The following is a 103,207-nucleotide window of genomic DNA, read 5'->3' as shown; positions in this document are numbered from 1 at the left end:
ATCTCAAGAACCACTGGAGATTTAAACTTCAAACTTAGTGATAGTGTGTATCACTATAGGAAAACAATCTGATTACATTTTGGAGCACGTAGGTCAAAGGTCAAGGGTCATAGAGGTCAACTTATGAAATTCCATACATTGAGATTGTTATCATGATATCTCAAGAACCACTGGAGATGTAAAAACTTCAAACTTAAGGATAGTATGTATCACCATAGGAAGACGATCTGATTAGATTGTGGAGCACGTAGGTCAAAGGTCAAGGGTCACAGAGGTCAACTTATGAAATTCCATACATTGAGATTGTTATCATAATATCTCAAGAACCACTGGAGATTTAAACTTCAAACTTAATGATAGTGTGTATCACCATAGGAAGACAATCTGATTAGATTTTGGAGCACGTAGGTCAAAGGTCAAGGGTCACAGAGGTCAACTTATGAAATTCCATACATTGAGATCGTTATCGCGATATCTCAAGAACCACTGGAGAATTTTCACTTCAAACTTAATGATAGTATGTATCACCATATCATAATATCTCAAGAACCACTGGAGATTTAAACTTCAAACTTAATGATAGTGTGTATCACCATAGGAAGACAATTTGATTAGATTTTGGAGCACGTAGGTCAAAGGTCAAGGGTCACAGAGGTCAACTTATGAAATTCCATTCATTGAGATTGTTATCATGATATCTCAAGAACCACTGGAGATTTAAACTCCAAACTTGTTTAAATTGCTCTATGGCGGAGGCATCATTTTCGACTGCGCGCAGTCAAAATTCCATCTAGTTTTCTTTATGTGGTAATAACATACATAACATGAGCTGTAACAGGTACATGAGCATTTGTCTACATCAATAACCCCCTACTTGTATAATGGCCAAAATTAAACTGATTGAATCTTTGTGCAGCACAAAACATACAACCATTCGGCACAAGGGTCTGAAAATCAGACTATTACTTGGGTGATTGCAATCACTTATGTCGATTCGAAAACTAATGGTCGTTATTTTCCCACAAAAAGCCATTTTCAAACCCTTTCATTTTGAGGGAAGTTCTAAATAATTAGTGTCTTTCAAATGCCTTTGGAATTTGACCTTTTCATTTTTTGACCTGCAAATAGGACATAGTACCTTTAAGGGTACAGATTTCTTATATTCAAGTGTTGGCAGGTATGGAACATGGTTAATGACAGAAATATATCATACTTCATATCAATAGTAGTTAGTAGTGTGGTTCCTTACAAGTTGCATATGATTAGGAAAATTATAACGATTAAAGAGGCGTTCCATCCTGATATTCAGTTGGTTTTGATAAGAGCAGGAAAAAAGAGAGAAACGTGTAAAAATTTGCACAAAATCTAATAATTTGTTTATAGAAAATTATAAATTAGTTGTTGCTACTTGTGGATAGGACAAATAGTATGGCTTTCCCTACCTAAGCCATCTTTGAGTTTGAGTTTGAGTTGAGTTTATTAACAACAAAAATAATAAAAAGTAAAACATAATGTATCAAGCATGATTACATAAAATATAACAATATAACACAAGATCGATAACATTACACATGAATAATATAAATATTGTTTTACAAAGTATGTCATATACAAATGGAATAAAATATTATGTGTACACTTTTGTTGTTAAAGGGGGTACCAGAAGTTAGCACAAGTGCTAGTCGAGTCTGGTTCCCTGTCTTTGGCAAGAATTTTAAAACTATTTTTGTTACTATATACTACATTATATACATGTGACATCAACTATATAAGTAAACAAAGAAATAGAATAGTCATTTAGAAATATTCCTTACTTAAAATATATACATGTAAGTCAAATGTGTGTCGACTTCCATATCAAAACCAAACATACAGTAAATAAAAAATATATCATTATAATAATAATAATATTGGATTCGTATATAGTGCCATTTTAAGAAGTCTTAACTTTTAACTCAGTATTTAGATGTTTCGTTAACCCCTTCCGAAAAGCATTTTTAGATCGTATTCCTCTTATTCGTATGGTATACCATTCCATATTTTCACGCCCATAAATGTTATTGAAAATTGACCTTGTGTAGTTTTGCAATTATTCATAAGAGGTGGAGGATATATTTTGATTACATTACAAAAATTGCCAATTTGGTACAACTCATGTGATGTCATGTGATGTGATGTTCATCTGTGCTTGAAAGAGCAAGTTTTTTAACTTGAAGTTCATACAAACTCTATAGTTTTTATGAAGTAGTTGATTCTCTTCAATGGGAAATTTCAACTAGAGACCACATATTTTTTATGAACTACAGTACTTGTGTTTATTTTATTAGTATGATATATATTTATTGCCACATCCACATTCCTGAAAACTTGATGGATTTGTTCATTTTAAGCAAGTGATGGTTATGCCAAAAGAGTTTAATATAATTGTACATTAGGTCTTTCTGTTTCTTATGTTTAAATTTTGTATCATGAATTTAAGATGAATATAAATTTGTATATTTATATGCCATTGAAACAAACATTTTATGAATTGGAAAAACAATACTAAATGAAAAATCATTACTACTTGTAATTGAAAGTCTTCATGTATGTATAATCTGCATATTGATGCATATTATTTTCACTATTTATTGCATATTATATCTGCAAATACTTTTTAAAAGGCAATAACTACTGACATACTGCAGCTGAACAAAGCTTGTGGTTTCTGAAAACCTCTGAATACAGTACTAACAATTCTCTTCATCTAAATGCATATTTGTATTTGGTATGTTATTGGAACTACGAGTAACAGGGTTTCATTTTTGATATGTATTGTATGTTTTCAACAAGAATAAATAACTATGCATTGTATTTATCTTGAATTCAATTTAGTATTGTTGTATTTGTCTTGTTTGATATTTTATGGCTACCCCATCAAAGATCACAAGCCGTGCGCTTTCAGGAAATTTCATGTCCTTCCTCCTTAATATAGTGTTAAGTGACACTAGGCTGTATTGTATAAGTTCTGTGTCATTATAGGACACAGAAATTTATATGTAGATTAATTTTCATGTATCTCATCAAAAATAAAGAATTATTCCTCTTTAAGCAAGACTGCACTACTTGTAGCTACTTGCGCCCTCTATACAGCCAACAATGCCTCGGCAGTTCCCATTGATCCCCCATGGTCCCCTTTTTCTTAATTGAGAGCTGATTTGACGAGATAATCACCTGCCAGTGACCACGCAGCAGGGAGGTCTAATCCCCCCTTGCCAAACTAGTGCAGATAGGCTTTAATTAAGGCTAGTTCGAATATGACGCGGCAAAACCGCAATTAAAAAAAGAAATGTAGGATGATGTATAATGTAATACACTTCAGATTTCTGCAAGGCCTAAAATAAAAAACTTGTTGTATTGCCCTTTGGGTGCCAAAACATGGGTCAGTCGGTTGGAAAAGTTTTGTTTTTTTTTAAACTTTTTTTTTTGTCACCCTCTTTAGGCCGATATTTTTCAGATTTGAATGTTTAAATTTGTTTCTTCTTTTTTTCCGCCCTCTTTTCGCTGATATTTCTCAGTTTTGAATGCTTTAATACATGTGTTACGTCTTCATTCTCACCTCATACTCATCCATAGTTTGCACGAGTGAGAATTTTGGAATAATTTGATTTTATGCATTTATATCCTATTTAAACAAACAAAGTACATATTTTTTTTATTCATTGATAAAAAAAAATCTAAAAAACAGTTTAATTCATTTTTTTATTTTTTTTAAATGCCGACCATAGATTTTCAGATTTTTGGGTCGGTCACAAAGGGTAATACAACAAGTTTTTATTTTGGCCTAATTATAACACAGAGCTCAATGATTACGCCCAAGTCCTTTGTTGTGCGCAGTTGCCAATCATTTATGCTTTTGAGAAAAAATGCTGCGGCTTTTTTGCGGCGGTTTACTGTGCCATATCTAAACGAGACTTAAAGGCAGGCTTTACTAATTCACCTAGAAGAGATTAGACCACCCAGCGAGCCAGCAAGGTCACTGTGACAGGTGGCTATCTCATTAACTCTCATTTAACATAAGAAAAAGAGGATCATGGGGGACCAACAGGCACCGATTGGGGAAGTTTTCTATATAGAGGGAGCAAGTAGCTACAAGTAGGACAGTGTGCCTTTAATAGTACTTTATCATTACCCCTGGAACATACATCCATGATCCATCAAACTGTTGAAAACTAAATTCTCCTATTGAGGACTACCGGTAGTTTATTTTTAGGCCGAAAACTATTCTCTAGATTCTCTAAATTCTTTGAATTTCCTATTTGTTTTAAAGCCCCACTGTCCTACTTGTAGCTACTTGCTCCCTCTAGATAGAAAACTTCCCCAATCGGTGCCTGTTGTTCCCCCATGATCCTCTTTTTAGTTGAGAGCCGAGTTGATGAGATAGCCACCTGTCAGTGACCTGGCTGGATGGCCTAATCCCTTCTGGCCCAGTAGTATTGACGGGTCTTTAATATCTCCTCATAATTCTGTTAAGAATTCTTCCAAAATCATATTGCAGTCAGCTAGCTAGATTGTACAGACTGGCTTAGTTTTGATTTGGAGAATATGTGATTAACCCTGCTAGAAGCTGTATAAAACTCTTTTCTTTGTGACCGAGATGAGATCACTACAAAGCACTACCGGTATATAAACTGAGCAGGGTAATTTACACATTTCATTTCCTGTTTCACATACACATACATTGACCTAGCTTTTCCACAAAGTGCACACTATATAAGGAAGTAGGATATGGCTTAAAAGTCGATACTAATGTATGCAACACAGCATACATGTATACAGTAAACACATGTTAGATACAAAGGTAGGCAGAAGTGCACTATTAAAGGCTTGTTCAGATATGGACGAGTAAACAGCCGCCACCACAAAAGCTACTACACTATGATTATTATGTATGAACTAAATATACAAACTAAATATCCAAAATTGTGACACATTATGTAAATGTTCATTGTAAAGGGCAATTTTCCCCAAAAATAAGTATCTGCTTTTCCTGTCGAGTGAGGGGTTTCCCAACAACTCATTTTCAGTAAAATGCACCCTCATCTCATTCGACTACATGTATTTATTCCAATTTATTTAATCGATTGGCATTTTATATGAAAGTATATTAAATATGCTCCCAATATTTACATGGGTCACCAAAGTCAACACAAGGTCGATTGGGTATTGGAATAAATTGAGTTTGGTTTTTTTCAAGCCTACCAAGAATGAAATTTGTATTTTAGACAATCAAAAAGCACTCTCAAAATTTAATGTTAATCAACTGTAGTTAAAAATTACTTTTCTTTCTTATTAATTTAAATATTATGGAGAAAATGTCCCCACTGTAAAATATGCTGTAGTACATGTATGTTCAATTATAATTATAGCCTTGTTAACAGAGACTGTATTGAACCGCCTTTTAAAAATTAGGGCATTGGCCCATGGCCAATTACAACTTCATAACCACTGTGTACTTCCGAATGTTACCATAAATAGAAGTGAATATACACAAAGGGGCCTTTGTTGGGAGAATTTTTTCTTTTTCTTTCATTCCAACCCCGTGCCATTCATGTACATGTAATATTGTCATTTTTTTCCCCTTTACGAGGCGATTTACAATGTCATTGGGGAACAAGGGTTATAGACTTGAACTCATATACTGTAGCTCAGTGGACGAGGCTTGGACTTTGAAAATGTACTATAAAACCTGAACTTGAAATATAATGCAAATAGCTATTTATGTCCCATTGTCTGTTTGGAGCCGAAAGGGTGTTAAGTTGTGAAAGGCACTAACGTATGAAGTTTAATTCATATCAGCTCAGTGGAGGAGAAGTTGTGGCTTTGCTCATGCACTATAAAATGAGAATGTGAAATAGCTATTTGCATTATATTTCACTAATACTATTTACGACCTATTGTCTGTTATGAGCAAGAAGGGCATTATCTCATGAAGGGCATGAACTGGTATTCTTTCAACATCTGAATTTTTGTATTGAGTTTTATCATGTGCAGTATATTATAACAATAGCAATTCAATTATTCGACCACAAGAATGTAATGTATTCAATAAAATTCTTCAATCGATCAATTTAATACAGAGTCAAGACCAATCTTGCTCAAAACAGACAATACACCTGTATGTATATGATGAGTAACTGCACGACTTCACATATAAAAAAGAGACTTGTAAAGACATCTTGTATGATAAAGACAACAGGTTTATTCAATATGCTCAACCCACAATCTTACAGTTACAGAAATGAGGGGGTACAATATACAAGTATGACCAACAAACAGTTTTTTTTTAATACACAAAACACATTCACTACTTTCACACATCAGGCTGCAAACAAATAAGACGCTTGAATAGTAATCGTTATTCTACCTACTCAAATCATGTCCCCTCTCATCCTTAATCTCAATCAAGATTTTTTTTAGTTTACAGAGCTCAAATGCTGGTTTTATTTCGCTCACGTCACTACAAAAATGAGCAGGTTTCCTCCTTCCCTCTTTGCCGTCATGATTTCTTTTTTTTTTAAGGATAAGTTTCGACTCGACTTGAAAAACTTCTCTGATTGGCATCATTCCAACACATACACCAATGAATTTTTTTTTTCTGTGTAAAGAGAGCATTGTGAGCCACACCTTTTGACCGTTGCTTTGCAAGAGCAACAAGCGTCACTTATTTGACATAATTCAATAACTTTACAATAGGCTAATTATACAATAATAATATTAAAAAATGTCCCACGTTTCTCTACATATACGACTAGAAAGATCAAAATCTTGCCATGTATTTACGCTGTCATGGCGATTCCTACGTGCGGAGCCGGAGCTCCAGTGATTTATATTAAAAAGTGCCGCTTAAGAATCCACGTCGGAACCCGGGAAGCGTGCATTTTCGCAACCCCGTTCCTGCGTACAGATCAGTAAAGGCCTGATGTTTTTTACACCATACATTGTAAATTGCTACCAATACAAGAAAAAAAAATTGAAATTACATTTTCTCTTTTTTTGTTTGTCAAAATTCATCTTCTCCAGCTTATCTGTGCTCAAATATAACAACAAATCTAGCAAACTACAATGATTAGCTAAGTAGCCAACATTCTCTCTCATATTTTTTTTGTATTTTTTTCTATAGTTTTTGTTGGCAAAAATGGTATACATTAGCAAGAAAAAACTGTACATTCCTAGCCGAGTATACAATGAAAAAGGAATGGAAAACCCCCAAGGTCGTATAGTACCTATATAGCAAACAACTGTACAAATATATTATACTTTTTTAATTCTCTTTTCTTCTTTTTGACAATTATCAATACACAAGGGTTAACTTCAAAGTAAAAACAAACAGAATCTTTATGAGGACGAAGGCAAATACAAAATAATAGTAATAATAAAGATAATAACAATAAATTTGTTTAAAATGGAACGAGTGCCATCAATATTAATTTTGTTAATGAAATGCCGACAGTGTTGGGTCAACAGCTACGATATCTTCATCCTGATAAGTAAAATATGCAAAGTAACAATCTGCAGTATTTTCAAATGTGTGCAGCTAATTGAGCTAATGTAAGCGGATAGTGAGTACATTATAAGCTCAGACAAACATTCATACAGGTGAAAGAAAAACTTCACATGATATTTGCAGTGTCTGCCACATCCGATCTTTCTCAAATTTGATCTATAAAAGGCATATTGGAATTCAATTGCGACTATCACGAGAACAGTCGGTCAGAATTCAAATTGAGTTATTTAAAGATTTTGTTTTTAAATCTCCCATGATCTGATCTGCATCATTTTCCAAATTGCGTTCTCTTTGCATGTAACACTAAAAACACATCAAAAGTACACCTACAAACAAAAATAAATAAATTAAGAATAATCAATCCTACTTTTGTACATAAAAAGATACCATTTCTTCTTTTGAACACAATAAATACAAATTTTGGTCAACTGGATTTCAACACTCATGAGATGGACATTACTTTACCATGTAAAAGGAGAGGGGCAGATATTCCCTTTTTTCAATTTTCAATCAATCAAACAAGATACAGTTTACTTTCTTATTCATCTTTTTAAAAAACCAGAATATATTCAATTCCTAAATTTTAAGGTGCAGAGGAGAAATTCAAGTAAAATATAATATTGACAGAAGCCATATTACATCTATTTCATTTATTTACCATTTACTCATACAAAATCTTGAATTCTACATAATATCAGAACACACTTCATTTATTCTGCCGAGTCAAACGTCCATATTTATACAAACAAGATGAAGAACATGATTCTCAGTTCTCAGTTTTAACAGACACGATTTCTATCTATCCCCGGTGAGAGCATCTGAATACTTCACACAAGAAAAAATTCAACAATTTGCAAAAAAGATTGCTCTTCGGAAATTTGAGATCGACTTCATCAAACAAGTTGTAAAAAGTAATTCAAATGCAATGATCACATCAAATGTTTTTGTTTTCTTCTTCTGAATTAGTTACATAGCTTTACAGCCCAGCTAGAATGCATTGTAATGCCATCGGGAGGCAAGGGGGCACGGGACACATAAGAAAGGGAAAAAAAAGAATCTGAATGTATTCAATAAATTACTAAGCACGTCCAGAAAACCGTTTCGATATGACTTATGCTAACTCTATCTTTATTTTTTTTTTTAAATCAAGTAAACACACTTTTCTTCCACAGAATGTTAGATAAACACCACCCTCAAGAGAAGCAACAATCAATTATACATCCATTATTTAGCCAGCGGCAATTTCTTATTCCTTAAACCGAAAAAAGGTCATATTTGTGCATCAGCAAATCTACAAATTACAACAACACACAAAGAGATGCTTATACATGTATTTAAAAAATAAAAATAAAAATAAATGTTGAAAAAAAAGAAATTTTTGTTGTGTAATTGCTTGTGTAAATGAAAACATAAAAAAGAGAACATTACAAGTAGTGGATGACAAGAGAGACATGCAGCTGCCAATAGGAGTTAGTAGTACATCTCCAATACATTGTTACCATATGAAGACGCTTTTATAGGGTGGAGCACAACACGCTGGATCTGATTCAGTGCAACGTTCCTCGGCCCAGTTCACACTGCCCAACCTATCAGAGCAAATGACCTGCACATGCGTGACCACACACAGAAAGCTAGAAACGTCAAAGAACGTTAACACTGTTCATAGATTTCTAACTTGTGGCATCACAGTCATGTGCAGTTGACCGAAGCAGTATGAATAGATAAGATGCCTGCATGTTCATCATCAACACAATCTGTATTGTTTGGGTAGTTGGGCATTGTGAACAGGCTCGTATTGCATAAACGCCCCCAACACTTGCACACTCGCACATACCTTGTTAATGACTCCCAGATTCACTTGGGCATGTTAATCTCCACACTGTTCAACCGTACTTAACATGCTGGATCTGAGCATAGCTTTCGACTACAGTTTTTTACAAAAAACAAATATGGCAGAACAACTCCTCTGCCGATTTTTCAAATATCCTAATTTTAGGTACGCACAGGAATAACCTTCAGTACCTCCTGATAAACAAAGACGTGTAATTCGGCATGAATTAACTTATCTCAGCCCTAGATCTTTAATGCTTTGGATCTTAGCATGTACAGGTAAAGAGAATCAAGAAAACCTCCCAACGCCTTACTCCCAAGCACCCAATGCCTATTACATCCATCATGCCATTGTGGTAGCCAATTCTTCCATTTCTAATACAAGTCTGCATATGTGCAAAGGACATGTGCTTTTGTTTTTAAAAAAAAACTAGTCAAGCAAAAGACACACGAGCTAATATATATATATACACAAGGAAAAAAATGGGTTGTAGTTTGTTTGCGAGGAAGAAGGTGCCAATTTGAGCACTTCCTCTTTCGACTTGTACATGTGTAACAACTTAATGAGTTCCAACTTAGTTTGGCATTTTTTTTCCCTTCGTACACTTCTGTTGTCGACGTTGGACCCCAAATCATTGCACTATTCCATACACAAATATAAAACTGAAACCAAAGAGAGAGAAAAAAAATATATATATGAGCACGAAACTTCTGTAGACAACGCCACCTAGAAGGTTGTATGAATTTGCATTTCAATTTAAACACGTTCCAAAAATGGAAAAGAAAGTTCACCGTTTCACATACAAAGACTATATCTAGGTGGTATTAGGTGGTCTATACAAACATGTTCACATAGCACTTTGGCTATGCAGTACAATTCATTGAAAAATGGTTGGTGTGCATGCTACATATGCTAGAGAAATTGAAAAAAAAAAAAAAAGGAAAATTAAAACAAAACGAAAACGTGCTGAAACGATCTACGACGTTTTGTTTGTATAACGTTTGGAGGCAATATCAATAGCAAGAGACAAACATAGAAATGACTGCTACTCGGCTGAATGTATAACCAGCAGCTGACAAACATTCGATATTTTTTTTTTAACATTCAATTTATGAACTACTCTACTTTGCAGTACTGACATGTGCACGAATTAGGCACATACAGTTTTTTTTCTCCTCTTAATCATTGTAAGAATTTAAATATTCACTTGTAACAGGTCAGAATATACACTGTCTATACACAGGATGGACGAGGACTAGGCATCTCTTTAAAAAGATGTTACACGTTTAAGACAAAAGTCCATGCCTCAAAGAGTTTTTTTTTTGTATTTTTTTTGTATTTTTTTTTTCTTCAATAATTTTTTTAGATACAGCTGATAAGCTAACCAACAGTACATCATAAAGTTAGTGGGTTTTTCTTTATACAAAAAAAGAGGGTGAATGAAGACAACAGAACCGAGAGAAATTCAGTGGCAGGATGGGAAATGATAATATGAACAAGAGGCTTTTTTTCCATCATTTATAACTCGCACTCATACTCACAATTGATATTACGCACGCGCACACACGCACACAAATAAGAAAGAGATATATTATCCACATCTACGTTTTTGCCATACAACACACCCACTTGTTTTTCATGTTTTTTAACGTTTTTATCCTTCCAGAGCATAATAAAACCCACCCCGTTCGTTCACATCTAATTAATCACAAAGAGAATTATAATCGGTTGGGGCCCCTGTTCGTAGCAAAAAGCTAGTCCACAGAAGAATCACACACCGCGTCAAAATCGACACGTGCTACCAACTAGCTGCCATGGTGAGAACACAGACATCCGTCACCGGTATAGTTTTTTTTCGTAAGCTGACGTCACATGTAACATGTCTCTACACTACTACATTATTTTGAAAACAAACTAACAAAAAGAAAGGAAAAAAAAATGGTTTAAAATCTTGAAAAAACATGATGCAACTTTTGCAGAGAATGTCTAGTTTTTAAACCTCTCTCTCACATAAACACTCATCAAGAATATGAATAATTATTAAATCAAGATTACATGGTGAATTCTTTTCCATTTTCAGAGTCTCGTTTAACGCTACGTGTATAAGTAAGTGATTCAAACTTTTCTTAAAGATGCCTGCTGGAGATTAATTTTTTTGTTTTGTTGAAGGTGGTGGTGATACATAGCATTCCACATGTCTTTTAAAAAGTGTTTCTTTGTTTAATATTCTCACAAACTCTGCTAGGGTTTTCTAAAGTGATGGTGGCTCGCCCACCACTGATCCATCCTCAGTTCCAGACCTTGAGGAAACTGTCCCAAGATCCTGTCGCTACTGCCATACCGTCTTCTGTCACTCCCAAGCAACTCACTCTGTTGTCGTGGCCAGCCAGTACACCTGCGCCAAGGGAAATAGGAAAGAAATACCTTGTGAAGTGAAGGTTCTTGGTACGAATATATTACATTTATGCATATTCATGAATATGTAAATGATAAGAAGGCGGAGTCAGATTTGGTGAAGAGGAAATGGAATAAACCAGTCAAGTACGGTACAAGTACAGCAATTCAGGTATTATTTATTATTATTGTTATCCTTTTTAAGTATTATATGAAATTGGTGATTTTGTGATTCTCATACAATAGAACCTGTGTTCAACCATTGCTCCATGCTTACAACCTTTAACAAGGTGTTTTTATCAACTCTTGTATGTTTAAAAGGGACCTAGCGAAAAGCAAAACAAACCTTAATTGCAAACAAAAACAAAAACAAACAATCAGAAGCATTGTTTTCACTATAAGTAGTTGGTAATGTCACTGTTATGTAGTGCCAGACAACTTTCTATTCGTTCCAACATACAAAATGACTACATTGTCATTTTTGTTCTCAAAACGTATGACTTGGGAGGGTCTTTTTCTTTACAGGACCTATAATAATATACTATCCATGATATATATTTTGAGAAGTGCTCCAAAGGAAAAGGCACTCAAGGAAAAACAACAGAAATTAATGATATTTTTGTATCCACCGACAACATTGCCGATTTGAGATTTAGTGATGTCATATTTCAAACATTCATAGATCTCTTAATATTTGACTGATTTATTTTTAACTTTCGCCATTCGTTTTCTCTGATGTTTCTGCTTTCATACAAATGAACTTATTACAAGGGTTAGACCGCCTCTATCTGTCATCCTGCATGCAAGATGATCAAAATGAATTGGAATTTTCCTACCATAATGTTATTACGCATATGTGCTGCGTGTAATTTTACTTTGTCACTGATGTATATACTATATAAAAAGAAACAGCAATTTGGCTCTCGGGCCGCGAAGGTTTTTTAAATGAATTAAATCATTTAAAATAAATCATTAAATAAATAAATAAATCCCCAGAAAAAGTGGCGAGAACACTTACCAGCTCGTTCGCCCTTCATGGAGTCCCACACATTGCAATTAAAGTCATCATATCCAGCTAGCAGCAGCCTGCCGCTCTTTGAGAATGCCACCGACGTAATTCCGCAGATGATGTTGTCATGTGAGTAGAGTATGAGTTCTTGGTCAGCGCGGATGTCAAATAGGCGGCAGGTCGCATCGTCTGACCCAGTGGCAAATGCATATCCATTAGGGAAAAACTAGACAAGGAAGGCAAAGAAGAACAAGCACGGATTAGTAACATTTGCATAAATAAATACTGAAGTCATCATCATCATCATCAAAACTAATATTAGATCCCGTTAAACGAAGATAAGTTGATGTTATTCGCTCTTTTTCAATTGATTGCAATTTCGCAGTTGACCAGTATGTACAATCAACCGATCATACGATTGATTGCAAAGCTCTGTGTTACAGGGGCCCGCAGTAGAATGCATTGCCCATTGTACAGCTCATAAGAGATTTATTTCCTTCTTTCATAGCTTAGTTAGAATTGAAGTTACAAGTGGATTACTGTTATTTTCAATGTGCTTAGTGCCCCTTCCAACCCCCTCCCCCTTCCAACCCCCTCCCCCTTCCTGCCCTTATTACAACAGTTCTTCTTTGTATCACCATTGTTCTTTTCCACCCAGGTGCTACCTGGGTACTCGGTAGGATGCAAATGTCAGTGTAATTGGAAAAGTATGTGCGTGCCTGTAAAAGTATGTGCGTGCCTGGAAAAGCATGTGCGTACATGTAAAAGGTGACTACACTGTAGCTGGAAGGCTCCCCAGGGAAAGAAGACTGTGCATGCACTGTAATGTGTGCATTAGTACTTGACTCCAGTGGCTGGGGTAATAATAATACTGTAAACGCTTTGATCTGCTGTAATTGATTAAGTCCTTACTAAGAAAAAGTTATTATCGTAATTATTAATTAAACATTTGTTTATCCACTGATTGGTTTTGGTTTTGGTTTTGGTTTCATTGTGCAAAAACAGGAAAGGATACTTGACTTGATCTTGAGAGAGAAAATGACCCATTAATTTTTTTTTTTTTTTTTTCGCTTTCTTTTTGACAAATCAGGTTTAGCGTAAGTGGGGGAGGGGTTCTTACATGTATACTCCTTGAAGCACTGTACTTTTGATATTTAGTTGGTTATCATGAGTACAAGGAATTCTCAATTCAATTCCTACTGAATAAATTTGCATACAAGAGGGTGAGTATAAATAAACTTTATATCTATAAGGGCAACTACTAAAGTCAAAGTAGTTATAGATCCATTTCCCTGATTTTATCTATTATGACATAATGACTAAATGACTTTCATGTACAATTTTAGGGGAAATTTCTCTTGAGCCGTTTCTATCGTATCCACTGATTAACAAGAAGAATACATGTAACTCTCTAAAATGCATGTTCCAAGATACAAAATGATGTTCTTTCTCCCCCAATGCCCCCCCCCCCCCTTCACCTGTGACTTTGCCAGGTCCCCAATGAGAAGGCAAACACATCTACCCCCTCCCCCAACGGCAGTGCATGTTCCAAGATAGAATATGATGTTCCTTCACCCCCAATGGCCCCCCTTCGCCTGTGACTTTGCCAGGTCCCCAAATGAGAAGGCAAACACATCTATTCCCCCCCCCCCCCCCCCATAAAGAGGACCCTCCTTGGTCTATCATGGCTTGAAATGGCTCACCATAGAGACATTGCACATTCACCCTATCTTTTCTCACAAAAACCTACACACTACTGCAGTGCAGTTGATTGTGCAACTGTCGCTTTCCTAGGGTAATGTACTCCCATGAATTCAACAAAGGGAATACAGTGGGACAGTTTAGATTTGTAAGGTGGATCATAAATGCTCCTCACCATTTATGAAAATCAATTTCATTCTTCCTAAAAACAGGGTTTCACTCTCTTTATCATATGAAAAGTTATTTGTAAGCAAAAATCAATAAATTATCCTTTTCAATGTTGAAACAACATCTTTGAACCGCCTTTCAATATTCTTCTAATGAATTTTCCTATAGTCTCGTGCATGTTCATCATACTGGCGTGTATCAAGCAGGTCACTGGGTTCTACTCTCATAAGGCTCCATCATTTTGTGGGACAGAAAATCACTTTCCTTGTAGAGAAAACCTGAACGGCTGATAGGTCAGAATTGGTGTCATCATGTCATAAAGACATCAAATGTTACTAAAGGCCTATGCAATCGGACCCTAAAATTGTATATCTGGACCACATTAAGAAAAAATAAATTTTGGAGCTATAAATTATTATTATTCATTCTTACAATGAATGAAGCTACTCTGCAATAATTTTGGCTTTAAAGTGTGTAGTTTATTTCCTACATTAATAAATACCTCTTAAACTTCAACCCTAGATCAAACGCAATACCTCATTTAAAGTTTTCTATCTAAAAATAACATGAAAACTGACTTGTAATGCAATCCCTAAATGACAACATTAGGGAAGTGCAAGTTGCATGCTTCATACATGAGTTCATGTCAACAAACATAGCAGTTTTTCTGTTAGACAATGCTTTCAATAGAGTTAGATAGTTCTGCCTGTGTGAATTGCATGTGAAAACCACACAATTCATAAAGAGTTCAACTTCCTTTTTCTTTTATTTGCTTCCTCATCGGATGAAACTGCAGAGTATTTTGAACCGTGTACTTCCTGTTAAGCCCTGCAACTACATGATCAGGAATTCTTTCAATGACTAGTCAACGTGACTTTGAAACCGACTTTGACCAACATGAAAAATTACTATACGGCTAAAACTTTCTAGAAATGTATACAGTACAGGGTTTAGTGCTCACTGCCATGTTAGGAAGAGTAACATTTTATTTTTGAAATCTAGAGGTAATACTCTATCCCAAATTTGACTTAGACCACCATGGAAAATTGTTTACGGCTAAAAATTTCTAGTTCATGCTCCCGTTGATTTTCCAACCTTTCTAGAAATGTATATAGTACAGGGTTTGGTGCACACTGCCATGTTAGGAAGAGTGACATTTTATTTTTGAAAACTAGAGGTAACACTATCCTAATTTTCAGTTGAAGAATGATTCTTTGGAATAGTAGATGCATTTCCCATGGCCTTCACGTTCAATGGGGTGAAATGTGGAGTCATTTTGCATGTGGAATTTTTTCCCTGGACTCTTGTAAAGGTTGAGCCATGCGTAATAAACCATGGTCACTGTAAGAACCTTGTAGAGGTACATATTTTTAAGGGGGTGTTAATTCCTCTTTTTTTCTCACTTACAACTTGTAGGATTTCCACTCTTACAAAATACCTTAGATCAAACCTAATACTATGCCTAACCCAAAACCAAACAAAATCCAAAGGCAACACTAACCCTCATTGCTATATCCTAGACAAAAAAAAAACAGAAAAAAAACCTGCTGAAATTGTTGTTGGGAGCATATATGGGTCATTCCAAGAATTTGGGGCAAGAAATATGACGGTGTCCATGTAACGTTGGTTTGAGATATTCAACTATACATGGTAGATGAAATTATCTGTTGAAGATTTGTATGCAACGAATATATATATATTGCTCTGCCAGAATCGTTCCTGTTTAAGTAGCTTATCTTTAAAATCTTTGCTTCATAAACATTTATCTTTTTGCCACGGTTACATGGACACCATACTCAATCACCATGAAGCTTGAGTAATTCTGAAGATAGTTGGCTATGCTTTTTATGCAAAACTCAATTTGAGAAAAAATGGTTACAGTTGATATAAGACATAGTTTCTCACTTCTTGTAAAAATGTCACAAAAATTGTCCCTACTTCGTGGCATGACCCGTATCGTATGACTGGTCAACAGCAAGAGCTACATGTCGAGCTGGAGGTTAGGTACGAAACTTACTGTTACAGCGTTGATATCTGACTCGTGGCCTGTGAATGTTTGTTTGCACATGCCTTCTTAAATTCGTGATTCAGCCAGTTCAAAACATGCATGCTTATATTTGCCCCCGAGTTCTAAAATTTGTGCTAGCCGATCTTAGCGCTTATCCGTGAAAATTAATGTACCACTAATATTTCTGCGTTTACAGTATCGTACGACTGGTCAACAGGGAGAGCTACATGAAGAGTTTGGAGGTATGAAACTTACTGTTACAGCGTTGATATCTGACTCGTGGCCTGTGAATGTTTGTTTGCACATGCCTTCCCGGATGTCCCAGAGTTTGGCTGAGGCGTCGCAGGCTCCGGAGACGAAGGTCCGGTTGTCTGGCGAGAGGGAGAGGCTCATTACATCACCTGTGTGGCCCGTGAAGCCTGTGGTCTGTTGTCCGGTTTCTATGTCCCAAAGGCCACTGTAATGATAATAACGATGATTGGATTTATATATAGTCAAACCTGCTTTAGCGACCACCTGTCTACAAAGACCACATTTTTTGTTTCCTTGAAAATGGTTTCTCATTGAAACATGTACTACAGGAACCTGTCTACAAAGACCACTTTTTGTGTTTCCCTTGGGCGGTCCCTATAGACAGATTTGACTGCAGCACCTCTTTCAGAAAATCAGTATTTGTAATGTTTATCGAGTTATGACTCGTAACATTCCTTGTCCTAAACATGCCTAAATTGATACAAAATATTTTCAGTTACATGGTTCCCTAAAATGTTTACTTCCTGTACCTCAAGATTTCCCACAAGAACCCATTCTGCCTTTGTACAAGTTTCACGTTCTTGTTGTTGGTGGTTTGTTTTTTACCCCACTGCAAAGAAAGCATGTGCACGCTTCTCAGTGAACAGCTAGAGGACTGATAGATTCAAGCCATCTCTGACGGACTTGGTAATAAGGATTAATGCCTTACAAAGGACACATGTGTCTTGGTTTCGAACCCGGGACCTCCCAGTTATGAGACCACAGCTCTACTACCTCTGGGCCATCATGCCTCCTTGTTATGCAAATTCAAGAACAATCTAACAATCACGCCATTTTTTACAAATTTCAAATTAAACTCACTTTTCTGAATAACAAAAATATTACAAAGCTCACTGACCATTCCCCCCCCCCCCCCTTCTCTCTATATGTATCAGGATAGAATGTCTCTCGCTTTCTTTTATTAAATTAGAAAGAGCTTAATGCTTGCAAACATTGCTTACCATGACATATCTCCTGAACTAGTTACTATTTGATTGTCATCGATAAATCGGCAGCATGATAGGTAACCTGCAAACAGAAAGATGAAGGAAAAATTAAACATTTCCATGAAGTAACAATATCACATTATGCATTGCCTGTATTTGGGTGTAATGTATAACAAATTACAGTTAACTCCACCTGCATAACTCAAAGTTGCACAAGTCAAGTTTTCTCAATACACTTCCTAAGTCATACAATGTTTTGCATTTTTTGTACTTTGTTAGGGGGTCTTTTTTTAAACAGATATTTAAAACAAATTGTGTCTCCTCTTTTTCTTAGAGGGCAAATTTGGGGGCCATTTCAAATTTTTGACAGCTGTTTAACCTAAAACATGTTAGTTATCTTCAATCATGACACACATTCACGCTTATTCACATGCAGTTTTAAAACTAAACTTGAAACAGAAAAAATCTTTGCTCATTGCTCTCCATGAAATAAAATATATAAACTTGGGAATTTTCCGAACGAACGCTCTCTATTATATCATTCACTGATGACTAGAGCTGAATAATACAACTAACAGGATAAAAAGGGACAACACAGCCTTCACAATAGTTTTCTGAGCCCTGCTTTATGAGGAATGGCAAAATTGTGATCGATTCTAGCTGACTCTAACTTGATATCAATCGCAATATCTGTACTTTAGGGAGTTAGGGAATTTGTGAGATGCGATTGACTGGAGGACCTGTCGCAACTCTCCATAAAACTGGGCCCTGAAGTGACACTGGTCCAAATGACCACCAACTGGGGGCCATCTGTGTTCTGAGGAGGGAGCCCTGGACTTACCGGTATGTCCTGGGAGTTCTCTGCTTACACGAACATTGCCTTCTCTGGTCTTGAGGCTATAGATTGAACATATGTTGTCGAGACCTCCACAGGCCACAAAACTACCGGTAGGAGCATAGGCACAGGTCATCACCCAGCTGGACCGCAATGGAATTGCATGCACCTAGAAGAGAGAGAGAGAGAGAGAGAGAGAGAGAGAGAGAGGAGTGTTATAGAATGATGCATAAGGGTTACTAAGGAAATGGAAAGCATTATTTCAGAGCTTAAGAATTTTAATTATTTTTCTTTAAGCCCCACTGCACTACTTATAGCTACTTGCGCCCTCTATACAGCAAACAATGTCTAATTGGTGACCATTGGTCCCCCATGGTCCTTTTTTTCTCATGTTAAATGAGAGCTGATTTGATGAGATAGCCACCTGTCAGTGACCACGCAGGGATGCCTAAGCCCTCCTGGCCAAACTAGTGCAGACAGGTTTAAAATAGAATCATATGAAATAAAACCCATACCAAAACACATGGAACCTTATGGAGGTCAAATTTTGTTTTTCAAAACAAAACTAAGGAAAAAATACTTCCAAGAGTCAATCCACATTCCACACTACATACGTTTAGATCTATCCTCCTGGCCTGATGACCTATTTCAAGTATATTTCAATCCTTTATGTTCTACATTCTTCCAATAACAACCCCTCCATAAAAATAATGGCATTTGGCTTTGGTACATGTAGCTGATCTCCTTGCAATTTAGCAAGGGACTGTCCCCTTCCCTTTTCAAATATACATTTTGCAGTGATAAACAGGCAAGATGCGATTAGATTGCTATAAATATACCATCAGAACTTTCTAACTGTCTTCATGACCGGACTCAATTTCACGCCATAACAATGTGCCTATGTGTGCATTTACAGTATTAGAAGTACATGTACTTTTCACTTGTGTAGAGGCACATATAGTAGTAAATACGTTTCTCTGTATCTGTATTCTGTGAATATAGAGCCATTTCAACAACTATGCTGGTAGTTGTGTTTTTTAACAAGGATAATACGGTTTATGCAGCTGAAACAAACAGCAATGGTGTCAACCACCTTTCCAATTAACATGTCAATGTGGTTACACCATAGAAAAACTAGACGAGCCACCGGTAATTTTTTGTTTGCCATTTATTGTTCCTCATTTGAAAGTACAGTCATGTGAAACCAAAATTCCAGGAAGAGTATCAAGAATTATATCGTTCTGAATTCTGATACATATCAATGCAGCATGGTCACATTGATTTTCAGTGTAAAAAGAGCTAAAATCCTCCATTCTGTATACATTTTTTTTTTTAATGTTTCCCTTTTAGTGCCATGGGGGGGGGGGGGGGGGGGGGGGGGAGCTTGGCTAAAGCCAGGGTAAAAGTAGTACTTTGTGGGCATCTTGAATATCCCTTGGATGGATATGAGTGTAATTTAAGTGCGGCTTTTATTGGTACACAATTTTCAATATGTTTCACTCAGATGCTCCAGTATAAAACATTTTCCTACATTACTTTTACACAAGAGTCTTTGTATAAAATATTGTGGTCTTCCTTATAGAACTTTGGAGGGGGAGGTGGAGGGGGGAGGTGGAGGGGGGAGGTGGAGGGGGGAGGTGGAGGGGGGAGGTGGAGGGGGGAGGTGGAGGGGGGAGGTGGAGGGGGAGGTGGAGGGGGGAGGGGGAGCAAGATTTACATAAATTTGACTTACCTTATTAGTTGTGTATGAATCCCAGACTATCAATTTGCCATCCTGTGACGCACTCACTAGGTTTCTGCTTAGAAAATAGAATAAAAACCAGATACGTTCTCATTAACTACATGTACATTCAATACAGTAATATATGTAATTGATCACATTGTGAAACTTCTACATCCTGTTTTGGCCCATGGCCCCATTATATGCTTTACTGTAAAAATGATAGCTTAACCAAGCTTTCTATTTTCTAATGCCTCTTAATAACATAATCACAACTGCCCTACCATTGTGCTTTCCATTTCCTCTCTCTAAACCATGATAGCGTGAGGCGGAGCTTTTCAAAAGCAGACTAGTTGTTAAACCTTGCCTTACTTAATCCATAGAATGGCTGGTTCATGTGCCAACATTACCAAGAAGTTCCACAACATAAGGAGGTAGAAACTCATGTCCACGGATTAGTGTTTAGCGTCCTTTTGAGAATATGAGACAATACTTCTAAAAACTATAGACAATGATAAACAATGAATTAAAATGAAGTGACCCATGAAAGGTTGATGAATGATTGAGGGATGAATGAGGGGTGCTACCAAAATGATATAATTTTTGTGATTGTCCAACTGTGCATTCGAGCCGATTGAAATAATAAAATAACTGCATGACTTTCAAAGCCCCCTATACTGTTTCCTTTCCTTTTTTGTGTACGGGGGGAGGGGGGGGGGCTCAAAGTCAAATCGATTTCAGTTCTCTGTTGAATAAATATCTTTCCAGAATTTCAAACATGGAAATCAACTCCCATTTTCTTTTTCTGTATTTAATTAAGTGATAGATGTGCAAAGATATCCTATTTATATCATCTATCTTCTATATAATTAACAAATAAACATGGATAAAAACCCAGAGGTGGAAAGTACAAGGGATTTTTATATTCACAATTTGCTATGTGGTTAAGTGTAGTTATAATAATTATACTAAACCCACATCATGCATACCAAATCAACATATTAAAAACACCAAACTTTAAAAAAGTTAAGCCCCAAAAGCCAATCAGTTGAACAAAATGTTAGTCATTACAAAGATAAATAATCCTATACAGGTAACTACCAGCAATATACAAAACTGCCATGTCTCCACAAACATTAGCCTAATAACAACATTTAAAATGTACATCAAGATTGCAGGGACTAAAAGGGACCCATCATAAAAATATAAATAAATGAGTTATGTGGGTTGTGGTTCTTTGCTCACACCCTGCAGTGTGTACATTCAAAATATCAATCCTAAATGTTACTGCTGTAAAGAAAAAGTGTATTGCGAATACTACACTCAAATAAATGGCAAAATAGACTTGGTAAACTAAAAGTGACCAAAGTAGACTAGTTGATGTACTCAACATATCCAATAGCATAAATTGTAGGGTGCATGGAACTTTACCTGTACTTCAATGCATAGCCTTGATGCAATATAACTTCTTCACATACATGTAATGCTCTTTATTTGTCAACAATTGAAAGGACTCACTTTGATTGGAGAAAGATTGTGTTTTAATCAGACTGAAAGTATTTTAATTCATTCATTAATTTCATTTTATCTCATTTTATCTATTAATTTAGTTTTATAATGATTTTTTGTGTGTGGAGCTTTTGAGAATGGGGAGAGAGCTTTTCCTTCAAAATGTAGAAAGTTCAAAATATTGACTACACACAAGACCACAGACACCACAGTAATACTATATGTACTGGTACATGTACATCACTAAAAATATGGGGCACAATTTATCATATACATTTACCAGGAATTATCCTGCAGCAAAAGATGCCAAGGCATGTATAATAAATAAAACCTCTTCATCTAATCAAGAGTACCATGAATTACCTTTTAAATCCCCTCCCCCTTGTTTTTTTTAATTTGCTTTTACCGCAAGCATAAATCTACACATTTGGTTAAAAGTATGGAAAATAGAAGGGGGAAAAATCCCAGTTTGAAACAAAAAGTGATCAATTTTTGCAATATTTAGTATTATATACATTTGATATTATCAATGTATCATTTTATTAGGTAATTTCTCAAGATCAATAAAAAATCTGTTCACAGTCAGGATGCAACACCCAAAACGCCATTCTATGTTGATCAGTATTTCAACGCCTCCTTCGCTAAATATCCCTGTACACTACCTTGATTAAAAATGTTAATAAAATCATCCTAAAATACTGGTATATACAGTACGCATACGGTGCTACTTGATCCTGAAATAATAATAGATGAATACAAATTCACTAATTAGCATTGCTCTTTTGAACCAATCTAATTAATGTAGGAAGAATCTTTTATAACTGAGTGCACACTAATGCCAAGAGCGCAAAAATACAGGTACTCTAATCTATATAGTCAAAGTGGATCTCGTCTTTGTAGAAATTTAGTGAGCAGTATTACACTGCACACCTACACATGAGTATGACCATAATTTTTTACATGTACATTTAGTAAAAAAAAATAAAGTCATAGGAAATATCTTATAATTTACATACATGTAAATTCAACATTGGAAAAGCTTTGTTAAGATTAATATAGCCTCCACACAAATTAGAAATGCTTCAGTAGATAGAAAGTCACATGATTAGCTAACCCCACATGCAAAACCTGCCACCTCATTCATACACTTTACATGTATCTCCACCATTTCATGACAATACAGCTACATGTACAGAGGTTTTTAGTTACTACATCTCTATGGAAAGGTTTGGTAAAGGTAAAGTTACAGGTATGAAATACCCAAATTATAAAAGCAAGAAAATGTAGGGGGAAAATAAATGCGCTCTACTCTACAAGTAAATATATAATCAAATGGAAAATAATACAACATTTACACAGATTTTTTACTACTAGAAAAGAAAGTATAACCACGGCCAAGCAAGAAAGATAGGATAAAGGTTTCTAAAAGTTAGGTGCTATACACAACAGTATCGGTTTCCCATAATTAGATTCCATTATCAAGTTTTAATTAATAGCACCTACATAGCAACTAGATAGAAAAATAGGCAATAATACATGTAAGCCACACTTGGGCATAGTAAACTGGAGGGCGTTTCACAGAACTTGTCATCAGTGACAAATGAGTATGACAGTTTTTGTTATAAGCTACTGAAATCCTTGCTTCTGATTGGTTATCGGCAGATTTGTCACTGATTTTTGTCATTTGTCATTGAAAGAAGGCTTTGTGAAACGGGTCCCTAGACAGTTCAACAATCAGATTACATAGAATACATGTTAAAGAGGCCACTCAAAGCTACAGTAAGAACGAAAAACAAAGGAAACGAAAGCCACACTAAGATAGAAGTATGTAAAGTTGCGTTTTGTATCACGCTTTGCCCTCCTTACCTTGCACTATTATTTAGAAGATAATAATCCAATAGTTCCAGATACATACAAAGGGTGGAAGAGAAAGACAACAATCATGAATAACTTAGGCTTGGATTGTGCGACAGCCTTAGTGGGGGGCATGTGTTATATAAATGTCTTTTGGAAGTATCTTTAAAATGTTGCTGCATCTACTACACATTTGTACCTGTTCTTTTATTTCTAATTATGCAAAAACATATTTGGAATGATGCACGTAAAAGACAGTTTATGATTTCGTGAAAAACAAGAAAAACGGGGAGAGAAAACAGAGTGAAAATTTAGAATGTAGATGCATCTCACACCTACTTAATGTAAATGTGTACAATCTTGTACATGTACAAGTTTACTTGATTGTAAAATGCTCTAAAATGTAATGTTTTGCTTCCAAATGACATTAGCACAGTTTCAACTTTCCAGTAAACTTAATGTTGAAAAAAGAGAGGTATACATATAACTGACACCATCTGTGAAGTCCAGGGAATCTGCTGCATGTGGGCAATGTCAATTATTGTCATCATTATTTGAACATAAATCCAAGTCTAAGCAAAAATATATATACACTGTACATGTGTATATCAATTAAAAAAAAAAGTGGAATTAGAAAACAATTACATGAACACTGTAGATCTCTATATTTCCAAGTTGTCACACCATATCATAACAAATGTTATACTGGTTATTAATTTGTTTTCCCCTTCCATCTCTTTTTTGGGGGTATCTAAATTTGTTTCTTACAGTGAGAATATGATACTGTAGGATTCACACAATGCCAATGAATAGGGACATGTGATGATATGGATGATACAATGGACTGAAGCTAGCAGGCATATTTGCATTGATATTTCCTGTACCAGTCAGGTACATGGCACAAAAAGTAAAGGCTACCTTTAGCAAATATGCACTGTACCTGCTTTGCAATGTGTTGTAATTATTCAAATTCAAAGATATGACTGTACAGGGACATGAAACCCGGAATAACTCCTTTATAGCATGCATACATCTAACTGACATGTAAGTCTGCATTCCAAACTGTAGCTGCCCCTCCCCCCCCCCCCCCCCCCCCCCCCCCCCCAATTAAAAAAAAAATTGCTATTTATAGAAGTGCAATTAGCATATCGAGCATAATATGCTTCTACATTGCATGAGAGAGAAAACAGAATATTTAAAAAAATATTTGGCTTAGTTTAGCATGAGCCACGTGTATACATATGTACCAATGTAGTGGTAAAAATAGACATTTATAAAAACATTCTCTTTGCACGCAAAAGAAATTTTTCTGTAGTAAGTGCAATTTGGAATTTGATTTGACGAGAACTTCCTTCTTCCAATTAATGTTCAACAGTGAATATACACCAGTTTCACAGATTTGTTTCAAAGCAATAAAGCTGACATTCAGGTTTCCCATAAATATTGCCTGTCATTCACATTGACAACCTGAAAACAGAATGGGAGCAATGTAGTGGTAAAAATAGACATTTATAAAAACATTCTCTTTGCATGCAAAGAAATTTTTCTGTAGTAAGTGCAATTTGGAATTTGATTTGACGAGAACTTCCTTCTTCCAATTAATGTTCAACAGTGAATATACACCAGTTTCACAGATTTGTTTCAAAGCAATAAAGCTGACATTCAGGTTTCCCATAAATATTGCCTGTCATTCACATTGACAACCTGAAAACAGAATGGGAGCAATGAATTTTAGCACATTTTAGTTAATACTTTTGCATTTTTGTTTGTTTGTATGGATGTAAAGATTTCCTCCTTTTATAGTATGATAAGGAGTAGCTTCTATTGCACAAGCAAAATTTATATTTTCTTCATACCATTCTCCTTTATAACGGAACTAATTTTGGGAGGATAAAAATCCAGTGGTTTCATACGAAAGCATACTTAAAGGTTGTTTCCTATTTTTAAATTAAGAGTAAAATGCTGTATCTTTCCTTGATAGAAACTCTCCCAAATCTATCAACTTAATAACTTGTTCGTGGCAGAATTATGGAAATCCCTTGGAAAATGAATTTTGTTCATCTCCCTTTCTCTTTTCTCACCCTGAAAAACTTATTTCTCCAAACTTTATGAGGTGATCCACATTTTCTCATTTCAAAGAATATCTGGGCAAAAGACTTGAGCTTGCAGTAAATATGGCCAAATACCTCCACCTCATTTTGCATAAAAGCTGCCTTGTCTATAAATGTACATATGCAATTTAGCATATTTATCTGAGTTTGAATGGTTAGTGAATGAAAAGGGGCTTTTGCAGCTTTGAAAGAATGCCATGCATGGCGATTCTCGTCGACTAAAACCAAAATAAATTTGGTTAGTTAGACATCATGGGGCGGGCGCCTTGTATATAATCATACCTTGAATCTGTACCCCAATGCATGGCGTATATTTTTGCCAAATGACCCCGAAGTGTGCGACGAGTTCTCATTTGAATTCTTCCAACTGGATCCATATTCTGTGTGACTTGCATCAATGTGGTATCTTGTACAGCCTTCCTGGCATCCTGTACAGAGAGAGAGAAAACAATTTGCGAAAGAAAGGAAGAAACAGTTCATGAGTTGTGTTTACATATATTTCAAAAGCAGAAATACACACAAAAGTCATTTGGAAACACTTGATCGGGAAGGGAAATATTCAGAGAAAATATAGGTACAACAACAACAAGAAAAATCTGAAAAATCTTTAGTACACAGCTGGGGGGGGGGGGGGGATTCAAAATAAAAGTTTATTTCAAACAAAGTAGCACACCGACCTTTAGATGTACCTACATTTTGTACAGGTTCGTTGGTAGGTACATGTATGTACTGTATACCATGACATTTTTCATTAAATATAAATGAAATATTTAAAGAACAAACATCCAAAATAAGTGGTCAGTGAGAATATGATAATCGTGATGGTTTCTTGACATTTTTTTCTATTGGCAAGTTAAGAGTGATTGAGCTTATAAATAGAGATAAACAAATTGATATTTTCAAAAAAGGGAGGACATCCCCTTGTGTATGTTTGTTTAATTGTTTGTTCTGAAGCACATGTGGGTTTGAAACATGTGCATGATAATTACAGGCAAAACAGCTGGCCGTAACTACAGCATCACTTTCATAAAACAACATGTGAGAGTGATCTAAATTTATGTATGAGCCTTGTCCCATGTTGATTTCCAGCAGTGTATTGCTATATTCAACACACATGTTCATGTACATGTACATCCCTTTTCTTCTCAAGTGTTTATTTCATCACATGCCAGTCGCTATATTCGAGTCATTCTTATAGATTATTAAAGACTTGTTATAACCAAGGCAGCATTATTTACAAAATATGTTGTGACAGTGACAAATTATATTGAAAGAAATACTAATTAATAGCTTTCCCCTTTCAGCAAGCAAGTCGGCCAACGATTGGCATTCATCTTGCAAGGCTGTTGCTTGCTGTACGCCGTTACACCAAGTCTAACTGATATTGCCTTTGTCTACAAAGGGAAGGTTGGATGATGATGGGAGGAGGTATACTACTTAGCTACCATGGTGACGCACATCATCCAAGTCCGTTTCTATGTGGTACTGAAATGATGGCAACCAAACAACGCAAATCCACATTGTAATCAGGCATTGTATCGGAAATGTGAAGCATTATGAAATGAAATAGAAGCAGAAGAATAATTGTATTACATCCACATTTAGGAATGCAAATCTAATAATGGATGTTTTGTAAGAGCATTTATTTGACTAATATGCTTTACAGGAGGGATGTATAACTGTATGCCTTTTTTGTTGTTTATATAATCAAATGGAAATTGGACGCAACTTGCTATCGTTGTATAATATAAGAGGACTGCATATATAACATCTTCATGCCTATGAAAAGCAATATATTTCCTTCCCATCAGCCAGCATCACCATGGCTCAACGCATGTGAGAATGGTGTTACTAGGCAACAAAGGCAAAAGAGGATACTCTACGCATGCCGAGATGACTAACCGCACTGTGCACGGTATAATGCAGCTAATTATGTATGCAGAGAACACCTCCCTGTTAAGCTCACACAGCAGCAGCCCTGCTGTAGCTTATGCGGCGGCCGCTGTGCATTGCTCAGCGCACACTACCACCACATCACTACTATACCCTGCACTTTGCTTGCCAGTGTAATGTACATGTAGATGTTCACATGGGCGTAATACACACACGTGAAAAAGCCTTGGCTACTGTACAGGCAGCTAGCTATGGGCTGGCTTTTGCCTACATTGACATCATGTACAGTATGAACGACGTGAATGTATGCCCTTCATGAGATTATTTCAAGGCATTTTTATGTTATCTCCCATTAAAATCTGAGAAAAAGCAAATTGCGGTATAATTGGCATCTAATGAAAGCACAACAATATCCCATTCAAGGCCTTAATAATGACTTGCATAATTGGTATTTTGGTCACCTCCCATGTCATAGCATACTGTGTTAGCTCCATATATTTTGGAGGGTCTTGAAAAAAATGAGCAAATCATTCTATTTTTATTTCTGTATACAGTAGAAGCTTAGCAAGTGCATTTCTGATTCAAATTTATGTGGTATTTTTTTCTTGACATGTACTCAGCAGAATGAACATGGTCTCTAATATATGGCTAATAGAAAAAAGTAGCTCCATTTTTTAAATAGTAAATCTCGACTTCCATAATATATGGCTAATAGGATAGTAGCTCCATTTCTTAAATAGTAAATCTCGACTTCCATCAAGTTGTTAACCCTATATCATTTTTTCTACTTTGCTTCAAAGCAACATGCAGTCTGCTCAATCTCCTTTTATCAGTGTGTAAATGTCATTAAAATGTGTAGCATCATTTTGATTTTCAAGGTAATTTTCTTGCTTAAGTGTCTTGATTCAGTGATATCAGTAAAATTATCTGGTAGTTGGTTCACAAGTCCATGTTCATGGAGACCCTTTGAATGTCAATCAAAACTTGTTTTGATCTACTAATTTAAACATAGGAAAACTAGTTAAGGTAATGCAAAGTTTTGGGAAATTTTGAAAATTGGATGGATAGTAATTCTTCAATTTTTTTTGTATAACTAGAAAATTTAGCCCCTAAAACATTTTTGCTTTCGAGAAATTGAAAATTAGAAAATTTACCGGAGCTCCCGGTAAATTTCAAATAGTGCCTAAGGAAAATCTCAGAATATGTAGTTCCGATATATAATTTCCAAACGGGGGAATAGCAAATCGGTCAATTGTAGTCAAGAAACATCAGTGTTTTAAAGCTAAAGTAATATCAGTCTTGAGAGGGAGCTATGCAACATAAAGAGTTTATTATGTACAATTTCATCACTTTAGACTCGATTTCAACCGCAAGAACGATCAATGAGTATTGTAAAGTTGCATGCTTTCACTATGTTCATTTGAACCAAATTCATGACCCCATACCAAAACTTTGTATTACCTTGAAGGATATTAATTTCATATAGTATAATTATGGCAGGCATTTGCATTGGGACTTGCATGTCGTCGTCATAACCCTACTGTAATGTAAATAAATTACTCAAAGAAATAAGCCAAACTACAGTCTGTATGCAATGATTCTATGCATTACAGACTTATTAACTCATGATTTCTATCAGGGCCACGCCTTATAAAGAGTTGCTATTAATTGCAACTTATCTATGATTGATACAATACCAATCGCAACTAGGTACATGTACATACATGTACATGTAAGAGATAGGAGACTGCAAATTTGCGATTGATTGGAAGACTTGCACTCGATTTGTATCAATTGCAAATCTTTATCAGACAGGGCCCTGCTCTGACAAGTTCGTCGACGGAGACAGGGAATCTCTCTCAATCCTATCTTCTTTTTCCCCCTTTTTCTGTCGACTCCTCCGAAGGAGATTTTGTTGGGGAGAGGGTTCATACATGTACACGGAACACACAAGCAAGAACAGTCCACTTTTAGGTTTACAGGATCTAAATGAGCCAGACAATACATGAAACAGAAAGAGGAACAAAGTCTGTGCAACAACACACATTACACAATGAACAAGTACATGTACATACTACATGTACATGCACAAATATATACAATGAACAAGGAAATATGCACTTTGAATTCACGATTCCTATTGATCATCAGGACTTGTAGGACATGTCCTTGTCAGCTTGTATTTCAGGAAATGCGCAAGAGTTAATGGAAAATTCAGGGTAGTTTGGGGTCTGTCAGAAGCTTCTTGTACATGTACATGTATATATGCAGGTATGATATAAAACCCGCATGTATATACATGTACATTATAAATCTTAACATAAACGATCATTCATGCATAATGCGAATGTGCCATAAGCTGAAGAGGGGAATGTAGTTTTATACATGTCATGAACATGTATGTAACTTTATTACTGGTATTGACTCTCAATAATTTGGGTTTCGGGTGTGTAATCTTCTATTAGTGACTTTGATTTGCATAATCATTTCACTGCATGTATTGCTGTATTTAGATCTGGCCAAACCAGGATATGAATGTGCCCAAAGCCTAAGAGGGAAATGCTGTTTTATATACCCATTATGATCAAGTCTTAATTGTTTGTGTTTCAGTTGTGTGTTTTCTTGTAGTGCAACTTTGATTTGCATAATCATATCACCACATGTATTGCTGTATATGTGTTTTACTCGATTTTCTTGTTCTTCGTTTCTCAATCCTCGGACAGTATACATGTAGCTCTAGTCAAACTAGGATTATTTTCAACAAAAAAAGATGATTTAATATATATTTTCTCGATATTTTCTATTGCAGTTCAGTCAGGCAAAAGTATCTTCGGGCTCAAAAATAAACTCCATTGATATCTTGCCATGCATGCTTAATGTGGCTTTTCATTTCTTCTTTTGCTGCCATTTTTTGCACGTAGTTTATGGTTGAAATCATTGCCATTTGATTCATTGAATTCAAGCAATGCAACCAGGCAAGCAAAATCTATTCTTATTCACATATTTTTCTTCCACTGAAACATACCACTCGCGAGAGAACGGTATATGAATGACGTCACATAAACGTGAGGAAGAAGAAGAAGACAAAGCACTATGATGACAAATACTAAGCAACAGCACATGCAGGATGAATGGAGTGATAGAGTAATTGATGTGCGTCTGCTTGGCTGGCTGGCTGGCCACCCCTTCGGCTGAGGCCTCCCAGTGCATGGGTACATACATTCATAATCAGCATCCAGGTTTTTCAAGCCGGCTGCACGATGATGATGATGATGATGCCTGAAATAGCTACCGTCTGTGCCTGACTGAAGGCGAGTTTATGTTTCCAAGCTATTTCTGGAGACATGGCAATCTCTGCATTTAACGGCCGTCTTGGACCTTGGCATCACACTACACACAAGTAATATACTGAGCTCGTACCGAATTCATTTTCATTGCTCAAGCGGGTTATCTTGCTTTATTACCACAAGCATTGCCACGCCCACTCCATAAAGACCATTCTACATCCCTGTCACTTCTAAAATGTATTTTTCAGATCGTTTTCCCTTTTTACCTTTTGGACCCTTTCCAATCACTTCCAATTTCTCAGACAAGTCATCTTCTTATGTACAGTTTGTCATAAGTAGAAGATCATTCTTCCCTAATTTTCCCAAAACAATGAATATCTAGGCTGTTACACAATGTTGATTTGGACAAAATTCACATCAAATTGACAAGAAATATATCACAAAAAGAGGACAGATTGAAAAGTTTCCTTGTGAATTCTGCCTACAATCAAGCATACTCTTCCAAGCAAAGAGTTTCATATTGTTTTGTAGAATAAAAAGCCCTTCTTTTTTACTTTGCAAATCCATCAGTCTCAGATTGGTAAACGTTTGGTTTTCACCAACTACTATCATTTTCAGCGACAATTTTTTTGTCACTGACCTTTTTCCAGGTCTCTGATTGGTCAAATTTAGTCAGTGCTGATGGTTGTCTGCGGGCAAATGTTGATGAACCTTCCACCCCCCCCCCCCCAGAACACACAAGTCCACTAACATGCAACAGTACAGTAACATTAAAGCACTATGAACACCAAAGGTCTTGGATTACATGTAAAGTAGCCATACTCACCCTGATTTGGTTTTTTAAGGTCTCCCCTTCATGCCGTAGATGTTCTAATTCAGTCGCCATTGTTACCTAAATAAAATATGAACCTGCAATGAAATGAAGATAAAAAGATAATTCTACATTACTTTTCTACAATATACATTCGCATGTTTTTAAACACATTTCCATTCACAAACTTCACACAAAATCAAACATACCATCATCAAACAGAGCAACACAAATATTTCAGAATGCCCTGATGAACGAGAAAACAACCCTTGCGATTTGTAGGTCACATTGAGAAATGCATGGCAATCTTCACACATGTACAATTTACACATGAAGAATGGGTTGGTTTATTTCAGAACAAAGAGAAGCTTGGTATCATAGTGCATGTGTGCAAGCAGTACACAAGTTGTGTCCATTAAGAATAACAAGTCTCGTTCCAAGAGATCCTGTAATTGAAGAAAGTGCTTCACAATTACAGGTAACCGGAATTCCTTTGCCTAGCCCTTGTGTAGTATCTTTATTTAGAGATCACAGTCAGTGTAACAAAGTAAGCCTGAAATAGACATATAGACAAGAAAAATGTAGTATTTGATATTAAGTCTGGAAAAAAAAAAATAAGTGGGGTATTGATGCCTGAAATCAGCAATAACCTACAAACTAACAGCCCGGCTTTTTATCTGTATTTGCATTATGATAAGTAGTGAATTTATAATTTTAGAATTAAAATGCATTGGGCAGAGTGCAATCAATGACCTTTAACCTACATTCAGACTACTAGAGTTCATTGTGTAGCTATAGGAGAATTGTGTGGGTATACATGTACAACAAGTGCAGTTTTTCTTAGTCTGAATATTGTATAAAGAAACGTTATATACATGTACCTTGCAATGTAACACATGCTTGGGCATCGTTTTGACCGAAACCCCCAAAAGAATACGGCTACCGTTTTAGACTAGACGTCATATTGAACGAAAATCGTATTAACTGGGCGGGGCTAATTGTGAGCACACACAGATGACTTCAAAATTCATTTCTCTGTATGACATATCTTTATACCATCTTGTTTTCTAGTCTGTGCGATACCATTTTTGGCACAACTTTTATGCAGTTTGAAAAGGCTATTGGTCTCTAAGTCTCTCCAGTAGGTTGGACAGATTGTCGTTAGAGTAATGCAAGCTTCTCCTGACAGAATAAAATGACCTTTTGTGCAAAAATTTCTACACCATCAATCTTGCAAAACAGAACAAAAGTATACAGAATCTGAAAGCAACATACATGTAAACCCGAAGAGCTTCAGAGAGCTCTGTTAGATCTTTGAGAGAAAAAGAAAAGTCCAGACAAAGAAATCTTTCCTTTACAATAGAAAAGCCAAATTGAATCTTGCAGATGATATCGATGAATTGCTTTTTTGCACATTTGCAATAGACTTTTTTTACATTTAATATTGAAAACATACATAAACATACCGGATTACCGGTACATGTACACTGTACATGTACATGTAGGTAAGGAAATACACATATTGGTATTGAATTTTCTTGTACACATGCACATAATGATATTCAAAATGGCACACACAAAAGTCACAAATCTGTGATAAAGTGCTTACTACACAATGTATTACCTTTTGATACGATTGAGAACTTTGGCAGAAGTCTAATACAATAAATTTGAGCAAGAATGTCCATAAATCGGCACCACACCTAAATCATATGTGTAGGCATATGATAAATACAATGCAAGTAGAAAAAGCCAGTTCAAACACACACTGCAAATGCTTACGGTAGTAGCATGAGATGCATCCGGGCATGCATGATCTGTGTGTGCTCTGATGCAAGCTCTTCAGCATAGAATGCCCGTGCTCAGTTTAATGCATGAATAGCAAGCAACTGAGCATGTGCAGTACTGTAAACTGTATTCATAGAAGTTACGTTCTAGTCAGGTAGTTGTATGATGTTGCGTGTTTACTTTCAAAATATAAAATTAAAAGTCATTCCATGTCTTAAAACACAAGCCAATCGAATCGTCTGAAAAGTGACATGGGGTAGATTTGGCTGGATTTTTTTTAGTGAATTTAAATGAAAAATAAATTTAAAAACCCTGAAGTTTTAGTCCTACGGGCCAACAGGTTTTAATGTCGTAGCAAGTTCTTCTCATGATTTTGGTCAAAACATGGACAGATGTTTTAGCTTTTATATTACCTTGGCTATGTAACCACATGCATTAATTGTGTAAAGCCTTATAATTTTGTCAGAAGTTACCATAAACACAACTAAAACCAAAGACCCACCTCTGGAGTGGTTAAACATTACCCAATTTAAAGGGCAATCCTACCCTTGTAATAACTTTTTTTTGGTATGGTAGCAGAACAATAAGAGAATCAGGAATAGTTTGAAATATGAGATCACTAAATCCATGCACATCTCATATTAGCAATTTGGTCAGTGGATTGTGACATACATTTAGCCATGGGACAACTCTCCCGTTTTTCATGTATACAAATATCCTTAATTTGTCTTTTTCTCTTAAATGCCTTCTCACTTGGGGGACTTCTCAAAATATATTACGGATATCAAATTATTGTAGGTCCTTTAACCCTTTGAACCCGAATCGCTGAGCATATTTTTTATTATATTTTATCATACATGTAGCAATGCTCATTGCATAGTGCACCCATCATTCCAAAAAATCCTTTTGCTGTCTAGCATTGTTAATTATTCAGGTGACGTTGCCTGGATAACATCTAGAGAAAGATGTCACGTGCATTGGTTATTACACAGTTCTAAGAAAATTACTGATACTATTTTTTTAGACTTCATTAATTATAAAAGTGAAAAATCAACTTCTTCCTAACTTTAAAGAGAAAGCGTGACAGCAATTTTTCAATCCACTTTAAAAAAAGATGTAGTTACAATTTTATGGTAAATATGCATATTGCATTTCCAGATTCTATGATCTCCTATTCAAGGTTCAGGCAACGGTCAAGAGGTCATTGAACTTTATATTGTTTTGAGTGGACCTGGAATATAATGGCAGATTAAGATTGCTTGTGTAGTTGTCTTTCTCAATATGTCAATAATCAATATCAACAGCTTTTACACAATAGTAACAGAGAAACAGTTGGCAACATGCCTGTGGAATGCAAGACAAAGCGTGAAAACATTAGGTCGATAGGGCAAAAAGATTTCTGAGCCTGAATTATCCTATGAACCTCGTTTGGCCAGTTCGAAGGGGTTAGTTTTTACATGTAAATTGGATGATCTAATGATATCATTCTCTGCTTAGATCATGGATGTTTATTCGAAATTACAATGATTTTTTTTTCTTCTTATACCGACTTTTTTTTGCTGTGCACGGTAATCAGAAGCAGGCTTTCCTACAATAGCACTAAAGGTGAAAAGTTCATGGCGCATTGATTTTCACACATTTTGCACGTTTGGCATGCAACAACAACAAATCAACTCAACTACATGTACATGTAGAAATGTATTCAATTGATAAGCATTTTCTGCTGGTGATGTAAACTAAAATTCTAGGAAAGCTGGAAATATTCTTCAATCAAGGAAACAATACAATTACTCTCTATTGTATAACTTTGGGATATACTGTATGTACAACAAAGTATATATTATACTATGATAACTAGTTCTTGCGGACAAAAATGTAACACAAGATACATGTAGTGCACATACAGTGCAAGATAATGGTATAATAAGATAAAAGTGAGCACTTTTAGTGCCCCAAAATACAACAAAAAATCTTGACTGCCCAAGTGTGAACATAAATTTGGTTGGTTACTATTTGGACATTCTAAAGTACATTGTACATGTAGCCCCACTTGAAAGTCCATTTCAGTATCCACATAGCCATCATTTTTTTTCAGACGAATATAATGATTTTGCCAATACAGTTTTATAGCAGACTGGCCCTATGGCCACTTTTCTAAACTGGAATACTGGCATACAATCATGATACATGTAGAGTGTACCTGTGCAATGACCCACATAAATTTCTGATTTAATAATTAATTTCAAACTAATGATAGAGTATGTAGGTACCTACATGTACATTTAAAATTCAATCAGCTTCCAATGCCATGCAAATTATAAACCCCTACTGATTTTTATCAATAATGAATACAAAATGGAGGTCATTTAAATTTCAAGCAAAAATAGATCTTCCCTTGCTTCCAATCTTTTTGTATGATTCCTTTCATATTTGGTTGTTTGTCATTCGCTAGAAGGTAGTGCTTATATCATTGGCTTCATTGCTTAGGCTTTGGTGTGACGGTGTTTACTTTATTTCAAGCAAAAATGTACCTTTCATCTAACGAGCAATAACAGACATTTATATTTTTCTAATAATTAGACGTTTTGTGATTTGTTCCCACGTTTCGACTATGTTTTTATGTATCCGGTGGAAATTTTCAAACCCATGTAACAACAGACATATTGAACATGTCCACAGGTACATGTACACATGTATTTGAAAGGCCTAAAATTATTTGATTTCAATCAAACATGAGTCATTCTATTTTCTTCACCTCCATTTACATGTACAGGTAGTTATTATAAAAGCTCCCAAATGCTGAGTAATGATGATGTGCTATTTCTGTATAATCATATTCTATGAGCCACTTCGAGGCATTATCTGTGCATGAGCAGGTAAAGGTCATTTGTACAAAGCTGTAAAAAGTCATAAAGATGACTAATGGATACGTGTTGATAAAGTTATGCAATTATTATTCATTTATGTACAAGCAGTACATTATATGATAAACAGGTGGAAATATTCTCTTCAAGGGGAGGGGGAAGGGTATTCAAAATCACCTCCGCTGCTTTAGGAGCGATTATTCCAAAATGAACAAAGTGGGATGTCTATTTGGGAGTCATTTCAAGTGTATCTTTTAACTGTCTTGTTGCAATGCTTCCAATAGACCGGTGCAAAAGTATACCCAGATTCTATGCAACAATGGTGAGAAAGGACAACTCAAAAGCTTGGTAGGGACCTGTCCAACACAGCAATAATTAAGGTACATGTATGCAAATTGCATTCAGACTATTGAAATACAAATAACTGATGACAAATTAGCACAATCCTCTATCATAAGGTTATTGGGCAACCAGGCCCCCCCCCCCCCAAAAAAAACTCCGGGGTCAAAGGTACTGCATGCGTGTTCCCAAAATCTCTGGTATAGGGGTACTTTTTCATGCGACAACGTCTGGCCCGCCATTGACTTTCACACCGGAGAACGGGGGAGGGGTGCTTTCAAAATGAAGGAACATGCATACGCGTACCCTAAATAACACTGAGTGGGGTCAGGTGGGAGGTGGGGATGGGGTGCTGGGTTGGGCAAGAACTTAAGAAATGCTTATAAATTTGAATGTATTTGTTAAAGGTCTATTCATCTACATGTATTAACCCTAATTCAATATTTTCATCATTTGCAATTTCATTGCACGCAATAATTAATTAATGTATTCATATCCTCACTTTTAGTTCTAATATAACACATCATGGATGAATTATAAATAAATACTAGTTTCCTCAAGTGCCTCAAGATAAAACCACAGCCTTCATCAATCATTAATAAGTCAGTTCTTAGTTGCAGTCTGAGCATGAGCAGATAAAGGTCATTGCAGACCAAAATTGTGAAATACACGAGACAAAATGCTGGAAACGTGCTCATGAAAGCAGCCCTGCATGAAAGTTATGTAATCATTATTCATGTATGCACAAACAGTGCACTTCGTGATACACAGTATCAAAGTACAAAGTATTCTTTGAAAAGGGCAAACAAAGGCTATTTATGTACATGTACAATACATGTAGCACCTCCATCACTGTGTCATTTGGGACATGTGCTAACCCTGAACTGGTCTATTATTGTAGTCAGAATGAGAGTTGAAGCCAATGCACACTCTTATGCCCCGTAGACACTTGCCCGTATTTTGGTTTGCGCATAGACACATACTCTTGCGTGCCAATGCGGGAGGATACAGGCGGATGCGGGTCGTGCTTGAAATGCGTGACAGAATTTTCAAAATGTTCAAAATTTTGGCAACGTAGGTGAACACTTTGTGAACTAAACGCACCCTATGCGCTACCTAATCGTGCTAGTGCGCGCTGATGCGTGTCCGTTGGCCTAGAGGCACACATGTTCACGACTAGTAAACGACTACTTTGCTCACAATTTGCGCATTGGCTGCACATACTTCCCGCGCAGTTTTGGCATGCCATGCGCATAGTCTACGAATGCGTGTCCTGGTGGTTACACATTGCGTGAACTATTTGTAAATTTGACGTGACCCTGCGTGCCACTAATTGGCACCTATGGCACGCCATATAGCGGGGCAGTGCGAGACCAAGTGTCAACGAGGCATAAGACTCGGTCACAAATAGGAGACGCATGGAGGATGCACGGCCTGTGCATTAAAAATTTTCAATTTTTGCCAGTGCGTTGTCATGCGTTATTATTCCTTGCCGGCGATAAGGCAGCAGCGCCGCATCCCCAACTTTGACATTTCATAGAGAGAACTTGTAGAACACTCTTTTTTTTTTACAAACTGATACCAAATTCATTAATATTCTTATAAATTTACAAGAAGTTTACCTAACCAAGGGAAACGCTCTCGGCAGTCTAGCCTGCATTACGCAATTCGATATGATGAAAAATTGAGGTTGGAACATTATTTATAGGCAGGGTGGCTCATTAGCCGGCCCCCAAAAATGAAATCCTCTGAATATAATCAGCATTTTGAAGTGATTATTGACCAAGAATCACCAGAAGAATTGTACCGGGATCAATAACTTGAATGAAATATGAACAAATTAATTTTTTTTTAAAATCTTTTATTAATTCTCATATTAAGTTATGAAAACATAATTCAAGTCTACTGACCAAAAATGACCTTTGACCTTGTGACCTGGAATTGTGTCATATGATTTGAGATACTTGATAACCCTTGGGTACAAGTTTCATGGAATTTGAACAAACAATTTTGAAAATATGCTAAAAATTCAAAATCTTGATGTTGATGCCACAACAAAGTCTAAGTTTGTTGACCTTAAATGACCTTTGACCTTAACTTAGTGACCTGAAATTCTCCTCACATGATTGGGGATACTTGATAATCCTATAGTCCAAGTTTCATTGACTAAGAACTTATACTTTAAAAATGATATCAAAAATTCAAAAACTTAACCTTAGGTTAAGTTTTTGATGTTGACGCCGCCGTCACTGGAAAAGCGGTGCCTATGTCTCGCTTTTTGCCACGCAGGCAAGACAAAAATGATCGTAATTTAGCAGATCTTCATCGATTTTAAGCTAGTACTGTATCGCACACAGATTTGGTATCCTACAATACCCCTACCACGATGTGCGGTGTAATACTTTTTTGGCGATGCAATGGTACGGACTTAGATCTAGATCTATCGGCAGATTTTTATTAGAAAAATAAGTTAAGCTTCTTTTTTCGTCTTCATGTCAACTATGCATCATGAAATTCACTATGAATATGATAGACAAAGAAAGCGGACAAAATATACAGTTCCTCAGGTAGACAAAGAAACATCCCTTCACTGCTATTATGTAAAAATGTGTAGAACAGGTGAATATGCATGTGACACCTGTTCTACACATTTTTACATAATAGCAGTGAAGGATGTTCCTTTGTCTACTGGAGGACCTGAATATTTTGTCCGCTTTCTTTGTCCGTCATATTCATAGTGATTGTTGGTAAGTTGTGTGGAGTTATTCTAGAATTGTCCTGTACCATTGTTTAGTCATCCTAGTCCCATATGTTCAAATGTACGTGCTGTTTTGACCGCTGAATTTTGTTGTTGTAGTGTAAAGGCCGCTTTTTGATATTCTTTCTTCCAAAAACACTGTGGCTTTATCTCCAGCAAATACGGTACTCGTTTGTAGAGAGCACTGGACTAACGCTATACATTCGACGTCATTCGCTGTGTGCATCAGGATTTTTTGTGCATGCTCATAAGTGTGCGCGGAGCTCGACGCATGAATGTTAATGCCAAAAGGACGCCAGACCCAGACTTACGCCAAACATACGTTGGGCACACGCCCTGTATACGCGCAATGAGCTAGCAACACACTACACATTCGGTGTCAGCTCGCTAGCTTCTTCCAAATCCTGACAAAAGTCGGGCGCACAACCTTTTCTGATTTTCAATGCGGGGGCCGAGCGTCGTCTATGTGTGACCGGGCCTTAACGAAAAGAAACTGCGTCATGATTACATGAAGATGAAAATTGTGAAATGTTAATTCTTCCTGATTAATAATCCAAAGTGATCACATGAATAGTACTACTAAAATTCCTGGTTACATGATGTATGTTTAGCCTGTTAGGCTACGTGTACAGTACATGTGAATGGGCAGCCATGCCACTAGAAAGACACTGCTATGACTTATTGAAGCTTTGGCCTTTTATCCAAATGGAAGGCTTACAAAATCCAGCAGGTTTAATGGCTCTATGCACATGACCACTTGGAACTCCATGAGAAAGAATTGACATTTTCCTAATGTTATCCAATTGAAATTCCCTTTACAGATCTCAGTTGTAACCTGGTCAAAAGGCAAGTACATGTACATGTAGATGCCTTTCCACCAATCACTTACTGCTACACTGGGTGACCCTCTGACATGCTTAAAAGTTGCAAAGAGCAAGTATTATAGTACACATAAAATTTGACAAGAGCCATGAATATGTGACCTGGGGAGTGTTTCGCAAAGACTAAGATCGACTTAAGTTGGACTCGACTTTAAGTTGGACTCAACTATGGCAGGACGTTCATGCCACTGTTTTTTCTCACCATTTACTGGCATTGGACTCTCATGGAAAATTCAAATTATGGTCCCAAATCTACAGAATTAACATTTTCAGATAGTTGATTATTGAAGAAAAAAATATTCAAAGATCATAACGGTGTGAGAGCGACCAGTGGCATGAAGGGCCTGCCATAGCTACATGTTAGTCCAACTTAAAGTTGATCTTAGTCTTTGTGAAACGACCCCCTGGTCTACCTGCTGAATTCCAAACTCTTTCATGACATATATGCACAATGACATGCAGAGTGTAAATGTGCATGTACTGTACATGTGGTAGTGTAACAGCACAATTACAAACCACTTCCTTGTTCCGACACACTCACTAACTCACCTAATAAAAAAAGAAATGATCAACAGGATGGCCTTGGGATAAAACCAACCTGGACCTGTATGAAATAAAAACAAAAGAGAAAAACAGAAAAGGGAATTATTAGATCATAAAAGGAAAAAACAAAATTAACAGGATGTACATGTACAATATGTAAATGCACATGTGGCAAAAGTACATGTAGTGGACTATCATGCAATTTTTTTCTGATTTTGCATACAGTGCATTGTACTACTGTACATGTACATGTAAATTTCAACAAAAATGTGTACAATGTACATTATTCAAGGAGAAGGGATCACAGCAAAAAATGATACATGGGAGCAGTGAGTGATTTAGCTCTGATACATTACAGTGCAAGCTCTCAAACTTCTCAAAGAGTTCTAATACATTGTAAATGAACAATAAAACATGAATATCATAGGGAGTAAAAATCACTTAATACATCAAATCCTAAAAGAGCTTCAATGAACAGTATAAAGTGTTTTTCACAGTGTATAGCATAATACTAGTGTGTATGTGTGGGAAGTTGATAATCTGGCTGGTTTTTAATTTAACAAACTTCCTTTAATTTCATGATCTCTTTCCCCTACCCGCCCACAAGCCGTAATATAGATGATGTGATTCATGAGTCCATACGCCTAGTCTGAAAAGCGGGCGTACATGCACAAGTACAGATTTAGGATCAAGGCATTATGCCACCCTAGACTTGCAGCAAGTACAGAGATAACGTGGAGGTAGAGATTGTTAGAATTAAATGGGCCAGATTCTGGACTAGATAGAATACACATGCAGTAGTTGTACAGGTGTCTATTCATCAACAATTCTCTGGCTTTCCTCACAAAAACAAACCACACAACACCTTTACATACATTTTTTACAACATAAAATATGTCAAGGAAATGTTCTTTAATATTCAAGTATTATTTTTAGAGGCCATTATCAATATTTACATGTATTTGGTCAGTTACATGTATTACATCAGAAGTCAACTTTAGTGGATGGAGGCCTTGGCTTGAAGGGGGAAATAAATTACAGTACTCATTCCACTTCCATACAATTTTTACAATAAAAAAACAGTAATGGACAAAAGAATTTGAAGCTAAGGAAATAAAGTGACAGTTTAAAAAGTAATCACAGACTGACACCTCTAGCCAGTCTACATGCATGTGTGCATGTAAATTACATTTGGCCTACAGTATGTGTACATGTATTTAAACAAAACATTTACATGTACCTTCAATACACTCCAAAACATACACACATACTGTACCAGTGTCAGAATCGCATGGGCCGCTGGGCAGCCATTGCAGTAGTACAGCACATTGTACACACATTCCTGTGTTGTATTTTCTACCAAAACATCATCCACACAATAGTTTTTTTAAACAATAAAAAAATCATGAGAATTTACACTGTATACAGTAATCTACACTATAATCTGTCCAAAGAAGACAAGGGGTAATCTGGGCGTGATGTCGATGGTAATTTTCAACCTAAAAATTACCCACATAAAGAAATATGGACAAAGGTCATAACACAATCGCCTTTTATGTGCAAAGTTTACACAAACCAGCACAATTTCACCATGAACAGTGTAGCTTATTACAGTACTTCAGCATAAAAGTTACAGACATCATGGTACAGGTCAACAGATTATGTCTACAGACTCTACACAGTGTACTGTATTGCTGTAAACTGAGCCAAAATCAGCCGGTATTCGTGGCGGTTTCAGACTTTGACAGGGTACCAGGAGGGTTCAGAGAGCATTTCAATCGGACTGCATCTTTGTATTTCAACCATTTTTTTAACACACATTCGATTGTAAATGCACTGTAGTACATGTAGTCTTGATCTTATTTATTCTATTGTTTACCTCGTAAATGCTCATTATGATGTTGGGATTTAAATAAAACCCTTAGGAGTTGAAAAAACAGTGTTGCTCATTGTGGGGCTGCTCGCTGGACGAGCAGGTGAAATCGGATTATAAATACTGATTGCAGATCATTGATAAATGATCGAAAAATGATCAGAAGAAAAGATTTTTTTTTTTTTTCTTCAAGTTTTGAGCTATCAAATTCTTTAAAAAACATGCATACATGAAGCTGGGATTATTTTGTCATTTGGAGTTGTTGTAGACCATGTTTGTTGTAAGGCTGTGCACAACTATGTAATGAGGTACCCGAGTACACTTCCAGGCTTACAAGCGAATAGTCGAATATTCGGACGCCATGAATTTTGTAATTTTTTGCCACCACCATACTACTGCAGCAGTATCCCAGGTCCGTTTCTGAAATCTCACGCAATTTTAGTTTGAGTTGCAGTTGAAGGCGCTGATTTAATAATAATAATAATAACAGTAAACAATGCTGTTTTAAAAACCAAAGATGGCAGAATAATCCATTTTCCTCCGAGTCCAAACAGAAATCCGGACATTTGTCTGAGTGGTGATTTTAACAGTGATTGAGTTGGGAAACATTTTTACCAACGGTACCATGCCGGCGGCCGGCGCTCTCCCTGGCACGGGTAACCGTCGGCCTGGACAGTGCCAGGTGACCAGGATTTTTTTTTTTTTTTTTTCCGGCCGAATATTCGATTACTTGTCGCAGCCCTAGTTTGTTGAAATTAAGGGGGGTGTAGGATGACGAGACTACGTGTCTTTCCCGTGACCTGACTCAAGGCCCATCAGATCACTCACCCATATCATGCAGCTCACTCACGCCAGAATATTGACTCACCACTCAAAACTAGCATATCCAAATTTCTGTTTGGACTCAAATTTCTCTGTAATCTTTAGTTTTAAAAACAACATTGTTACTTTTATTTGTGACAAGTTCACAAGCACTTCAACTGCGCCTCCTAATAAATTAAAGTCCTTCCCTGCATGGCTTGGATTTCCGAACGTACCATACAGAACGCTGAAATAACACGCTATCTGATCTAGCTTGCTGGCTTGCTGCCTTCGGTGTCGGCAAAAAAGCAAAACATAAACAATTTTTTTTTGGGGGGGGGGTTGCTTTTTGGTCTTGGTCCTAAAAATAGGGTGCGTCTTATACACGCAGATTTACGGTACGCAAAACGGAAGCGTGAGGAAAACTTTGGTTTGTTTCGCGAACACTAGCGCACCCTGACCGTTAATCAAGTCCATTCATTTACGTGCTGTTGTCCTAAAGAAGTCGCAATTGGCGTTAACCAGTATTTGACATGCTACATCCCCTTTAAGTAAGCCGGAGTCAAAACATTAACCGATGATTAAATGACCGCAATCATCAAAACTGTTTAGCATTTCTCGCTCCATTTAACCATTATTTTAGTGCAGTTTGTTAAATGCATGTTCTTTTTGTCCTTAATATTTTGTTTTATTTTGATTATATTTTAATCCGTCTCATCGGCACCGAAAAGCGCATTGACGCCGATTCATTTCCTTGTTTCCATTGTTTGTTAGTGTTGCATGAGTCTTTTGTTAGTGTTGCACGAGTGACGAGTCTTATTTTAGTTTGTCCTTAGTAATTTTAATTATTGTGATAGGCACGAGATGATGCCGATCAGTTTATTATTGCGAATTTATTTTCACGTTTCGTTCAACAGTTTATTGCAGTTTGTTATTGTCACATAAATCCTGTTATGAATCTAATTATTATTTTCAGATTTCCGTATTGGCATAAGTCCTGCCACTAATTATTATTTTTGGATAAATTTCTGTATCGGCTACGATGTCTCGCCTCTAATTATTAATTTAAAAGTTTTGTGGCGGCAATGATTTCTCGCCACTAACTATTATTCTCGGATCTCTGTATGGGCAACAAATTCTCGCCACCATATATTATTTTCAGGTCCCTGTATCGGCTATGATGTCTCGCAAATAATTATTGTTTTCAGATCTCTGTATCAGTAAAGAAATTTCGCCACTAATTATTATTTTCCGGTCCCCGTATCGGCTTAATGTCTCATCAATAGTTATTGTTTTCAGATCTCCGTATCGGCAAACAAATTTCGCCATTAATTAATATTTTCGGGACTCCGTATCGGCTATGATGTCTCGCCAATAATTTTTTTTTTAAAGATCTGTGTAACGGCAACAAAGTCTCACCACTAATTATGTTCGCGATCGTGCGTGCTGGAATTGATTTCTAGAGGTGTCACCAACTACTAAAAAACAACTGTAATCAGATACATAACCTGGACAAAAAATTAGACAATCGTCGAAGAAATTTGAGGAGTTTGACTGGGTACATTTTTATCGAAAGAGGACTGCTGCACTAAGCACAATGCTTGAATCCATTTTTATACTGCTTTTTACTGCAGAGGGCAGTAGTGTGGATTCTAGCCTTGTGATCAACATAAACAGTACAAGTGAACATACCTTGCAGCAGGCCCATTCCAATAAAAAAAATGTACATGTACTTGTACCTAGAAGCTCCTCAAATATCACTATTTCTGTGGCTTTCCTTGGACAACTATTGTATTCTTCATCCAATTTATGTATCGGCTTACGGTAATTTTTAGTAGTTGTATTTCTAATTGTGCTCTCGTATTTATGAATTCTTGGTACGATCATGTATATTCGTTTGGGTTTGTTTTGGCACACAATCACATAACAGCTAATGAAGTGTATAGCACATTCCTTTGTGACTAGTCCGAACTTGCCTTGCAACAGCTATCAGTATCATAACTTGTTGTGATTGCTGAGTAATTTTCAGCTCTTAAAAGAAGCATGCAGTGTTTAGAATGAGAGAAAAATATTATTTTGTTTTAAAAAAATATTCGATCTGTATGTTATCAAGAATGTTATAAAAAGCTGTTTTATTATTTTAACATTAATGTCTTTTTAACCTGATTTATTCATCCTATAGAGCCCCGACAGTAGCTACATGTACATACTTGCCAACATTTGAAATTCAGAAAACGGAACGCACATCATTGTGCTAGTGCGACGCGTGCACGCTGTGCGATGCCTATGACTGAGGGATTGTGCATGGCACTCTATGAGCACTCTACGCACACGCAGGCTCATTATTACACGCGGCAAATAGACATCAGCATGGCGCGCAACAAGCATGCTGCACGCATCTTGCGCAATAAAATCCTTCCAGCACTCATCGGATCGAAACTATGGAAAGCCAACTGGTATTTATACTACATGAATAATTCCCCCAAATAGGAACGTTCCATTTTTCATGGCTCTAAAAACATAAAAAACGTAACAGTTCCGTTACAAACGGAACGGTTGGCAAGTGTGCATTTCGCTTGCTTGCTGCGCTGGCAACAACAACCCCATGCCGCAAACAGCAAACATTCAGAACTGCTTTGCAACCCATATTTATAACGGCAGTTCGGATTGATTCAGGATGAGCTAGAATACGAATTACAAATTAGTAAAAATAGTTTTAAGGTGGATGAATTTTTGTGGTGTGCAAGACTGCGGTTTCTTTTCATTATTTTCATTGGAGCGTCGGTTTCCCAAAAATTTAAACCGGGACCTGATAGCGACGGTCGGGATTCAATGTGTCCGACCATACCAACTCAGGCATTAGGTAAAGCTGTTATAAAATGGACTTCATGTGCATCTATCTACATGTACTGTACATGTACATGCATGCAAAAACACACAACCATTGGAACAGGATTTCCCCCATATGATATCAAAAGTTGGCTGCGGTGGAAGCAGGGAACGGGAAGCAACCGATAAGTAAACATTCCAGAAAAATCAAACAAGGAAGCTTTAATTTTTGAAGGTCAATATCACTGATATTGAGAATCTCAAATTTAGTTGTCAAAAGAAAGTTTTGTTCGAAAAGTAAAATTTCATTTGTCATTCAATTTCATAGTTAACTGGTCAACATGTACATGTACATGTACAGTATTTGTAACATACATGTAGCCACATTCATTTAGTACAGAGCTGCCAACCCCATTATCCCCAAAAAGTCTAATTTTTAAAATAAAAATTCTGTTTTTTGATCGATAAGTACTTTTTCTTTTAGACTGTGTTCGTCGACATTGAAGATTTATGCACGAGTTCATTTTACAAACATTTTGTTGAATATGCAAGAGTTTGTCATGAATTCTCGTTTAAAGGTACTATGTCCCTTTTGCAGCCAACCTCAAATGCTGTAGAACTTTGCAGGAATTATGAATATGTCATGTATGTCCTATCTGTGAAACTTAAACGTTAGCAGTGTCCTCATATTAAAATTATGCAAGGAAACCCGTTTACTTGCTAGACTTCACTGTCAGACACTATTGAGTGACTGACTGGCTTTTTTCTTCTTTGGTGATAACATACATGAGAAGAGTTGTAAAGGGTACATGAGCATTTGTCTACATCAATAACCCACTTCTTGTGATGGCCAAGATTAAACTGATTGAATCTTTGCGCAGCATAAAACGTATGACCATTCGGTACAATTGTCTGAAAATCAAGACTATTACTTTTGGGCTCTATAGCCCTAAAGTCGATTTGACAACTAATAGTCATTATTTTCCCACTTGAAGACATTTTTAAGCCCTACCTTTTTTAGGGAAGTTCTAAATTAGTATTATCTTTCAAATGCAGTTGGAATTTAACTTTTTCATTTTTTTGGCCTGCAAATGGGACATAGTACCTTTAAAGAACCAATGTAATGGTTGAATATATGCTTCAATGAACATCCACAAATTGCCGATGTGAGAGGCTTGTAGGATACATTACAGTAGAAAATGGGGAATTTGGCCATTGAAAATGGCACACACAAAAAATACACAAGCACATTCAAAAATTTGTTTTGTATTTTTTTTTTTTTTTTTTTTGTGGAAAATCATATTTTATTGGAAAAAAAAATTGTAACGAAATACGATAAAAACGTACGAGTCGGCAGCTCAGTTTGCATCACACCTGCCATTCCAAAAATGCCCTTTTAATCCGGTGTCATACAAAAGAGAAGTTGTGGAATGGTACAGTGTAGATGTCATGCACAATGGGCATTGTCATGTAATTTCTTGAGTTGATCAAACCAAAACGTGAAAACTGTTTGCCAACTTTACACAAATCATACATTTTAAATCTTCTATATCTTTGAGGTTTACATTAAAAAAATTCCAAAATTTCATCTCAAATCACTATGAACCACACAGTGAATTTCCAGGTCAAATCAAAGGCCATCGGGTTACTGAACTTTTTAGTTTGGCGTGGATAATATAATGACAAGATTTTTCATGTGGGTATGGGTGAATGAATTTTTCTTTTCCTTTAGTTACAACTTAAAACTTAACTTTACAGTAGGCCTTGGTATTTGAGGCTCATTATCAAAACATTTCAGAGCAAAATATTTTGGGTGCTAGTCCCCCCTTTAAGCTTTGTTAAGAACTGCTCTCCTACATGTTTTAATGAGGTACAAAGAGCATTGTTAATTTGAGGGTTTGTCACCATTGCATGATGACATCCTAATTCCTAAACAAAGATGCACCCCCTCCCCTACACACTGTAGCCTACATGAATGCAATTAGCATTTTGCAGTGTGCGAGTAGTAGGCCTAATTAGTGTTTTTCGTAATCTTTTTATAGCTTGGATATGTGCAGTTGACAGATTTGACAGGTCTTGGAATTCTGTTTTATCATTTTTGCTTGTTTCTTTTCATTGGTAGGTCTCTGTTGAACAAAGTGAACCACCCTGACATGTTCCATATTTGTCAGAGTAAAAAAAAAATCCAATTCTTTTATTTTTTGTACAGAGCTCTTTGTCTCATTTGCAATCCAAAATGTTATGTCTTCCTTTGTTTCAAATTTAGTTTTCAGAAATAAGTCTGACTTTGGCTGCTGAATTTACTCAGCATTTCTATTCAGAAAGGGAGGGTGTATGTTTTTGTTTGGATTTTACAAAATCATGTACTGTATTGTATTGAGATTCTGCACCCTAACTAAAGCGTTACATGTATCTCAATGACTGCCCCTTTTAAAATGTCTTCCGTCTTAGAAACCTTAAACAAGTGTCACAATGTTCTCACTCACACTCACACATCCAAATAAAAAACAAACAACAAAAGTAAACAAGAGAAGCTCATCAATATGCAATTTATTCATCTACTTACAAATAAGAAAAAAGATTTACATTTATCAAAATATTAGAACAGGGTTTTTAAAGTATGCAAATGGATGAGAGCGGGAATGCATATCATAATAATGAAATATCATGTATAAATGTAAAATCCTGTAGTAGCATAATTTTGAAATTAAGTAGTAAAATCAAATGGGTAACAAAATCAAATTATTCGGATTTGCTTACACAAGAAGCAGATTAAAATATTCTAGGGCGATGTGCGTACTATTTTGTTTTTAGTGTGATTGCAAAGAAAAGGGTTCACAAGCATAATAAATATCAAACAGGATCTCTTTTCAAAATTTTAAATTTTAACACATTTTGTTGTCACTGCTGTTTATGTGACAGGTCACAGGACTGCAAACATTCATGCACTGACTGTCTGTACAATATCTACTAACCTCCTAAACAAGCATTAGGTTTCATGATACACTTCGATACATTTAATAAATTGAATATGGACTTTAGTAAATAAAGCTCATATGAATTTTTCAGACATATTCAATACAGAATCTGTATTCTACACATTTACATGAAAACTGTTCATGACACTTGGCAGCCATTTTGAAATAGTTCACCGGTGGATACACAATTTTGTGTAAGCCAATAAAAATAAATGAGAGGTCTTGTCAAGCTAAAGAAAAGGATCTCACATTTGATGGAACACAAAATGAAATAAATTTGCAAATATAACCACAATGCACGTAAACATGATACAGTTTGCAAGGTTACTACCGCCTCTGGTCCAGTCATACACAATTGCACACACACCACTCATGCACACAGATAACATTCAGAGTCATTACATCCCACAATACTGCCTAAATACAGACAAATTTTAGCTGAGATACCCCTGCACATGAATTTATTTGATACAAGCATCAAACTATGTCTCATACCGAATAGCTGCAGATGTGTATAATCCAAATAGCACTGATGATAAACCGATGCCTCCCAAAACACGGAACTTCCACAGGCCTGCTACATTGACATGTATGTCCTCCCTTGTCTACGGTTAGCTGGCGGGCTATGGGGCCAGTGTACATCGCACTGCATAGTGACAGTACACCTTCACATACTCAATATACACTTCCCACAGGATAATGTATGTATCAATTGACAATGTCTACCGTTCAAAATAACCCTTAAAATTATGGTTCCGTACAATTTTATGAAAATTTAAAAGATGGCACTTACCTGTATATAGTTTTTATATACACCGTAGCTTCCCTAGTAATATACCGGCCAAATTCATGCGAATAATCGAAGATTTCTCCACGAAAATGTATTCCAAAATTCAGTGATAAGGCCGAAACATAGGGAGTGGTACATCTATGCCCTGCCTTCTATCGCGGGAAACCCGTCTGGATCTGTACCCTCGAATGTAACACAGTGTGCGCATGCGTGAACCGATGTGAAAAGTACTGCGGTACATTGGCGTACGGTAATGTTATGGGATGATCTCCGTGAATAGAAAGAGATGAAACATAATTATATGTACTCAAAGAGGTGAAATCAATGAAGATTTACAAGAAATAAATGAAATGTAGACATCTTTCGTACTTCTTCATAAAAGGAGGGCAAAGCAATGAATTGCAGTGATAACTCACAAACAGCAAGTCGTTTCAAACGGCCAACGTCCTATCCTATCTACCCCTGTATCTTACGAACTTATTTGGTTTCTTAAATTAGAAATACTCAAGAAAAGTTTTTTGTATCCATTGGTTATTGTTGTTTTTATTATAAGTGTTTACCTATTTTATATATAACTATTAGGATATCAAGTTGCATTCTCATCACCCTTTCTCTGCTGATGTATGAATACCCCCATTATATAATGTAAATATATTTATTTACCACATATTTACCACAGGATATATATTATAGGCAATTCTTATTTCTTGGACCCGTGTATTGTAAGTCATTATTTAGAAATCATTCTTGATTTTTTAGTTCTTTGCCTTTAATAAAAAGTGAACATATTATAACAATATAATCGATGTTTTTGTTTTTGTTATCACCTGCGTAGAAACAGAGGGTACACGCCCACCCTTACAAGAAAGAGAGAGAGAGAGAGAGAGAGAGAGAGAGAGAGAGAGAGATGAAGAAGAAGAAGGACATGGTGAATGAAGAAAATAGAAGGAGCAGAGATTGGAAATATTATACGAATCCCTGCACGAATCCCATAGTTCGCTCCCGAGCTCGTTCGCTTTACGCTCTCTTTGATATTTGTGATGTTTTGTTTTGTTTTGAATATCGATGGTGATTGGTGATCCCATTTATATAACAACAAAAAAAATGAAGCCCCCATCTGTGCCTTATACTCATCATATGTGCAAAGTTCTGTAAGAAAATGTGAACTTCGCGATAGAAGTATAAATCACAATATGATTGAGATGAGCTGGACCTGGACGCTATATATATATTATATAATAATGTCGATTTGTCACCAACAAAGGATAAGGTCCATTTTCTCCAGCCATTTTCTAGATAAGGAGGCAAAAGAAAATGTTGGCTGTAAAACATTTTTACAATGACAACTGTGAAAGTCGCAACACTCCTAATGCCCTGACGACGAACCTGCAGCCGGTCAAATTAGTGCGGTAGACTGGCGTAGCGATGGCATATCCATAAAAGAGGGATGGGGGGAGGAGGAGCGACCCTATACTATTAAAGTACATAACACACGAGAGAATCGGGATCTAGCCGTCTCTCGAGCTCTCCTCCTCCTCCTCCTCCTCCTCCTCCTCCTCCTCCTCCTCCTCTTCCCCTCTCCTTCTCCCTCTCCCTCCCCCCCTCTCTCTCTCTCTCTCTCTCTCTCTCGCGCGCGCTCTCTCTCTCTCTCTCTCTCTATCTCTTCCTCTCTCTCCCTACCCCCTCTCTCTCTCTCTCTCTCTCTCTATATATATATATATATCTTTCTCTCTGTGTCTCTCCCTGCCCCCTCACCCCCTCACCCTTCTCTCTCTCTCTCTCTCTCTCTCTCTCTCTCTCTATCTATCTATCTCTCTCTTTATTTTTCGCCATTAGATTTTGGGCACATTTTGATGGCACATGCGCCCCACAGTCAAAACATTCTGCTTACAGGTGTATCTCCTCTCTTTCTCCATGCAGGATTAGCTAGTTTTATCAAAGAGAAACTTTGGTTTTATTCCATGAACTTGAAAACCCTGAAAGACAAATTTATACATTTGCCAAGACTTTCTCGAAAATAGAAGAGAAATTATACAACAACAATTAAACAAAAACAATAAACACGCGCCCTAAACTGTTGATTCCTTTTGGGAAATGGGAATACTAATCTGTATTCAGTGTTACACATCCATCGGAGCTTTATTGATATTATGTTTTCATCATCTAAATCTCTAGGTTTATTCCGAAGATGAACAGAAAGTGTAAACATTATTACAACATGACGATTTAGAAATGATTTAAATCCTGCGTTATCAGACTAAACTTTTCTCTAGATAAGCTCACGGCCAAGCTCAGTCATCCACGTACACGTGAACGACTGGAGTCCACCGCAGAGTTGTAACAATAATAGTCTGCAAGTTCATACTCGGTTTGCCATTTTTTCCTTACTAATAATGTGAATGGAACGGACGAGATTTATGGTCAAGCCATCGTCGTACATAATTTGATAAGAATCATTGACGTGTTGATTATTGACGGTCGATTTGTATGATACAAATATTGGTTTTTGAGAAAAATTGCTACAATCTTCTATTTTATACCGACTACGGATTGCAGTTGCGTTGAGCTTTAGTCTACAACGCAGAATAATCAAATTATTTAAAAAAAATTATGACAAGATGATACATATATATATATATGTGTTCCAGGTTCTTACCAGGGCACAACAAAGCTGAGTATTTAAAATGTGTTCAAATAGTTTTAGACCTGTACCTGTTTGCCAAGGTACTTTCCAGACGGTGATACACCATGCATCATTTGATGAATTTAATATATCTTGTTTTAATGCGTTTAAAATCGAATATAGTTTATAAACATCAACACACTAATAGCTCTTTAAAATCTTATGCTCTTATTTCTTCTTACAAATATTTTTTCACCATCCAAATGTCTCTGGGCCATCTATCTTTGAAGAAATGGCGGAGATAGAGGAGCGAGGGGAGAGAGAGCAAAGAGAGAGAGAGGTGAGAGAGAGAGAGAGAGAGAGAGAGAGAGAGAGAGAGAGGGGGGGGAGAGGGGAGAGAGAGAGAGAGAGAGAGAAAGAGAGAAAGAGAGAGAGGGAGAAAGAAAGAGAGAGAGAGACAGACAGACAGACAGAGAGACAGAGAGAGAGACAGAGAGAGACAGAGAGAGAAGAGGGGAGGGGTTGGAACTACTCCCTATAGCTAGTCTGCAAGCACAAATCCTGGTCGGTCGTAAAAGTGAGTCTGCACTATAAGACTACCATAGGCCATGTACTGTAGCTGCTCCTGACACAACCAGTAGGTAGCTGGGCTAGGCTTCTCTCAAGGCACAATGATTTTTTGATAAAGTGTCAAATTAGGGTCTTTGCTTGCAGACTACCCTATAGCTATATACTAGTAGTCTTTGGAATCCCTGGTTGTGGTAACGCCCCAATAACGTCTACAAAGGTATTGAGCTGTAGACTAGGCTTATCAAGGTGTACCAGTTTGTATGACAAACAAGATGACATCATTTTACCATATATTACCTTCCGGGCTCTTATTCACTTGGCGTCATCCTCACAAAATGCAAACTAATAAGCCAGAATTGACCTCGACATCTTTCCTTTTTCTATATTAAAGTAATATCATGTCCATGATTCTATAACAGTTATAGCAAGCCTTGGTCCTTGGTTATTAGTTGATTATTCAAGCTATAAATTAGAAGGAAAATATGCTTAGTATGCTGTCTTTTTGAAAAAGACAAGTTAAATGGTAAGTATCCTCCAATAGGGAAGTTGACTAAGCATTGAATTGTAAGTCATTGGCTTAGGTCATCAATTTCTTTGATAAAAGTCGGATCAAGGGTTGTTTTTCTCTCTTTCTAAAAAGGGAATAAAAAACCCTGGGCCAAATTGACAAATAGTAACAAGGGTAGCCATTTGTACATAGTTTCCATTTTTAGGGGGCAAAGTCCTGTTTATTTTCCTGTCAAAGGGATAGAGAGAGGGGAGAAGGGAGAGGGAGACAGAGAGAGAGAAAGAGAGAGATTTAATATTCGTCGTCTACATGACGATATAGGAATTTACACAATATACAGCTTCCTACGTTTCATATTGTCATCAGCTAATATGATATTTAAATAGTAAAAGAAGCTACATGGAATAAATCTTAGTTTAAATAAATATGTCGATGTATTACACCAGGGTTTGTGTAAAAGAAGCTAATTTGTCAGACTCAAGTGATTTAAATAGGATCTCTAGAGGAATATAATTTGATAACAGTTAATTATTGATGCATTTATTGTAAAGTTTCTGCGATATGAATAGAACTATTATTACATATTTCGATTAGCTTGTGTAAACAGTTTTGAGTTTTATAATTGTATCCTGTTTACTCAAGCATTCATGCTTATGATAGTTGGCCTCTGCATTTATTTTGATTCTTTGATTTACCTCCGTACTTTTAAGTTTTCAAATATAAATTAGGCCTATATGTATTTTTTTGTGCGTTTTTAAATTGTCACATTTTATTTTTCAATAAATGCAGAACCATCTGTTAAAATAAAATCTTTGAAAAATGGAATATTCAATGGTTACTCTTATTGATTTATTTATTGTCATAAATGGTGTACAGAACAGGGTAAACTTTAACTAGCTCTTGCCTATAGACGTTGGCTAGCCAAATGTATACTTATTGTTATGCTGAATTATAATGTAACCTTTTTGGTAAACAAATTTATTATAGATAAATATTCATAAATAAGTTAATATATAAATAAATAAATTACTAAATAATTGGATAAATTAATAAACAAATGAATAAACCAATTAATAAATGCTGTAGTTGTTATGTTCTTTGTTAACTGTTAACGACAGTTCAAAGACGAATACCAACTGATTATTAAAGAACGGAAAATTCAAATCTGATTTGAATTTTGAGACTCGATTCAAACAAACACGAGAGGATTTCTGCATACGTATTATTGATTCCAAGACCTAGTCTAGGCCTGGCCCTACTCCGTGGGCTTAGAAATGGGTCAAGGTCGATGACACCACGACCTCTCTCTATTTACATCATCACACTGCGCGCATCGCGCATAGTGTATTATTTATAGGTCAGTGCGCGTACCTGTCTAGACGGTATTGTGACGTAATAAAATATAGCGTACGTAAAAAGTTTGTTGACATTAAGTTCACGTAAAGTTTGTTGACATTACAGATCGACTTCATATTGACGATATCGACAAGTAATCGATTGCATGAACTACGCTGTAGGCTGCATGCAACATGGGCCACTAAAGCCGGGAGCCAGGGAGAGATGGGGGGGGGGTGGGTGTCTGGCTAATCTAATTTGTCAAAGTGCGCCTCGGCAGAATGCAAAGGTTGATCTTCCCCTCTTTATGTTCCCTTTAATGTTGCGTTCCCCGGGTCTTGCATCCCCCAACAAACCACCTTGAATGTTTTTTTTCTTCCTGAACCGAGCCTCCGGGCCGAGCTTGCTCAGCCCCCGCACTTTTAGACACGCTCCGCGTCCCTGCTTTATTCCATTAAAAATATTTATTCATATGAACTGTCATTTAACATGCTAAAGACCGGCGGTGTTTCATCAACTTAACTCGATTTTCGATCTCAATATTGGATTTTAAGATTGATTTTAAGCTTTGATGATCCCAACCCTTCCCCCGGAGAAAAGGTATGAAATGTGTTGTATAATTATGTAGAAATACTTCCATAATGGGCAATATAGAAATGGGTGATTATAACTATTAAGTGAGTTTAGAGTCCAGGAATACATGAACAAAAGCTTATTACTACTATTACTTTCTAATTAGTAATTTGCTTTTACACTCTTGTATTTGGAATTTCATTTAAGAGCCACCGTGTATTTTATTAGTCCACTTAGAGTAATGAACCAACTTGAAAGTTCTGTAAAAATGTCACCTACTTTGAACTGTTTTAAACATGCTCTAAAAGCCCTGTTACCTGTAGATGACGTGTAAGTGAACTTGGAGGGGGGGGGGGGGTCGAGCGCAGCTAACCTATTTTTCCTATTTGCAAAATTATTAAATTTGGTTTACATGGTCGTTATATCATGTATTCATACATGTAATGAATCCATTTTTTGTACACAACCTAAGTGTATTAATTAAAGAGCAATTGAATGTAAATATGTATATAACAATTTTGGAATCCCGTGTGTTAAGCTATATCGGATTATAAAATGAACACTTTCAATCATTTTTTTCTTCTTTCTTTGAAATACGTGGTTATCATCTATTCTTTAGTTGTTTTTTTTTAAAAAGTATTTCCTATCTAAATTGAAAATTCCATTCACATATTTCTTGTAAATGATCAAGGATAATTCGTGAATGATCAATTGTTTCATGGGGATACCAATTAATGTGTGTTTTACCTGTTTATATGCTTGTGTAGTTATCTATTTTGTTTTTGCTGCTGTTATTTTTTTGTTCTTACCAAACAGGGCCTCGTGGAAGACCACCAAATTGTTGATATGTGCCACCCTGTAGAAATATCAGAAATAAATAAAAACTTCGTAGATTTTTATTGTTCATTCAAACGCGATCGCAATGCAAAAAATTAACCTAAGGTAACTTCGATAGCGTATACCATCCAAACATTACAATGATGTATTACGTGGTCAAAATTTCATATATTTTGTTTTACTTATTTCATTTCATGTAGTGGAAGGGTATTGAATCTTGAATGTTTATGAGATCGTTTTTACAGATAAGATCCAATTAATCCTTTCCTGGGACACAGTGACAAGTTATTCTATTGAATAAACCACTGTACTTGAAATCCAGTCTGCATACATTAATTGCTGCTATGTCAGGGAAGGCTCGGAAGAGGGTGCAAGAACTTCTCTTTGTCTCCAGCCTTTCGTCTCTTTTATCCTCTTCTTTATTTTCCTTTTTTCGCCATTCACTTGGGGCACACATAATCCTCTATCCACATAAAGCAATACGACTAATCCACTTCATGTTTATTTTATGCATGCCCCACCTCCACCGCCTGATAACCCCATACACTACTTGTTGCTTTGTCGGTCAAACTCGACACACTTTCATGTTTTGAAGAACAACCTTTGTTAAACAAAAAAGTAATGCATTAAATTTGAATATGTTAGTTTAGCTGCCTATTTGGATTTTAGGTTATAGTTAAGGTTTGGTTTGGAACGGTTAGGATTAGTACAACGTTGAAGTTAGGCATTAGCCTGCAAGCACCGACTCTAATTTGACACTTCGTCGCAGTTCCTAAATATGCAATTGTCTACAGAAAACTTACATTATTTTGTGACCAAACGTTTTGAATAATTTTATTTTATTGCATTCACAAACCTTTCCTTATTATTATGAATATTATTCTTATAATCAAAGATTCCTACAATCTGCAAATACTCTGCATATCTGCAGTTAGACAGAACTGCTAACTTACTGTTCTCAATTTACTTACTTAGATCATGTTATATTTTGTGATATTGTACTGCAACAGCCTTGTAAAAAGACCCCAAAAATTTCATTGCAGTCTGATATATGTATTCAAACACAGCCTAGACTATCTCTCTCATTTTCTGGCTGCACATCTACAGTCCATTGTAGTCTCATTTTGCAGACACTATTACGGACGACGACTGACAAGGCGTTGTGCCTGCAAACTACTAGTCAGTGATATAAGCTGGCTTACTGGGTAGCGTTTCACGTAGCCGTCATAAGTAGTTCTTCGACAACCCATTGAAACGCATCCATCAGTTTTAACCACAGAACTTAACAGATGACTATTTTTATTTTGTGGACTTAACACGCGTTTCAAAGGGATGTCGGTGAACTTGTACTTATGACGGTTCGTGAAACTAGATGTTTGCCCAGGTCCCTAGTCCAGCCCCGAAACAGGAGGGGGGTCCTTCTTACCTTCCATGATGTGCTAACCATGTTGCTAAAATAAGAACACGCGATCAAGCAAAGAAAATGATGCTGCCCCACTCATCATCGGTAAGCCTGGAGCAGAGCCTAGCTCTGTCCGTGTCTGGCAAAAAATAGTCATGACTTCCAAATAAAACCTTACAAAGAAGAAGGGTGTGTTCGTAGCCTATGCAGAGTGCGCTCAGCCTAGTCTCACAGCGCAGACACTGTTACGCACAGCGACTGACAAGGTTATCTGCATGCAAACTAGGTGCGCCTTGATCATTTGATTCCAAGTGAATTTGGCGCCTTACAAATCCTAATTAGCTATGTATTGTTTCAAATGTCTAATCATATTTTCAATCTATTTATTGACAGATCCCATGTTTTTTTCTTTTTCCCCCTTTTTTTTCTTTCCGTCTCCTCAGCAAAATTATGGTGATCATCGTGATCATCTGCAAATCAGGCTCGGAGAGGAAATATGACAAACAAAAATTGTCTCCTTCTCTTTCACCCCCCCCCCCCCCCACCCCCTTCTGAGAAAAAAATAAAATAAATGAAAGAGAGAGAGAGAGAGAGAGAGAGAGAGAGAGAGAGAGAGAGAGGGGGGAGAAGAGAAAAAGGGTGACAGACAGAGAAATGATGGGAATTGTGTAACAGGAGAATCTCTTACTCGATCTTTTATTTCCCCCTCTCTGAGAAGGAGAGAGAGAGAAGACGAACATGATTAAATCATTTAAAAAAATAGGGGGGGGGGTGACAAAAATAGAAAAAGAAAGAAAGAGGTGTGTGTAACCACTGCAGTGCTACGAAAATACATGTACTATCTCATTCAATGCCCTTCGCTAGTCATCTTTCCTTTGCTCATGAATAATTAATATAATTCGTTCCAATAATGCACGTCCGTATGTACATGCATTCCATGCACTGGAGTACTAGTATACGAATCTCGAGAAGTAGGTAGGGCCATCGGATCGCATTTTCTGTCTGCTGCCCTCTACAATTTGAAACCTTATAGAGTTAAATCCGCACACCAAAATGTATGTCGTTCCTTCTTTTTTGTATATGTTTTGTTTGTTTGTTTATTTGACTGTTTCTTTCTTTCTTTTTTCTTACTTTCTTTCTTCCTCAATTTCTTTCTTTCTTTCTTTCTTTTCTTTCTGTGTGTATATCTGTCTTCTTTCTTACTTTTTGTACCATTTGAAAATGTATCATCAAACGGATTTTCTGTTTGAACCTGCGATTTCCTGACCCTTGCAAGAGATGAACTAAACCGATTCGAAACCAATTTCATATCTACTGAAACGATTGCGGAGATTCACACAGATATAGAGGATAAAGACACAAACCTCCCTTAGCTATTTTAAATTCTGTAAATGTGAAAAGGTCGGCGACGATTTTTAAAAAAATGAGAGAAAGAGAGAGAGAGAGAGAGAAAGAGAGAGAGAGAGAGAGGGGGGAAGAAAGAGAGAGATAGAGGGAAAGAGAGAGAGAGAGAGAGACAGAGAGAGAGACAGAGAGAGATGGCAAGGAAAGTGGAAAGAAAATCAAACCGCCTCTCCACCAAACTCCCCTATAATAATTATAAGCCTATGATAGATTATTGTTTTCTCACATCTAATTTACCTAGACCGTTTCCCACTTAAATCTACTTAATTTCAGTTTTACAAATTTCATCTTTCATTCATTCCTCTTGCATCGTGATTGACGCTATATGGTCGGAAGCTACTCGCCTAAATTCAGTTGTGAACATGCAATATTATAGGAGTAAACACTAGCCCAAGCCCCAATCATAATCAAATTCATCAACTACGGTACTTATATATATATTGTAATGGGCCTACATTTAGAATATTGACCGAAAGCTCTCCAACGTGAGGGTAATTACGTGTCCGCGGTGAAACTTACAGGTTTCCCCGATTAAACTCCAATTATTTTACTCAATGTTTCGGCATGATTGGGCAAATTACCATCCAAGTTGGAAATGTAATCGTCCTAGCATGTTGAGCAGTGGGTTGCCCAGTATTAAAAAAAAAGTAAACACAATAATACAAAAAAAAATGGATCTAAAATAATTAAATTGCGTTGTGTTGGGGCGTCACCGGGGCGTCATCTTTTGAATGTGAACGTCATGACAGTTACATATAACTGCATTCGAGCATGGTTTCAATAGATACATAAGGTATTTTGAGTTGATTTCTTGAAAGTCTTTGAGATTGCAAGAGTTTGAAGCGTTGAAAGCTCAAAACAGATGTCGAACCACCCAATTAATATTTTGTCATCCACAAAATTAATTAAAGGTGCTATGTCCCATTTGCAGGCCAACAAATGAAAAGATTAAATTCCAACGGCATTTGAAATACAATACTAGTTTAGAACTTCCCTCAAATGAAAAGGGCTTTAAAATGTCTTTAAGTTGGAATATAACGAACATTAGTGATCGAATTGACTTTAATAGTCTGGTTTTCATACCCTTATACCGAATGGTCGTGCGTTTTGTGCTGCGCAAAGATTTAATCAGTTTAACTTTGGCCATTAAAAGAATTGGGTTATTGATGTAAACAAATGCTCATGTACTCTTTACAGCTCATTTTATGTATGCTATTACCAAAGAAAAAAAAAGTCAGTCAGTCACTCAATAGTGTCTGACAGTGAAGTCTAGAAAGTAAACGGGTTTCCTTGCATAATTTATATAACAGTATTATATAACAGTATGTGAATATTTATGTGAAGGTAGTGTAATCTATTTATCATGATAAATAACTGCACCCATTTGTGTTGTGTTCCTCTACTCTTCTCCCCCTCCCTCTCTCTTTTTCCCTCTATACCACCCTCCTTCTTTAACTCTTTTCCTTCATCATTATATCTCTACCCTCTCTGTCTATGCTTCTGTTTCCTTGTATTCCTACATCCCAGTTGCAGTTTCCTCACCCCCCCCCCCCCTCTCTCTCTCTATCTCTCTCTCTTTCTTTTTTGTCCTCTCTCTCTCTTTCCAATCTCTTTTCTGTTTCATCCATCGTGATTGGACATTGTATCAATGAATAATAGTTTGATTGTAATGTTACCATGTTTTACCTGATGCATTTTATCAATTGTCACTGTGTTATTGTAAATTTTCGCAATTCGGCTTTGCCGCAATGAAAGTATTTTAATAAACCAATTTGAATTGAATTGAGTTTGAATATTAGGATACTGATAACGTTTAAAAATCACAGATAGGACATCCATGATATGTTTATAATTCCTGCAAAGCTCTACAGAATTTGATGTTGGCTGCGAATTGTACATAGTACCTTTAAAATCCGACATTAGGTATTTTTCTTAAAGGATAACTGGAAGAACAAAATGAAACTTTGTCAAGAATTTTAACTTTTGAACAATAAATGTTTCTTGTTTGTCCATCAGTCACAAGCTGGGGCGGGAATGGACATGAATAAACTCAAATGCAATCATAAATTCTGTATAGCACCAACAACTTGCAAAACTCTTAGATATCATGATGGCCATCGTTGGTTAATTGGTGGAACGGTTGGTTGGAGCAACATGTAAGAAGAAGAAGAAGAAGAAGAAGAAAAAATTATCTTTTTATTTTTATTGCTGAAAAATTTCAGTAGGGTGGCCTGGATATTCATAAATGGGTTCTATATGTTCTCTATATTGAGACAACTTTAGATGTTATAAACGTTGAATGTACTAAAGCGAAAAGTTACTATAATTTAATGCTAGAAAAGAAAAAGAGAAAGTTGGTTTTCATTTTTTGCAAAATATTTTAGGCCTACCAGAAACATTTGTTTAGGAAGATATATTTCAGTTCAAATTTAATAAGATAAGAGACAATAATATCAAACAATATAATTTCAAATTAATTCATAGGATATTGCCCTTTAAAGACAATCTCTTTACATGGAAAATCGTCACAGTCTAACAAATGTGAAATTTGCCGTGAAAAAGAATCTATTGAGCACTTTATATTTCGTTGCAAGAAATTAAGAATTTTCTGGGAAATTATCTCAAGAATTTTATAATTCATCTATAAAATAGAAATTGAAATTGGTATGAAAATGTTATTGAGTGGATAAAGATCTCTAAAATAAATAACAGAAAATTTACTTTACTTAATTTCTTGATAAATTATGCACAACTGGTAATATACAAAGATGACATAAAGCGGAACTTTGGGGAAGTACCAGCCAATCCAAAGAGGTAAATAAATAATTTTGTTTCATCATTGAAATGTTATTTAAAATACAAAGAAAATATAAGATACTTCGATAATGAAGAAATTAAGAAAGTAATAGAAATGTTATAATGATCATTTTAAGAAATTATGTTGATCATGCATATAATTCATATGTTTCATTCTACTTGTTTTGTAAATAGTCTACATGTATTTTGAAATGGAATATTCAAGTCCCTCTGAAGAGGTAAGAGAAAAAATGAAAATAAATGGGTTCTATGACGCATCTATGATAATGCAATGAAGAATATTTGGATGCGTCATAGAGCCCATTTCTGAAAGGTTTATCATTGCCAGTCTACAACTAGGGACAATCTCCAATGCGCAACCTATAAATTGTACATTAACATGTCTAAAACTTCTATGAATTATGATTAAATATTTTAATGTAATATTTTAAATATTAATTTATTAAATTTGATCTTATCGTATTTGTACTAACAATTTATTACATGAATACGTCTTAGCTGTGCTGCTGAAACCCGTAGCCATTTGATCTGCAAGTTGGCAACTTTTTTGGCTAGCAACGGAACGCCGAAATAAGTCTGCTAATATTATTTGTAAACATTACGAATCTCGAGTAAAAAATATATTAAAATGACGCTAAATCCATTATCAAATCCAAAAGGTGTTAAGCTGTTATGTGAACTTTGCCAGAAACCAGCTTTTGTACAATGTACAAGATGCAGAGTAACGTATTACTGGTGAGTACTAAGTAAATGTTAAGTAAACACTGCTGTACTTTCCGCATTTTCATCTCACCTATGTCCCACACGTTGTATTTCGTGTAAGCCCCTAGGCCAGTTATATGTTCTTCCGCAATTCCGTAGGCGTAGTAGTCGTACGTAGAGGATCACATACTATCATCATGTAATGATGTATTATTTAATTTGACACGAATATGATTATGAATGGACATATACTTAGGTATTTCATATATTTTGGTCCATTTTTACCTGATTTGTTTGATGTTCAACTGGCACTGCACTGTTCCAGTCAATCAGTTTTCTCATACTCGTAGTCGTAGATCTATTTCTTTTCTTCTTTTTAATCTTATTCTTACTTAGTCAAAATAAATAAATTAAAACCAAATGAATTATTTATATTAGATCTGGTCGTTGCGTGAGGCCTACATGTTGAGTTGTTTTGTCTTGTTTAATTTTTTATTTTGTTAGTTCTAGATCTAAATATCATCACTCAGGATGGACTTTCTGCTTTCTGACAGATAATCAGCTTATCAATCCCAATGACGATGCATTATCATGATTGACATTGTTATGCTAATTCTGTAATCACCCTCCGACCCTCGGCCATATTATTGCATTACCTTTTGTTCTCCTCTTTGCACAATGTTAAAAAAAATAGATCTAGACCGACAGTAGTACGGTATACCGTTTCAAAAAGTAACAGCCTCTTTTCACTCTCTAGTCTAGTGACTCGCTCCTTTATTATGGAACTCTAGCCAGAGGCTCAGACTGCATTTTTAAGGTCATATTACTCAGTGCAGCTGCACTGAGTATACTATTATGACCTTAAAAATGACAACTTTGCGAATGAAAAATTTGGTGCAATTTAGTTAGGCTCTGTTTTGCTTTGTACTTGCATGGATCTATATTTTCTTGTTTTCTCAATGAAAATTATTTTTAAAATACAAATAAAAAATTATTGATATTGAAATATTTTGCAATTACCTTCACAGTGGAGTAGAGCACCAGCAAGCGGACTGGCTAGGGATCCATGAGAAGATCTGTCAGCTCCTCATCCCTCTCAGAACCACCCAGGTATCTTTCCTCTCCTCGGAGGAGCAACGCAGGAAGCAGGAAGCCGAGATGCTCGAGAGAAGGGTAAGATCTTACTACTTCACCTATCAGATCACTATTTGGTGGACAGGTTAGACAGTAGACGTAAAATTTGGAGAAAAAAAAGTAAGTTTACGTGCAAAAAAGGATAATTCTTTTGGAATGTTTGCAACACTTCATGATCACAATTTGCACAAAAAGGTCATATATTTCAAAGAGGAAACTGCAATTTGCTTTAGGTAAATTATGCGAAAATATGTGAATCTCTACTTGATATGCCAAAAGTAGGATTATATTTTAAGGACATTAGGTACTTATGTTTTGGGCAAAAAGGGGTTATACATGTATTTTGTGAAAAATGTTGAGAGTCTACAGATATGCCATTTTTTACTCCACTAACAATCGGACACTTATCCTCACTCTGCAAGGGGTGTTTCATAAAGCTGTTTGTATAGTTACGCATGACTTTACGAACGACTTGTATATGAAGTGCCAGGTAGGATGCCCAAATTTTTTCCTGATATTTCCAGTAACCTCAATTAAATTATGGCAAAAAATATACTTTGCATTAAAAATGTTTGTTATAATAAAAATGTTAATCTACATTTGCACAGTTCAACTTAAGTTGATGCAATTAATAATGATTGAGCATCCCATTTGGCTTTTCATATACAAATCGTTTGTAAAGTCATGCGTAACTTTATGAACAGCTTTATGAAACACCCCCCGGTAAGATGATATGACCTACAGAAATTGCCATTACTTTCAATCTTGAATTTTCTTTCAATTTCTCCAGGAACACATGATAGAGCTCACCAGGACAACAGGCCAGAAGCTACTCTTTGAAGGCAAGCACGAGCAGGCGGTCCCAGCGGCTATGCAATCTCTTAGGTTCAGCATTGACGTACACGGGCTGGATAGCATAGAATTGGTTCCTTCGTACCTCATTCTGGCTGAAGCAAGCATTGGTATGACCCGTTCATTCGACAGTGATCTTATTTTTTCTTCACTAGGGGGGTGTTTCACAAAGACTAAGATCAATTTTAAGTTGGATTTACTATGGCAGGCTGTTCATGCCACTGTTTGCTATCAGCTTCTACTGGCATTGGTCTATCAAGGACATACAAATCATGGTCACAAATCATAATGGTGAGAGCTAACAGTAGCATGAATGGCCTGCCATATATTTAAGACCAACTTAAAGTGGATCTTAGTCTTTGTGAAACACTTCCCAGCATTGTATCTGGGAGGCAATATGTCTCCATTTTATACTAACGTATTCTTCTCTCACAAGCATTGTATCAAAGTATGACAAACAACAGCTAGTTTAGCTCCACTCTTCCCTGGCATTTGGTAATCTACCCATCTCAAATTTGATTTTTTTTTTTTTTTTTTTTTTTTTTTTTTTTTTTTTTCCTTCTATCAATCGATAGAGTTTAGTTCTGAAAGCTTCACTATTAATTTCATGTTGCATGATGCAGGGCTTCACAAGCTCCAGCAAGCTGAGGAATACCTTGCCCAAGCCCAGTGGACGGTGGTGAAGACGCCGGACGCCAGTCATGCCATGAAGTCCAAACTCTACCGCAACTGGGGACTGCTCTATGCAGCAGAAGGCAACTACGAAGAAGCGCTCAGGAACCTGGCTGACGATGTAAGTTCAATACTGTATTTACTGAGAGAATGCCTGATGTGTGAGAGAGCTGATGGTTTATTGCCATTTGGTCTATGTACAACCAGTTGGTCTACTACCCGATTGGTCTATTCCCATATGGTCTGCACCCAGCCCACATGGTCCCATAATCATCTTTTCTACTTATCAATTGGTCTAATGTCCATTTAGGCTAATAGTCATTTGGTCTAATTTCCATTCGGTCGAAAGTCTACTACCTATTCGGTGTAATAATCATTTAGTCATGAATAATAAAAATCATCAAGACCTTATGGATAGTACTAGTAGACCAAACAGGCTGGATATAACTGGGAATTAGACTACCAATTTGTCATTAATCTTAATGAACAATAAATAAAACGAGTTAGAGACTTATTGGAGATTAATAAGACTAGACAGCAATTCACTGTAGAGATTGGGACCCACAGCTTTTAATTGAGGTCATCAATTTACTGATATCGCCAGAAACAAAGAAACATCCAAATAATTCCAGATGTGATATTTGCGTATACACATAATCAAAAAGAAATTATTTAAAGCACCAATCAGAATTGTTAATTCTGTGCAATTCCAGTTTGTTATGACAATTTACATTATTTACCCTAACATGGAAGCAAAAAAACATTGTTTTCAGAATACTGCCCCTGGTTCATGTTTATTTTGTGAATATATGTGCAGTTAACAAATGGCCATGCATGAGTGGATGAATCAATTGTTTAAGGATACAATTTATATACAAAAATTAGAATTAATGCTAATATTGTGATTACCCTGGCCCGTATTCTGAAGTCAGGTTTAGTTAAACCTAGGTTTAACTTTAAACCCGGGTTTAACTAAGCCAGACTTCAGGTCTAAGTATCATTTCAGTTTCTGAAAGCCAGGTTTAGTTAAACCCAGGTTTAAGTCTAAAACCCAGGTTTAAAGTTAAGCCAAGGTTTAACTACCATGGAGATGTAGTCTGCTTCTACTGCACATGCTCAGTACAGCTCGTCCATCTTCAAGGGTAGCTGATATAGGCTTTTTTATAGCTGGATTTCGTGCTGCAAATTTAATAACTTCAATTTAAAATATTCGACACAAACAAATCTCTTTCGAAGCAACCATTGAACGTTATGACCTGATTTTTTGTTTTGTTCTACCCTTTGATTTATTGTCAAACTGCTGAAAAAGTCTGAATCGAGGTGGAATTGTTCTTTACGAAAAATAAATAATACAAAAATCAGGATTCTACAATTCCAGAACATCATACAAATGCTCTAAAAAAGATTTAAATGACTAAAAGAGAAACTAAAAACGATCAAAAATACCTTCTTGATGCAAAATAACTAGTCCAAAGTCAACATTGCAGAAGCTCATTTGTTTGATTTTTTTTTTTTTTTTTAGGACAATGGAATCCTTTTTCGAACCGACGTGTCGGGTATCGGATACCTCGGGTATCACGATCTCCTTCTTGGTCACCGTGCGCGCATCATCGATCGTGCGCGCATTCATTCGTTCAAGTATACACACAGTTCAGAAATATTGCATTGTCCTAAAAAAAAACGCTTGAAATTCGACCATATTATATGAGCTTCAATGTTGACTTTGGACTAGTTATTCTGCATCAAGAAGGTATTTGTGATCATTTCTCTTTTAGTCATTTTAATCTTATTTAGGTCTAGATCTAGATATCTAGATCTAGACCTCTATATCAGGATATGCATCTTTCGGGGCATCTTTAGGATGTTATGGATGTTTTGACATCATAATATTAATAGACTAGGCGCGCCTAATCGGTCTAGAGTCTAGACTAGATCTAGGGCAGAAATTGTAGGATTAGATTCTACCCAAAACTCTACTAGGTCTAGAGTTCCGGCTTAACACACTCGTTGGCTCTTAATTATGCTAATCCATGATTGTCTTATAGATATAGATTTAGCTCTTCATTAATTTACTCTTAATTCTAATTCAACCTTAGGCCTACAGTTTTATTTTAACTCGCATTTGTTTACATCGTTGGGACCCAATTCAAAAATGTGCATTGCACTCACAGTTTCAAAACTACGTGAGCATAACGTCAAACTAAAGGTATGGGGCTACTTTATTTGTTTTCCTCTGCAACAAAGTGATACGTGTTGTCGATTTACTTTGGCAACTTTTTAGTTTCAAGTATTGTCGTACTATACAAATCACACAATCTTATATAAAATATAAAATCTTAAGACTTAGAAAATATTAGGCATAAAGATTCAATAAGCAAATGAAGTATCCAAATTAATGTTCAAACTTGCCGAAGGCATAAAATCGCAAGGCCCACTTTCATCCGCAAGCGATGTGTGTGTCACCTTGTACTGTTGGAGTCGGTGCAAATCGCTGTTTGTTTGGTATTTAAAAAACAACAGCGATGCAAAAAAATCATCGTCGCAATGATTATGAAAGGTTCTTTTCTTTTCACAAGAGGTCTCTCCGGTCTCATTATTTGCAATAATTCGTCGTAATGCCTTTTAATGGTGTCTTCTTCTCCTCTGAATTTCCAACAAATAGTTAGACCTGACTTAAGCCAGACTTAAACTAGGTGTACCCCAGGTTTAAATATGTGTACAATTTCCACAGAGTTAGACCAGGCTTAAACCTAGGTTTAAGTTAAACCTGACTTCAGAAACGCAAAATTAAACCTAGGTTTAAATCTGAGAGTTAGGCGAGGCTTAGACTAGACTTAAACCTAGGTTTAAAGTTAAACCTGACTTCAGAATACGGGCCCCTGAGTTTATGAATGTGGGAAAAATATGAGAAATATACAGGATATTTATTGGCTCAGTGAAACCAACCCCACGCCTTGAGCACTCCACAGAGTGGATTTGGCGCGGTATAAGTTACATTATTATTATTATTATTAACCAAACACATACCTGCCAACCACCCCGATTTAGGCGGAGTTCCTCCGCATTTTTCATACCAACTCCGAATTCCGAATGCATGCCTCAAAACTCCGATTTTTTTTAAATTTTAAATTTTTTTTTTTTTAATTTTTTTTTTTTTTTTAGAGTGTAATGCACTTGGAGAGTATATAACTATTATGTTTGTATTTCGAAATGTAAAGCGCCTTGAGCATGTTCATGTAAAGGCGCTCAATAAATACCAATATGTATGTATGTATGTATAAGACTAAAGCATAACACAGCACTGATAACCAGATCACGCCAACATCCGCGCTCGCGCTCATAGAAGATATACACAGCGCAGCCCGAACGTGATCGTTAGTTCCCCCCCCCCCCCAATCTACGGGCTACTACCCCAATCCTTCGGTGGTTCGCGACCTCGTAGTCCATCCAGAAAAATTTACTCCTAATTTCTCTTGTCTCAGGTTGGCAGGTATGACCAAACAGGAAGCTTCCATATGTGCAGGTCTTAACATTAGACAGTATCTACAAGAAAATTGATGAATTCTTACTAGTTTTCTTTATTTCTTAGAGCAATCTTAATTCTAGTATGCTGAGAAACGTGTCGGCCTGTAGACCAACCACTACACATTCTGTCTTTGACTTCGTCTGACAGAAGAAAAACTGCATAAATATAGAGACTCATTACAAGAGCCTTTTATATGGCAAAATGTAGGTTATCCACTCAAGTATGATTAAGAGGAGTGTGTGTAGATGTTCAGCACAAAGGCCTTTGTGTGGAAACCATGTTCAAAGGGACAGATTAGCATGGGGATGCTCTCGCATTTGAATAGAACAAAGAAAGTTCTCTTTCATTAGTACCCATTTAGTAGTGCATGCACTTAATAAGGGATTAAGACTCATTAGCTATAGAAGCTACATGGGACGAAACAGTAATGATGGTGATTGCGATTAACAATGGTTAATTACAGACACATATAGCATGTTCATGACAGTATAGGTTTCAACTTAGTTTAAGTGTCTGCTAAAATAGCCCATCAAGTTCCTTAAAACATACATGTATATTCCTGGATCACCATGCTTAATTCAACTCCAAACTACCAAAGATTCCCATGTTTTTATTCCTTTCATAATTTTTTTTAAAGGGTTAGCAGAGATGAAAAAGGGGTCTATGATTTTCTGGTGACAAAATTGCTTTGTCATCAAAATCCTCCACCAAACCAGTTCCTAACTTAAACCCTGAACCAAACACTATATACCCTAACACTGACTTTAACCTTTAACCATATAGTCCTTTCCTAAAACCCAATGACATCCCATGCATTCACCCTGTATCATTGACAAAATGACGCAATTACAAGTTGCTAGAGCAAATGTTTAATAACAAAAAATACACAAAGAGGTACAAATGATGATTCAACCCAGACCATACACAGGGGGGGGGGGGGGGGGGGGGGGGGGGGGTTCAGGGGTCAAACTTTCAAATTTTAACCCCCCCCCCTCGAAAAAATCTTGCGTACGCCCCTGATTCAACCAAACACAAATTGGTAACTCTGTGACATGGTCTTGCCAAGGTCCCCTTCCATTTGCTCTGAACTAAAAATAAAAAAGAGAAATTTTTATTTTCCCTCAAGAAAATTTTCATTCAAACATCCACCCTGAATATATATTATTGCAAATACTATTTCTGTTCAACCCCTGTATTAAAAAATCTATTCCGTCATTAATAACAAAGAAAATAAAAGTTTATGAAATACCAATGATAATACAATCAATTCATAACTTCTTTCATCACAGATCTTCAATGCTTCAGAGCAGTACGGCACGGACAACATCGGAACCTCGGGCGGCTACTTTCACATGGCCAACGTCTTCTTCCGTCAGAATCACATGGACGTTGCAGACTCCCTCTATGGGCGGGTAACGGACATCTGGCACACCCATCTGTTGAGACTGGTGAGGGCGCGCACCCATCGGGCGGAAACGCCAGCAGGGGTAGGAGCCGTGGCGGTGGAACTGAAGAAAGCTAAACCAGAGTCACTAGGTAAGACCCTCTTTGGTAATTGGTAGGATTGGGATCAGGTTGGTAAAAATGGCATTTTGGACTTTGGGGGTGGGGGGGGGGGGGGGGGGGGGTAAAATAAATTAAATAATGATAAAAAAAAATGGTAGCGATATACTTCTGTATTGCTTGCAGCGAGGAGCCATTGCGGTCCTTCAACTCGGTGATTGCTGTAGCAACCATCTCGGCAGCCATGGGTGACTTGATAAAATTATAAAGTGTAGGGATGAAAAAATGAGTGTCTGCAAAATCTAATTCGTTTTCCACCCATCCCACATTTCTAGCCTTTATTGATCGGTTATTTGTCATGAATCTTTGGGGCATATATTATGAAATTGCAAAGGTTTGTCATCAAGTTGTTGTACATAAAAATCCCAGTTGTGATTAAATTGATTAGAATTCATGAAATTGTATGACATCATTATGCAATCTTTCCATTAGTAATATTCCGAAACTGTTTAATCATTTATATTCAATGTACATTATATTAATTGAAGGAATTTTGAATATCGGTCAAAAGTAGATTGTAACCTTTCATTGCCACTTTGGTGCGGATATCTGCATTATCAGTCACCTGTGCATGGTTATTTACAGATGGGATGTAAATTTTTACATTATTTTTTTATACCAGTGAATTTATCTGTCACTACAGATAGTCATGAAACGATTTCCAGAAAACCAACCATATATGTAAATGTATAGTATGTACTCACCTTAATGTTTTCATTATTTTCTTGAATGTTTATATTATTTTCTTTGAATGTTTTCATAATTCTCTTTGAGCGTTTTTAAAATTCTCTTTTAACATATTTGTTATTCTCTTTTAACGTTTTTTTTTAATTCTCTTTTAACGTTTTGATTACTCTCTGTTTGGATCTTGTCTATATCTATAGATGAAGCGCAAGAAGCGGAAGCCAATCAAGTCTTACATTCCATCCATGACATCCGAGAGCAAAGCAATCCTCAAGATCCGGTTACCATGGCGCTGGTCTGCCACGCCCTTGGGATGCTGTACTTCTTACTGGAAGAATACTCAAGGGTGAGTATTGGGAAATCCCCTTATAATAGTAGTAATAATGATATACTAATGTCAAGGGTTCTGATGGGGCAGTTTAATAACTATTGCCCAACGTAATCTTGAACCAGGTCAAGGGGAAATAGTGCAGTCTTGAGATCACTGAGGAGCTATAATTTTTCTCTGTGATCCAGAAAATAAACAGTCACTATCTTTTTAATGGTTTGCCACGCCCTTGGGATGTTGTACTTCTTACTGGAAGAATACTCCAGGGTGAGTATGGGGAAATCCCCTTATTAATAGTAGTAATAATGATATACAAACGTTGACTGCTCTGATGGGGCACAGTTTGATAAAATTATTGCCCTATGTAATCTTAAACCAGGTCAAGGGGAAATAGTGCAGTCTTGAGATCACTGAGGAGCTATAATTTTTCCCCGTGACCCAGAAAATAAACAGTCACTATTTCTTTTATGAATGCATCCCCATGTCAATTCTCAAAAAGAGACATTTTAACAAAATATGCTTTAAAAATATATTTATTTGTAGACTCTAGGAAAATTTACTCATCTAAGAGCATTACACACTTCACTCTATGCCTATCCGTTGTTAACTTCAAGCGCAACCACTACGTCCTTGCATTGTACGCGAAAGCAGAAAATGACTAAGACTAATCTTAGAATCTTTATATGGTATATAAAATGATTATTATTATTAAAGTCGAAATGCTATATCAAGAGACACTGCAGTAGAGTATATTCATATAGTAGCTGCGCTATATAAACTGATCTAATTATAATTATTATGATTATCAAAATAAAAAGAGTGGGCCCTGCATCAATAATGTTATTGAGTCTAAGTAGTCTAAGAGACTACGAGACTATAAGTAAAGTAATGTTTTACTCTTTGACTGACGGGACAGTTCTTCATGCTTCTACAAACCGAAGGACTTTCAAACAATTCTCATTTCTTTCTATTTTGCTATCCTTCACAGGCAAGAGACCTCACGGAAAAATGTCAAGCGCTGATGGAGTCGTCCGGCGAAGAGGATTCAGAGCTGATGGGTCACGTGGCAAACTTCAGTCAGGCCTTGCATGAATTACCTAACCAGAAGGAGCAAGGCTTCCTTGCTGGTGGCTACTAAAACACCTTGACCTATTCTATTCCGACCTTGAAATGATGTTGGTGGGGGTGATAAATTCTTGTAACTCCGTCCGTTTCTGGCATTTTTGTGTGACCAATCAACTTCAAGCTAAGGACTTACTCTGTTTCTGACATTTTTGTGACCAATCATCTTCTAGCTTAGGACCACTTGATGTTCTGATAAAACCATGTAGTGCAAACCGAGGGTTCAGTGACACAAAGACACAACTCCATATTTTGACGGAATGAATATTTGATATCAAAATGTTCAGAAAAATGTGGGCTTTCCAGAAAAAAAAAGACTTACCGGTAACTCCACCCAACACCCCATTAAAGTCAATGGCTAGCGAAACATAGACTTAACTCCTTAAGGCCCAAGTGGACCTCCATCTTTAAACCACTTTTTCTCAAAATGTCCAAAATGGAGTTACGTCTTTGTGTCACTGACCCCTCGATATCTACAAAAATACTGCCTTAAGCAACCTGTATAGAGAAGGTGGACAATGCTCATACAATGTTTGAAAATGAACATTCTGTCACTTTAGTGAAACTTTTACTTTTTTCAGTTACAAGGTTTTATCACACCCATCATGCACCAATGATACCAAGTATGGCCATCCATGTTAAAATCCACCGAGTGGTCTCTGGAATACCTCTGCATGGGGAAGGTGAAATGGAAAATAAACATGTCCTCTTTCATGGACGTTTACTAGCCTATATTCTTGGGAAACTACATGTAGCTAGTGTGCACAGGATTTGGGTGAAACTTCTATAAACATTATCTTTACAAAGCTCACCCTTATGAATTTTATGTACACCTTGCAAGAAACATGCTGCCGTCCATTTCAAAATAGCAAAGCAGTCTCTGGAAATTTTCTTCCGAACTTAAACAGTTGAAATCAACATTTTCATGGCTATTTATCACAATTGTTAAACTTGGTAAAAAGTATGTTTTATAAATGATGGCCAAATTTGACATGATGTAATGGAACGAACATGAAGAAAGAAATGAGACTCATGAGACCCTAGGTTTTGAGACAGAAAGCCGCTATTGACGTAAAAGCCCTTGGCTTTGTTCTGTATTTAAATGTTAACATAAATGTTGGCTTGCAAATATGATTTGCGAATGTCTGCTATGCAATTGACTATCCTTGTGTTAAAAGTTATTTTTCTATGCAACTTGTTTTTCAAGGAATGGTTGAAAAAACAAATTTCAGCGTGAAATATCCTGCCTCAATTAATGACTGGGTAATATTGTAATCAGTTGCGATACCAACTCTGATGCTGTTATCTAAATCTATAGGACTAATTTAGTACTGCAGCAGAATTACCATTCTTATTATTGTGACTGAACATTATTGAACAATTGTTAATTCAACTACTTTCTTGACTAAGTCCGAAAAGTTTTGATAATACCTTAGAATTTACAAAATATCTCCCTCCTTTTTTTTGTAGGGGGGGGGGGGGAGGGATTAAATTCCAACCAATACTTGCTTTGGAACCACTACAGATTCAATTTTAATTACATTTAGTTCCCACTCTTTTGGCATGTAGATAGTGTGCATGCACGTTTCATTACCGTTTAATCCGTTTTCTTCTCTTTGTCTATAAAGTAGCCATATATTGACTTTTATTAATTGTTAAGGAAAACTAAGCACATAATAAATAATGAAAAAGAAAGAGAGAATTTTGATAAGGAGAAACGTGAGCAAATTTAAAGTTATAGTAGATGTTATGTAGGAACTAAGCAATGAGCAGCAATTGTAACACACCCAAAGTATTCGCTAAAATGTAAATATCTATGTATAATAATATGTTGGTCCATTCTAGTCTATTCCATTTGTAACAATTCATTCTAATTCAATAGAAACTTTTATCAATTGTATAAAGAATACATTTACCACTTGAAAATAAACAGATATTTATTTGAAATGGTTCTGCATGCTTCTATCTTTTTACATTGTCCTTTGTCTAGTATCCTTTGCAATCCACTGTGTTAATGGCAGACAAAATTGCTCAAAAGGATATTTATATCTCCTTATTTTTATTTCTAATTTTTCCTTTTTAATTTTCACTTGTTATATTTTGCATTTGTTATCAACATTCTGCCCGAGGTTGTGACCTTAAAGGTAAAACAAAGTTTTGGGAAATTTTGAAAATGGCCGCATAGCGATACTTTAACATTTTGATAGCACCTATAGGCAGCCATCCAATGGTAGGCTATAGGCTGCAAACATGAAAATGTCAGAATATGCAGTTTTGATATTTAATTTCCAAATGGGAATAGCCAATCGGTCGATTTTAGTTTAGAAACATTGTTTTAAAGCTAAATTAATATCTTGACAGGGAGCTATACAACATAAAGAGTTTATTATTTACAATTTCATCTCTTTAGACTCTATTTCAACCGCGACAACGATCACTGAATATTGTAGGATTGCATATGCTTCCAATATGTTCATTTGAACCAAATTCATAAACCCATACCAAAACTTTGTATTACCTTTAAGTTTATAATGAATAATGACTATGTTCACATTCTCTTTCTTAGGTAGATAACTTAGAAATCATAAATTGCAGTAAAAAATAAACATATGAACACAAATGAAGTATGAACTTAAAATGACCCACAGACATTCGGAAATTAACAAAGGAATTTAATAGACACTATAATGCCAATGGATATTGCATCATTTGAGATTTTGAGTCAAATTATAAATGATAAAGGCAATTTCAGTAATAAAAACAAAGAATAATTTAGGCACAACAAATAAAAGACATTGTACATCCTAACAAAAACCTGAATTGCATTGAATCTGCAGCAACTAAATTATCATACCCTAAAAAGAATTATCAATAGAGAAAATCAATCGAGGTTCAAAGAATTTATTAGCCTCTATTCCTTAAAAAAATCAATGCCATTTTCCTTTTTGGGCACTTAAATTACTTTTAGAGTCTACAAATGATTTAAGTGCCCCAAAACAAAATACTATATCCCACATATATTAACAAATTGTAACTAAAGAAATATATTGAAACACAAATAAATAATAATACAGTGTATGTAATTAAAAATATATTTAAAAGAATATACTGTGTGTAAGCACACACATTTGAGTGTTATCAACCTTGATTCCTTGATCCAAGTTTAAAAGATTTTAAATTTCTGTCAATAATCTTTAGAAATCTGATGATGTACATGTACATATGGAAGATAATCAAGACCATTCAACTACTGCAATCGATCACTTGAAATTTCCAATCAAAAGCATAGGTTTTATTTTCTTTCTTAATTTTTTGTTTGTTTACATGGAAGTGAATGCTCACTGATTATCTCATCAAATGGACTAGTTCTAACTGCTAAGCCAGAAATGAAGCTACAAACTTTTGCTATGTCAGGCAATCTCACTATGACTTCTGGGCTTGCATTTAATTTAAAACTTGCATTTAAAGAGAAGGTTGAGTTCTGCATAGGAAGAGGTGAAAAATAATTTGTGAGCATTATCATGGTATTATGCAAAGTGTGGAAGAACATCAGATAACAAATGTTCCCTGAAAAGCATGGCTCTTCAAATGCCTTAATATTCTAAATATGGCATGTAACATCATAAAAATCGGGACAGATTTTTACACCACGTGTTTGTGTAGTCCCATATACATCTTTCTGTGTACAGTGCTTGTAACTTTACCAAGACTGAGTAAAAAATAAATATTTTGATGATTCCAGGACCTTGCAGTACACACCAAAGTTATATGCTAGATGATATATCTTTTCTGATCGAATCCACAACGTTTCTTTCACAATGCAATCGCATGACCAGAACTCAACTTTAATGCAAATCAAATTATTAAAGAGAAGGTTGAGTTCTGGGAAGAGGTGAAAAATAACTTGTGAGCGTTATCATTCTTATTATGCAAGTGAGGAAGAACATTAGATAAGACATGTTCCCTGAAAAGCATGGCTCTTCGAATGCGTTCATATTCTAAATATATCATGTAACATCGTAAAACTCGGGGGTAGGATTTTTACGCCACGTGTTTGTGTAGTCCCATATACATCTAACTGTGTACAGTGTTTGTAACTTTACCAAGACTTGGCCATATTCCAGAACCTTGCAATACACACAAATTCTTATATGCTAGATGATCAACCTTTTCTGATCGATTCCACACCGTTTCTTTCACAATGCCATCGCATGACCAGAACTCAACTTCATCTTTAAATACGTTTAATATCCAAAGGGGCCTGGGAAGTAAATTACATTCCACATGAAACAATCTGAAAACAATTCTTAAATATCCCATCTGATGAAAATACAACTTAATACCAACGGCAGCAGAATGAACGTAGAATACAAATACATGTATAAAGGAATACAGGTCATAGATATTTTCCCTCTCAGTATTGCACAAAAAGCAGATTAAAACCTAATTTTTCGCACTCCTCAAACAGGGGTCAAATATGCTGAAGAAATAACATCTGGAGCTGATCGGGAGGGTGTTTCACAAAGATCCTAAGTCGAACTTAACTCTCAGTTGGACTTAAAAATTATGGAGAGCCATTTGTAGCCTTAAAATAAAATATATTCAAAAGCCAAAATTGAAGTATTTTAGACTTTTAATAAATTCCACATCAAGAACATGAAATCTCCTTGATAATAGAAAGTATGAATGATTTGAATCAACATTTTATGCCTTTTAAAATAACTTTAAAAATATATTTTCAAAGATGCTAACGGCTTTCCATAACTGCTAAGTCCAACTTAGAGATAAGTTCAACTTAAGATCTTTGTGAAACACCCCCTGCTCACCTATATTGCTGAGGAGATGAGCTGTGCTTAATTAATACAATGTCATTGTGAATATGCATACTCCACATAAGTTGATATCGATAGCTAGTTTTCAGGTCGACATCTTCCGGTTTTCAAAGCTTTAAGTTTTGAGTTTTTAGAGATCTTTCCTTTGGTATAAAATTTAAGTTTGTGGTTAGCGCATGGTACAAATCACCCCAATTATCCATAGACTTTTTACATTTTTTGTATATGATCTATGATCAAATTAGTAAATCTTTTCCCATATGAAAAGAAAAAAAAAAGCCCTAAATATGTATAATTTGCAAATTATCATATATGTACCATTTTTACTTTTAAGTTATCAAGTTTTTGTGACCTGTGCAGTGCCTTATCTTTCCCTCCACAATTGCAAAAGAGTTATAAATAAACGCAAATTAAAGAAAATAGCGATACAGCAAGATATACACAGATTCTCACATTGAAGATAAGCCTTGCAGTAACTTAAATTCTCAGAAATATTCCTCTAAAGTAAACATACTGTTCTGTATAAAATATAATACATTTATAAAAAAAGAATACTATTATTTCATAAAGGTCTATATTCACATCACTGATGATGTTGAAAATGAATTCAACCAAACATTAAAGATGTTCATGCCTTGGTATATAGTCGTTCGTGAAATAGGCAACTTGGCGAACACTGAGCCAACAGGTATTACGCTCCCGTATGGACGTACACATAAAGGGACACTAGTACCCACAGGAGCGTAATCCCTGTTGGCTCAATGTGCTGCCCTCTATATACCCACGCGTGAGCAACTTTAAAGGTACCATTTTAATACTCTCAGCAAAAGAGAAAGGTGACAAGTTGTGCGTAAATTCATCTTGAAATATTTGAAAAGGTTTATTACAATGTTCCAGCTAAAGCATTTAATTAAATGCTAAACCCTTTCAGGACAGGAGTTGTTATTTAGGGCAAAATTTATCATAGGTTACTCTTCAATTTAGCAACAATCATTTTTTTTCTTTTGTTAATTGCTACACTATTCTAATAAAATCTGATATCTCTGCAAAACACATACAATAGGTAAAAACTTTGTGAAAAGTGGCCAATCTTTATCGAAAACCAATGACTTTGAACCTCTCAATGTGTTGCCAACTTAAGGATTTTAACGCTTAATTTTGCTTTTTCAAATTCCTGGCATCTAATGCCATATGATCATGCAACAAATGGATGCAGTGTGTGCTGAAATCCTTGTCCTTTCTACTCGTGCATCTGGTATAATTTCAGCCAAACCACAAAATGTGGAATGCTGCCTCTTTTACATCTCTTTATTTTCCAAGTAAATTCTATTTACACAATTAAATGAGAAGAAAATAAAATTGCCACCAAAATTTATTTTGTTTTAGAAAAATATTTAATTTGACATATTTTAATGAGTAATTTTAATGTCACCAACAGTTTGGATGAAGATTTTGTCATCACCTGTAAAAAAAATATAACAGTAACTTTAAAGCCACACTGTACTACTTGTAGCTACTTGCTCCCTCTATATAAAAAACAATTCCTAATCGGTGACCATTGGTCCCCCATGATCCTCTTTCTTATGTTAACTGAGAGCTGAGTTGATGAGATAACAACCTGTCCAGTGACCTTGCAGAATGGTCTAATCTCTCCTATAAACTAGTACAGATAAGCTTTAAGGCCTTATTCAAATGTGGCTTAGTGAACCACCCCAAAATCACTGCTGCAGCAACTTAAATTGACATGAAACTCAATGTGCTTCACATTTTCTGCATCTAAATGAATACACTTGGAGACCTTTCCTACAAACAACTAACTAATATTTGCTGACCCCCTACTTGCATTTTAATTTACTGGTACATTATTGTTTTTTTACTAGCTTTGCTACTTGCCATGGCAATCTTTTTCAGGTGGTTTACTACAACACGTGTGAGTGAGCCTTAAAGGGGAAGTCCACTTTTATATTTTGTTGGATTAAATCATAGGGGAAACATGAGAAAAACAGATCAGTGAATGTTTGAGGAAGACTTGATAAAAGTAAATAAATCAAATGCAAATTGGAAACTACAAATACCTTTCAATTTCCAGTTACTTGGTTATTGATAAAGTATTAGATCTATTTTTATCTTATGCACATATGTAAAAAAACATATGTATAGTAACCATATTTATAGTGTTTGTGTAGATATAATATGTTCAGACATAACGGTAATTCATTTTTTTCCAGGGAAAATGAGAGAGATCCTCCAGAGGTAGGGTGTTTCACAAAATTTACAACTTGTGGTTGATTGATTACCACTCAAATAATTCATAACTTTATAATTCATTTTTCATATTCTTTTTGAATTTTTTCAGACTTTCACTGATCAGTTTCACTTTCTTTCCGCTATAAATAAACCAACAATTATTGAGGTGGATTTTCCCTTTAAGATCTCATAACACCTCGATCATTAGTTCCTCAAATTAATAATAATGATAATATGTGTTGTTTACCCTGGGTAGCCTCTTCTGTATTAATACTGTTCTCTCTGAGGGCCCTGCAATCATATTATTACCCCGGCTTTAGCCGAGCTACCATGAAAAAGCACTCGAACATTCCAGGAATTTCTTCCTACCGAGTACCCAATCAGGCATTTACCTCACCTGGGTGGAGAGTGGCAAGTGTGGATTAATGTCTTGCCAAAAGACGTTGACGCCCCGGTGGGACTCGAACCGCGAACCATGTGATCCACGGTGGCTCATACCTGATGAGCCCGTGCTAGTCAGTCTCTTGACGACCCCGAAGATGGTAATCTCCAGGAGTCTAGAGGGAGCTCTTGAAGCCTACGTATCTTACGAGCGCAGATTCCTAACCACACAAATCCAATTATAACGCAGATGACGGATTCAATGTAGTATCCGTCGACATCTGTAACGCACTTCCCATCTGCTTTCGTGCAGACCTGGAGATTTTAAATGAGAGTGGCAAAGGAAGAAGAAGAAGTTACAAAGAGGATAAAAAAAAAAAATATTAATATGAAGAGATGAAGAAGAAAAAGACAGGAAAAAGGAGAGGAGTCAATTCAATAAGGTAAGAGTTAGGAGTACATGACAAAACATTAAAAGACGGCATCATGCGAACAATAATTGAACATGGAAAATGAGAAGATAGAACAAAACAAGACTAAAATCGACATAGAATAAAAGTGAGAAGGCATGGCATTTGTAATATATGAACCAACTATTAAATAACAATTTTGTTTTCACCATGTGAAAGGGTAACTTCTTGAATTGCCAAATCTAATCTGAAATTCTGAACTAGTCACTTATGCTCAATAAGATCACTTATGTTGATCTAAAATTTTATTTATTGGTACAGTTTATTAAGTCCATGAAGCATGGTGGCACTTGAATTAAATGCTGATTTCATAATAAAATAAATGAAATGAAATGAATGAATAATGATAAAAGATCAAATTAAAACACTATTTGATAAAAATCAATAAAGTGCAAATATATGTATCTTAATCATTATTGATATCAAAAGACAAACAACACCATAAAAATACACACTCCATGGCCTAATAGTAAAGAAGAAAAACAAGCACCAATCTACAAATGGATCATTAAAAATCAATGATTACCTCTGCTTCTGCTTTCGTGTCACAATCCAACCCTTCCTCCGTGCCCCCGTGGCACGACTTCCAGCTGAGGCTGTCAACTAGCCAGAGCGCTACCGTGGCGGGCCAGTTGCCCCCGAGATTGGAGACGGTGTTGAGCAGGGTCATGTAGGTACCCCCCATGAGAGGGTCCGAGACGCGGGCGTTGAAGGCCATCGTGGACACAAACATGCTGTAGAGGGCAACCTGTGAGAGAGCATGGTAAAGTTAAAGCCCACTGCACTACTTGTAGCTACTTGAGTCCTCTATATAGCAAACAATGCCTCATTGGTACCTGTTGGTCCCCTATGATCCTCTATGATCCTCTTTTTCTTATTTTAATTTAGAGCTGATTTGATGAGATAACCAGAGAGGTCTTATCCCTCCTGGCCAAACTTGAACAGATGGGCTTTAACACTTTCTGGATCTGAACACATAATGATAATAATCGGTTCTTGGATAGTGCATGACACATTTTGATATATAACGTTCCTATGTCCTTCCACTGAGCTATGGAAATGATGACCCTAGCTTTAGCTCAACCAGCTGTTATCAGCACATAGTGCATTTCATAACTTAATTCAGCTTTTACACTGCCAAACCACTTTAATATCATTTCGCCAAGCCCATTTCGTCTATCGTCCATGACACATGGACTAGTAATCCATAGTCAAATCAGCATTTTGGGGGAGAAAAACTGGGTATAATTTATACAATTAGAATTGGCAGTATTAGCAGTAGTCAAGGAGATAGTAGTCAGGGGCCAGTTTCTCGAAATCGCCATAAGTCTAATTTCGTGGACATTCCATAGAAATGTGCGTTAATTCTAGTGCTGTGGTCAAACGTTTAACCGTCCGGTATCCGACCGTCCATGGCACTATCCGTGATGTACTTGTTAATTCTATAACGCACGTTTCAAAAGGATGTCCAAGCAGTTGGACTTATGACGGTTTTGAGAAACAGGCCCATGGATAACAGCAAAATGGCTTTGAACAGGTAAGCCTTGTGATTGAGATTTGACAACAGTCTCCTTCATATATATCTACCTAAGCCCAATAAGTGAATACACACCTGATGTACAGCATAACTGAATAAAAGCAAAGCAAGATAAGAGGTCGGGAAAGATCCATCCGCAAGTCTGAAAGATGGTGTTATCCAAACTACCACTGCAAATTCAATGCCCATAATCAACCTGCAAAGAGTGAAACAGAAAAAAAATAATGTTAATTACAACCAGTGCCCCTCCCCTTTAAAGATAACTTGCATTGTGAAAGAAACGGTGTGGAATCAATCAGTAAATGTTGATCATGTAGCATACAAGTATTGATGTGGACTGTTAAAGGTTCTGGAGTCATCAAAATGATAAGAAATTTGGCCCAGCCTTGGTAAAGTAACAAGCACTGTATACAGAAAGATGTATATGGGACTACACGAACGTGTTGCATAAAAGTCTGTCCCGACTTGTATGATGTAACACATGCCATTTTTAAAATATTAAGGCATTTGAAGAGCCATGCTTTTCAGGGAACATGTTTCATCTGATGTTCTTCCACACTTGCATAATACAATGATAATGCTCATAGATTATTTTTCACCTCTTTCCAGAACTCAACCTTCTCTTCAACACTTGAGTTTCTTGCTTGTAAAAGAATAAGCCACTTCTGGGACACTATCTGCGCATATCAACACGAATGCTGGAAATGTGTTCGTGAAAATTAATTCATCATTATTCAATTATGCACAGACAATAAACAGGTGGAAGTATTCTTTCCAAGAGAGCAAACAAAAGGTATTCATGCAGTGCCTCCATCACTTTGGCAGCTATCATTCTAAAATGTTGGGGTCATTTGTGCATGTACCATCTCTGAAGTGGCTTATTTACGAGAAAAAAAGAAGCGGAAAAACCCGATGACATTTCTTTCATCTTTTATCCTTTGCTTTTCAGCAAATGCCAGGAATAATGCCACCCCCTCATTTGACAGACCCCTGGATATGCCACAATATATATGAATATTACAGTGTGTCCCAGAAAGAAAAAAAGAAGAAATTATCGACATTTTATCATAACATAATCACAATTATAATCAATAAATGACACCATTTGCCCGACATATGCATCATATGAGTTGCATCAAATGAAGAGGAGGATCTAAGCTTTACAAATATGTGTCATTTATTAATTATAATTGTGATTAAGTTATGATAAAACATCAATAATTCTTGGTTTTGTTTTTTCTGGAATGCATTGAATATAGTGAAAACACTGTGGAAACTCACCTCCATGGCATAGCTTGGAGGTAGATATTGAGTGGTCTTGACCCGGCTGTATACTTGCTGATGACCCAAGGAAGGATGATCTGGAGGGGTACTAGGGGGACAGCAAGGAGGGCCATGTCCTCCCGCGGTACCCCGGCCTCAATCAGCTTCAGACCTGTGATGGCATCAGCTGCTGCATAACCCATCTGAGTGAGGAGAACAAAATTAGGGCAGATTGAGAGAGAGAGAGGGAGAGAGAGAGAGGGGGAGAGGGAGAGAGAGAGAGAGAGAGAGAGAGATATATAGAGAGAGAGGGAGAGAGAGAGAGAGAGAGGGAGGGGGAGAGAGAGAGAGAGAGAGAGAGAAGAGAAGAGAGATGAGAGAGAGAAGAGAGGGAGGGGAGAGAGAAGAGATAGATAGAAGAGAGAGATACAGAGAGAGAGAGAGACACACACACACACACACACACACACACACACAGACAGACAAGAAATAGAGCGTGACGAATAGAGAGTTGAGTGACCATCTCAACATCATTCAAAACACAAACATCCTCAAAACAAATGAAGAATTCACTGTTGCCAATAACAATGCTTTTTCACAACATTTTATCTTTGACTTTTGACCATATTTAGATGTACCGCACATTCCATGATTATATAATCATTAAAAACTGAGCTTCGTTTTAAAGGGAAATAAACAGGCTTTCCAATGATACCAACTTAAAACAAGGTTCAATATGGACTGGCAGAACTTTTTTTGAGGAGTTTATACATATGGTAACGATGCTCAGAAGAGAAAAAAAAAGTTATGTATTCTTTACCTTAGAAGTGATGACAATGACAAGAAATTTCTTGATAATGGGAAGGCGTAAGATTTGGGAGAATTGTTTATACGCTGAGACCACACCCATCTCATGGTCGCCATGGCTATCCTCCTCATGCTTCAACAAGCCAATGATGGTGGTTGTGATGAAAAAGACGATACCCCAAAAGAATAAAAATTCTAGACAAAAAGAAGAAAGAAAAAGAATGATTAATATAAATAATGATAATATCGAATATTTAGGGATGCTAGAAACAAAGATTACTACTAGTATTGTGCTTACAAAATCACACATCCGTAGACAAACAAAAAAAATATCATGAAATAAGTACATTGTATAATATGAATGAGAATTATATATCTGAAAATAATTAGAAAATAATCCTCCAAATATCCAATTAACCCTGGGAATGAGACTTATATAGGTATTCCTGTCTATTTTAACACTGTTTCATTTAGTTCATTCTTTTTGTCCCAAAACTTCCCAATCTTGCACATCCCAAAGTCAATTTCTACTTTGGTCATTTATTTTCAATATTTGTCCGATCAATTCATAATTTCGCTTTCAATTTCATCAAAGTTAAATTAAGGTAATCATTCTCGGCTGCCAATGTACAATTACATGTGTCATTCATAGTTGTTACTCGTTCATTTTAAAAGGTCTTGTCTTTGCGATGTATTTACATGAAACTCTCTTGAAATTTATTACGCACAGACAAATTTGATTATTCGGCAGCAAAAATTATTGGAATAGTGTTGAAATTGATTGACCATTGACTAACTTGAATGACAAATTACTAAATTAACTCTGACATTTGCATGGTCTTGGATTCCTAAGACAAAATTCAAGTGCATAATAGATGCATTTGAATGCAAAGTGTGTTAAAATTGACAGGAATCCTATACCGGTATACTTCAGATCATAGTAATTACATAATTTGAGTAATATCTTGGAAGTATTTTACACAAAATTAAGTCAAAAATCCAAATGCATCAAATGCTTTGAAGTTGTATGACTAAACCAGTATCATTTTCAGATAAATAGTCTACCAATTCAATTTTGTTGTCCTACTATTTGTAACTCTATGCACTAACAAATATTTGGATGCTTCTTAATTCAGTGTTTTGGATTAGTGACATACGCATTTCGTGAGAATGGACTTTTTCAAAGTTTTTCATATGATATCATGACTGAATGTAAAAATCTAAGCTATCCATCCTGACATATATTAAAGGTGGGTATAAAATGAGGATATTAGACATGCATAAGGAAAATAAAACCATATTTTATAAAGAGGTGAAAGAAACCAACCTTTTAACGTTACAATTCCCTGCTCTTGAGGCTCCCATCGTAAATAAGTATTACAGAAATGAGCCGACTCTAGTGCAATGAAGATAACATTTCCAATAAAGAAGCCTGCCGTCTGACCAACGGTATTGCATGTTGATGCATATCCTACATTACTCTTAGATAACATGGTGAGGGCCCAGCCATCCACAGCGATGTCCTGCGTCGCTGCCAGGAAGTTGAGCATGAAGAAGAGGCTAGTCAGCAAAAGGATGTTCGGATCTTGCCCGTCGTCACCCAGGAGACTCGTGACCTGACCCGACAGTATCATCATGAAGAGACCAATCAGGTACTGACACGGAATCAGCCATGACTTGCGCCTGCCGATCCGCGACACGAACACCGAATCGACGATGGGCGCCCAAAGGAGTTTGATGCTGAACGGCCAGTAAACGAAGCTAAAGATGGCCTGTTGCTTGTAGCTGATGTTGCGGCTCTGCAGGAGGAGCGGGATGCTCCCAGCAAGACCAAGGGGTATCCCTTGCAGGACATAAAGCAGCAGAAGCAGTAAGATACTGTTTCGATCCCGTCCAAGGTTACTACACCCCGCATGGTTCTTATCATGTTCAGAATCCTGTCCTTTTCGATCAGTTGGAATGTCTGTATCCTCTTTCATATGGGTTGGTCTGTTATCAACCTCTTGCATATTATCCCCTCTTCTATCCTTCCCTCTTTTCATCTTCACTTCTTGTCTGGTCATGCAATAGTCTACTGTTTATGTACTCTTCGACAGGACTCTGAAAATGGAAAGAAAAAATCAAGAAAAAACAGGTTACATTAATGTCATTAAATCAATGATTAATGATATACTTGCAACACCCTGTTGCTGATCTCCGACAAAAGCATAGGGAGAACAAGAAGAAGACGAAGACGATTACATTACTACATTTTTTACTACAGTTTGAACCCAAGTGACACGTCTACGTCTATGCTGGTACTCGTCAAAAGCCTTTTCAGCAACTAAACAAGGATATTGTGGTGTGGTGTCTCTCATGACAATTGTTTGAACTAAATTTTGACCCTGTGTGAGGGTAGGGAGGCCAATGCCCAAATCTAACTTTTTAATTACTAATTTGTTTATACTAAAACTAAGATTAAAAGAAAGCATTTACTTTCACTAAGAAAATCCACCCATCTGCCGACTCCATAGGTTCCATCAAATAGGAGATATCCAGCTGGTTTGTAGCCATTTCCTTCTACGCCTTTCCGTACGTAAGAGCCTTGAAACAATTATATTTCATGTCGCAAAGTTACGTTCATAATTAGACAGGCCCGAGGGACAAAGTTCATGATGAAGTTTAAAACTTCGCGCGAAAGTGCAATCACTCAACAGCGGCTAGCCTTGAATCGGTCGCACACGTACACACCTTCTTCTTCTTAGTTGATCCCTCCACCGACACAGGCAAGCCCCGATGCAGGCTGAAGTCCAGCCATCAATGTGCGAACGATTACATCTTCTACTACTACGAGCCGAAGACGATGGTTCAAAAAAGGAAAGAAATATATATAATTCATTGATATTTACCTTAGATGTGTATTCCAACAATTTGATTTCCTCATGAGTATTCCTTATTATCAACGGTCGAGAAGTTACGAGGTCCAATTAAAATCCATCTTGCAGCGAACACAATCATAGCGCACATCCATGCATGCAACGTACGTGTACTAATATTTCTCTCACTCTCTCTCTCTCTCCCTTTCGCTATACGTAACATACACACTCACTAACCATGTATCATACAATACACACCTTCAAATCATGGCTTTCATTTCAATTCTCAATTGGAGTATAGACTGCTCACGTAGACTTTTTTTTTTACTGAAATATCTTTTTTAACACTTCTCATACATTACTGCACGACACTCGTATCTAGTGCTGTGAGAATAAGGTACTAGGGTCTATAAATAAGACTAGGCTTTGGGCACGATCTGACCGGAGCTCAGATTATGTCGCAATACCCTTTATTTTTGGCGCGAACAATGACGTCACTGTTCACTGTTTTCCTTCTCATTTTGAGATGGATGTAGCTATAGGGCTCAAACCAACGCAAGATTGACAGAAACATCGTACTCTATCTACTTTCGAATGTTCAGTTTGTAAAAATCTGTATTTAAAAAGATATAATCTTTTTTCTTTATATTTTCTAGTTGTTAGAAGTGGCAATTGTGAACATCTAAAATGTTGATCTCTATCAAAAGTTCTTTACTCAAAACGGATCCCATATTTTTAGGGTCTACCTTCTGCCAATGAGAAGGTTTTTAGTGAGCAAACCTCTACGCCCTCTAGGATTTTCTTAGTCGGTGGTGCGAGTGCGTCAAGGTCGTCTGCAACCACAATTATTGGATTAAAAAACGTCAAAATCTGCAAGATTGTCAACAAATGGTGAAAGACTGTTACAGATCCGTGATTATAGGTATGTTGTGAAATGTATAATTGTATTTTCTTTTCATATTTTCTTCAATTTTTATTTTTACATCATTTTTTTCCCTTTGCTAATTTTTTGAAGTGGGCGACGAGCGCACAAATCGTAGGTGTAGTACTAGAAGCCTTACGCCCGGGCATTGGCCTCCCTAGTGAGGGGAGTGATTTTATGTGCTTTAGAGTTCCATATGTACCCTCTAGTCTACACGTCTTTAGACTGACTGGGCGTCACCATAGGTAATTCACGTCTTTTAACCCATAGCGATGCGGGATACCGCTTTGTCGGACTAAAACCAGAACCAGAACAGCCATAGCCATAGACTAGCAGTTCAGTCTTTTCGGTAGAAACATTACATAAAGGATAGCATACGGGACTACACATCTAAACAGCTGCTCTTTTCATCATAACTTTAAAAAGCACAACAAGACATTATTATTTTTCAAAAACTGTGTTTACAGTGTGTATATAAATATATATATATTTTTGAAATAAATATTTAAAAATTACGTACCACGGCTAGTCAATTTGAAGCAATTTTGTGGTGGTATTCATTTCTGAGGCTTTACTTTAAATACACGTAGCCTAGGAAGTTGCGCATTATGACAAGCCAAAAAATCAGCTCGCTCCGATTTGTTCCCGGTTTATTCTGTACAATTAGGCTGTGTTATAGATGTTTCGATGGGATAGTAAAGAAGTTAGACTAATTAATGACGGTTTCTAGGAACGGGCCCCGATTGCTATGGTCCTTTATGGATGTTTAGGATGTGTTTTTTTTTTTTTTTTTTACAGACGTGTATCAATTATCTAGTGTTTTTTTTTTTTTTTTTTTTTTTTTTTACTATTGCCTATAAACATAGGCCTAGATCTATATATATTCTTTTTTGTGTAAAATGTCAGTGGCAGTGCCAGACCCCTATGAAAAATGAATTATGCTGATGGAGGGTATATCATGTATTGCACCCAAACAATTTGACATATAATGGAATAAATAACTATTATACTGTTGCTCATAAAGTTGGAATATTTTTTTTTTTAACCCCAATTTATGGAATTATTTTGACAATGATTTATTCCTAATAGATGTAGATAATAGTATATATTCTCAGATTTTATTGAATAATAATTTGCCAGTGTTTCTTTTGCGTGACTGCTAACGCATGTGTATGCGCGCTACTTATCAACTATAGGGGACCTACGCCAATCGTAAGTCATAAATGACAGTAATGAGGATTAATGCCCCACAAAGAGCACTAATATAGTTACGAGGCCATTGCTTTGTCACTGAACCATGACTGTACGCAGTGGGGGCTAGGGGTAGGGGGCAGTAATTCCCACAAATAAAAAAAGATATAAACAAAATACAATAAGTTATCAATAATTCATTGCATTTATCCCGGTCCCCAACATAAAAAAATCCTCTGTACGGCCATGCATTATGGCTCAAGGCATGGGCACACAGAAGATTTAGGGGTTATAGGAATTTCACATTCCCTTTTTTCTTCCTGGCAACTTCGAGAGGTGCAGCATGCAGGGGAAGCCAGTTTTATTCTTTCATACTTTGTATCCTATGTGCCATTCTATTGTACCTTAATTCTATTGTATGTTTGAAATGCCAAATAAAAAATAATAATAAATATTTTTGTAATTTCTCATCCCTCTCTCTCTCTCTCTCTCTCTCTTCTTCTCTCTCTCTCTCTTTTTTTCTCTCTCTCTCTCTCTCTCTCTCTCTCTCTTTCTCTCCCTCTCTCTCTCTCTCTCTCTCTCTCTCTCCCTCTCTATGTTTTTTAAACATCATGGTTTCTGCAATAAAGATGAAATAAATAAAGCTGTTTGGATCGTATGCTTAATGCATAGTATAGAATGACATAGAGCCAAGTAGATGCAATGTTTTACTAATCCCTGTCACCCTGTGTCTAACAGGATCAAACTGACTTCATTCATCTGTACTCAAACAAGTCTTGTTAATCCATTCTTAACGCATAGTTTCAAAACATGCTAGCAGCACACTTGGAGCTCGATGGTACATTCGATGCAAGGAAATAGACAAGATATTAAAACACAAAGATGAGGTGAGTTTTTTTTTATCATTTTTGATTTCTTATTTTCAGAATAAATTCAGTTTAATAATAATATTAACGATGGTGCTTATAAAGCGCTTACCAACGATTTATCTAAGCGCTATAACAAACAAATTACAACGATAAACAATTACACATTAAACAAAACAAAACTTACAAATAAACCTACAAATTACAATAAATAATTATGAAATAGACATGTACATCAATGTTAACAGAATAAGTGAATCAACAAAAGCAATTTTGAATTAATGTGTCTAAAGACAAGTTTTGAATTATATGTTTTTAATTTGTTTGCTTCACAAGCATTAACTCATATCTGATCAAGTTACATCTAAAGTAGATTTTGTTTTTCCTCAGATACGTAATTTCTTGTTCATTTAAGCCTTAACATGTCAAAGAAAAAATATTTCCTGTGGTCTTCCTCTTCGAATGTGAGTCGTAAAAAGCCTCATTATTCTTTTGAAATTCCGAACCGTTACAGCGTATCGGAGATAGAGGATTGGGTTCAGGACCAGTTACATGAGAGATGGCAAAAAAGTTTTTTAAATATTTTTTAATAGTTAAAGCTGTTGCAATGTTTGCAAATCAAATGAATGAATATGTATTCAATGGTATCATAATTGTAATTGTTGATAAAATCTGTCTCACGGCCTAAGCTGAATTATACAATTTTTTTTTTAATGCATTAACCAATACTTTAAAATACTAAACCATCATATTATAAGGAGATACAAATTGTTACGCGATTTAACACGGTAAATGTGATCCATGATTAACATGGTTAATTTGTTAACTGAACACTGCAAACTTCCTTCTTGAACTATTCAATATTAAATAAAATAAAATAAAATATAAATATAGAGTATTTGTAATGCGCCAATTCCACATGACTAATGTGGCGCATGAAGAAGAAAAACTATAAGTACACAAAAATACACACAAAAATGAACAACGACAATGTGAAAGTAAATCTAAATCTTCTGGGAAAGTCGCTTTGAATAAATGAGTTTTGAGGGCATGTTTAAAGCAATCTACAATTGAAATATAACAAATATGTTGCGGCAATTGATTCCATACGTGAGGTCCAGCGTGTGCAAATGACCGATCCCCCCCCCCCATGATTTCTTAGTTTTCGGAACAACAAGCAATTGAGAATCGGATGATCTTAAGCGTCTGGGAGGATTATAAGGCATCAACAAATTAATATTGTACTCTGGGGCAGATCCATATTGTTTTAATTGTATATACCACGAGCAGTTCATCAAAAGATTTTTTCAGATTATGAATTCATCTTTGAGCTGGCCAAGTGAATGCTATAGAAGGCTGATACTTTCGCTATATAGAAGTCATTGTTATTATTATTATATTATTATTACTATTTTGAAAGCTACACCCAGGTCGTCTGATGGCGTGGCCTTTATTTTTCACCCAAAGCCTCCTCCGTGAGCTGGTTGTTCTCTTCCTTCTTCACTTTCAGGGATGACATTTCCTAACAGAAATCAAAGAATATAGGTTTTAAATTCGGTGTCACGGGTAGTGGGACATAAACAAGCATCCAGAACGCAAAATGCAGGATTTTTCAAAATCAGAATTTTATCACAAAGAGGTAGAAGCACATCTTTAGGATATGGAGCTGGTAAATATATATATTTCATTCAGGTATGTCAAAAATGAATTCTTAATTCACAAAAATCACCGACTATTTCGCCTTTTGTGCTAACACGTCTTTTAATGCCATAACATTTCGCTTAGGCACCCTATAACGAGCACAAAGACAATATGAAATAGATTCCTCAGTTCAACACTACAGGGTATCGTCAATCAAGTTTTGAATAAGTAAGTCGACTGAAGGCGTCAGAGGGCCGTCAAGTTTAAAATACATTATTTAAAGAAATACGAATTGCTGTAGAGAGATGACATCAATTCTGCTCTCATATATTTCAGGGTTTTTTTTAAATAGAAATCTAAAATTGATTGATCTATTGGAATATACAAAACTTATGAGCAAAAGAGTTAGATTAACCTGGGAAATATAGTATGCATTATTTTTTTTTATTATTTACATTCGGCACCTTGTGAAATCTATACACTTATAAGATATGCAGCTTCCTCAATTATCATTTTTTCGTTGTAAATTGTTAACATTGTAAACTACAACATGCATATAGGAAACGAAGCTGTATTAATTTTCAGTTTTCGTAAATGGTCACCTTGTAAAATATACATAGGAATGGGGGTGCACTAATTTTCAGTTTTTTTTAAATATTAAAGATGGTGTTAATAAAATGAATACATTGCACAGTGGCGCAGCAAGAGTCCAACCATTAAGGGGGCCCTGCAACGATGGAGGGGGTGGGTTGGGGGAAGGGCAGTGCATTGCCGTTCCATATGGAAATTGAAATATAAATTTATGACGTTACTGATTAGGGGGAGTCGTGTGCAGGTATCTTCATTTCTTACCCTTTGCTTTTCCCTTGACCCCCTTTTTTTCTTCCAGTTTTATCTTTATTTTTTAATTTTTCACTTCTCAATTGGGAGGGATGTGCCCCTTCCCCTTGTTCCCCCTTGTAGCTATATTGTACACAGCTGTCATTGAGATAAATGAGTAAATGTGATCTTACCCTAGCCACGTCTCTCATTTCTCTCACAAGGCCTCCTGATATACGACGACGACGAATTGTGATATGCTTTTCCCCTTCTAGAAAGTGAAGCACCAAAAAAGTAAAGAAATTATAAAAATCACGAAGAATCAATACAAACTGGACTTATTTACCCAGGGTAGCCAAATTATTAATACTGCTTCTCCTTCCTATTATTATTATCCCATCATTGGCAGCCATGTACCCATTTGTATGTGGGCCAAACATCTTGTCCTGGGATGTAAGAAACCGAGCAAGAATTAAACCCAGGGTCCTCTTGTATGAGAGTCCAGAGAGCCTTTACTAATATACATTGGTGCTGCTGATTTCAGATTTATTGTATGGTGAATATGAAGGACTGTATAATAAGGATCATTGGTAAATATCAAACTAGCCAATAGAAGTATGACGTAACTGATTGAAGAATTACGAATATGTGTGTGAAAATCCTTCTTTGTATGTTCCATCATCCCCATGCTTGTTCATTAATACCTTGGTCTTGGCCGTATGGTTTCAAGTCTCGGCCTTGAGGTGTGGTCCCTAATGAAAACATTGGTTGAAACCTTTTGGTGTTATTTTTGTTGCAAGGATACTTTTAATATTAAAGCATAATTATTGGGAAAAGAATACAAAGAAACTCCTGTCTGAAGACTTGTATGTGAATTGAAGATTACATTATAAGTCCAAGAAAGTGGAAATTCTCAGGGAATTTGATGACTGTACTAAATAACAATAATTAGAAATGTTATGAACGATCAAAATCTTACCTGCTCCATCTAGAACACCAGCCACAAGAATCATAGAAATGATCAATATTACAAGAACACGCTGCATCTTGCCTAATGAATGATGATGGAAAGTTTCACAGCAATTCAGAATTCTTTGAGTAAGAACTGAACCTGATACCACCAAGTTTGAGAGACTGAGTTGTGCACAGTGTGTGATCGGTGTAACAGATCTATAGAGCTAATTTCTTTTTATTTTCATTTTTATAAAAAGTCCAACGCAGCCAATTGTATTCCAAAAAAAAAAAGCACTACAGTGTAACAAGCATTGTGGGTCACTATTTGTTTCAATGGTCAATGCTATTCATTAATAATAATAACTGCATGAGAGAACAATCATAAGGAAAAGAGTAAGGTCAGGTTTTAAGGCTCGTTCATCCTTCAGAAATTTGATTTATTAATTGTATTTGTTACTACGTGCATAGTTGATAGCCTTTGACTTTTCATTTGTTCGCTCTGATGACCCCTCAAAGCAAGGACATCTCTATTTGTGTACACTACTAGCCAGCTTTGTGTGATGCCGGGAACAATCGAATACAAAACTGCAAAATAATGTGAAGTAAAAAGTAGTACATCTGACTTTTTCTCCAAACACCCATAAAATGTGTTCAGTTATGACGCGGCAAAACTGCAGCTTTTTTAATTTTGTAAATGATGACATACAGTGTAATATGCATCAAAATATCTCCATATCTCATAATACTAGAGTCATGTCAGAAGTGGCGTAGTCGAATGGTTTAAGCACTTGACTTGAAATTCACAGGTCGTGGTTCGATCCCCGACACGGCACTAATTTCCTTTGGCAAGGCATTAATCTTCATTTGCCACACTCGACCCAGATGAGGTAAATGGGAACCTGGCAGGAATTAATTCCTAAAACGCTGGAGCGCTGTAATGGTAGCTAGGCTTAAGCCGGGGTGCCCGGGGTAATAATAAGTGCGCCTCGGAATAGAATTTCTTGATAGACGGCGCTATTTGCCTATTATTGTATCCCCAGCAGTATGCCGGTGGGGTACTTTGGATTCAGCAGCGTTACGCCGCCGCGTCTGCCGCGTCATATTCTTGTGTGCGCTCTAACTGCCACATTGCTTGACAGATTTCTTTCCGCATATTTTGAATGGAGGTGTATCGTGGTATAATCTCAACACCTATAACTTTTTATTTTTATTTATTTATTTATTTATTTTATTTATTTAAATACGGTGATTAAAAAACATGCTTTCAGCTTAGCATAGCTGTTTTTCAGCATGTCCGTACATTGTACATTAAAATACATATGCGTAAACAGATAAAACACAAAAATTAAACAAGAACAAATACATAATAAAATAAGTAAATGTAAAGGAAAAAAAAATACAAATTTAAACAAAATAAATATAATACAAAAGAAATACAAATGCAAGTTAAACAGAAGGGGGAAGAAAAAAAAGAAGAAAAAAAAAGTGATGCTGCCCCCAGTGTTCCGTCTTCTATATAGGGTAAAAGGTCATATTTTGTGGATGGTTTGGACGGTGCGCTCTATAGGCCACATTTCTCAAGGGATGTCGTTCAAATTTTGAACAAAGGTGTATCTTGGTATAATCTATAAGCCTATAGATTTTGGTGATGCTGCCCTCATTGTTCCGTCTTTTATATGGTCAAAGGTCATATGTCTTTTATGCGCTCTAACTGCCCCATTTCTTAATATGACGGATTTCTTTCAAATGTTGTATGGAGGTGTGTCTTAGTACATTCTACACATATTTAGTGTTTGGTGATGCTGCCACCTGTGTTTCGCCCATGTAGGGTAAACCCCGGAAAACCATGTAATTTCAGCAACTTTTGTAAATCACTGGTATCGAATAAGAAATAAACCACCGCTGAATTTTATTTGGGGGCAACTTCCCCCCCCCCCTCCCTTCAGCAGGCACGTAGCCACGGGGGGGGGGGGGGGGGGAGAGAGATCGGTTGAAATTTTTTAGACCCCTTTTTTTTTACCTCGATCGATTACACGTATGTGCCCCCCCCCCCCCCCCCCCGACATCAAACTCTGGCTACGAGCCTGCCCTTCAGTACGCCAGTGATTGAGAGGGCAGTGATATCAAATGAATGCGAATAACAAGGTCATCGAAAGTGGAAAGGATCGATTATAATCATACTTTCGTTTTGCCTTCCCCTTTATCTATCTTTCTCTCTTTTTATTTCAATTACATTTTTCTCCGCATGCTATTCGACTCCAATTACTCCTAGTATAATTAAGTCGGTCATCATCATGATCATATTACATGTTAATCATATTCTTCGTTTTAGTAATTCAATTATGAGCTGCAATTAGGACTGTGGGCCTTGATTCTATTGAAGAAGTAGTCTCCCCATCTGTAATGAGCTAAAGTGGTCGTTAAGTAAGCCGAGCTAGCTCTCAGTTGAATTGAGGAAATCCCAGGGGCGAATCTAGCTTTTTGCCGAGAGGGAGGGGGGGGGGGGGGGGGGTTGACCCAGTGGCGGATTCAGGATTTTCCATAAATCGCGCCGTTTTTTTTTCTTTCGGGTTTCCTTGCATAATTTGAATATGAGGATACTGCTAACGTTTAAATTTCACAGATAGGACATACATGACATTTTCATAATTCCTGCAAAGTTTTACAGAATTTGAGGTTGGCTGCAAAAGGGATATACTATACCTTTAATATAAGGAGTAAAGCATCATTTGTTGATTAAGGTTGTATTAGATCTTCTTCGATGTTGTATAAAACAAATAATGAATGTTTTTCATTCGTTCAATAGTGCAAATATTTTCATTCGTTGAAAGATTAACATTAATTCTATTCAACTCGGCTGACGCCTCGTTGTATACAATGTTAATCTTTCAACTCATGAAAATATTCGCACTATTGAACTCATAACCATTCATTGTATACTAAAGCATGAGCGTGTTGTGATCAATTGGATGTCATTAACCAATATAATTGATATCCAATTTGTTTAGAATAAAATCAAAATCTAAGTTGTTGGAAATGTCGTTGAAAAATTGTTTTTTTTTTTTTACAATGTCATGTTTAGCGTATACATGTATTTTAAAGGGTACTGGTATATGCTACCTTAATGATTTTCTTTCCTGACCCAATGGATCTATTGAATATCATGTGACCAACAATCCTCCAATCAAATGACAAGAATCCACTTAGGTGTTGTATAAAGAGTGTTATTCTTGGAAACCATAATGCCGTTCTGATCTGGTTTCTCAACTAGACCAGGATGAAAGTCAACTACATGAGACCGCACAACCAATATAGAGTCAGCTCGTGAGCAACACTGAGCGATGAGGAGTTAGACCAAGCGCTGGTGTAAGATATCTGCCGTGTCAATTTTTTTCTATTTGAGAGGCGAACATAATATTTGCAAAGATGCCACAAATCATTCCAATTTATCATCCACTTTGGGCGGTTATAATTACGGTCTTTGTTTCTTGGTGTACATCTGGAGGATCGGGTGGCTTGCCATTGACTTGCACGAGCCCCTGTCAACAAACGGTGAGTTTAGAAAGTCTGTCTTTTGGCATTGTTTGTCTTCACTGAACAGGGACTATAATATGAAGAGGTATGGTAGTGCAATTTCGTAAGATTGAATTTAATTTCTGTCAATGTCAAGGGAGTAGCCTATGAAGTTATCCTGCAGACATTAATGGTTCACATCTGGCCTGGATGATGGTTACAGGTGCAAGAATACATGTTTATTAAGGATGATGTATGAACAATACAATATGGGAATTATAATGTAATATATTTTCGTCAGCAAAGATACCGTGTGGATGTGAAATATTGTTAATGTTTTTTATAAGGTTAATTTTGCTAAAAGATCATAGTAATAATTGCATGATTTCATTATTATTTGTTATGTCTATTGTTTAATATTATTGTGATTATCAATACTAGTATTCATATTATCACTTTCATTATCATTACTACCATTACAATTACTATTATTATTATTGTTATTGTTATCGTTATTGTTACTATTATTGTCACCATCATCATCATATTGTTGTTGTTCTTTTGGTTGGCGTTGTTATCATTGAAGGAACAATAAACAAAACTGGAGTAGATGAATTGAAAAATCATACGGAAGAGTTGTATTTATCATCGGTTGAGAAGCTTTGATATATATGAGCTTTAACTTTTCAAAAGTATGTTTAAAGCGTTTGCTAATTCAGTCATTCACTTTTTAACTTTGCAAAAGGTAACCTAATTAATAACTCTTTTTTGTAGAAGGGACATATGACATGACAGCTCACAAAAGTTCTTATGTCTCACTATCTGCAGCTTTACAGAAACAGTGAATAAACCATTATTTCTTTTAGTATATGTATAATGGACTTTTCACAAGTTCAAATATGGGTTTTTATTACTTCAGTTCTGTTCCTAACCGTCATACAAAAAAGTAACGATTTACATTTTTGCCAATAAGAATATAAATTACTTTTCCAGGTCCCCTTATTTGTATGTATGTATATGTATGCCTAGATTTGTTGTGTGTATGTATGCCTAGATTATTATTTGTTGGTATTAAGAATATATTATTTTAATTAAAAAACAAACTGTTAGAACCTTCGTTCAGATTGATGATTATAACGATACTATAACCAGGCCAGGATATATATGATATCATTAATTATCATGTATCAAAGCCAGATATGTACAAATACAAATAGTCTTTATCACATCATTATTTTGAATGCAATGTCTATAAAATGCTCGAAATATGCCCATATATTATACGTATTTAATGAGAAAATTTAAGCATTAACATTTTTATCTTAATGTTTGGTAGTTGTGCATTTTCACCCTTTAATTGCTTATAACTTAAAACTTGAACCAAAATAAAAGGAATAGATTCAATTTCACCTGTAGCATGTTATATGTTAGATCAAGTGGAAATACTTATATTCAAATATGTACTTCCTGAAACATGAGACTATACAGTGTGTATATCGGTCCTACAAACGTAGTGTGTGGAGTGTTTTTATGAACTTGAAGCGCGAAAATGGTTGAGCTAGTTTCGTATTAATATTATTTTAATGACAATACGTTAGCTTTTAATTCTGACTTTCACTTACGCTGCAAATGGTGTAATATTGCTCTTTTGTCACAAAGAAAAATGTGTACTAGTTCCTACCTAGAAGACAAAACAACAAAAGGGAGCAATATTTCTTAAATTTGGGTGATTAATTTACCAACAGACTTTTGCCACGCTTCCTTTAAATTCTCGAAGTTAGACGGGAAACATTCCCAGTCAAATTTTAGGATGTACTATGGGTTTAAAAAAATTCACACCAGGAAGTGTTTCTTTTGAAATGTATGTCAAATGTATGACAATTAAAGCTCCATGCATGTACACGTCGAGCTCGTGGGAAACCACGTTCAAGTAGAGTAAAGTGTCCATATTGATCTCAACGATGGTTTTCCTGTTTGGCAAAAATGTTTGTACAGCTGCAGAGCCAAGTCAAACCTATTGTGTCCCAAACTTTACAGATTTTAGTATATTTTGGTGATTGTATTAACTTGCAAGGCCTACCAGAGATTTGATCGATCAAATTGAATAAAATGATACTCGATCTGTTGTCAAAGAATAAAATTATATTCATAATATCATGATATTCGGTATCCTATAGTAGGCCTATATAGGACACCTCATGACCAAATATCTGGGACTTACACTCTCAAAAGTATTTATCAAACAATGAATATAGAACTATTCACATTTTAATATGAAAACTCATACGAAGGACACTTCCGAAAATCTGTTCAAAATGAAGAGTTTCTTTTCATATTTGAGAAGATATTTTTGACAGTTTGAATTTGCGTTATTAAAGGTGACTTGAATTCTAATCAAATTGACGAGTTTGGGCTTCAACATTTTTGAATAGCTGTTCTATTAAGAGAAGAAAAAATCTGATGTTTTAACGAGAGTTTGGTCATAATATATGGACAGAAATTTGGTTCCATGTGGTACCTCCACTATAATGTGTTTAAATAGATTCGAGGACCTTAGAATTTCATCAGGGTTTTTTTTTTTATACACATTCATGTCCATGTCTACACTCATAATCACTATATTTATCAAATCAAAATCTCATTCATTCTCGGGAGCGGTGTCAAGTTGTCCTGAATGGCCTTTTCTGATTTTAAATTCCGTCTTTCTGTTGCAGGATTCATCTCGTGTTTCAAGTTCACCTTTTCCACCATGCGTTATTATTCCAGGTAAGTCACGTTAAATACTTCTTTTAGAAATGTACTACATCGTAAATAATATCAATTATCAGTGTTTTAAAAAGAAAAGAAGTACCAGGTCATGAAAATCTGGGCTTAGTAGTTTATTACCAAAATATATTTCTGGTCTCTCAATGTTTCACCGATCCTGTTTGTAAAAACCATTATATAGGCATACTTGTCTCATCACCATTTCCATCCCTTTCCCATCTCTTTTGTTCTGCCACCTTCTCTTTTCTTTACTTTTCCAGCTTTCTTTTTCTTTCCATGTTTTTTCTTCCTCTTTCACATCCCTGTTCCCTCTCTTTCAATCTCTCTCTATTATATTTCCCTCGCTCTCGCCCCCTCTTCATTTAAATTTAATCTTTAATATGCAGGTGGCCATGCTAAAATGATACGTCAATACTTTTAGAATGAGTTAAAGGTATATCAAAACAATCTTCTTGATTAAGAATATTTAGAAATAATGGCCACGTTTGAAGAAACAAAAGTATTTTGCGAAAACGCCCTGATGAACCCAATTTATTACATCTATTTTGACGTAACTATATGGTCAATTTTACGCTCAGAATTTGAGACCCAGATTTCTAAACTTACTGACAGATAAAAATCAAGTTCTATACAATAAGCAGACATCTGTTAAACCAGAATTTTGTTTCTTCTGTAATGACTGTTCAAATGACACCTACATTTCCTGAACAAAATTTTGGATTTCAGCCAACAGCAAACATGATACTAATTAGTGTTAGGAAGAAGTGGGTAGATCATTATTCATGTAGAAGTTCTTTTGAGTATACACTGCATCCCAGAAAAAACGAAACAGAGATTTTTCGATGTGATTTTTCGATGTTTTAACATAACTTAATCACAATTATGATTAATAAATGACACATATTTGTAAAGCTTAGATCCTCTTCTTTCATTTGATGCAACTCATATGATGCATATTTCACGCATGAGTGATTAAAATCAATTTGAAGAGAGGGAACCAAAAGTCATTTGGCGGACGGCATTTGAATTTCAAAGAAGAAAATATATCACATTTCTAAAAAGTTCAGTTTCTGCCCTTTCATATGACATCTCAATCAGGAAAAATGAGCAAGAAATAGCAAAGTTCTGTTTTCTTTTAACACCAATTTGTTGACAATCAGCCATGCATGAAGTCTTTAGTCTATAGCTGATCGTCAACGAAACGGAGTTAAGTCTTTTGTAAATTCCGTTTGTTGCTACGGCAGGCAGCTAGTGGAAACGAATTCGTTTAATAAAATTTTGAACATGCAAGCATTACTTTAAACAAACAGAACTTTGTTATTCCTAGCTCACTTTTCCTGATTGAGGTGTCATATGAAAGGGCAGAAACTGAACATTCTCTTTGGTGATTCTCTCTTTGGATTTTTGGTTCTCTCTCTTCAAATTGATTTTAATCACTCATGCATGAAATATGCACCATCGTAGTTGCATCAAATGGAAGAGAAGGAATTAAGCTCTTCAAATATGTGTCATTTATTGATTATAATTATGATAAATCTTCGATAATTCTCGGTTTCGTTTTTTGGGACGCACTGTATATAAAACAGTTTTCAGGATATAATACTTATAATGTTTGCTTACATTGGCTGTCATCCAACTGGTAATGCCTTCAATCTTTTAAAATTAAGTATTTTTCCTACAAACATATTGTAAACATAAGAAAACATTCCGAGCAATGCTGTCGACAACCGACACAAAGTACAAGTCCACTCCAAAAATAACTTAAAAACTTATGTTATCAATATAAGGAAAATAATAGATAAATATGTAGTTAGTGAGGACATGACGTCACAGACTCATGAGTGAGTTGCCAATTTGTCATGTGATTTTCAAAGTTTTTCATGTCAGTAAGCATTTTCTTATTAGTTTTGCTCAAACTTTTTTTTTTATTGGTTTGTCTGATTTTTCTGCTTATATTGGAAATGAATTATTTTGGAGTGGACTTGCCCTTTAACCGAGTGCCCCATCATCATTGAGTTACTGTACACGTTTCCGTATTTTGTTCAATCATTGAAACTCCTTTTGAGATTGTTCAGTAGAGAAGATGAGCTTTCTTTATAGGTCCGTTACACTCTACCCTTTGCTTTTTCTTTCTAAACAAAATTTTTGTCAGATTTCCTGTTTTTTTTTAAAAATTCATTTTGGTTTGATTTTGATTGGTAGATCGTTGGAATCGGGACACCGTACCTGTAAACCAGGCACCAGGTGGCCCCATCCAGGTTGGTATGGGTTCTTCATCTGTCATAGGACCAGATGGAAAGGTCTACCTGAAGATCATTCCTCAGTGGCGTGCATCACAAGGTGATAATGAGAATAAATTGATGATGATGCTGATGATGATGATAATAATAATGACAATGAACAATAATAATAATGATAATAATAATGATAATAATAATAGTAATATGATTATGAAGAAGAAGAAGAAGAAGAAGAAGAAGAAGAATAGGCAAATATATGGTACTATCTATTTAGAACTTATATTCCAAAGTACACAAGGAAAAATACATTTAGAAGTGAAACTAAAGCCAAACGAGTGTCATATCCTCGTGTAATTGTTCAGAAGATGAAATCAAACTCCATACATGATCTGAAATATACAGCTAAATCTAGTATTGGTAGTGACTAGTCTAAATTACAAACCGAGAATTGTATCTGATATATGCTTCACCAAAAACCTTCCTTTAAAAACTTGACACATATATTCCCAATTTCTTTTTTTCCTAGATCGCATAAGCCTTTTGACTGGATATGAAGTTAAAGTCATGTGCAACAGGAATATTTGTGCTTCACAATATTTCTGTGTCACAGTCTTATTCAACAGAACCTTGACCATCGAGGACACTCGTGTAAGTCATTGCATTTTATCTTCTAAAACATGTTGTTTGTTCTATCGTCAGAAATTTGAATTTGCAAGAAAGGCAATTCTACCCGTATAGTCAATTCAATTCGTTTGTATTTATTTCTATTTTCAATAAAAACAATACAAAGATATATACAATAACATAATCATTTGCAATATATAAGAAATGAAAATAGGGGAGGCTAAAAAAAGGCCCTATTGCCTTGTGGGGGCATAGTTCCCCGAACAGA

The 103,207-nt window shown here is 36.1% G+C and overlaps 4 protein-coding genes across 11 annotated transcripts in view; 2 read left to right on the top strand and 2 right to left on the bottom strand.

Moving 5' to 3' along the window:
* Nucleotides 1-6,221: 6,221 nt before the first annotated feature.
* LOC590203 (guanine nucleotide-binding protein subunit beta) lies at nucleotides 6,222-50,513 on the bottom strand. Of its 8 annotated transcripts, none has more exons than XM_030986987.1 (12): nucleotides 50,363-50,513; nucleotides 41,095-41,149; nucleotides 31,931-32,013; nucleotides 26,207-26,352; nucleotides 23,826-23,831; nucleotides 20,463-20,529; nucleotides 18,737-18,899; nucleotides 17,911-17,977; nucleotides 16,966-17,114; nucleotides 16,667-16,719; nucleotides 12,790-13,006; nucleotides 6,222-11,772 (listed from the first exon to the last, which is right to left on the bottom strand). In XM_030986987.1, exons 3-12 carry the CDS (start codon nucleotides 31,988-31,990, stop codon nucleotides 11,666-11,668), a joined length of 1,035 nt encoding a protein of 344 aa, XP_030842847.1. In that variant the 5' UTR covers nucleotides 31,991-32,013; nucleotides 41,095-41,149; nucleotides 50,363-50,513; the 3' UTR covers nucleotides 6,222-11,665. The 8 variants fall into 8 exon arrangements, with proteins under 8 accessions (XP_030842847.1, XP_030842849.1, XP_030842848.1 ...); XM_030986989.1 differs by having other exon boundaries at nucleotides 20,463-20,526; nucleotides 50,363-50,512; XM_030986988.1 differs by lacking the exon at nucleotides 50,363-50,513 and adding an exon at nucleotides 50,065-50,191.
* Nucleotides 50,514-62,984: 12,471 nt separating this feature from the next.
* On the top strand, nucleotides 62,985-73,349 carry LOC589832 (zinc finger MYND domain-containing protein 12). Its single transcript, XM_789464.5, has 7 exons — nucleotides 62,985-63,163; nucleotides 64,159-64,303; nucleotides 65,055-65,226; nucleotides 65,740-65,909; nucleotides 70,604-70,850; nucleotides 71,762-71,907; nucleotides 72,878-73,349. The coding sequence occupies exons 1-7, from the start codon at nucleotides 63,057-63,059 to the stop codon at nucleotides 73,025-73,027; spliced, it is 1,137 nt and encodes a 378-aa protein (XP_794557.4). The 5' UTR covers nucleotides 62,985-63,056; the 3' UTR covers nucleotides 73,028-73,349.
* Nucleotides 73,350-80,481: 7,132 nt separating this feature from the next.
* On the bottom strand, nucleotides 80,482-88,947 carry LOC589856 (acetyl-coenzyme A transporter 1). Its single transcript, XM_789487.5, has 7 exons — nucleotides 88,846-88,947; nucleotides 85,876-86,648; nucleotides 84,562-84,743; nucleotides 83,760-83,944; nucleotides 82,554-82,674; nucleotides 81,468-81,689; nucleotides 80,482-80,786 (listed from the first exon to the last, which is right to left on the bottom strand). Exons 2-7 carry the CDS (start codon nucleotides 86,609-86,611, stop codon nucleotides 80,607-80,609), a joined length of 1,626 nt encoding a protein of 541 aa, XP_794580.3. The 5' UTR covers nucleotides 86,612-86,648; nucleotides 88,846-88,947; the 3' UTR covers nucleotides 80,482-80,606.
* A 12,736-nt stretch (nucleotides 88,948-101,683) lies between these two features.
* The window catches only part of LOC580178, an 8,210-nt gene continuing 6,686 nt past the window's right edge, over nucleotides 101,684-103,207 (top strand). The window contains exons 1-3 of the mRNA XM_011663071.2: nucleotides 101,684-101,714; nucleotides 102,278-102,415; nucleotides 102,842-102,963. Of these exons, the coding sequence (XP_011661373.2) occupies nucleotides 101,684-101,714; nucleotides 102,278-102,415; nucleotides 102,842-102,963 (291 nt within the window). The remainder of the gene's footprint in view (nucleotides 101,715-102,277; nucleotides 102,416-102,841; nucleotides 102,964-103,207) is intronic.

Source organism: Strongylocentrotus purpuratus, unplaced genomic scaffold, assembly GCF_000002235.5.
Source record: "Strongylocentrotus purpuratus isolate Spur 01 unplaced genomic scaffold, Spur_5.0 spur5_scaffold_16, whole genome shotgun sequence".
NCBI classification, from domain to species: domain Eukaryota; kingdom Metazoa; phylum Echinodermata; class Echinoidea; order Camarodonta; family Strongylocentrotidae; genus Strongylocentrotus; species Strongylocentrotus purpuratus.
This window is presented reverse-complemented; position numbering and strand designations above follow the sequence as displayed.

What these genes read in the sequence shown, in the direction of transcription:
- LOC590203 (XM_011662961.2), bottom strand. Translation starts at nt 31,990, where the DNA reads ATGGCGACTGAATTAGAACATCTACGGCATGAAGGGGAGACCTTAAAA. An exon ending in AGTTCAGGAGATATGTCATG is followed by an intron (nt 17,115 to 17,910) that starts GTAAGCAATGTT and finishes TTATCATTACAG; the next exon opens with TGGCCTTTGGGACATAGAAA. An exon ending in CAGATATCAACGCTGTAACA is followed by an intron (nt 13,007 to 16,912) that starts GTAAGTTTCATA and finishes TTCCTTGTCTAG; the next exon opens with TTTTTCCCTAATGGATATGC.
- LOC589832 (XM_789464.5), top strand. Translation starts at nt 63,057, where the DNA reads ATGACGCTAAATCCATTATCAAATCCAAAAGGTGTTAAGCTGTTATGT. An exon ending in TGCAGAGTAACGTATTACTG is followed by an intron (nt 63,164 to 64,158) that starts GTGAGTACTAAG and finishes TTACCTTCACAG; the next exon opens with TGGAGTAGAGCACCAGCAAG. An exon ending in TACTGGAAGAATACTCAAGG is followed by an intron (nt 71,908 to 72,877) that starts GTGAGTATTGGG and finishes TATCCTTCACAG; the next exon opens with GCAAGAGACCTCACGGAAAA.
- LOC589856 (XM_789487.5), bottom strand. Translation starts at nt 86,611, where the DNA reads ATGACCAGACAAGAAGTGAAGATGAAAAGAGGGAAGGATAGAAGAGGG. An exon ending in CTCCAAGCTATGCCATGGAG is followed by an intron (nt 82,675 to 83,759) that starts GTGAGTTTCCAC and finishes CACTCTTTGCAG; the next exon opens with GTTGATTATGGGCATTGAAT. An exon ending in TCAGTTATGCTGTACATCAG is followed by an intron (nt 81,690 to 82,553) that starts GTGTGTATTCAC and finishes GCTCTCTCACAG; the next exon opens with GTTGCCCTCTACAGCATGTT.